Here is a 110036-nt window from a genome sequence, read left to right on the forward strand (position 1 = left end):
GGTGGGCCCTGAGCGTCCGTGTCTGCCGCAGCCTCGGTATGACTGAAGCAGTGCGGGGGCGAAATCATAGCGAAACATCAAATCAAAGCGAAAATAAAACAAAAAGGAAGAAATAAAACAAAAAGAGGGAAATAGTAACGCAACGGGCAACAAACAGAAATAAGATAATAAAGCAAACGAAAAAGGCAGCGCATGGGAGAGCGGGGAACCGGGACGCGGAGGGCGGGTTCTGCGGCCCGCACCCTCGGTCCTGCGTGGCCCGAAGAGGAATGGAACTGGGCGTGAGATGGAAGCAACCGTCTCCCCGCTCCCGATTCCCCCGGTCTAGGGTAGGATCTAGCGATGTTAACGGGCTCCTCACTCCCAGTTTCCTGCTCCCGGTTCCCCCCGATCTGCGGTAGGAGCTGGCGACGGTAACCGGTCCCCTGGTTCTCTGCTCCCGGTTCCCGGAGTTGCGACGAAACCAGGAGCCCCCGGATACATCTGCTCTGACCCGGCTCCTACTCCCTGTCCGGTATTTTTCCCGTTATCGATATTATTAATATTAACAGTAATAATGATAATAATAATATCTTTTGCTCCGGTAGGTCTGGGGGAGCAGAGGAAGAGAAACACCGGAGACTGAGGTTCTGGGAGGCACAGCGGGGCCGGGGCAGCCTCCGCTTTGTCCTAAAAAATAATCATAGTTGAAATATTGATTTGTAAATGCTGCTTATTCCTATTTCATCGTTATTATTGCTGCCGATTTGGGGTTTGCTTGGTGTTTGCCGTTGTAGTTGTTCTCGTTATTAGCATTATTAAGGTTATTAATTGTGGTTATTATGGTTATTATTGCTACTGCGCTTGGACTCGGTGTTTTTTAACTGCCTTTTGCAGCCTAAACGGTTCTGTGAGCCTCTATTATTATTACTAATACTAATTTTGTTACTATTACTATTACTAATTTTGTTACTGTGATTATTTTTACGATTTTCCCCTCTCTCGGGCCTTGGAGTCGAGCCCGACCTCAGGAAGCACAGACCGGGGACTCCGTGTCCAGTCCCGTTTCCAGCCCCGTTTGCAGTCCCCGATCCCTCCGACCCCCGGACCGTCCCCATGCCGTCTCTCCGCTCCCCCCCTTTCCCCTTTTGGGGCTTAACACCCTCCCCCATTCCCCCAGTATTCCCTCATTTTCCCGGTTTACAGCCTGGAGAAAGGATTCGAGCGGAGCTTTCCGGGCCCTGGGACGCGAAGGTTACAGAGAGCTGGAACGGTTTGGCTCGGTTCAGATCGGCCAAGCTCGGCTCGGCAAGGTGTGCTCCTGTTTCCCCGACCCCACGCTGGTGGCCTGCGATCTCAGACTGGGGAGAGCGGTAGGATGTCCGCTGGAAGAGGAAACACGGGGAAACTGTGCCCAAAAATGGGGAGCCTGCACGAGGACAGGGGTGGACAGTGCAAGGGACACAAGCGGACAGTGCGGGGACACGGGGGGAACGTGAGAAACCACAGCGGGTCCGTGCGAGGACACAGTGGGGGACTGTGCAAAAACACGGGAGACCTATGTTAAAACACGGCGGAAGAAGTGAACGGACACGGGGGTCCTGTGAAGGGACGTGGGGAGGACTGTGCAAGGGACACAGGGGGAGTGTGTAAAAACATGGGGGCCTGTGTAAAAACATGAGCAGGCTGTGTAAAAACACGGGGAGACTGTGCATAAACACATGGGGAGAATTGAAGGGACGCGGGGGTCCTGTGAAGAGACATGGCGGGGACTATGCAAGAGACAAGGGGGGACTGCGAAAACACAGAGGGAGAAATGAAGGGACCCGTACGGGGATCCTGGGGAGGGATATGGGGAGATTATGAAGGGACAAGGGGTAACTATGGAACCAAACGGGGAGACTGCGGAAATACGGAGGGGACTGTGAAGGGACCGGCAGAAGCTGTGAAGGGACCGGCAGAGGCTGTGAAGGGACTCGGGGAGATGTGCGAAGAAACACGGGAGGATTGTGCAAGGACACCGGGGACTGTGAAAGAAGACGAAGGGGCTGTGAAGGGATGCGAGGAGGGGGTGTGCGAAATCACGGGGTGGGGATTGTGCGGGGACAAGGGGAGAGTGTGCAGAAATGAAGGGGGCGGCTGCGAAGGGACACGGTGGGGATATGCGGGGATCCGGTGTGAGTGTGCACGGCCTTACAGGGGCTGCTGTGGTGGGGCGCAGGGCCCCGAGGATCGCGGTGTGAGTGGGTGTGCACGGACACACAGACACAAGTCAGCCGCGCATGGGCATCGTGTAACCGGGTAGTGCATACCCGGGCACAGCTCCCTTCTGGGGTGGGGAGTCAGTCTGGAGGGGCTTGGGGCAGTTCTAGGGGTGATTTGGAGTTGTTTTGGGGGGGTGATCTGGGGGTGGTTTGGATGGGGCTTTGGTGGTGCTTTAGGGGTGGTTTGGGAGTTGTTTAGGGGAGGTTTAGGGGCCGTCTTGGGGGCTAGTTTGGAGAGTGAATTTGGGCTGGTGTGGGCGTTGGTTCGGGGAGCGATTGTGTTCTGGTGTAGGTGCTGGCTTGGAGGTGCTTCAGGCGTGGTTTGGGAGCTTTTTTGAGGCAGTCTGGTGTCGCCGTGAATGGACACAGGGAGAGTGTGCATGGACAGGATGTCACCGTGCGCGGGCTGCGGAGCCTGCTTCGAGGACAGAGGATGGCGAGGAAGACCCCTAGGGTCCCCACCTCGTGCAGGAGCCCTTCTGGGGGTGCCCAGCCCAAACATTACCCACCCCGCCCAGGGCCCCAGTAAAGCCGATTTCGTTAGAGGAGCCGGTTGTACCGGGCACGGCAGCATGGCGCCGGGGACACCCTTCCCTTGGTTTGGGACATCCCTCTCTCGGTAGGGAACACTACTCCCCGCGATGTAGGTTGCCCCAGTCCCGCTGGGCTTCCCCACGGGTGGGTGCGCTCTCCCCAGTCCAACCCTACTCGGATTCGAGCAAATCAAACGAAATCGAAGGGAATCAAACGAAAATCGTTCAGACTGGAATCGCAGCCCCCCCCAGCACGGCTCGTCCAAACCCACATAGGTGATCGAGCCACCCTGGGACGAGAGGTCCCTCCCCGCAACACCTCAGCCCGGCCAGCAACACCTCCTGCCCTGGAGGTCCCCACCCCAAACGAGTCCGCAGCAGCGGGGCCACCGCGGCACGGGGAACGGTAGGCACCGGGGACCCCAGAGCCTTTCCCGCCCCTGGAACCCTGTTCCTGGGATCCTCTCCTCTGGCATCCCTGATTCTTGTATTCCTGTTCCTGGGATCTCGTCCTCTAGCGTCCCTACACGTGGGATGCCGCTCCTGGAATCTCCTTTGGCATCCCCAGTCCTGGGACCCTGTTCCCACAATCCTCTTCTCTAGCATCCTTGATTCCGAGATCCCGCTCTTGGGATCTCCCCTGGCATCCCTGTTTCTGAGAACTTGCTCCAGGTTTCTCCTCCTCTGGCATCCCTGAGATACGAGTCCTGGAATATCCTTTATTGACATCCCTGATCCTGGAATCCTATCCTTGGCATTTTCTCTGACATCTCTGCTCTTTGTATCTCTCTGCTGGGACCTCCTCCTCTAGGATTCCTGATCCTAAAATATCCTTCACTGCCATCCTTATTCCTAACATCCCTGCTCTCGAGATCCTGTTCCTGGGATCTCTTCCTTCTGGTTCCTGTACCAACCTCCCCATCACCCGCTGCCCTACAGCTGCTCCCAGCCCTGGGTATGCTCTGCCTGGGGTGACACGAGGGTGACAAGGTGTGGGTGCTGGTGGAGGAGAGTGTGATCACAGCCCTGGGGACTTGCTACCACATTTTGATAACCTCGACCTTTCCAGTTTCCCCAGCTCCTGTTCTGCTGGAAAATTCTTCACCCCCATCCCAGACTCCCAGAGTCTCCCCAGGACACTTGCCTGGGGTCCCACTGCCACTGTGTGTCGGTCACCCAGAGCCAGCTGCTTCCCAGGAATGGGGAATCATCTCCAAACCGTGCTTCATCCCTCAGACACCCATCACTGGGGCACTCGAACAGCCCCTGTTGACAAGTATCAGATTAAGGTGGTGTGAGTTCCTGCAATGGCCCCAGCTAAGTGGATGATCTGTCAGAAGCAGTGGAGTCCTGATGGCACTGCTGGAAGAGCTGGGGCTGGGGATGCTCCAGTAACCTCCACAGGATGGATAATACCAGACTTCAGTGCGTTTATTGGGTGATGAGATCCCAGGAGAAAAGAGGGGAGTGCATTCCTGAAGGACTTTCCAGAACCCAGCAGACCCTCCCAGGCACAGAAAGGCAGAGCCCAGCCCTTCCTTCTGATTTCCATGGTCTGAGGTGGGTTAAGAGGACTGCAGGTGATCTGTGGGGCTCAGTGAGGCTGGAGACAGTGACCCCCAGACACTCCACCCCTCTGGTCCCAGCTCCCCCTGCATGACCACAGCCAGGAGGCATAGCCACATGCCAGGAACGGTGCAGAGATGTGGGGACAGAGGAAGGAGGAAGTGGGGGAAGTCTGGCCACCCAGCCAGCCCCACCCACATCTGTCCCTGCTGACTCAGGCCCAAACAAGAGTATCACACAGGTGTCCCACCGAGGTCACCAAGCCTGGTAGTGGCGACCTCCAGCTAAGAGATGATGATGGCAAGGAAGATGCAGGATGGACTTAGGAGGTGTTAGACAGAAAAATAAACCTTGGGGAGTGAGGACGTGAGAAGCACCAGGGTTGGGATGGAGGAGGCGTGCCTCTGCCCAGGGGACACCCCTGGAGGAGGTGCTTGGCTGCTAATGGTTTGGATTTAGGGATAAATCTTGGGAAACGGTGAGCACCACCATCACAGGGTGAGCACCACCATCACAGGGTGGGCACCACCATCACAGGGTGAGCACCACCATCACAAGATTGGCAGCGTGGTGGTGCTCCACATCCTTGTGTACAGGAGTGGCTTCTCCTTGTCCCACGTCACTGGAACTGGTGTTTGGAGCTGATCCAGCTGCAGAAGCATTGGGGACTGGGATCAGGGTGGAGTGAGAGTCACATCCCCACAAGGGGGCATCTCACCACTGCTCGCACAGAGCAGGCGGGCTCATTTCCCCACCAAACAGAGCCTTTGAGCTCGGCAAGCTGGGAAGATACCCTGGCAGAAGATATTGGTACCGCTAAGATGCCAGGGCCATCCAGGCTCATGCTTGCCAACCGCTGTGGCAGCAGAGAGGGCAGCCAGCCCAGCCCCAGCTCTGTCCCCGTCTCGCCCTCGCTGGGCGCGTTTCAGCCGTCCCCAGGATTACTGCAGAGCAAATCAAAGCGGGCGCTAATTTATCCAAGGAGAAATGCCTGGCGCGTTTCTGCCAGGTCCTCCGCCCCGTGGCAAATCCCTGGCCTCCAGTTCACCTTCTGACCTGCCCTTATTCCCCTGCTCTGCCTTTAAACCATGTGACGTGAGGATTTGGCTTAACGTGTGTGTGTGTTGTGTGTGTGGTGTGGGGGTGTGTGTAGCTCCAGAAAGAAAGGAGGAGAAGGAGCTCAGAGAGCCTGGAGGTAATCACTGGCTCCCAGCCCTTGCTGCATCCCTGGGGATGGATTAAGTGGTAGGTGTACCCCAGCCTCACCCCTGCAAACCCTGCTCCCCACATCTCCCAGCCACTTGGCAGAGCTATAGCACGGCAGGAGCAAGCACTCGGATCTCCCTCAGCACTGCCCCGCAACCTGTCCCTGTGCTTCACACTGAATATAGGTCTTGCAACTGGTAGGACCTTCCCCACATCTTCTATTCTGCATTCCCAGAACCAGGCTACACCAGTTGCAGTGCTGGGAAGAGCCAGCATCTGGCATGGCCGGCCGGCGGCAGCTCACAGGGCACGATGTGTACGTGCCAGCCAGCAACATCTGCCCTGACCTCCCCCAGCAAGCAACTGGGCACAGCGGGCAGAAGGGGCCAGCTGGAGCTGCCTAGGCACCCCGGGGGCAGGTTTGGGCAAGAGATGATGAACTTCAGTCCAGAGACATGTGGGAGGGAGAGGATGGATGCGGACAGGGACCCTTTGTGCAGCCCAAGGGCTCGTTCAGGAGCAGCATGGGAGCAGGTGGTGGAAGAGGAGGAGGTTTGGGCAGCCGTGGGGTTGGAGGAGTCTGCCACCAAAGAACCTTGAAAAGGTGATTTGGAGCCGGAGGGATGGACCTGCCCAGGTCACCCTGGCTCTGTTTGAACTCATCTGCCTGTGCCTGCGCTTCAGCACCCGACGGAGGCTTTAACTTCGCTGCGCCAGGTGCTCGGAGGAATCTCAGCGTGGAGGCCACCACTGTTGCCACGGGCCAGGGAGGAGGATGCCTGCCCGCTTCTGCCCTGCCTGCCATCCTGCCCACCACTCATGGGCTCAGCACTGCTCCCATCTCCATTTTGTCACATCCCTTCCCATTCCCATCTGGTCCCATCTTGTCCCATCTCCACCCCCACCTCATTCCAAATGAAGCTGGTGGTGGAATGGGGATAGGGATGGAGACAAGAATAGAATGGGGACTGGAACATGGCCAGCAGTGGGGACAGGGGTGGGAACAGGAACAGCCTCCTCATGTGCAGCCCTCCCATGAGCTCTGTGGGGCTCTGATCATGGGCACAGGCAGATATTCCACATCTGCTGGTGAAGTTCCTTGCCTAGAGCACAACTGTCCCACAAGCCCTGCACCTGTGAGACCACTTTGCCTGGCTGTCCCTTCTCGGTGAGCTTCAAAGAGGCTGCACCACCAGTGAGCTAGGGCACCAGAAGCCACAGTACCAGCAGGATGCACCCGAGGAGGAGGAAGAGTAGGGTCTGTGTGATGCTAGGAGCCAAGTGAGAGGCAGATGGACTGGACCTGCTTCAGGGGGACCCAGCTTTGGTGCGTGGACAGGAGCAGCAGAAAAGGTGGATGAGGCAGGATTAAGCTCTCATAACAGCAGAGCATCAGGAGCATCTCCCCTGAGCACCCCAAGCCCTGTTCGGGAAGCTGCAGCTCCATGCTCTGAAGCCACCGTCCGGCTACAAATCCCTGTTCGCCCCCTGTCCGGTAGTGTCTGGCCGTGAGGTGGCTGCAGGGTGACATCTAATGGCTATAGGACAGGAGGGGACATGACCCAGCATCTGCCTTCCTCGCTGGGGGCTGCAGGAGAAACCTTCCCACAGCTCCAGCCTTTCATCTCCTCCAGCAGCATGGAGATGAAGGCCAGAGCTCCTTTTTGCCCCTCACCTCTTCCTGAGCACCAAAGGGACACGTTTGACTTGGGGACACCTCTGTCCAATGGGCTGAGAAAACAGATGTCAGGAAAACGGGGTGCTGTGCCCATGGGCTTCCTCAGAGCATCACATCCCTAACCTCCCACCTCATCCATGGACCAAAACATTGTCCCCACAGCTTCGGGGACAACGCAGAGGGCAGAGTGGAGAAGGAATCACACAATGACATGAGGAGCCTTCAGGTAAACCATCCCTCCTCAGCCCCATGGCTGTCTGGTTCCTCCAGCTCTCCAGCATTCCCAGGCAGGACCACAGAGCCCTTCCCAGCTCATTCCAACAGGCACCAGCAGTGCCTTATGTTGTGGTTTATTTGCAGGAACAACACAGGGAGGCCCTGGCACACAGAAGGGCTGTGGGCAGCACTCTGGGATGGTGGCTTTGGAGGGGTGGAGGAGACAGGAGGATGATGGACAGGAGAGGTTGTTCCTGGGGTTGCACCACCACGGAGAGATTATTTTTCTCCTGAGGTTGTCACTGGAAGAGAGCAGCTCTGATCCGTCACAGCTTGCCAGTGCCTGGCACGGGTGGTGACAAGCACCAGCCATGCCCAGCATAAGAACAACATCCATGGTGGGGAGGGATGAGGGGCAGCACGGGACAGGAGAGGGGTTGAGAAGGAATGGGAACAGGGCTAGGTTATCCCTGGGGCCTGGATCCAGCCAAGCTGAGGCTGTATGGTTCCAGTACCAGCTGCTATAACTGCTCCTGAGCCAAACCAGCACTGGTTTAGGAAGCTCCATCCACCTGGAAAAGGTTGGGGTTAGTTAAGGTTGTAGCTCATAAGGTCAGGGGAGCACCCAGGGCATCACCCAGAGGGGCCACCACCCATTGTGAGCTGTGAAGCCCCTCTAGGATGAGCCTGCAAGGGGTAATTCCGGTGCTCAGCAGGCTCTGCCCCTCCTGCTCTTTCCCTGATTCCAACAAGGGTGGCCAAGGCTGTGGTGGCATCACGCAGCAGCCTGGCTGGGCCAGATCCTGGCCCACGTGTGAGCCTAGATCCACAGCCCCCAGCCCCATGCTCTCCATCATCCACAGATCCTCCATGGGCATTCCCTGGGAGCTCAAAGTTGACCCCGTCAGAGTCCTTACCTGAGCTCGCTCCTGTTTGCTCCTCAGCTCAAAGGTGTCCTCAGAGTTGGACAAGCCCCTAAACCTCCTCATCCTGGAAGGGAGGAGAAGGAGCTGCCACCCCTGCTCCCCTCCATGGGCCAGCTCAGGCCAAGGTGCCTGTCCCCACCTCGTCCCATCTCATCCAGGGACATTACCTGGGCCACAGCTTCACAGCCAGAACAGTCAAGGTGGCCACACAGATAAGAGCCATCAGCAGGGCAGCCACTACAGTGAGGGCCTGGAGGTAGGTGAGAGCTGCAGGCAGAGAGAACTCAGGGCAGATCCACAGCAGAGCTGATGGCTTGGTAGGGTGGTTTGGGGAGCCTTGAGCAGGGGGTGACACCTCCCAGCCCCTTTTCTCTGCGACTGAATCTGGGTCAACGTGCATGAGACACACACCCCACACCCCCCCCCCCCAAGCCTTTGAAACCCCTGCAGGAATGGGGACTCCACCACTGCCCTTTCCATGAAGAAATCGTTCCTCATGTCCAACCTAAACCTCCCCTGGCAAAACTTCAGGTCCTTTCCTCTTGTCCTATCACTTTAGCCACCCCAGCACCTCAGGGTTGGGGGCAGCCCCACTCACTGTGCACACTGAAGTAGGCACTGGCGGTGGCATTGCCCAGGGGGCTGCTGGCCATGCAGATGTACTCGCCCGAATGCTCTGGTCCCACATCCTGGAGCTCCACACGCAGGCTGTTGTGGGAGGGGTACACTCGGAATGCTGGAGAAGCGGCTGGGGCCAGGCTGGAGGCCAGGAGCTGGCCGTGGTGGTACAGGAGCATGGTGGAAGGCGGGTGGCTGTCGGCCGTGCACAGCAGGATGCCCACTTGCCCGCTGCGGTTCTCCAGGAAGGTGCTGATGGACACATCCCGAGGTGGGTCTGTGGGCAGGAGACAGGGCTGGCAGCGGTCCATGGTGTGGGACCTCCTCTCATGCTGGCCTGGAGGCTCAACAAGGGCTGTGTGCTCCTCCAGTGTGGAGCAGCTCCAGCCCACCCAGCCCTGGGCTGGTAGTTTCAATCTTTCTCTAGCTCCTCACACCCCTCCTTAGCTGGAGAGCACTTTCTGGCTTGGAGCACACCGACTCTAAATCTGACTTTTGAGGGGTATCACAGAATCTTTAGAAGAGACCTTTAAAGGTCATCTACTCCAACCCCTCTGCAGTCAGTAGGGACATCTGGAATTAGATCAGGTTGCTCCGAGCCCCATCCAACCTATCCTCCAACACTTCCAGGGAGGGGACATACACAGTTTGGTGTAGCCACTGCTAGACACCAATGTCCTCTTCCCTGGGTCCGAAGGGAGAGGAGGAAGCAGAGGAGGCAGGGCCTCACACCACACACAGCATGACCATGCAGGTGGGATGTGAGATGCTGGGCTGGATGCACACAGCGTGTTGGGGACTCTGCAGCCCATCCTGCCTGTGGCCTGTCCCTGCGGGCGCTGGGGACACTCACAGAGCACACTGAGGCTAGCATGATAGGGACTCTGCAGCCCATCCTGCCTGTGGCCTGTCCCTGCGGGAGCTGGGGACACTCACAGAGCACACTGAGGCTGAGCGGGGCCGAGGTGGCACTGCCCCGTGTGCCGCTCGCCCGGCAGCGGTAGGAGCCGGCGTCAGTGCTGGAGACATGGGTGAGGGCAAGAGAGGCCACTGGTCCGTCCTGTAGCCACCTGCTGTTCTTGTACCAGGTGTAGTTGGCCTCCTTGCCCACCCAAGGGATGCCCAAGCAAGTCATGATAGCTTTGGTGCCTTCAGTGACTTCTGGTGAAGGCTCAACCACGATTTTGACCCCTGAGGAGGAGAAGGGAGATTGGGAAGTCAAAGGATGCCCAAGGCTTGGATTTGTACAGGACAACACCAACCCCAAGACCCCAGAAAAGGCTGCCAGGAGCCACAGCCCCATGGAAGGACCTTTTAGGACTCCAGCATGGGCCACCCTCACCTCCCACATCCAGGTGCAGGGCCGAGGAGGCAGTGCCATAGCTGTTGTTGGCGGAGCAGATATAGAGCCCTGTGTCCTGTAGCTCCAACTCCACCATCTCCAGCCGCAGGGAGTTGGGCGTCAAGTGGACTATGAAGCGTGGGTCAGCTGGTCCCCGTGTGGAGGCCAGTGGAGTGTGGCCATGACCTCGATGCAGGGTGATGTCAGAGGGTGGGAAGCTGTCAGCAGTGCAGAGCAGGATGGCATGATGCCCACCCTGGGACTCCACCAGGGAGACAAAGGATGGTTCCTGGGGTGCATCTGCAAGAGCAACAGCAAAGACAACCTTTCTTCCCCCCCCCCCCCCCCAGACAGCTCTGGTGGCAAGGGACTATGGATGGCCTTCAAATAGTCTTGCTCTTAAAGGGATGGAGTGGACTTGATCTATGAGGACAGGCTATGAGAGCTGGGGCTAAAGGAGAGTTGAGGAGGGACTATTGACAAGGTCTTGTAGTGACAGGACAAGGAATGTATTTAAACTGGCAGAGGGGAGATTGAAACTGGATGTTAGGAAGAAGATCTTTCCAGTGAGGGTGGTGAGACACTGGCACAGGCTGCCCAGGGAGGTTGTGGAGCACAGAATCGCAGAATCTTCGACCACATTCCGTGATTCTGTGTTCCACAACCTCTCTGGAGGTGTTCAAGGCCAGGCTGGGTGAGGCATTGAGCGATCTGTCCTACTGGGAGGTGTCCCTGCCTGCGGCAGGGGGTTGGAACTGGATGAGCTTTGAGGTCTCTTCCAACCTAAACTATCCTATGACTTTAAAAATCACAACGGTACAGCATCTTAGAGGTCCCGAAGAGCTTCGTGGCCTCTTAAAGGTCTCCTCCAACCAAACGGAGCCTATGGCCATGCCCCTCTCTCTCGCGGAGCTTGGGGGGTGACAAGCTGCAGAGAGGGGGGGACAAGGGACGTGACGCAAGGGCTGGGCATCTCCGCGGGCGAGGGGTGGGAACGCGCAAGAGACCAGGGGCTGTCAGCGGCCTGCCGTAAACTGCCACCAGGTGGCGCCACAGACCACCCTGCTAGCGCAGCGCCCCCGCCGCGGGGCTGCCCTGCGCCTCCGCCCGCCGCGGCCCCGGCGTGTGCCCGCCTCACTCCGGCCCACGCAGCCGCCTCTCACTCACACAGCACCCGCAGGCTGACGGGGGGTGCCCAGCGGCGCCGCGGCCCCCTGCTCGCCTGGCAGCCGTAAACACCCGCGTCCGTTCGCCAGGCGCTGGGGAGGGCGAAGGAGGCGTCAAAACCTTCCACCAACCATCTGCCGTTCTTGTACCACGTGTAGAGTGTGCCCGGGTGGGCACCCACATCCTGGCAGGTCAGGATCACGTCGGTCCCCTCGGGCACCTCGGTGGAGGGTGTGACCACCACCCTGATGGCTGAGAGGAGCAGAACAGAGTTGGCACAAGTTTTGGTCACCTCGGGAAGAGCCTTTCCCAGCTCCAAAGCTCTCAACCCCATCCTATAAGGTGGGTGCTCACTGGGTGCCCACCCAAGCGGGCAGCAGCCGCCTTCCTGCCCTCCCACCAACTTCTTACTGCTCCAGACCCTCGTGATGTTCTGCTGCCCAAGTTATTTGGTCCATACCCCTTGCTGCCAACACCAATCCACCTCAGGTGGTCCCCAGCCCCTTATGCCACCACCCACAGACTCACCGTGCACACGGAGGGGCAGGGCTGTGTGGGTGCTGCCAAGCTGACTTTGTGCCAAGCACACGTATTCACCCTCATCTTCCTCAGTGGCCTCCTGGAGCTCCAGCCTCAGCACATTGGGAGAAGAGGAGATATGGATGCTCTGCCTAAGGTGGTCACCTTCCATAGAGGGGCTGGAGGCCACCAGCTGCCCCTCCTTGAGCAGGGTGATGTGGGACAGGGGGTTGCTTTCCACGGTGCAGAGGAGGATGACTGAGGTCCCCTTGCCACCCTCCATGAAGGCCTTCAGCTGCAGGTTCCTGGGGGGGTCTGCCAGAGAGGATGTCGGGAAGAGGAGGATAAGTAGCATCTGGGCGAGTTGGAAGATCCAGCTTGTGGTGCTCAGGTCAGGCTCAGCTGGGCTCTGAGCTGAGGGCTGATGCTCTGCTGCTGGGCTCTGCTGCCTGCAACACAGGACCTGTGCAGGCAGAGCTCCTAGCCAAGGAGACTGACCCCTAACCAAGGACAAGTGACACACTGAGGAACCAGAGGTACAAAACTCAACTTAAGACCTGAAACAAAAGCTAACTGGATTTTGAGATTCTAAAGCTAAGGCAGGACCCACTGCCTGGTTCTGGAGGGTCTCCAGACCATAATTCTAGGAGGGTTCCCAGCTGAGAGTGGCCAAGAGACAAATAACATGTCAAGGATCTAGAGATAGGATAAGAGGAAAAGGACTCCAGGGAAGGCTTAGGTTGGACATGAGGAACAATTTCTACCCTTAAAAGGGTTGTCAAGGCCTGGCCCAGGCTGCCCAGGGCAGTGGTGGAGTTCCCATTCTTGGAAGGGGTTTCAACCCATGGGGCTGTGATGCTGAGGGCCATGGTTTGGTGGAGACCTGGCAGTGCTGGGCTCAGGGTTAAACTTGGCTAACATGAAGGTCTCCTCCAACCCAAACGGGACCATGATTCTGTGACTCACAGAGGACGTTGAGGGTGGCAGGAGCTGAGCTGCGATTCCGCACCGGGGTCTGAACAGAGCAGTAGTAGGAAGCAGCATCAACAGCAGCAACAGTGGGGAAGGTGAGGGTTGGAGCTGAGCTACTGCTGAGCCAGACCCTGTTCTTGTACCAGGTGTAGCTCAGAGCTTCCTCATCGTTGGTGTCCACCACACAGGTCAGGTTGACAGCATCACCTTCCCGGACGTCTGGGGAGGGGGAGATCCAGACCCTGGTAGCTGCAGTGGAAGGGGAAGGAGATTGTGTTCAGGGTGGTCTGGAAGAGATGGAGATGTGCTGGCCAGCTGCCTCTGCCCTGGGGAGGCCACATCTACAGTATTGCCTCCATCTTTATTATCAGCCCCTTGAAGAATTGAAAGGCCACAGAAATGTCTCCCTGGGGCCCTCTTTTCTCCAGGTTGAACAGCCACAACTCTCTCAGCCTGGCCTCACAGCAGAGCCCTTCCAGCCCTCACATCATTGCTGTGGCCTCTTCTGGCCCTGCTCCAACAGGTCCCTGTCTGTGCTGTGCTGAGGATTGCAGAGATGGCCCCAGCACTGCAGGGGGTGTCTCAGCAGAGCAGAGGGGCAGAATCCCCTCCCTGCCCCTGATGCCCACACTGCTGGGGACCAGCCAAGGACACACCTGGCTCTGAGTTGTGAGCACACAGTGCCAGCTCATGTCCAGCTTTTCACCACCAGCATCCCCCAAGCCCTTCTCCACAGGGCTGCTCTCAGTGAGCATCCTCTTCTCACCTGCTCTTCTCACTTGCTCCCTGGGATAGGACAAGGAGCAGTGGATGGAAGCTGCAGCACAGGAGGTTGCAGCTCAACACAAGGGGGAACTGATTTCCCGGAAGGGTCCCAGAGCACTGGCACAGGCTGCCCAGAGAGGCTGTGGAGTCTCCTTTACAGGAGACTTTCAGTGCCTGTCTGGATGTGTTCCTGTGTGGCCTGAGCTAGATTGTAAGGTCCTGCTCTGGCACGGGGGTTGGACTGAATGAGCTCTTTGGGTCCTTTCCAACCCCTGACATCCTGTGATCCTGTGATCCTCCAGTGGTGCTTATCTCCACCTCTTGACCACAGCACCCTGGCACCACACTTCTCCAATTTCAGTACATCCAATTTTGATGCCTTTATCCCAACCCCATCCCCTGACCCTCCCCAAAGGCAGCCCCAGCCCCTCACTCACTGCCTGCCGTGAAGGTGGCCATGGCACTGGCATTGCCATGGGCATTGCTGGCAGAGCACAGGTACTCGCCCTCATCCTCCAGCAGCACGGGGCTGATGCTGACCCGCAGCGTGTTGAAGGCCAAGGTGACACTGTGCCGTGGCAGGGTGATGGGTTGAGGTGGCGCCGTGGAGGCCACCAACACCTGGTCCTTGTAGAGAGCCAGCTCTGCCTGCGGGCTGCTGTCCACCGTGCACTGCAGGACACCTCGCTGCCCACCGGGGGTCTCCAGGAAGGATGTCAGCACTGGCACCCGTGGAGGATCTGCCCAGAATGGTGAACAAATGCCGAGTGCCCACCAAGAGCCACCCAAGGGCCCCACTCTGGCCCAGGAGGGCTCTCATGTCTAGTACCATCCCACCTCTGGCAGCATTCCAGAAACCATCCCATCGCTGGAACTATCACTGGCACCATCCTATTCCTGACATCATCCCCATTTCCATCCCACCCCTGTCATTGTCCTACTGCCAGCACCATCCCCCCTGCAGCACCATTTCAGGCACCATGCTAGCACTGAAAATATAACTGGCACCACCATTCCTGGTGCCATCCCATCACTGGAGCTGTCATTGGCACCATCCTATTCCTGACACTATCCCCATCCCTATCATTGTCCCACCCACAGCACCATCCCATAGCCAGCACTACTGCACTCCTGGCTCCATCCCACCCCCAGTGTCCTGTTCCCCTCTCCTGGGCTCCCAGGAGGGTGCCACTCACAGGTGACACGCAGGCTGACAGCCGGGGAGGTGCTGGTCTCCGAGGGGCTGCGGGCTCGGCAGTGGTAGGAGCCAGCAGCACTGCTGGTGATGTGGGGCAGAGACAGGAGGTTGTCTGGGCTCTCTTGAAGCCATTCACTGTTCTTGTACCAGGAGTAGACAGTGTCACCCTGTGACTCCCCTGCCACTTGACATGTCAGGGAGACATCTCCTCCTTCCAGCACCTCTGCAGATGGTGAGATGAGGACTCGGGCAGCTGGAGCATGGAGAGAGCCAAGAAGGTCTCCCCTCAGCCTCCTTTTCTCCAGGCTGAGCAACCTCAGGTCCCTCAGCTGCTCCTCACAAGACCTGTTCTCTTCACCAGCTTTGTTACCCTTCTCTGGACACTCTTCAGCACCTCAATGTCCTTCTTGGAGCAAGTGGCCCACAACTGAACCCAGGATTCAAGGTGTGTCCTCAGCAGTGCCCAGTCCAGGTGGGCAATCTGTACCCAGAGCTGAGGAGTTTGGAATCAGGTGTCTGGTGCATGGGGGAAATAGCCCCAGAGCTGGAGTGGAATCCAGCAGCACTGGGTGGGAGTGCAACCCCCAGCTCCTGTGTTTACACATCTGTGGGGACACACTTGGAGCAACCAATCTGAAGGCCATATCCCAACCCAAGAAATTAATTCATCCCAGGAGCCCTGCTAACCCCCTGGGTGACTTCAGTGCTGCTGGGTCTTGCACCTGAGCCCCTGCGCAGGGACCTCCCTGCAGCATCGATGGGGACATCACCTTCTCAGTGGCTTCAGGTTAGCCACCAAGTGGCACTCACTCTGCACACGGAGGTACTGTCGCCCTGTGGTGGCACCATGTGCGTTGGTGGCCGTGCAGTGGTAGCTGCCTTCATCTGCTGGTGTCACGTCCACGATCTCCACCTTCAGGGCGTTGGGGGCAGCCGAGACGCTGACCCGCGGACTGCTGCCGCCACCGCTGGTGGCCACCAGCTCCTCACCTCGGTGCAGGGCCAGCTGGGCAGGAGGGTTGCTTGACACCAAGCACTGGAAGATGGCCAGGTGGCCTCTCTCCACCTCCAGGAATGCTGTCAAGTGGAGGTCCCGGGGGGGATCTGTGATGGGGGCAGAGAATGGTGGCTGTCAGATCCTCCAGAGAGAGAGAGAAGGAAAAGCTACCTCAGCTGCAGGGATGAAGGGAAGGTCTCTACCAGTACAGGACCAGAGAGACCACACCATCTGCAAGTGACAGCTTCACCCAGAGCAGTCCCACTGGTGGACTGTGCCTCAGCGTGGCCCTCAAATGTGTAGAAGCTGCAGGGTCACTTGGCCATGCACACATCGAGAGCACACTGGGTCAGAAGGAAAACTCAGACACTGCAGGTGGTGGCAAGGAGGGAAACGTCCACAGGAGGAAGCCCCAGGGCATAGGAACATAGAATCTCGGAATGTATTTGACTGGAGAAGACTTTCAGGGCCACCAAGTCCAGGTCACCACTAAACCCTCAGCACCACATTTCCACAGCTTTGAAACCCCTCCAGGGATGGGGACTTTGCCACTTCCCTGGGCAGCCTGGACCAGCCCTTGACAACCTCTTCCATGAAGAAATTGTTCCTCATGTCCAACCTAAACCTGCCCTGGCACAACTCGAGGCCGTTTCCTCTTCTCCTATCACTTGTTTCTCAGCAGGAGAGACCAACTCTCACCTCACCTCAACCCCCTTTCAGGGAGCAAGAAGCTTTCCCCATGCATACGGACTCCAAGACCCACTCGTGCACCCCCCACAGGCCTGAGCAGAGCTGGGCACACGTGCAGGGGCCCAGGCTGCACAGCCCAGGATGAGAAGGAGCTGGGGACATCAGCCCATGCTTACACAGCACGTCCAGGGAGACAGCGGCGGAGCTCCGGCTGCTGCCCTCCGTGGTGGCGCTGCAGCGGTACAGCCCCGAGTGCCTGCTGGCCACAGGCTGAAAGAGCAGGGAGGAGGCTGAGCCTTCGGCAAGCCGCTGCCCGTCGTGGTACCAGGTGAAGTTGGGCAGTGCCAGGGAGTGGCTGCTGAGGTGACAGGTCAGGTTGGCAGTGTGGCCTTCCAGCACGCGGGAGGATGGGGACACTGAGATGCTGGCAGCTACAGGCAGGAGGCAGACAGGCACCAGCATGAGATCAGCCACCGCGGTCAGCACTGCAGCCCCTCCTGAGGTCTGCCAGCAGCTGTGCCACGAGCAGGTGAATCACAGAATCGTGGAATTGTTTTGGCTGGAAAAGACCTTCAAGATCATTGATCCCACCCTTACCCCAGCAGTGCCAGGGCACCACTGAACCATGGGCCTCAGCACCACAGCTACACCCTGGAGAGTTTCAAAGCCCCTCCAAGGATGAAGACTCCACCACTGCCCTGGGCAGCCTGGGCCAGCCCTTGGCAACCCTCGAGGGAAAGTAATTGTTCCTCATGTCCAACTTAAACCTCCCCTGAGGCAACTCGAGGCCATTTCCTCTTGTCCTGTCACTTGTTCCTTGAGAGGAGAGACCAACCCCCACCTGGCTGCAGCCTCCTTTCAGGAATTTGGAAAGAGCCAGAAGGTCTCCTCTCAGTCTTCTCCAGGCAGATCACTCCCAGCTCCCTCAGCCACTCCTCACAAGGCTTCTGCTCTAGACCCTTCACCAGCACCTCAATGTCCTTCTTGGAGAGGGTAGCTCAAAACTGAACCCAGTGTTTGATGTGTGACCTCACCAATGCAAGCGCAAAGGGAACCCTTGTCATGGCCGTGGGGAAAGCCTCAAAACCCACCAGGAGAGGCTGGAGGGGCTGGGACAGCCTCCTGCTGTAGCAGCCCCCCCTTTAACCCCAGCCAAGCTCCACCTAAATGCCAGGACTTGCTCACCACAGCCCTTCCAAGACAGATGCTCTTTGATGCTCTGGGTTTCATGGGCTGGTTCTGTTCATCCCATCCTGCCACCACCACTCTTGCTCCCTGGCATTCCCTCCTCCCCCTCCCCTCTCCCAGGATTTTCCCAAAGGCAGCAGGGAAGTGTGAGACCAGGCTCTACCCTACCCACCACCCCACCAGCACACTCACTCTCAGCTCTGAAGTCCATGGCCACGCTGGCATTGCCCAGTGAGTTCCTAGCCCAGCACTCGTAGGTCCCCTCATCCTCCAGCACCACCTCCCAGATCTCCACCTTCAGGCTGTTGTAGGACAAGGTGACGTGGACCCTGGGGTTAGGGGCCGGGAGGCAGCCCTGGGTGCAGGCTATGGCTTCTTCTCCTTGCCACAGAGTCAGGCTGGCCTCTGGGTCACTCTCAACGGTGCACTGGATGATGCCCACTTGCCCACCTTGGGTTTCCAGGAAGGAGCTCATCACTGGTTGCCTTGGTGGAACTGTGGGTTATAAGGCCTCTGGTGAGAATATTATCATAGAATCCTAGAATCAGTCAGGGTTGGAAGGGACCACAAGGAACATCTCGTTTCAACCCCCCCTGCCATGGGCAGGGACACCTCACACTAGGTCAGGCTGGCCAGAGCCTCATCCAGCCTGGCCTGAAACACCTCCAGGAATGAGGCTTCCACCACCTCCCTGGGCAACCCCTTCCAGGCTCTCACCACCCTCATGCTGAACAACTTCCTCCTCACCTCCAGCCTGACTCTCCCCACCTCCAGCTTTCTTCCATTCCCCCCAGTCCTATCACTCCCTGACAGCCTAAAAAGTCCCTCCCCAGCTTTTTTGTAGCCCACTTCAGATACTGAAAGGTCACCTGGGAGCCTTCTCCTCTCCAGACTGAACAGCCCAAACTCCCTCAGTCTCTCCTCACAGCAGAGCAGCTCCAGCCCTCTGATCATCCCCGTGGCCCTTCTCTGGACACCTTCCAGCACCTCCATATCCCTCTTGTACCAGGGGCTCCAGAACTGGATGCAGTACTCCAGGTGGGGTCTCACAGTGCAGAGCAGAGGGGAAGGATCACTTCCCTCACCCTGCTGCCCACACTGCTCTTGCTGCAGCCCAGGCTTTGGTTGCTCTCTGGGCTGCAAGAGCACACTGAGGGATCATACTGAGCTTCTCATCCACCAGCAACCCCAAGTCCCTCTCATCAGGGCTGCTCTCAAGCCAGTCCCTGCCCAGCCTATATTGGTGCTTGGGATTGCCTTGACTCAGCTGCTGAACCTTGCGCTTGGTCTTGTTGAACTTCATGAGGTTGGCTCATGGGTTCCTGGGGTTGAGACAGCACCAAGAACTGTTTTGGACTGGTGCTGCCTGATGTCACCTGAGCAGCTCTTCCTATGACCTTCCATATGTTAGACCCCAGGGTGTTTCCTCTGACAGTTCTCTGTGAGGGATCTGCGTGCCCTGGGCACCACTGGCTTGAACTCATGGTCTGAGTGCAGGTGTCCAGCCCTACCCCAAACCCTGGGTCAACAACACTTCCAGGTCTGATTTTTCCACCCTCTCTTCCCCAAGCCTGGAGTATCTGTGAGACAGCTGTAACCTGAGTGCAAGAGACAGCACTTGGTTGGCTTTGCTGAACCTCAGCCTATCAATCCAGCCTGGCCAGGTGCCTCTGTAGACCCTCTCTGCCCTCCAGCAGACAAGCACTAGGAGACCAACGCTGCCACCCAAGCTGCTGTCGTCTCCAGACTGCCTGGGGCGCACTTACAGAGCACACGGAGCGGGACGGCCGCCGAGGTGTGGCTGCTGTTGCGGCGCTGGAGCTGGCACTGGAAAGCTCCTGCGTCCTCAGCACGGATGCTGGGGAAGCGCAGTGCTCGGGAGGAGCTCTCCTGCAGCCTCTTGCTGTTCCTGTACCACGTGTAGAAGGTCTCCTCTGCTTCATCCTGATCCCCCAGACAGGTCAAGGTGACGGCTGTCCCTTCCTGCACCTCTGCTGAGGGCTGGATCAGAACCTCTGTAGCTGCAGGAGGGATGGGAGAGGAATGTCAAGGAGGGAGAGAAAGCTTCCGCAGCAAACCTTCACCCTTCCCCTGTCTCCATCACTCCCGGGTCCTTCTCCTGATTGCAGCTTCCCAGCAGGTGCCCCCCTAACCTGTGCTGCTGCCGGAGGTGACTCCTCCCTGCAGCTCTCAGAGCTTGGTGCCGCAGCCCCTCAGAGCCAGCCCCAAGGGCTCAGCGTCACCCCAGCCCGTGAGGAGCTGGCAGGAGGAGCAGCAGGACTCACCGCGGGGGATGAAAAGCTTGGCGGCGGTGGCGTTGCCGAGGGCGTTGGTGGCGGTGCAGAGGTACTCCCCGGCGTCCCCCGGCCCCACGCCGCGGATCTCCAGCCGCAGGCTGTTGCGGGCGGCAGCGACGCCAAACCGCTGGCGCGGGGCTGCCTGCCACCCGCTGGCTGCCAGCAGGGTGGCACCACGGTAAAGGGCCATGGCGGCGGGAGGGTGGCTGTCCACGGCACAGCCCACGATGGCCACCCGGCCGCCCTGGGTCTCCTGGAAGAGCGTCACGGTGGGGTTCCGGGGAGGGTCTGTGAGAGCAAAGAAGGTGCTGCAGCTCGGGAGGTGCCGGTGGTGCGGGTGATGCCTGCGGGTGGTGCCCTGAGCTCCTCGGAGCTGCTTTCCCCCCTCATCTCAGCAGTTGTATTTCCTCACAGCAGTGCCCAAGCCAAACCTAAGACTGGTTGAATTGTGTGTCCCCCCACCCCGGCTTGCAGAACCCCAGGCTGCCCAGGGCAGTGGTGGAGTCTCCATCCCCACGGGGGTTTAAAACTCATGGCTATGTGTTGCTGAGGGCCATGGTTTAGTGGTGACCTGGCAGTGCTGGGTTAAGGATTGGCCTTGATGATCTTAGAGGTCTTTTCCAACCAAAACAATTCCATGATTCCATGCTTTACATCAACTTCTACCCAGCAGGGCTGCAACCTCCCTCTCAACCAGACCTACAGCATTCAGGGCAGAGACTGTGTTCTGCCTCAGGTGAAGCTGTGCAGCTGCTGACACAAAAGGACCCTCATCTGATGGGGACACTGCCCCCCAAGCCCCAGAAGGAGCCATGGGCACTCACATGTCACGCTCAGGCTGATGGGCTGGGATGTGTCACTGCCCCAGTCGTTGGTCACCTTGCAGGAGTAATAGCCAGCATCGGTGGCAGCCACGTGGTGGAAGAGCAGGGTGTGTGCTGGGCCCTCCTTGAGCCAGGCACTGTTCTTGTACCAGGTGTAGCTGAGGTCCTGGCCCTCCCTGACAGGGACATCACAGGACAAGGTGGTGGCTGTCCCCTCCCGCACCTCGGCCGCAGGCCTCACTGAGATCTCGGCAGCTGGAGGAGACAGGACTGAGCTCAGGATGGCCTTGGAGGCAGCAGGGCAGTTTCCCATCCCACCAAGCCCTGCAGCATGGGAGACAGTCTAGGGAGGAGCAGGAGGCCTTCCATCCCCAAGGATGATGAAGATGGAGGCAGGAGGTGTTCGAGTTTGATAAGGGATGTTGGTGTGGCACGATGGAGGCAGCACCACGAAGGATGAAGGGAGCCAGCATGGCATGGTGGAGATAGTGCCATGAAGGGTGCAGGTGTGGCACAACGGAGGCATCACAGATCTCCACCACAAATTCACCAGCTCCTGGATTTCCACCCAGTGCTGGCCACTTCAGTGCCAGCTCCCTGCCCACTCCAGTGCCAGTTCCCTGCCCATTCCAGTGCCAGTTCCCTGCCCACTCCAGTCTAGACTGGATGGATAACCTACCTCCCACTCCCACAGCCCCACCCCTCCTCCAGCAGAGCCTCAGGCTCAGGAAAGGTCCTGGGCCACTTACAGAAGACATAGAGGGTCAGGGCAGGTGCTGTGCCAACCCCCATGGCATTCTGAGCTTCACAGTGGTACTGCCCGTAGTCCTCACGCTGAACATCTCGGAGGGTCAGGGTCTTCTCAGTGCTTATGGCCACCCCATCCTTGTACCAGTGGTATGCTGAGATGGGAGGGTAGCTGCTGCTCACCTCGCAGGTGAGGGACACTGTGTCACCCACACAGATGTTCTGTGTGGAGGGGGTGGCTGACACCTGGGTGTCCTTTGGGGCATCTGTGGGAGGACAGGCAGGCATGGTGAGTAGTGGTGAGCCTAGCCTCACAGCAGAGCCCTTCCAGCCCCACCAGCATTGCTGTGGCCTCCTCTGGCCCCACTCCAACACGTCCTTGTCTGTGCCGAGGACTCCACAGCTGGCCCCAGCATTGCAGGGGGGTCTCAGCAGAGCAGAGGGGCAGAACCCCCTCTCTGCTCTGCTGCCTACAGTGCTGGGATCAGCCCAAGGCATGTTTTGGTGCTAGCTCATGTCCAGTTTTTCATTCACCAGCACCCCCAAGTCCTTCTCTGCAAGACTGCTCTTCAGCCCTTCACCCCCAGCCCAGACCGATACTGTGGAGTGATCCAGCCCAGGTTCAGGACCTGGCACTTGGTGGTGCAGAACCTCATGAGGTTCACACAGACTCACTCCTCAAGAAGTGGAGAAGCAGGAGGGGAGTCTGCTCTGCCTCTTTGCAAGGAGCCCTGAGCAGAGAGCAAGGCAGGAGGCATGGTGGGTGGCAGGAGGCAGATCTGGGCGGTGCGACCGTGGCAGGAGCGTTCCCATGCCCCAGCCCTGCTCAGCCAGCCCCTGAGAAGAGCCTCCCCACATACGTCTCACCCGCAGGATGACCTCCCCAGTGGCCTTCTTGGACCCGTAAGAAGCTTCACAGAGCAGCTTTTTGGAGTGGTCCTTCCAGGAGAAGGAGGTGGTGAGGGTCAGGTAGTAGCCAGCCCCACTCGTGTCCAGCTGGAAGCGGCTGGACACCACCGAGACCTGTGGGTCGTAGCCCTCCCAGCGTAGGGCGACATCTCCCGGGGGACAGACGTAGGGCGTGGAGCACACCAAGGTGGACGTTTGTCCCTCGGTTTGCTCCTCGGGGCTGGCAACGATTGGGCTCTCGAAGTCATCTGGGGGCAGAGAGGAAAGGGTGAGGTGCCCACAGGGGGCGGGCAGGCAGGGAGCTGCCTGGGGAGGGGTCTCCTGGCGGTACCCACCCGATACGCTGAGCATCACATCCCGTGCCGCCGACCAGCGGTCGCCGTTGACGATCTCAAAGCGGAACCGGTAGGGTCCGGCGTCCTCCGACGTCAGCTCTGCCAGCAGCAGGCTGCAGTTGCGGGCAGCCAGGTCCCCCAGCAGGCGGGCACGGCCCCTGAAGCGAGCGTCCACCTCCTGGGCAGCCGAATGGTACACCACCGTCTTCTGGTCGTTGTAGTCCTTGTACCAGAGGGCCACGATGCCCTCGCTGGCCACCACGCTGTCGGGGTAGCTGAGGGCACAGGGGATCAGCACGCAGGAGCCCCTGACACTCCAGAGGGACTCAGGGTAGGTGACTCCCCATGAGCCCAGGGCTGTGTTGGAGAGGGACAGAGGGAAGGAGGGGGTCAGGGTGCCAGCAGCCTGGCACAACCGCGTGGCCTGCAGCCCCCTGCTCTCCTCCTGGCACCCACCAGGTTCCTCACTCTCCACTCTGACTCCTTGTCCTTTTTATCAGGCCCTGGGTGTCTCCCTGCCACTCCATGCCCACCCCATCCCAGAACTCAGCCCCATGGGCACCACGGGCAAAGCTGCCACGTGGAAACACCATGTGGCACATGCTGGCAAACGTTCCCAGAACATGCCATGGCCTGTGGGGGAGCCAGGACCAGTCTCAGGGTCTTCAGAGCCCATCCTGCTCACCCCTTGGGCATCACACATGGGTCCTGGCAGGACCAGGGCACCAGCACTCCTGCTCCCAATCCATGCTGGTGCAAATCCAGGAAACCGGCCCCTTGCTGGTAGGAAGGAGGCAATAGGTCCTCTAGTGGCACCATACCTGGTGGGAGGAGGCTGGCCAGGAGCACAAGACACTGGAGCGAGCACATAGCAGCACCACGGGCACTGCTGGGGGTCCTAGGGTGGAGCAGTGGGAGGTGGCTGTTCTCTGAGATGGGTGTTTGGCAGAGGGGACCCTGGTGACAAGGAGAGGTGGCCAAAGCCCTTGGAACACGTTGCACATCAGCACAGCAAAGCCTTTCCCACCACCTGTCCCCATGCTGACTGTCTGCCCCAGTGCCAGCCTCTTCCCCCCCCAGCACCTGCTCTGCATTTTCTCATTGCTCATTTGGTTCACAGAGACATTTCAGACTCCAAAGTGGAGCTGTAGTTTTGCCTGGGATCTTCCCTGGCCAAATCAAAGCACCAAGGGCAGGTGAATGGCCATTAGATGACTTTACACATGGAGTGGGACACCAGGGGCTGAGAGGACAACACAAGGGCTAGAAATAGCCACGGGGATCAGCCTCTTGGCTGAGGGTGAAGGAGGAAGGAAGCTCTCACTCCCCCTCTCCAATGCCAGTTTCATTTCATCTGCTGCACTTCTCCCAGTTTCAGTTTCTGGGCAGTGTGGCCTTGAAGGGATTTTGGGTGCAGGACCACAGATCCCCAGTGCCCAGCCAGCTCCTGCTGGTGGGACCTTGCTGTTTGTTATCTCCACAGAATTACAATGTTTAGCAACATTTCTCTGTGAAATCTTTGTCCCAGCCTCTCTCTGTGCCCAAGTACAGTGTGGTGCTGGCCTGGGCCAACCCTGTTCCACAGGCTGGAGCAGGACTTAATCTGGCTCAGAACCTCATGCCAAACTGGGAGGAACCTTTGGATGGCATGCTCTGGGAAACAGGAGGGAAGAGGTGATTGACCCTGCAGTGGGCTCTCACAGGATCACACAGGATCACACAGGATCACAGAGGATCACAGATGTCAGGTTTGGAAGGGACCCAAAAAGATCATCGAGTCCAAGCCCCCTACCAGAGCAGCACCACACAATCTAGCTCAGGTCACACAGGAACTCATCCAGACAGGCCTTGAAAGGCTCCAAAGAAGGAGACTCCACAGCCTCTCTGGGAAGCCTGTGCCAGTGCTCTGGGACCCTTACAGGAAAGAAGTTCCCCCTTGTGCTGAGCTGGAACCTCCTGTGCTGCAGCTTCCATCCATTGCTCCTTGTCCTATCCCAAGGAGCAAGTGAGCAGAGCCTGTCCCCCCTCCTGACCCCCAGCCCTCAGAGATTTACAAACATTGATTAGATCCCCTCTCAGTCTTCTCTTCTGCAGACTAAGCAGCCCCAGGTCCCTCAGCCTCTCCTCATCAGGCAGTGTTCCAGTCCCCTCATCATCCTCATAGCCCTCCTCTGGACTCTCTCCAACAGATCCTGTCTCTCTCAAACTGGGGACCCCAAACCTGAAGGCAGTACTCAAGATGAGGTCTTACCAGGGCAGAGTAGAGGGGGAGGAGAACCAACCTCGATCTGCTGGACATACTCTGCTTAATGCCCCCTAGGATCTCACTGGCATTCTTAGCCACGAGGGCACATTGCTGTCTGGCATCCACAGGCAGAAAAACTGCCTTGAGGGATCCCATGGGTGCCAGCAAGTGCAAGGGAGACCTCAGACTTCTTCAGGCTTTGGTGGCAGTCAGCCATTGCCATAGAAATGTGCAGCAAAGAGGGGAAGCTGCAGCTGGTGGTACCTCCAGTGCAGAGAGAAATGGGGAGGGCAGAATGCTCAGGCAGCATCCCTCTGGGGTGAGGGCTTCATGTGAACTCCCCATGGTGCTCCCATCCATCACATTGCTCCTCAGGGACAGGGACCCCACAGCCCCACTGCCAGTCCCATCCCACAGGCAGAGCTGGCAGTGGGGAGGGAAGGGGACAGCCCCATACCCACCTTGGCACTCATCCCGTCCCAGTCCCAGAGCACCAGGACAAGCCTGGAGGTATCTTGGCAACTTCAGCAGAAAACAGATGAGGCCCAGCCCTGCAGAGATGTTCTCACCACTGATTTCCTCCCCTTCTGCAGTCATCTACCCTGTGGCAAGGTGCCCATGAGCACCCTGCCAGCCCCTACGCAGCAACACATGAGTGTCCCATCCCAGCCCCACTGGGTGACCTCAGGGCCAATCTCTGTCCCAAGTGGCCCCGTCCCAGCACATCCCTGGGGAGCAGTGGCATTACCTGGGGGTGTCTGTGCCTCTGGTGGTGCTGGCTCCAGAGCAGTGGCATCAGGGCTAGTGGGTGGCACCCAAGGGACTGGCTATTTATCTGGTGGGGGTGAGGACTCCAAAACCACATCACTTCCCCGTTCAGGGCTTTGTCCTTGCCACTTGCTTTTGGGAAGTGGCTGATACTGTCAGCTCTTTCCTGCCTATGGCTGAGCTGGGGCTGGTTTGGGGCAGGATCTAGGGGACTAGCCTTTTGAGGAGCAGCTGAGGGAACTGGGGTGCAGCCTGGAGTGAAGGAGGCTGAGGGGAGACTTTCTGGCTCTCTGAAGGTCCTTCCCTGAAAGATTAGAGCCAGGTGGGGATTGAGCTCTTCTCCCAAGAAACAAGTGATAGGATGAGAGGAAGTGGCCTCAAGCTGTGCCAGGGGAGGTTTAGGCTGAATGTAAGGAACAATTTCTTCCTCTGTCCTGGTTTGAGCTAGACCAGAACTAATCCTGGGCAGGGATTTGGCTTCTCAGCTCAGTCTCTGACCAGCAAGGACACTTTCTGAAGCTCAGGACATGTTTGCACAGGCAGTGGCTGCATCTAGCAGAGATAATGGTGGTGTTTAGAGCTACTCCCAAGGGCTGGTATGCAGACCAAGGTCACTGCTAAACCTCGTGTGCTGTGCTGGGATGCAGTCAGTAAGAGGTGGCACTTCCAGGGAGGGGCAGGCAGGACAGGTGAGCCTAAAGTGAAGAGTGAGAGAATCCATCCCATGGATGTCTTCTTGAGGAGAAAGCTGAGGGATCGCTGGGGTCAAGCCTCTTCTTCAGCACCTGCTGTCCAAGGAGGACTTTGTTTGTTCTGCCTTCAATCCTGATCCATTTGTTCCTGAATCCAGTTCCAGAATCCAGCTCCTGAATCCCACAGGCTGGGACTTCCCCAGTGCCTGCTGCCAGCATCAGTGGTGACAACAGTGCCATTGGGGGCTGGGTTGGGTATTGACTTGTGTCCATTTGTCTCTATTCCATTGGATTGTTCTCATTTCCATCCCAGATGGTTTAGTTCCTTTCCCAACCCATCAGTCTCCCTGATTCCCTTTCTCTTCCCTCTGGGAAGGCAGAGGGGCTCACAGAGAGCCTCTGGCACCTGTCTAATGGTCAACCCAGCCTGAACTCTTTGCAGAAGGCTGAGGGGAGACATTCTCACTCTCTACAGCTCCCTGAAAGGAGGTTGGAGTCAAGTGGGGATTGGCCTTTTCTCCCCAGGAACAAGCAACATGACAAGAGGAAAGACCCTCAGGTTGCAGCAGGAGAGGCTTAGATTGGACATGAGGAACAGTTTCCTCTCCTTGAGGGTTGTCAAGGCCTGGATCAGGCTGCCCAGGGCAGTGCTTGCTCTCCTGCCACCTCAGAATCCCTCAAGACATCCTGGTCCCTGTGCTGTTCCAGGGCAGCATCCCTGCCCCAGAGGCACCCACAGACCTGCTCAGAAGATCTCCAGTGTTAGGGCCCTGCATAGATCACCCTGAGCCCACGGGGTGCAGGTGCCTGTGGGGAAGGTGATGACACTGCAGCTGGCACTTGGATTTGTTAGCTGGAGGTCAATGCTTGACCTCGTGTACATGGGAGTGTGGGAAACTGCCCTCGGGACCCTCTCACAGCTGTGCAGCTTCCCAGTGCCACCTCCCCAGCTGCTCTGTGCCAGGCTTGACTCAGCTGGGTTGAGTGCTGAGCCAGCAAGGCAGGAGGAGCAGCTGCCTGCAGCCCCAGCTGCTGAAAAAGCAATGCCAGACCCCAGCAGTAAGGCTTGGGCCAAGAAGCAAGAGCACCACACAGGGCCAGCTGGGTTTGGAAAGGAGCTGAGCTCCGTTTCACAGGACCTTGAATCCCAGCAGGGTGGGGGCCGGAAGGCACCTCTGGAGATCCTCCAGTTCAACCCCTCTGCAGATCCTCCAGTTCAACCCCTCTGCAGATCCTCCAGTTCAACCCCTCTGCAGATCCTCCAGTTCATCCCCTCTGCAGATCCTCCAATTCATCCCCTCTGCAGATCATCCAGTTCAACCCCTCTGCAGATCATCCAATTCATCCCCTCTGCAGATCCTCCAATTCAACCCCTCTGCAGATCCTCCAGTTCAACCCCTCTGCAGATCCTCCAATTAATCCCCTCTGCAGATCATCCAGTTCATCCCCTCTGCAGATCCTCCAATTCATCCCCTCTGCAGATCCTCCAATTCAACCCCTCTGCAGATCCTCCAGTTCAACCCCTCTGCAGATCCTCCAATTCATCCCCTCTGCAGATCCTCCAATTCATCCCCTCTGCAGATCCTCCAGTTCATCCCCTCTGCAGATCCTCCAGTTCATCCCCTCTGCAGATCCTCCAATTCATCCCCTCTGCAGATCCTCCAATTCATCCCCTCTGCAGATCCTCCAATTCAACCCCTCTGCAGATCCTCCAGTTCAACCCCTCTGCAGATCCTCCAATTCATCCCCTCTGCAGATCCTCCAATTCATCCCCTCTGCAGATCCTCCAGTTCAACCCCTCTGCAGATCCTCCAATTCATCCCCTCTGCAGATCCTCCAGTTCAACCCCTCTGCAGATCCTCCAATTCATCCCCTCTGCAGATCCTCCAATTCAACCCCTCTGCAGATCCTCCAGTTCAACCCCTCTGCTAAAGCAGAGCCACCAGAGCAGGTTGCCCAGGATGTCACCCATCTCCAGAACAGCCAGGCAGGCTTAGCTGCTGCTAGATCCTCATCCCACCCTCTGCTCACATCCTCAGAGCCTGCAGCCCACCCTGCCCCAGCTCCTCAAGGCCTGTAGAAGCTCAGGAACTCATCAGACACATCTGAAGCAAGGTGTTGGAGGGCTCCAGAGCCTGCTCAGCATCCCTGCTCTCTTGCAGCACGAAGCCCACCAGCCAGGCACAGGAGCAGCCACTCAGAGTGCCAGGCATGCCCTTTGCCCCCAGACTGTGTGTGGGCAGCATCCTAGGCAGAGCCTCATCCACTTCCTCTTTGCAGGTCTTGAGACATGCTCCTCCGGGGTGGTGGCTGTCTGCAAAGGGGAACCTTCTGGAGAAGCTGGAGAAAAGTGAAGAAAACCAGGGAGATGGGTGAAAATGTGCCAGGGACACCCACGTCCTGCTGCCAGGCAAGGACAGGGGCCTGCCACTGCAGCCTGGCACAAGCATCTGCTGCAGGACAAAGTTCCCACAGAATCCCACAAAATCCTCACATCCCAGGGGAGTAGGGCTTGGGAGGGACCTCTGGGGGTGGTCCGGTCCAAGCCCCCTGCTAAATCAGGGGCACCCACAGCAGCTTGCCCAGGATCACAAAGGCATGGGAGGGTTGGAATCTATGCTCTCTGGGCAGCCTGCTCCAGGCCTCCAGCACCCTCACAGCAAACAAGTTTCTCCTCATGTTCAGATGGAACCTCCTGGGTTCCAGATTGTGCCCCCTGCCCCTTGTTCTGGCACTGGGCACCCCTGACAAAAGCCAGACCCCATTCTCTTGCTCCCTGCCCTTTAGCTCTTGCTGAGCATTGCTCAGATGCCCTCTGGGGCTGCCCTTCTGCAGGCTGAGCATCCCCAGGGCTCTCAGCCTTTGCTCCTCAGAGCTGCTCCAGGCCCCTCAGCATCTCTGTAACCTCAACTGGACCCTCTTCAGGAATTCCCTGACTCTCTTGAGCTGGGGATCCCAGAACTGGCCTCAGCATTCCAGTCGTGTCCTCCCTAGGGCAGGGTGGAGGGGAAGGAGAACCTCCCTTGACCTGCTGGTCACAATCTTCTCAATGCACCCCCGCAGCCCCTTGGCCTTCTTGGGCTTCTCCTCCGTGGGGCTTCTTCCCACGACACCTGCTGGTGTGGCTCACGTCTGGTCCTGCCTTCCAGGGCTGGTGGAGGGATGTAAGGAGGTACAGTCCAAGAGAATATGTGTGAAGGTCAGCGGGGGGAGGCTCTCTCCTCGTCCTGGAGGAATGTGGGCTGGCCAGATAAGGAGTGATAAGGAGCTGCCCAGGGGCATCCCAAGAATTCGGGGTGTGGTCTTTTGAGAGGCAGAGGGGAGGAAAACCTCCCCGTGAACAGGGAGCACAGTTCAGACGTCTTGCTTTGGCCAGGGAGGGGGGCAGAGTGACAGCCTCTGTCACCTGGGCACCCTAAGGGCACCTCTCAAGCAGGAGTGGGGGCAAAACTCAGCTTCATTCCTGGGAAAAAATGAAGTGCCTTTTGTCTTCTGTTGGTGGAGGAAGCAGGAGGAGAGGAGACAGCACTGAAGGATGGGGCCAGATCTCCTCGAAGCCTCCCACCCCAGCCCAAAACATCACCACAACCTTCCTGGGGTGAAAGGCTGCAAGAAAAGGACAAATCAAATAAATAACCTCTCTGCTGGCAGTCAGGACGGGAGAGCACAGCCAAGCCCTGGCGTCGCTGGCACCTGAGTCAACAGAGACTGTTTGTCTTGGGGGGGGGGAATGGGAAGGGTTGTCCCAGCCTGGGGGGCTCCTAGGGGGCTGAGTCGAAGCACAAGGAGAGTGGCTCCCAGGACTTTTCTCAGAGCCAGACAGATGTTGGGGACCTCCTGCCTGGTGGCCCAGGCACACTCCTTGCACCTCTCTGAGCTCCCCCGCTGCAGCCAGGCACAGATCCAGGCTCCTATGGATCTCCTCTGTCTGGATGTGCTGGAGGATGTTGGGGGGCAGGGGGGTCAGCAGGTATTTAACTCTTCTCCTCTAGCTCCATGGAGCTGGTTCAGGCTGGCTTCCTGCTGTACCCCAACCCTGGCAGGCCACCAGGGGTCACCCAGCCCTGGGCACTCAGCCCAGCTCGTTTCAGCACTGGGTAAATATTTTCCTTGGCAGAGAGGTAGGTGTGAGGCCCCGAGCCCCCCTCCCCACCCCTCCTGCACACTAGGCTGGGCTCTGCTGGTAGGACAGGATGGGAACTGGGATGGGAAGGGGCTGTGAGCCCATAGAGGGGTCTGTGCCATAACAGCTTGTCCTAGCCCTGCTGGTGTCCTCACCATGGATCTGGGGTGACTCATCCTCACTACAGCAGTGCAGGAAGAGAGGAGGGAACATGGGGTGGGGGGGAGCATGATGACCACCCAGGTGGCTGGTTTAGGGGGCCCTGGAATGGGATGGGATAGGATGCAATGGCAGGAACACGCTGAGATGGGATGAGATGGAATAGGATGGCATGGGAGTTGAAGTAGATGAAATGAGATGAGAGAACCATATGGCATGGCATGGCATGGCATGGCATGGCATGGCATGGCATGGCATGGCATGGCATGGCACAGCAGCTGCTGGTGGGGATGCAGAGCTGGTGCCATGTGGCTGTGGGGAGCAGCAGCTGAAGGGTGCAAGAAGGGCAGGAGTGAGGGATACTGCGGTCCTGAGGACCAGATTCAAACCTTTGCCCATGCCAGTGGACAGAGCATCACCCATCCACCTGGCTGGCTGGCCCCTGTGGAGGTTTGGGTATGCACCAGCACCCAGCTGAAGCCTGGGCTGGCCCTGTGAGGCGCTGCTGGTTCCTGAGAGCAGAAGTTTCAGGCAGAGCTGTTGCTCGACTCGACTCAGAGATGTCTTGTGTTGGATTCAACATCTCTGGAAGATTGGAACATGCACATATGTAGAAGCAAAATGATCTTTCAAGTGAAAAATCCACTCTGAGTGCACAAATGTGACTTTTAAATTTAGGAGACGCTGGGCTGAAGTGTTGGAAGCATTTCCAGTCACTGATCCCAGACGCTTCATTAGTCCAGGAGCCAGATGAGGGTTCTTCTGCCACCCCAGACAAGGGAAGGGCCTTAAATTATTCCTGTGACACAGTGAGCAATAAAGTACAATGTGATGGGATATGACATGGTGGCACTGGCAGCTGTGGCAGCACTGTTTGCTGCTGGGGAAATGGAGCCACTACAGCCCCAGGGCTTGGGGAGGGACAGCCTGAGGATCTCAGCATCCCAGGCAATGCTGCTGCCCAGCCGAGTGGGTCCTGGCAAGAGCAGACCCAGAGCCCAGCTCAGCATAAACCTGAGGGTTTGCTTCTCCTCAGAGCAGCATCTGTGTGTCCTCCTCTCTCTGAGGAGGGCCACTTCAGTTTAGGCTCTTGGTCAGTCATCTGGACAAGGGGACTGAGGGTAGCCTCAGTCAAACTGGAGATGGCACCACATTGGGTCAGGCTGTTGATCAGCTGAGGGGTTGGAGGCTCTACAGAGGGACCTGGCCAGGCTGCCTCCAAGGGCAAAGGACAATGGGATGAAGTTCAGCAAATCAAGTACTGAGTCCTGCACTTGGGTCCCATGAACTCCATGGACACTCCAAGCTTGGGGCAAAGTGTCTGGAAAGCTGCCATGCTGTTCTGTTCTCCCAAGGAACAGGATGGGAGGAAACAGTCTCAGGTTGCACCAGGAGGGGTTTAGGTTGGTTATGAGGAACAGGGTTTTTTTCCCCAGAAGAGCTGTCAAGGCCTGGTCCAGGCTGCCCAGGGCAGTGGTGGAGTCACCATCCCTGAAAGGATTCCAAAGCCATGGACATGTGGTGCTGAGGACCATGGTGTGGTGGTGACCTGACAGTGCTGGGGTAAGAGTTGAATTCAGTGACCTTAAACCTTCCAACCTAAGCCATTCTGTGATCTCGTGACTCTGTGTAACAGAGAGATGTGTGGAGCATGAAGAGACCAACCCCCACCTGGCTCCAACCTCCTTCCAGGCAGCTTTAGAGAGCCAGAAGGTCTCCCTCAGCCTCATTTTCTCCAGGCTGAGCAACCTGTGCCAGTCTGGGCCACGAGTTTACCCAGTACAGGTGGACAGAAATAACTCTTACCCCTTTCCAGGAATAAGAATGAGGACACTGCACACTGATTGGAAGGGGAAAGGGAAATTCTATCTGGTGTGGGGGGGTAGGATCCCTCAAACTACCACACAACCCCAGCTCCCTTAGTTGCTCTCATAAGACTTCTGTTATAGACCCTTCACCAGCTTCATTGCCCTTCTCTGGATACACTCCAGCACCTCCATGTCCCACTTGGGGTGAGGAGCCCAAAACACTCATTTTTAAGATGGAAAACACCCTTGGTTCTCCTCTCAGCTCTAGCCATGGCTTTTGAGAAGCCATCCTGCAACAAGCCAACCCTCCCTCCCTTTCTGGGGAGTAAGCAGGACTCGTGTCCCCAGGAGCTGTGCTATTGTCCCTCCTTACCCTCCCCTCATCATCTCTCTAGACACTTGGGGGCTGTTTGGGCAGGACAAACCCTTTGGTCCCAGGAGGTCCTGCTGGTGGTGACACTGGTGGCTGAAGGACAGAGCTGTCTGTGGGGTGAGAAACAGCATTCTCAGTCACAAAAGGTTTGTAAAGAACAAGCACAGCAGCTTTGGGTGGAAACACTCCAGTTTGGGAGTCCTCTTCAGATTTCTGGCCAGGAAAAGGCTTCTTCTGCCAAAGCTACTGGCAGGGAAACGTGGGCTCGCAAATCCCAACCTTTGCAGGGGGGAGTTAAGGGAAAGAGCAGCTTCATGGGAAGTGTTGAAGGCATCCCCCGATGGTGTGGTTTGGAGGAAGCCCTCACTCCAGCGTGGGACACCCCAGAGTGTCACCACCTAGGAGCTGGGGACCTTTTCCCTGCCGGGAGCTCCCTCCAGCCGAAGGGATGGAGCCACTCTCAGCTCCCGGGAAAAGGAGGGGTACGAGATGTTCCTCGCCCGCTCCCAGACATCCCTCCCAGCACACACGGAGCAGGACAGTGAGCCCTGAAGCGCAGGTCGTGTTTCAAAGCCCCGGGGGACGGCCGCTGTCAAGACGATGTCCCCAACACGGCTCTCGCCTGCATCACATTACGAGGCGCGGGCGCGGCGGCGCCGGGGGGCTACGGATCCGCTCGGCTCGGCACCGTGTTCCCGGCCACCGCCGCTCGGCGACATCCTCCCGCGTTTTGCTCGGCCTGTTTGCACCGCTCACGGTTATCAGGACCTGAAACATCAACCCGCGGAGCCGGAGCGCTGCAGGAGCCTCCCCCCAAGCCCTGCCCGCGCCGCTGCCGGGTTGGTGCTGAGCAAGGCAGGGAGATGGGATGGTGGAAATCGTGGAAAACTCTTGGTTGGAGGAGATCTTGAACAGAATTGACCCAAATCGTCAGCCCTGCACTGCCAGGTCATCGCTAAGCCATGGCCCTCAGCACCACGTCTCCATGGCTTTGAAATCCCTCCAGGATGGGGACTCCATCACTGCCCAGGGCAGCCTGGTCTGGGCTTTGACACCCCTTTCTGTGAAGAAATTGTCCCTCACGTCCGACATAGACCTCCCCTGGCGCAACTTGAGGCTGTTTCTTCTCGTCCTACCAGCTGATCCTCGGGAGAAGAGACCAATCTCCACCTGGCCCCAACCTCCTTAACGGCAGAGACGGGACAGTCCTGACCCCCGCAGCTGGGGCAGTGCAGAGGTCCCCAAGGCAGAGCTGCTGCTCAGGTCGTCCCTCCCCAGCCCATGCCCCCTGCTCGGGCCCTCTCTCCAGGTTTATTTTCCTTTCCTGGAGAACTTCAGCTGACCCAGTGCAGGAAATATTCACTGCCTGGTGGCAGGGGCTGTGGAGAGCTCGGGGGGGGGATGCAGCGTGCGTGCCTCTGATCCCAGAGCTCACTGCCTCTCCTCGTTAGCAGCTAACGAGCCAGCCAGGCTGGCTAATGCTTTCCAGATGCCCGCCTGGTGGGGGCGAGGGGCTGGAACAGGGGACGTCGGGGTGTGATGTGCCACCACAGACTCATAGAATCAGTCAGGGTTGGAAGGGACCACAAGGATCAGCCAGTTCCAACCTTCCTGCCATGGGCAGGGACACCTCACACTAGATCAGGCTGGCCAGAGCCTCATCCAGCCTGGCCTGAAACACCTCCAGGAATGAGGCTTCCACCACCTCCCTGGGCAACCCCTTCCAGGTTCTCACCACCCTCATGCTGAACAACTTCCTCCTCACCTCCAGCCTGACTCTCCCCACCTCCAGCTTTGCTCCATTCCCCCCAGTCCTATCACTCCCTGACAGCCTAAAAAGTCCCTCCCCAGCTTTTTTGTAGCCCACTTCAGATACTGCAAGGCCACAACAAGGTCACCAGGGAGCCTTCTCCTCTCCAGGCTGCACAGCCCCAGCTCCCTCAGTCTCTCCTCACAGCAGAGCAGCTCCAGCCCTCTGATCATCCTCGTGGCCCTTCTCTGGACACCTTCCAGCACCTCCATATCCCTCTTGTACCAGGGGCTCCAGAACTGGATGCAGTACTCCAGGTGGGGTCTCACAGTGCAGAGCAGAGGGGAAGGATCACTTCCCTCACCCTGCTGCCCACACTGCTCTTGACGCAGCCCTGCTGCAGCCTCACTTGCACCACAGAAGGGACCCCAGACCCAGGGATCCACTCATTCTTGTTCTCCGTCATGGCAGGGACCCCAGGGCTGGGACAAGGACTCAGAGATCTACTCATGATCTTCCTCTTTCATGGCAGGGACCTTGGGATGAAGATCCAGAAGGCTGGTTGGACTGGCAGGCAGGATCTCACCAGGAGTTCAGCCTCAGCTGTGCCAGCGACGGACAGGGGAATAGGAAAGGCCAGGAAGGAAACTGGCACAGCCAGAGGCAGGGGACAATGCCAGGCCTGGGGAGATGAAAGGTCTGGTACACACCATGAAGGCACTGGGGTTTCCTGGGGAAGTCTGGGGCACGTGGCAGCAGGGCACAGCTGTCAAGAAGAGGCTGCTGGGCAGGGCTGTGGTTTGCTTTGTGGAGGAAGGTTACTGCTGGACCAGGAGGATCACAGCCATGGGGCTTCATGGCCAGATGAGGAGGATCATGGCCATAGTTGGGGGTGGGGATGGTGGGGGTGGTCATGGTTGGATGAAGCAGATCATGTCCAGGAGAAGTCATGGCTGGACCAGGTGGATCATGGCCAATAAGGCCACAAGTGACCGTGAAGGTCATGGCTGGGTCACAGCTCCTCATCATTTCCTTATGGCCAGCTCCCTGGGGTGCCCACGGCAGCCTCGGGGAGGGTTGGCAGGACATTGCACCTTGAGCTCAGGTCCAGTGGGCAGGAAGGAGTGTTTGGGGAGCAACCATGAGCAAATCTGGGGGGATTTAACCCTCCCAGACCCCTCAGTAAGGAAACAATGGGGAAACTGAGGCACAGGCTGTTTGCCAGCAGCTGTTTGCTGACAGCTCGTAACAACCCTTCTGCCAGCTGCCCGCAGATGGCCCCTGCCCTCTGGTGCTTTCTGTCTTCACGTAGTTCCCATGGGAAGCCAGAGAGGGAGGTCACCAACCCCAAAAAGACCCCTGGAGAAGCACTCAGATGCAGTAGTACAAGAGTGGGGTGAGATGGGTCAGGGGTAGGACCTCAGAGGGACCCAAACAGCCCAAGGAACAGCTGGCACCAAGGCAATGGCCAACAGTGGGAAACTGGCTGGTGGTCACCACCCCTGGCCACGGTCACCACAGCCTCCAGCCCCACCAGTTGCTCTGCTTTTGGTCAGAGCTGGCTGCCAGCAGGGGCTGGGCTGTGACAAGGAAGTGAGCTGGCCCTTCCCAGGCTGGGCGTGCTCCTGTGCTCCTTTCCGGCTCCTGGTGCGCTGGGGGGGGGGCGTTCGTGGCAGCAGCACCCCCTGCTCCATGGCATCTGACTTGGCATCAAGGTATTAAAGACCTTGATCTGGTTCATGGTGCCTTCCTCCACCCCCATTTGCACTGGCTTCTCCATGCTGCTCCTCCAGCCCCACACTGGCACACGCAGCCACGGGACACGATGATGACGATGGTGACGATGGCGATGATGGTGATGAAACCTGCCCTCTTCACCCTGCACAGGGAAGATCAGCTCTCTGCTTTGCCCCACAAGATGCCTCCTGCCTTCGGAGCAGCAAACTGGGCGAACTGGGCAGAGGAGCACTGGCAGCCCAGGCAACCACAGGGCGGCTGCTCCTTCTCCAGGGAGGGGGCAGCCGGTGCCATCCCTGCGAGCATGACAGTGTGCCAGCGCGGGGGCAGGGGGTGCACCAGCCTGGCCTGCCCCCCAGGCTTTGCTTTCCTCCCCGAGTCCAGGCCGGGGTCCGGTGCTCGCTTCCCAGCGCTGGTTCCCCGTTCTGCTCCCGGGTTTCCTGTCCCGGCGAGGCATTTCCAGGGGCCGTGCCTCAATTCCCGGAAAGCGCTACCTCATCCTTGACCAGTGGCCAGGGAAGCAAACACAGGCGGAGCCCCCTCCGCCCCTCGCTTCCCCTCCTCTTCCTCTCTCGCCACAGCCCTCCCCGGCTGGCTCCGGGGCAGCGATGCCAGGCAGGGCTCTGAGGTGAGACCAAGACCTCTCTGTTCCCCAGTCTGGCACTTCGACCCCTGCCAGCCTTAGCACAGCCTCAGCACAGCCCCAGCCATCACTTCAAACCCTGCCAGCCTCAATACAACCCCAGCACAGCCCCAGCACAGCCCCAGCCATCACCTCAAACCCTGATAGCCTCCATGCAACCCCAGCACAGCCCCAGCCATCACCTCAAACCCTGACAGCCTCCATGCAACCCCAGCACAGCCCCAGCCATCACCTCAATCCCTGCCAGCCTCCATGCAACCCCAGCACAGCCCCAGCCATCACCTCAAACCCTGATAGCCTCCATGCAACCCCAGCACAGCCCCAGACATCATCTCAAACCTTGCCAGCCTCAGTACATCTCTGACACAGCCCCAGCACAATCCTCAGCCCAGCATCTTGACCCCACCACCGAGCCCCACTATAGCCCTCCAACCATCTTCTCAACCCCTGCCAGCCTCAATGCAACCCCGGCACAGTCCCAGTACAAGCCTCATCCCATTAACTCCACTACCACCAGTCCAAGTACAGCACAAATATATCCCAGAGCCCAACACATCAACCCCTGCCAGCCTCAATACAGCCCTTGCAAAGTCCCAGTACAGCCTTTAGCCCATGCCCTCAAGTCCCATCAGCCCTAGTACAGTGCCAGTAGAGCACAGTCCATCATGCCAAACAAGTTTGTCCTCCTGTTCGGATGGGACTGCCCTTGTCCTGGCACTGGGCACCCATGGAAAGAGTCTGGCCCCATCTTCTTGTTGGGTATAGTAAATTAAATGCAGTGATTCTGTAGAATTGCCTGACTGTGGTGCAGCCATTGGAGATTGAAGTTGTGGAACACAGGCCATGGACAGGCAGGAATGCACGAGCTCAGAAGTACTGATAGAAGGTTGGCATGGCCTTAGAGCATGGTGCAACAAACACAAACAAATGCAAGGCTGGAGCCTGTGGTTTTCTCCTGTCTCTGCTTAGACACAGGGTAGGTGTTGCTGAGAGAGTATGATGAATGTCTGTGCTCGTTAGTGTGTAATTTCTAACACAAGCACACGTAGCCAATTGCAGTTTAGTGCAGTTTGTAGCCTTCTGATGAAAGGCATCAAATCACAGAATCACAGAATCAGCCAGGTTGGAAGAGACCTCCAAGCTCATCCAGTCCAACCTATCCCCCAGCCTGTGCTAGTTTGAAGCAAGCTAGAATGTTTTGGTACAAGAACTAGATAACGGGCAGTGAAATGAAAAACAATTGATGTCAACTTCTCTCACAGTCACGCTGAGAACTCTGGGAAGAAGAAGAAAACATTCTCCATTTTGTTTCTCACTCTTGCTTTTGCCTTAGACCTGGTCACATCTCATTAACCCTGCTCCTACTAACCTTGCTCCCTAACCTCTTGGCTGCACCTCTTTTCTTCCTGAGAACTGGGGTAAGGTTGAGAGGGCCGGGGGGAGGTGTTGGGGTGGTTTGAGAGCCCCTCCTGGGGACTCAGGTTTCTGGGAGGGGAGTTGTGCTTTTGTATTGTTTATCCTTTGTATATTTCTGTATATAATTGTATATAACTGTATGTATTGTAAATAGCTGCTTGTAAATTCTGCTAGCTGTAAATAAATTGCTTCATCTATATTCCCAGGGTCCGTCTGAGTTAGCTGGGGCAAATTCAAAAGTGTGGGGGGGCGGGGTAACCCCCAAACCATCACACAGCCCTAGCCAGTCAACCAGACCATGGCACTAAGTGCCCCATCCAGTCTTTGCCTGAACACCTCCAGGGACGGTGCCTCCACCACCTCCCCGGGCAGCCCATTCCAATGGCAGACAAAAACACATTTGGAATGCAGTGAACGGATTGGATTGCTTGCATCAGGCATTTGCCCTGTCTCTTCTTCTGATGCCCATGGCATTGAAGCCCGTGGCACCTTCTTGCCCCCCCACCCTTGAGCTATTGATCAGCATTGCTCAGATCCCCTCTGGGGCTGCTCTTCTGCAGGCTCTCAGGCCCAGAGCTCTCAGTCTTTGCTCCTCACAGAGCTGCTTCAGGCCCCTCAGCATCTCTGTAGCCTCTGCTGGACTCTCTCCAATAGTTCCCTGCCTCTCCTGAACTGGGGATCCCAGAATCCACTACTCCAGACGTGGCCTCCCTAAGATAGAGGAGAAGGAGGAGAATCTTCCTCAGTTTGCTGGTCACCCTCTTCTCCATGTGCCCCAGACAGATGGGCAGACAGAGCCAGCCGTGGGTAAGGACAGCTGCAGGGAGCCATGGAGCTACCTCAGCCAGGATAAAGAGAGTGATCCACACTGGGAGAGAAACGATGTGGGGAGGCAGAAAAGATGAATTAGCAGGGTGAGGACACTGTTGGTGTCTCTCACCCCAGCATCCCTGTCCCCAGCTGTTTTGGGACCATTGTCCCATTCAGGCATTTGTCTCCCCTCTGCAGCCCACAGACTCTTGGCTCGGAGCGCTGCAGCAAGCCCGGGGCCAAGAGGGGGGTTCACGTTCGGTTCCCGTCGGCACTGGCCCTGCTCCTCCTCCTCCCGCTCCCACATCTGCAGCTGGAATTGCAATTTGAGGCGCTGGCTGGGCTGGGCTGGGCTGACCGGGACTGGGAGAGGGAGTGGGAGGAAGGCGCTGGGGGAAGCCAGAGGAAGCTGGAGAGCTGGAAGGGGCTGTGTGGTGGGGCCAGCTGCGAGGGCAGGCTGGTGTTGGAGCTGCTGGGCACTCAGCTGGCACAACTGGAGCAAGAAGGTGGTGGCTGAAGTGAGAAGGTGGTGGCTGGAGTGAGGGCTCCCCAGCCTACGTCTCCTCCCCAAGGTAAGCAGCTGTGGGGTTTTGTGGGAGCTGGAGACTCCCCAGGGTATGGGGACAGTGGAGACCTGCCCAACGTATGGGCACAGCAGGGGCCTGGCATCACCTGTCTCTTGGCTTGGCTGGGGCGAGCGTGTCACCTCCCCTGGCTATCTGGGACATCTTAGGACTCTCCCCAGTTAGGGGGCACTGGTGTGTGAGCACGAAGGGTATTGGGGCGGAGGTCAGGTCTCCAGTACCCTGCTCCCACATGGGCTGTGGGCACGAGTGGGAGTGGGGACTGTGGTGTGAGCCCCTTCTGAGCTTCCGCGGATGTCGTCTCCCGTGCACCCTGTGCTAAGGGGACCCACAAACGACAGGGACAGAGCTGTGAGCATGGAGGGGCTGCAAGTGCCACAGCAGCCCGTGCCAGAGCAAGCAGTGCCAGGGACATCCTGCCAGCTCCCGTGCCACAGCCGCGGCCCAGCGATGCCAGCGGGAAGGGGCCGACTGCCACAGATGCCCACGGAAAGCCGAGGGCTTGCCCTGCCCGGTCCGAGGGGCTCCTGAATCCTGCTGCCTCCCCGCACAGGAGGCTTGTGGAGCCCAACACCTCCTCCTCCTCCTCCCCGCACATCTGGAGTCCAGCCCCACAGCTGCCTGTCTCCCCACCCCCACCCCAAACTGGAGCAGCCCAAGCGGAGGGGCCACCGCGCCCAGCAAAGCTGGTGCCCCCGTGCCACGCTTGCGGTGCCAGGCTAAACCCCCCTGTCCCGGAGCCCTCCCCGGGCTGTTTCCTCTCCGTGTTTCCACCAGCCCCTGCGGAGGCGGAAATGGAGGCAAGTCCCCGCAGACGCTGCTCCCGCACAGGCTGCCGCAGCCAGCGCCGGGACCTGCGGGCACCAGCGCCCGGCGCCGCTCCCACGGCTGAGCGCTCCGGCTGGCACCCCGGCAGCAGGGCACTGTGGGCACCGCCGAGGGTCTGCCTGGAGATGGTGGTGAAGCACCTCAGGGTCCATCACAGATGGGGATGGGGATCCATTTCCACCCACTGTCTGGAGTTGTAGGGGTGCTGGGCTTTCTGGGTGCCCAAAAGCCGCAGCAGAGCCATGCTGGCACGAGGATGGGTCTCCAGTAATGTCCGAGGAGAGGCACAGTCAGAAGAAAGCCCTGGGAGTAGCTGGGGGACACCTCAGGTCCACAGTCTGCTGCTGCCGAGGGAGGCTGAGCCCACTCACTTTCCCTGCCAGAACTCTGGGCAGGGATTTGGAGCCGAAGGTGGCCACCAGCCAGCCCCTCCAGCGAGTCTTGCTCTTGGCTTGGTCTGCTGAGATGAAGGATTTCAGCCAGCTGGATCTAGAGGGTCTGCACAGGCTCTCGACCACCCACCTGGGCTAGCCCAGGGGCCACTTAGGGGCAGGGAATGAAACCATTGAGTCCCCAGAGGCCAAGTCCTTGCTCCTCCCTCCTGCTTGGTCATCAGCTCCGTGCAACAAGTGTGGGAAGCCTCCTGTGGGGACTGGGGCATAGAGAACCATACAAACATAGAATCAGTCAGGGTTGGAAGGAACCACAAGGATCAGCCAGTTCCAAACCTCCTGCTATGTGCAGGGACACCTCACACTAGATCAGGCTGGCCAGAGCCTCATCCAGCCTGCCCTTAAACACCTCCAGGCATGAGGCTTCCACCACCTCCCTGGGAAACCCCTTCCAGGCTCTCACCACCCTCGTGGTGAAGAACTTCTTCCTAACATCCAGTCTGAATCCACCCATTTCCAGCTTTGTTCCATTCCCCCCAGTCCTATCACTACCTGACAGCCTAAGAAGTCCCTCCCCAGCTTTCTTATAGCCCACTTCAGACACTGAAAGGTCACCATAAGAATGTCCCTGTACAGCCCACCTAGGGCTGGGCTCTGTGGGTGATGGGCTCAGGGGCAGCCCCCACCTGGCCACAGAGCAGCACAAAGGGTGTCCAGCCCCCAGCCAGGACAAGTGGGCACCAAACACATGAGCTGAGCCTGGGCAGAGCTGCTGAGGAAACAGACACACAGCCCCAGTGGTGGAGGGGTGAGCCCCTGAGCACCTCCTTTCCTGCACCTTGAATCCTGGGTTCAGTTTTGGGCTACTTAATCCAAGAGAGACATGGAGGTGCTGGACTGTGTCCAGGGAAGGGCAATGAAGCTGGGGAAGGGTCTGGAGCACAAATCTTGTGAGGAGCAGCTGAGGGAACTGGGGTTGCTCAGCCTGGAGAAAGGGAGGCTGAGGGGAGACCTTCTGGCTCTCTACAGCTCCCTGAGAGGGGATTGGAACCAGGTGGGAGTTGGTCTGTTCTGCCAAGGAACAAGTGATGGGATGAGAGGAAACTACCTCAAGTTGCACCGCAGGAGGTTTCGGTTGGACACGAGGAACAATCTCTTCCCCTTGAGGGTTGCCAAGGGCTGGCCCGGACTGCCCAGGGCAGTGGTGGAGTCTTCATCCTGGAGGGGTTTCAGAGCTGTGCAGCTGTGGTGCTGAGGGCCATGGTTCAGTGGTGCTCTCGCAGCACTGGGTTAAGGGTTGGATTTGAGGTTCTTGAAGATCTTTTCCAACCCAAACGACTCCATGATTCCAGGGCACCCTCACAACCTCAATGCAAAGCCCAAGTTGGGTAGAGAAGCCACTCTGCCACCCTCTGCCTGCCAGATGCCCCTCTGTGCCCTGACAGGAGCACCAGCAGCACATTCCCCACTGCAGCTGCAGCTCCTCCTTGCTCAGTCCCTCGCCATCCTGCTCCACCAGGCTGGCCGGAGCCAAAGCCCCCCCAGCTGCAGGGGAAAGCCTCCCCAGCTGCCGTTTTTAGCACCAGGCTTTTCTCAGGAGGCTGCCCAAGAGCAGGACCTGGCCAGCGATGCATGGGTGGGTTTGGCTTGAAGCAAAGCCTCACCCCGATGAGCTCAGCCTCATCCTGAGCCCCACAGCTCAGCAGGGTGAAAGCGGTCCTGGGCTGCCTGCCCAGGAGGTGCTGGGACACTCCTGCTTCTGGCAGAGAGCCAGAAGATGGATTAGCAGCTTGGGGAGCAATTGTGGAGCTGGTCAAAGCTGGGTCACAGCCCTTAGGATGGGCAAGAGTGTCTCTGCCCACTCCTGCTCTTGCCCATGTGGCAACCACGCTGCAGAGAGCCCAGCCCTGGGCAGTGCCCTCCCTGCACTTAAGAAAATAGCACTCAAGGGTCACCTGCCCTCGGTTTCTGTCTTTGATTGAGTCTAAAACCCTGCAGCAGGCACCTGCATGGAGTCCTGCTCCTGTCTGTGCCACGCACCTGGCTGGCCTGCTTAACCAGAGTCAGAATCCCAGCATGGTGAGGGTCGAAAGGGACCTCTGGGGACCATCCAGTTCAACTCCCTGTTAAAGCAGGGCACCCACAGCAGGGTACCCAGGACTGCAGTGTCCAGGTGGGTTTGGAATCTCTCCACAGAAGGAGATTCCACAGCCTCTCTGGGCAGCCTGCTCCAGGGCTCCAGCACCCTCACAGCAAAGAATTTTCTCTTAATTTTCAGATGGAACCTCCTAGGTTCCAGTTTGTGCCCAATGCCCCTTGCCCTGTCATCGGGCACCACTGACAAGCACCTGACTCCATCCTCTTGCTGCCCACCCTTTAGCTCTTCCTGAGAATGGCTCAGATCTCCTCTGGGACTGCTCTTCTGCAGTCCAGGCAGCCCCAGGGCTCTCAGCCGTTGCTCCTCCTTCTCTTGCAGCCTGCCAGACCAGGTCACCATGGCGATGCTCCTGGAGCCCGGACTGCAAAGCCTGCGGATGGGTAAGGCTACTCCCGGGGAAGGCTGCTGAGTGGGGACAGACTCTGGTGGTGGGCCCCCTGTGCCCTGAATGACTCCCACCCACAGAGATGGGCAAGTGTGACACTCCAGACCCCTCTGTTTTCTCCTCCCCATACTCCCAGGTGTCCATCCATCCATCCATCCATCCATCTGTCTGTCCGTCCGTCCATCCATCCTTCCCCATGCCTGCACCATGGAGGAGCCCACACACACACTGGTAACCAGAACCAGCTGTGGTGGGGAAACTGACTCTGCCAACACAAGCTGGAGAAGAATCTGGGCACAGAGGCCGTGGCAAGGTCCATGCAGTGTGCCCAGGTGCCAGTGGGTGCTGGCCCCAGCTCTGGACCCACTGGAAAGATGCTCCATGGCAGCCCTGGGCTGAGTGCCCAGCCCCCTAGGCTCGCAGCCAGGCTGAGACACCAGCTCCCTGCCCAGCCTGGACACCACCTCCCCCCTCCCCAAGGTGGGGGGCACCAGCCACCCCCCCAGCACAGGGCTGTGCCAGCACACGGTGATGCCCGCAGGGAGTCTCCTGTTTGTCAGGGATCAAATATTCATGGCACAGACACGGGATACAGGGAAAGGCACTTATGGAGCGAGTGTGATGGGATGGGAGCTGTGTCCCTGTCCCTGAGACAGCTCCCTGGGGGGGCACATGGCACTGAGCCCAGGGCAAGCAACATGCCACTCGCTCAGCTCTTGGCCAGCTCTACCCAGGACCCACTGCCAGCGTTTGCGGTGCCTACACAATCAAGCCCAGCCCCAACCCCACAGCCTCTGCTGGTGAAGGGTCACTGCAGGCTCTGGTGGTCCCAAGCTTCCAGAGGGATTCAGGGAACTGTCCCTCAAGCATCCTGGTGCAAAGTGATGACAGTGGGAGCTGGAGTGAGTTCATCTGGATGTAGACCTCGTTGCCAGCTGCCCCTGTCAAAGGGGAGCTGGATTTCTCCCTTCTCTGAGGGATGACCAAGGAGCCCCAAACCTCTTCAGAGTCCAAATGGGAATGGATGCTGCTTCTCCCTGCTCCTGTGGTCCAGACCCCAGCAGGGTCATGACTGGGGAGACCAAAAGCCCGATGCAGAGCCCATGGAGTGAACAGTTCCTTGTCCTCTCCAGTGCCACCTCTTGGACTCCACATCCCATTCCCAGCATGGCCAGAGCTGGAGCCAAGCCTCTTGGAGAAGGTAGCTCCTGCATCAGCCCCTTCCCAGCTGCCCCCACCAGCAGCTGGAGCCCACACATGGCTGGTGGTTGAAGGGAAGATGATTAATCTCCTCTGCTAATTGGAGCCAGAAGGGAAGTCAGCAACAGCCCCACACATCCAGCCCATGGGAGAATCTCACAGCTTGCCCTGTCCTGGCACTGGCTTGGCTGGGGGCCAAGCATCCCAGCAGGGCTTCTGTGGAGGCCCCATCTTGGAATGATACACTGGGATTAACTGGGACCCCCAGGACAAGGCTTCTGCTGCTGGAGCTTCACCCAAGGAGAGACAGAGCTGGCTGGTGGCTGAGGGAGGAGGAAGAGGAAGGACTGCAGTGCAAGAGCCACTGTGCCGTGGTGCCTGGTCCCATGATATCCATGGGGACATGGCTGTGCCCTCATCTGTGTCACTGCCATGCAGGACAGTGCAAGCTTCAACAGCCCTCCCTGCAGGCTGGACCTCAACGTCCCAGAGCTGTCCTGAAGGAGTCACCAGGTCCTCACCAAACTGGGTTGGTCTGCAGCATGGCTGCAAGTCCAAGACCAGAGGAGCTGAATCTCCACAGCCTCCTCAGTAGCTCAGCAGCATCTCTTTGCCAAGTTTTGTCCCCATTCCCACTGGATATGAGCCTGGAGCAGCCTCAGCATCCTTTGCAGCCGTCCCCAGCACCGGCCCAGCCAGGAGGCATTTGCGTGGCAGTGGCTGTGATTTAAAAACAGGAAGCTCTGGAGAGCCACCACATCCCTTCCTGCAGCAAGCACAACGTGGGCTCCAGCCCTGACCCTTCTGGCAGCAGCTGGAGTGGCTTGGGCCCAGCAGCTCTTCCCCTGCAATGGTCCCCTTCAGGTGGGCAAAGCAGGATCTATCCCCACCTCGGCTGGAGAAATGTCTCCATCTGCACCCCCCCAAGGGTTCTCTGGAGAGACAGCAGGGAGGAGCTGTGTTTGAGGTTCCCCTGGCTTTAGATACTGGCTTCAAGACTCCTTCTGCATCTGCCAGCTCCTTCCCAGTGCTAGAGAAGACATGGACCTTGTGTCTCATCACCACAACCTGCCCACACTGGCAAGCTGAATCCCTCCCAGAAATACCTCCCCCAGCTCACCCTGGCCCCATCTCCTTGATGAGCAAAAGCTGATGTCCCCCAGCTCTGCAGGAGAAGGCTCTTCAGTCCTGCAACTCTTCTTCTCTGCCCACTGTCCCCCACCCTGGAGGAAGGGATGGACCCCTGGGAGCTCACCGCTGCTAACACCAGGTGCAACTGGTACCTGCATCTCATTAAGAAACACCCAGGAGTGTCACCTCATTCGTTAATTTAATTAGTGCTAATTAGACACTTCCTTAAATATGCCTGCAGACAGCATGGAAGCTCCTGAAGCTTAGAACTCTCCTGTGTGGAACCCACCAGGGCAGCCCCAGCAGCAGCAGCAGTAGCTGCATCTTCCTCAGGATGCAGTCATGCATTGCCCTCCCCTTGAGAGAAGGGCCTTCAGGAGAGGCCAGGGGCACATTCACACCCCAGCCTCCCCTTGCTGTGTTCCCAGGTGCCAACGGTGAGCGGTGCCACACACCATCCCCTCCTGGCTCCCCAGGGACATCCCACGACAGCTGCAGCATCGCCCCACTCACGCCCTCCCAGTCACCGGTAAGGCAGCCCTGGGCTCCTTCTCCCTAGCATTGCCCCCTCTGAGCCTTCCCTGCTCAGTAGCTCACCCCCCACCACCATCTCCTCTCCCAGTCTGGTTGCCATCCCCACCAGAAAAGATGAGGAGGAATGGGCTTAAACTGGCAGAGGGGAGATTGAAACTGGATGTGAGGAAGAAGTTGTTACCAGTGAGGGTGGTGAGACACTGGCACAGGCTGCCCAGGGAGGTTGTGGAGCACAGAATCACAGAATCTTCAATCACATTCCATGATTCTGTGCTCCACAACCTCCCTGGAGGTGTTCAAGGCCAGGCTGGATGAGGCCTTGAGTGACCTGTTCTAGTGAGAGGTGTCCCTGCCTGCGGCAGGGGAGTTGGAACTGGATGAGCTTTGAGGTCCCTTCCAACCTAAACCATTCTGTGAAAGATAGGTCAGCCTGTGGCTGGAGTGCCTGAACTGTGGGGTTCAGGGCATGAAGATCTTTTCTTCTCCAAAAGGGTTGTCAAGCCCTGAACCAGGCTGTCCAGGGGCAGTGGTGAAGGAGTTCCCATCCCTGGAGGGGTTTCAAAGCCATGGAGCTGTGGTGCTGAGGGCCCTGGTTCAGTGGTGACCTGGCAGTGCTGGGGTAGGGGTTGGACTCAATGATCTTGAAGGTCCCTTCCAACCAAACCAATTCCATGATTCCAGCACAGAGGGCAGGGGAGGAGCTGCAGGAAACCCCAGCAGAAGTTTTCACTTGCTGCAGAGACCCAGGCCTCATCTGGCTCTGCTTGAGCAGCCCAGGGCACTGCAGGAGGACACGGGCAGGGAACGTGCCATGGAGCTGCTTCCTCCCCAGCCCTCCTTGTCCTTGCAGCTCCCTGAACATGCCCATTTAGGAGACAACCACCTCAGCCATGCTCAGCAGCAGCTCTTCTCACAGCCAGCTAATGCCTGCACTTAGCAGATCTGGGCACGTTAAAAGTTAATGAGGCTTTTAGCTCTCCCTGCTGCCCCAGTGCTGCCAGGCTGCACGGGGAGGTGGCACGGGTATGGGGCTCACCACCTCTTCCTGGCTCCTTCTCCGTGCCACGGCTGGGGAAGTGAGGGATGGGGATCCAAAAGCATCGAGGTGGAGGAGGCAGCAGTGGGAACCCCTTCAGGCAGCTGAGCCAGGAAGGTTTGGGGTTGGGTGAAGCCATGGGGATACCTGGGATGTGGTGCCTCAGGCTGAGAAGGAAGGTTTGGGGCAACCTCAGCTTAAATCTGCCAGGGCTCAAGTGCAGAGGGCTCAGCACAACCCCCAGCTCAGGAAGAAACAGGGAGTCCATCAGCTGTCATGGACATCCACCCCTCCCTGGGGCCACTCAAACCCCCCTAGTGCCATGGAATCTGCCTTTGGGAACCGCCACAAGGACCCTCCAGTCCCTTTCAGATGTGGTTTGGAGCCGTGTAAGAGGAGGAATTGCTCTGTGATGCCACCATTACAGCATGTCAGCTCTGTGACCCCTTCCCTGGACAGAGATCTCAGTGCCCATGAGCCTGGCCCAGCAAAAGTTAACCCTTCCTGGGTTGTTTTACCCCATTTCTGGTGGCAGCCAGCCCAGCCTCGGTGCCCACCCCTAACCACTGCCCCTGTGTTTCAGAGGAGTGAGGCTCGTGCCCAGCAAGCCCCCAGCTTTGCCGTGGTGGTGGCTATCGACTTTGGCACCACATCCAGTGGCTATGCCTTCAGCTTCTCCAGTGACCCGGAGGCCATCCACATGATGAGGTGAGGAGCAGCAAAAGGCCCCAGAGCAGCTCCCAAAGCTCTTAAAGGGATTCTATCACCCAAATCGAGTGGAATGTGGTTTGCTGGGAGGAAGAGAGGGAGCTAGGCTGGGAGGGAACATCCCTATCATCATGGGTGAGGGATGCTCCCTGGGGGAAGAAGCCTATGAAATGGATCTTGTTTGAAGCAGGAGGATGGGGCAAAAGGGACATTGAGATGCTGGAGCACATCCAGAGAAGGGCAATGAGGCTGGGGGGGAAGGACAAGTCTAGGGAGGGAACTGGGGTTGCTCAGCCTGGAGTAAAGGAGGCTGAGGAGAGACCTTCTGGCTCTCTACAACTGCCTGAAAGGGGATTGGAGCCAAGTGGGAGTTGGTCTGTTCTACCAAGGAATAAGTGATGGGATGAGAGGAAACTGCCTCAAGTTGCCCCAGAGGAGGTTTAGGTTGGACACGAGGAACAGTTTCTTCCCCTTGAGGGTTGCCAAGGGCTGGCCCAGGCTGTCCAGGGCAGTGGTGGAGTCCCCATCCTGGAGGGGTTTCTGAGCTGTGTAGCTGTGGTGCTGAGGGCCATGGTTCAGTGGTGCTCTGGCAGTGAGGTGCCCCAGGTTGCACCCACTGAAATGGGCTCTGGGCTTGAGGTTTGCAAGGTGCTCTTGGCTCCTGCTTGCAGGAAATGGGAAGGAGGAGACCCGGGGGTGGCCAACCAGAAGACCCCCACCAGCCTGCTGCTGACCCCTGAGGGAGTCTTCCACAGCTTTGGCTACACAGCCAGGGACTACTACCATGACCTGGACCCCGAGGAAGCCCGAGACTGGCTCTACTTTGAGAAGTTTAAGATGAAGATTCACAGCACCAGCGTGAGTCACTCCTCCCACCATGACGTCCTCAGGGGACCTTCAGGGACCTTGGCCAGGCTGAATGTGAGCTGAGCTGGCCTCACTTTGCAGAAAGTTCCCTTGGTGGGGAAGCAGGAACCTAGGAAGGCTGGCGAGGGGCTATAACAACAGCTCTGCCCCACTGGTGGGTCACACACAGCAATGCTTTACCCTGCTGCGGGTGGGGGGGTGGTTAGTTGCCCCCAGCAGAGCTGCTTCTGGACAGGTGGGTGCTGGTGAGGCTCTACAACACCAGTGCAAGGTCCTGCACGTGAGTCAGTGCCGCCCTTGGTACCAACCCAGGATGGGGATGAGGGGCTGGAGAGCAGCCCTGCAGAGAAGGACTTGGTGGGGCTGGGGGGTGCAAAGCTGGACAGGAGCTGGCGCTGAACTCTCACAGCCCAGAGCCAACCTGTCCTGGGCTGATCCCCTGCCACGAGCTGGGTGCCATGGGCATCAGAATAAGAGATGGGGAGAAGGCCTGATACAAGCCAAGCCAATCCAATCCATTTATTGCATTCCAAACCTGTGCTTTGATACCTTTCATCAGAAGGCTACAAATGGCATTTAAACTGCAATTGCCTACATGTACTTGCATTAGAAATCCCATACTCATGAGCACAGCCATCCAGCATATTCTCTCAGCAGCACCTACACTGTGTCTAAGCAGAGAGAGGCAAAAGCCACAGGCTCCAGCCTTGCATTTGTTTGTATTTGTTGCACCATTCTCCAAGGCCATTCCAACCTTCCACTTTATCTCAGCTCAGCACTTACTGAGCTCATGCACTCTGGCCTGTCCATGGCTTATGTTCCAGAGCTTCAAATTCCAATAGCTGTAGCATCCCAACATTTCTGTACAGTCACTACATTTAATATTGCTATACCAAACAATCCCCAGCAGCATGGGCACCAGGGGCAGGGAGGGGATTCTGCCCCTCTGCTCTGCTCTGCTGAGACCTCACCTGCAGGGTTGGGGTAGTTCTGGACAGACAGAGACCTGTTGGAGTGGGGCTAGAGGAGGCCACAACAATGATGTGAGGGCTGGAAGGGCTGTGCTGTGAGGCCAGGCTGAGAGAGTTGAGGTTGCTCAGCCTGGAGAAGGAAGGATCCAGGGAGACCTTCTGGTGGCCTTTCAGTGCTTAAAGAAAGTTCAGCACTGTGAGGGTGGTGAGACACTGGCCCAGGATGCCCAGAGAGGTGGCAGATGCCCCATCTCTGGGACCATTCCAGATGAGACTGTGTGGGGCTCTGAACAACCTGCTCTAGTTGCTGATGTCCCTGCTGACTGCAGGAGGATTGGACTGGGTGACCTTTAAAGGTCCCTTCCAACTCAGGCCATTGGATGATGTGGCACTTCAGGTGCCCGTGCCCCAGCCAGTCTGTTTGGCACGGTGAGGAAGAGCAAGGTGGGTTGCTGGCCATGTTTCAGGACCTCACGTGACCCGTTTGATGTTCCTGCTCTTCCTGGCAGGACCTCACCATGAAAACTGAACTAGAAGCTGTCAACGGGAAGAAAATGCAGGCCCTGGAGGTGTTTGCCCACGCTCTGCACTTCTTCAAGCAGCAGGCAGTGCAGGTAGGCACCAGCACCCACCCTGGGGCTCCCTGCACCAGCACACAGACTCCCTCTCCTCCCATGTGGTTTCTTTCTCACCCTGCTGCAGCTGGGGTGGGGGTGACTGGCTGCATCTCTCCCGGCAGGAGCTGAAGGACCAGTGCCCATCCCTGCCCGAGCGAGATGCCATCCGCTGGGTCATCACCGTGCCAGCCATCTGGAAGCAGCCAGCCAAGCAGTTCATGCGGGAGGCTGCCTACAAGGTTAGAAGGTGCTCAGAGTACTCCCTGGAGGTGCCTCTCCGGGGGGATTTGAGTGCTTGGAGTTCTGGCTGGCTGCCTGGGATAAGGGGAGGAGAAGCGCCTGCAGAGCTGGGCACCCTCAGCTGTCTGGGGCATCACCACTGACCACTCCCTGGGAAACAGAGGAGCTGAAACATCTGGAGGATTTGGAGCTGCTGTGAGGAGCAAAGGCTGAGTCCTGGAGCTGCTGAGCCTGGAGAAGAGCAGCCCCAGAGGGCATCTGAGCAATGCTCAGCGAGAGCTAAAGAGGATGGGGGGTGGGGGGCAAGAGGATAGGTTAGAGTCACCACTAAGCACAACTTTGAAACCCCTCCAGGGATGGGGACTCCACCACTGCCCTGGGCAGCCTGGAACAGGCCCTGGCAACCCTCAAGAGGAAGAAATTGCTCCTCATGTCCAACCTAAACCTCCCCTGGTACAACCTGAGGCAGTTTCCTCTCATCCCATCACTTGTTCCTCTCGAGAGGAGGCCAAGCCCCACCCGGCTCCAGCCTCAACACAAGGGGGAACTTCTTGACTGGAAGGGTCCCAGAGCAGTGGCACAGGCTCCCCAGAGAGGTTGTGGAGTCTCCTTCTCAGGAGCCTTTCAAAGCCTGTCTGGGTGTGTTCCTGTGTGACCTGAGCTAGGCTGTATGGTGCTGCTCTGGCAGGGGGGTTGGACTGGATGATCTCTTTGGGTCCCTCCCAACCCCTGACATTTAATCCATACACACCCAGACACAAAACACATGTCCTGTGCTTGCACGTTCCTGGCCATGAGCAGCTCCAAGGCACCACTGCAACACAGGAACTAACAGCAAGGACAACCATGGAATCATTTAGGTTGGAAAAGATCTTTAGGATCAAGTCCAACCCTTACCCCAGCACTGCCAGGGCACCCCTCAGCACCACCTCTCCATGGCTTTGAAACTCCTCTAGGGGATGGGACTCCACCACTGCCCTGGGCAGCCTGGGCCAGCCCTTGGCAGCTCTCAAGGGGAAGAAATTGCTCCTCGTGTCCATCCTGAACCTCCCCTGGGGCAACTTGAGGCTATTTCCTCTTGTCTTGTCACTTGTTCCTTGGAAGAACTCAAGCCCAACCCCCACCTGACTCCAACCTTTCAGGGAGCTGTAGGCAGCGATCCTCGAGGTCCCTTCCCACCCAGCACAGCAGTTTCTGTGCCTGACTGCCTGTCCCCCCGCAGGCTGGTTTGGTGTCGCCGGAGAACCCTGAGCAGCTGCTGATCGCTCTGGAGCCCGAGGCTGCCTCCATCTACTGCAGGAAGCTTCGTCTGCACCAGCTGATCGACCTCAGCTGCAGGCCCCCCGCCAACGGGCTGGCCCCCGGCCACGCCATCGACTCCAGCTTCCGCCAGGGTGAGGCGCTGGGAGCTGCTGCGGGGGTCCTGGTGAGGGGCTGCGATCACAGGAGATGGACAGGCAGGGACCCTCAGCCCGCAGCATCTTCTAGTGGTGGGGGAACTGCAGCAGAGACAAGTGGGGCACCATGCCGGGGAGGTTATGGCTGCTCCTGCCTGTGGAAGCCTTGGGGAGCCCAAATCTCACCTTTCCCCCCCTCCATTTCCCCCTTCCCAAGCCCACTAAAGATGCTGCTTTCCCAGGAAGTGTCCAAGCCACACATCCCCCGTGGTTGTAGCCCCTTTCATCTGCCCAACTCACCCCTGACCTCCACCCACACTACTCCAGGTTTCCCAGGCCAGGTCTCCCAGGCCACCTCTCCCCTCCCTTCTCCCCTCATTTCCAGCTAGAGCCACTCTGGATTTCTCCCAGCAGCTCTGCTTGGCCTCAGCCACCACAGCTTCTCCATACTGGCCAAGGACTTGGGCTTCTCAACCTCCCTGACCAATGCTGTAGCCCCAGGACTGGGAGAGGACCCACCCAGTGCTCTGGGACCCGCTGAAACCCTCCAGGGGTGCTCCACACACACAGAGGATCCTGGGGGCTTTCCTGGGACAGATGGTTTGTCCAGCTGGGACCAGGCCTATAGCTGGGACCTGCTGATGACCACATCTCTAGTCTTGCTGGGGCCACATCTGGCTTTACTGAGGGGCTTGAGATCACCCTGGGGCTGAGGCTAACGGACCTGGGATCCTGTGGCCACTCCAGCATGCTGAAAATAGACCAGGATCATCCCATCTTCTCCAAACATCTCCCTGCCCTTCCGGGCTGCTGTGGTGCATGGAAGCTCCACCCAGACAGGGCAGAACTTGTGGCATCACTCAGAGATACCCCCGGGCTCAAGGACACCTCTCAGTGGGACACATGGTGAGGTGGGATCCCATGGGATCCTTCAGGATCCTGAGCAGAACAGTGGGATGGCTCCACGGTGGAGCTGGGGCCATGTCAGACACCCCAGCTGCAGGTGGGGCAAGAACGCAGTGCTTCCAGTGCAGCCCCCCCCAGCATTCCCCAGCCACCAGGGGTGACTCCAGGGTTGCTCCCGGAGCCCCCAGCCTGACGCTGGTCCCTCCACTGTGTCCCTCAGCCCGGGAGCAGCTGCGCAGGTCCCGCCACAGCCGGACCTTCCTGGTGGAGTCAGGAGTTGGGGAGCTCTGGTCGGAAATGCAGGCAGGTAGGATGGGGGACAAGGAGCTGCTGGGGAGGATTCACTAAGGGGGGAACGCAAGCAGAGATTCCCTCTGGTGCTGCCTGATGCATGGGATCGTCCTGGGAGAGGGAATGGGGGGGGCTGGATGCCACCTCTGCAGCATCCTTCTGAGAGCAGTGACACAGGTGACCCTGCTCTGGTCTGCCACTTGGCCTTGACCCAGTAGATGATGCTGCTTGGGACAGAGTCGGTCTGGCTGTCACCTTCCTGTCCCCTCATTCCAAGCCACCACTGCCACATCCACCTCCTGCCCTCCAAAACTTCTGCAGTTTTTCAGATGGGGGGGCGGAAGAACCCACCCTCCTGAATCCCATAATTCGGTTATAGCTGCGTATTTTTCCCTGGGGCCGTGTCTCTGGGAAGGGGATCCCCCGGGGACAGCGAGGGGAGACCAGGGGCCTGACTCCATCACTGTGCCTGCCTGCAGGTGACCGGTACATCGTGGCAGACTGCGGCGGTGGCACCGTGGACCTCACCGTGCACCAGATCGAGAAGCCGCAGGGCACGCTGAAGGAGCTGTACAAAGCCTCAGGTGGGCTGCAGCCCCCAGACGCATCCTGCACCTTCCGCCTGGAACCCTCCCTCCTAGGCTGGGGTCCCCTCCCGGCCACCTGCAGGCTGGTGGCTGGGACTGTGGCGCCACCTAGTGGCATCAAGGAGCACGGCAGGAGGCGGCTAGGTGGATAAAGGGTGCTGGGACTGGGGGGCTGGGTTGAGAGAGAGGCAGAAGCGCTGGGCTGCGGGGGGGTGTTCAGGGGGAACAGGGGTGCTGGTCTGGAGGTGCATACGGTGGGACAAAGGTGCTGGGTTAGGGATGGAGGCAGAACAGGCGTACTGAATTGGGAGGCCTCAGGTGGGACAAGGGGGCTGGGCTGGGGTGACAAGGTGGGATGGGGTGATGGTGGGAGAGGGACAAAGGCGACAGGGGTGCTGGGTTGGAGGTGGATAAGGTGGGACAAAGGTGCTGGGTCGGGGATGTTGGTGGGACAGGGGTGCTGGGCTGGGGGATGCCAGCTGGAACACAGATGTGAGTGGCAGAGGGTAAGGGTGCAGGGGGGAGCAGGGGAACCAGAGTGGCTGCAGGTAGGACAGGGGCTGAACCACAGGGCACCCTCATTTGGGGGCACGAAATCCCAGCAGCGTCTCGGGCAGGGTGGGCACAGGGTGACTCTGGGTTGGGACATGTTTCAGCCCCTGCCCATGGGTTCCCCACCTCGCTCTCAGGGGCAAACAAAACCCTTGGTCTCAGCCCGTCCGGGGGGGGGGGTGATTTTTGGGCATGTAATTGTCATGAGAACCCATGACACACGCGTGCCAGCCACCAGCCTGGGGGCCCTCATAGAGCTGAGTACGGGGCTGGAAAGGCACCACTCATCACCCAGGAACCCCCCAGCAAAGTCCCCTTCATCCAGGGGACTGCTTCTCCCACTTTCTGGCCCCTTCCTGCTCTCGGGAACGTCCCCCTGCCAGCGCAGGACCTGTCTTTGTCGCCCGGTCCACCCCTGGGTGGGAGGCTCTCCTCCACGTCCCCTCACCCTGATGCCCCCAGAGAAGAGCCGCAGCAGGGCTGCTGCAGAAAATGCCCTGGGTGCTGCCAAGGGGACGCGGCGATGGGGGGGCCACGGGGACACGAGTGGCACGGGAACGCTGCCTGACCCAGCCCCTCTCCAGGGGGTCCCTATGGGGCCGTGGGGGTGGACCTGGCCTTCGAGAAGCTGCTGTGCCACATTTTCGGGGAGGATTTCATCGCCACCTTCAAGGCCAAGCGCCCGGCTGCCTGGGTGGACCTGACCATCGCCTTCGAGGCCCGGAAGCGGGCAGCAGCCCCCTCGCGTGCCAGCCCCCTCAACATCTCCCTGCCCTTCTCCTTCATCGACTTCTACCGCAAGCACCGCGGCCAGAACGTGGAGACGGCCCTCAAGAAGAGCAAGTGAGAACCTGGCTGCAGTGAGGGCAGGGGGCACAGTGGGCTCTGGGGTGGGCATGGCCCTGGAGGGAGATAAACTGGGTGGGGGTAGAGGGCAAGCCTAGCTCCTGGCTCTGCCGGGCCGGGAAGGAGCGACCCCAGATGCTCTCTCCTTGCCCAGCGTCAACTTTGTGAAGTGGTCGTCTCAGGGGATGCTGCGGATGTCCTCGGAGGCCATGAGCGAGCTCTTCCAGCCCACCATCAGCCAGATCGTCAAACACATCGGTAGGTCCTGCAGGCGCAGCCTTCCTTCCCCGCGGGGACCCACCCACCCCACTCCGCGGTGGCACCTCCAGCCACGCCCGGCGCCCATCGGAGCGGGGCGGAAGGTCACGGGCAGGCTCCTGCCCAACAGCCCCCTGCTTTTGCCTCCCTCCTAGATGACCTCCTGAAGAAGCCGGAGGTCCAAGGCGTCAAGTTCCTCTTCCTGGTGGGGGGCTTCGCGGAGTCGGCCATGCTGCAGAGAGCCATCCAGGAAGCCTTCGGCTCCTCCTGCCGCGTCATCATCCCCCAGGACGTGGGGCTGACCATCCTCAAGGGGGCCGTGCTCTTCGGCCTCGACCCCACCATCGTCCGCGTCCGCCGCTCCCCGCTGACCTACGGCGTGGGGGTGCTCAACAAGTTCGTGGAGGGCAAGCACCCGCGGGAGAAGCTGCTGGTGAAGGAGGGCAAGAACTGGTGCACGGACATCTTCGAGAAGTTCGTCTCCGTGGACCAGTCGGTGGCGCTGGGGGAGGTGGTGCAGCGCAGCTACTGCCCGGCCCGCCCGGGCCAGCGCAAGACCGTCATCAACATCTACTGCAGCGCCACCGACGACGTCGTCTACATCACCGACCCCGGCGTGCGCAAGTGCGGCACCGTCAGCCTGGAGCTGGAGGCGCTGGGCGACGCCGGCAGCCCGGCCCGCGGCCGCCGGGAGATCCGCGCCAGCATGACGTTCGGCGACACCGAGATCAAGGTCACCGCCATGGACCTCCGCACCGCCAAGACGGTGCGAGCCACCATCGACTTCCTCTCCAACTGAGCGCCCCGCTCCCTGTGCCATGGGGACAGATGGGGACCTGCCACCAGCCCCCGTATTGGCTGCACGGGGCTGCAGATCCTCGCCTGCACACCCCCCTCCTCCCCCAGCATTGGGCTCTGGATGCCCACTGGCCTCTATATTGGGCTCTGGACCCTCAGCAGCCCCTCCACTTTGGGCTCTGGACCCTCACCAGCCTCCGTATTGGACTCTGGACCCCCACCAGCCTCTCTGTTGGACTCCAGCCCTACAAGATCCCCCATGGTCACAAGATGCTGGGCAGAGGGAACAAGCAGCTCACAGTCCTGGCCACTGAACTTCACCACCCTCCCCCTTTCTCATGGGACCACAGAGCTGCTCCCCACATGCTGCCAGGTGTGAAAACAAGGTCAAGATCCAAGCAAAGTGGTTCAGGATCTGACTGAAATGAGTTGGGGTCCAACTGTCCCAAGGAGCGACTGCACTCCCATCACAGGCAGGCTCACGCAGCCCCTGGGGGAGATGCCCAAATAAATGTACATAACTCCAGCACCACACCAACCCTGGGAGTGTCACTTCTCCCCCATCTCTTTAGCATCAGGTTGCAGCCACCAGCTCCAAAACTCGTGGTGGGGGAGGAGGTCCTGGAGGAGAACCAAGCTGCAGCCCCTTCTCAGCAGAATTTATTGTCTCCCCTTGGTATTTTATACTTACCCCCTTCCCAGACAGACACAGAGGTGCAGATATAGAGATCTATATATATTTATTTATACATATATATATAGGCACAGAAAGCCTCCTGGTGCTTCCCAAACAGCCACTTCTGGTCCTTACTGGGGGGAGAAAAAAAAAAAAAAAAAAAAAAAAAACAAAAACAAAGAAGCCACCTGGAAGGAGACCAAGGTGCTGGCTGCCACACAAGGACATGGACACAGGGACATGGCCACTCAACTCCCCTCACACACCACACACCTCTCCCAGGCCCCACACCCCAGGAGGCAACATTTCACCCTGGGGCTGGGGGGAGCTGGTTTAGCTCCCCCTACCAAAGTCCTCTCTCCTGGGGAGGAAAGCGAGAGGAAAGCAGCAATAGAGGCTGGAGGCAGCAAGCAGTTGGCGGGGGGGGGTGTTTCCTGCTGCACCAGCATTTGAGGTGACCTCCACCACCTCTCCAACCATGCCAGTGGGGGGGGGACAAGCCGAGGAGCAGCAGCAGCAGCCTGTACCCCAGAGCTGCAGCCCCTGGGACCTGCTGAGATCATGAGGAGAAGGTTGAGGGGAAGTGTGGGGAGGGGGGATGTTGTTTTTTGTCTCTTCGTCCTCAGGAGCCGTTGGGGGGAGGTGGGGGGCAGGAGCGGGTCTAGTCGAAGCCGTGCCAGTCGCTCTGCTCCGAGTCGTACTCCAGCTCGGCGCCCACGCAGCGCACTCCGTCCAGCAGCATCGGCGTGCCGTGGTGCCGGTCTGCGGGACACCAGGGGGCAGTGACAGCAGGGCCAACACGCCTGGCCCGAGGCTGCCCCCTCCCGGGACTCGTTTCACCGTTTGGAGAGCCTCTCCGGGGAGTTCGGAGGCTCGCCGGTGCTTGCCCGCCCTCCCTCCCACGCCCCCGACACAAGGGATGGCGGCACCCAGCAGACGGTGCCACCCTGTTCCCTAGGTCGGCGGTTGTTGCCCTCGCAAGGTTCAGCCCCCTCGGATGTCAAGGCTCAGGTGCTGTAGCGCTCGAGGTGCTGGCACACAGTGAGGTAGCAGGGTGGTGCTGGCAGGGCAGTGCAGTGCCCCGGGGACACACAGGGAGCATCCCTGGCTCTCCAGAAGCAGCAGAAAGCAGCAGCAGGTCTGCAGCCGAGACTGCCAGAGCTTCCCGTCGCTGGCTGTGCTGAGAAGGAATTGCTGCTCCAAATCCAAGGAACTGGCCAAGACTCCCCCCACCCTGCTGCCCACTGGCATTAGCAGACCCTTACCCATGACACGCGCTTGAACCACGACCTTGACTGAAGCACCTTCGCTGGTCTCACTGGCCAGGACCATCTCCTCCTTCAGGACACCCTCCCTGTGTGCTGTGTACTCACACTTCACACTGTAACCTGGAAACAGAGACAATCTGAGAGCTGGGTTTCAGCTGCCTCCACCCTTCCTGCCCTGCCTGCATCTGGAGCAACACCAGCGCAAGCCCTGCTGGGCTCTCTCCCCAGCCTGTGCCTCAGTTTCCCCACCTAGAAGGCAGAGAAGGATGCTGAGCCCAAGTGAAGCACAAAAAAACAACTTTGTGGAGATGCAGTGGAGCTTCCCAGCACTGACCTGAGAACAGCCCCCAGCTTCCTCAGCTCACAAGGTTTGTGCTGTAGACCCTTCCCCAGCTTGACTGCCCTTCTCTGGACACACTCCAGCACCTCAATGTCCTTCTTGGAGTGAGGGACCCAAAATTGCCAGGTTTTGCTCCTCACAGGGCAGAAGGGACATGGAAAGACCTCCCCCGGAGCCTCCATCTCAGTGGGAGTGAAGGTTGACCCTAGCCTTAGGTGTCCCCCACCAGTGCAGAGACAGAGCTGGCAGGGCTGAGGGAGGTGACTGCTTTTGATGTGAAGACAAAAAGCTCAATGTATAAATAAAAGAGAAGCAGAAGGTGGAACCAGCTCAGCACAGCCTCCAGGCCAAAGCCCTCTTCAGCAGAGGGCTGAGGAGCTGGAGGGGAGCAGGCGCAGGAGCCCAAGGGGAGCTGAGGGCTGGGAAATGCTCTTCTGTGCTCAGATCTGGCAGCTCCACCTGCAGCGGGGATGAAAGGTTGTACCTCGCAGGCAGGAAAAGGAAGTTCTGAGCTCCTTATCTCCATCCCACGCTCACCTGGGGCCCTTCTGTCGCTGTGTGTGTGCCAGATCACGTCCCCAGTCACCAGCCTTGCTGTGGCTGTCACCACAGCCAGGAGCCTGGCACCATGTTCTGCCCAGGCTGGGCAACCCCAGGGCTGGATTTGGCCCACGGCCGGGCAAATCTGGCAAGCTCCATCCCTGCCTGCAGCTGAGGATGTGGGAAGCAGAACCCTGAGAGGGGAGCCTCAGCTGGCACCAGGACCCCAAGGACCTTGGGGACAATGCTGTGAGGCATCAGCCTCCTCTGGGTGCCACCGGAGCTGCTCAGGGTCCCCAAAGGGCTCCTTTTCCCGATGCCTGGCCCCATGCCCAGGCTGAGGTGCCAGCCTGAGGTGGGAAGCTTCAAGGAAACAAAGCTTAAGTGCTCTGCTGGGCCAGGGCCAGCAGCAGCACGGGAAGAGCCACAGCCTGTCCCTGCCAGCCACTGCCCTGCTCCTGGGAGGGGACACAGGAGAGCCACAGCCCGGCAGAGCCTTAAGAGACAGGCAGGCAGGAACAACATCCATCGGCTGCTTGTCAACTACTGGAGCTGCTGGCACAGGACCAAGGTGCTCCAAGACATTCTGCAGCCCACTCTGTGGACCCTGTGTCCCCAAGATGGGTGTCACCAAGCTGAGGGTGGCACTCAGCTGGCGCAGCCACCCTGCACAGCCTCACGGATGTGCCAGTGGCAAATTGACCCTGGACCAGGGGTTGGTGCTTTTTGAAGCAAACTCTGGCCCCATCCTTGTCCCTATCTCCACCTCCCTGGGGTCTCTGCTCCACTCAGAGCTGCTCTCCACCTTCCACCTCCCAGACTCAGCTGAAACCAGCAGCAGACTGAGGCAAACTGGGGACCAAAGAGCATTTAATGATGAGTTACGGAGGGACATGGGACTGGAACTATAAATGTGGGGCTGGGCACAGGCTGACCGAAGTAAAGAGGGAAGAGCATCCAGCAGGACCACCAGCCCTGACTCCAAGGGGCTCCCAGTATGGACTGGATTGGGACTGAGCTGCCACGACATGGCACAGACCACAGCCCAAGCTGCCTCTGCTTCTGTTTCAGGATGTTCTTCTCCAAGACAGGAGAATTAGCAGACAGCTGGAGGCAGACAGAGAGGTGACCTCCCCTCAGCTCCAGCCTCCTCTTCAGGCAGCCCCTCGGTGTGGGCAAGGAGCAGACAGAGCCAGAGCTAAAAATACCAAACATGTCTGGGCTCTGAGACACCACAAAAGCTGCTCCTCCAGCGGGCAGGGCAGGGCTGGGCATCTCCAGGGAGGTGTGGTGGAAGCACAGATCCCTGTTTCATGGAGCAAAGCTCTCTGAGGCAGAGCTGCTGGGGTAGGACCAAAGTCAACCTCATCAGCTTGTCCCCAAAGCCCCGTGGGATGGGGACAGCCTGATCAGCCTGCTCAGGGGGAAGGATGAGACCCATGGAATCATTTAGGTTGGAAAAAGACCTCCAAGAGCATCGGATCCAACCCCTAACCCAGCACTGCCAAGTCACCACTGAAACATGGCCCTCGGCACCACAGCTACACAGCTCCGACACCCCTGCAGGGATGGGGACTCTGTCACTGCCCTGAGCAGCTTGGGCTAAGCCTTGACAACTCTTTCCATGAAGAAATTGTTCCTCAGGTCCAACCTAAACCTTCCCTGGGGTAACTTGAGGATGTTTCTCCTTTTCCTATCACTTGTTCCTTGGGAGGAAAGACCAACCCCCACCTGGCTCCAGCCTCCTTTCAGGGAGCTGTAGAGAGCCAGAAGGTCTCCCCTCAGTCTCCTTTTCTCCAGGCTGAACAACCCCAGTTCCCTCAGCTGCTCCTCACAAGATTCGTGCTTCAGACCCTTCTCCAGCTTCACTGCCCTTCTCTGGACACACTCCAGCACCTCTTGGAGTGAGGGGCTCAAAACTGAGCCCAGGACCTGAGACTGGTCTCACCAGTACCCAGTAGAGCAGGACGATCCCTGCCCTGTGCCCACTGGCCACACTATTGCTGACACAAGCCAGGCTCCAGGTTTGGAAAGCACTTTGGATGACACTCACCTTTTGAGGTCACATCATACCCACTATAACATCCACCCCTGGGGGCTGTCAGGGGGCTCTGGCCTCTGCAAGCAAGAGGAATCATCCCCATTCCCAACAAGGGCTCAGCCCAGAACCAGAGAGGCTGCCAGCTGCTTCCCACCCCACAGAATCACTTAGTTCATGCTCCCTACGTGGCCCAGCATGAACCAGATTCCCCTTGCCACCCCTCAAGGGCACTTAGAGAGGGTACCTCTGGGTCTGGCACCCACCACAGGCACCCATTGAGTGCACCCAGTGGTGGGAAGTACCCATCTCACTGGATGGAAGCATGGGCAGGGGCTGGGAGCCAGCACAGCAACCACTGCGGGGACAAAGGGGGCACAAAGAGGGGGGCACATCTTACCTTCTGGCACGGGAGTGACGCTGATGACTCGGAGGTTGGGGTTAGGGAGGGGGAGAGCGCAGATGTCCTTCCCCAGCCTCTGCACCAGGGGCAGGAGGAAGCTGATCTCATACTTGTGGAGGATCTTCAGGAATCCCACCTGCAGGGGGAGGAGGAGGAACAGTCAGTGGGAGTCAAAACCATGCCTCAGGTGGGCATTGAGCCACACGGTGGTACTCCCATGCTGCCATCTGCCATCATCCCATCCAACCCCAGAGGCAGGGACTCGCCAGGCACCCCAAGAACCCGGGGTGAGGTGAGTGGGCAGCAGCTGGTGGGGGCCATTTCCAAAACAATGAGGGGAGGGGGGAGGAATGCTAACAAATGTATCTCTTTTGGCTGCACAAGCAGCCAAAGTGACCAGATTTGGGCAGAGCCCTGGGAACAATGACCCTTGGCTGCTGCAGGAGCACAGAACACTTTTCCCAGCCTTTGGCTGCTGCTCCTGCTCTCCAGAAGCCAAGATGATTCCCAGAGCATGCCTGCAAATGTCATTGTGTCCACTGCTGTGATGGAAAGCAGAAGCCTCTGGGAGCTCGCTGCTTCCAGAGCAGGATCTGTCTCCATCCAGCTCAGAAAAAGCCATTTTGGGAAGGGAGCAGCCAGGTCCCTGCCCGCTGCGAGGCTCCGGATCTGCAGACAGCCCGGAGCAGAGCCAGGATCTGGCCTGACCAAGAGGACAATCCCCTTCCTGGGGATGAGCTGCTGGCTCTGCCTTGCACACGTGCTCCAAGCTGCACCTCAACCACCACAGGAAAACATATAAGACACACACACATGTATATATACACGTTAGAAGAGAGGTTGGACCAGATGATCTTTGAGGTCCTTCCAACCTGGGATTCCACCATTCCATCCGTACACACCCAGACACAAAACACATGTCCTGTGCTTGCACCTTCCTGGCCATGAGCAGCTCCAAGGCATCACTGCAACACAGGAACTAACAGAAAGGACAACCATGGAATCATGGAATCATTTAGGTTGGAAAAGATCTTTAGGATCAAGTCCAACTCTTACCCCAGTGCTGCCAGGGCACCACTGAACCAGGGCCCTCAGTGCCGCTTCTGCACAGCTTTGAAACCCCTCCAGGGATGGGGACTCCACCACTGCCCTGGGCAGCCTGGGCCAGGCCTTGACAACCCTCAAGGGTAAGAAATTGTTTTTTGTGTCCAAGCTAAACCTCCCCTGGTACAACTTGAAGCTGTTTCCTCTCATCCCATCACTTGTTCCTTGAGAGAGGAAATCAACCCCCACCTGGCTCCAGCCTCATCACAAGGGGCACTTCCTTATTGTAAGAGTCCCAGAGCACTGGCACAGACTCCTCAGAGATGTTGTGGAGGCTCCTTCTCTGGAGCCTTTCAGGGCCTGTCTGGATGTGTTCCTGTGTGACCTGAGCTAGATTGTATGGTGCTGCTCTGGCAGGGGGGTTGGACTGGATTTGCTCTTTGGGTCCCTTCCAACCCCTGATATCCTGTGATCCTTTCAGGTCACAGGGTTCTCAGGATGATAGATAGTGAAAGGAGCCATTTTTGTGTAACAGAATCCCAAAATCCCAGCACAGTGGGGATTGGAAATGACCTCTGGAGATCACCTCATCCAACCCCCCTGCTAAAGCAGGAGACCCACAGAAGCTTGCCCAGGATCACAACATCCAGGCAGGTTTGGAACCGCTCCAGAGAAGGAGACTCCACAGCTTCTCTGGGCAGCCTGCTCCAGCAGAACCCTCACAGCAAAGGAGAAAGCTTTTGGGAAAGAAAACATTCCTCACGCCCAACTTAAGGCCACAGAAAGATGTTTGGTGAACAGCCCTTAAGAACCTTTACACCACAGAGGACACAATGAGAGTCTCCTCCTGCCTCTGAAACACACAGCAGGGCGCAGGTTCTGCGTGGTTAATCGTGCCCTTGGCATGCTGAGGTGGGCAGGGTGGCAGGTGGGCTGGCAGTGCCAGGGAGGAACAAGCAGTTCCCCCCATCAGCGAGGCACGTGCAGTGCCGGTGTGCCCACAGCACGCTGCATGGCACGGGAGGGAAAAATAATAACAACCACCCACAGGCTGGCAATTGCTAAGCAATCCAGCACCGTTTTTAGGGCCATCACCCATCATCCATCATCACTGACTCAGAGCTGGGGGGGGGCGCTCAGAGCACTCTGCAATGCCACAGCAACCCCTCTGCTCTCCCAGGAGGGTACTTCTTGGGTGTTGGGATGGAGGAGCTGGCATCGTGCAGGTTGAAATGGGCACTAAAGCAGCTCCAGGCAGAGGATTTGCTCCTCCACGTCACTGCCAGGTGCTCATCTTGCACCCAGACCCTGGTGGCAACCTGCTGCGTGGAGCCAGTAGCTCACACTCATGTCTGCAAACCCACCAGGATGAGACAGGAGCTGTCACTAAAGATGGTTCCCTGTCCCCACTGCCATTATCAGCCCTGGCATAGTTAGGTAGCTTGAACCCAAACCAGCAGTTCTCCCACAGCCACAGGCACCCCAGACTGTTGGATCTGGCCCCACAGCCCCACAAACACTGCACAGATCCAGGCAGCAGCAAGACAGGCAGAGGGGACTCCCTCAGCTGGCCCCAAACTTGTCCCCCTGTCTGGCAGAGGTTGGATGCAGCCACAGGAACCAGATGCTAAATGGGCAAATCCAGAGCCAAGTATCCAGATGCCCTCGTGAGCATCACAGCTGCCCATGGAGAAGGACCTGGGTTCTTGGGGTGCTCCCAGGACCTGTGCCAGTATGCCAGGGAGTTAACAGGGCCAGAACCCCCCCGCCTCAAACCTGAGAACTGGAACAGAGATGGAGCAATGCCCAGAGATGCAGCAGTGGCAGCCTCCCTGGAGCTGCTGCCCATAGCTCAGGGGCCTCAACCGGGCAGCTCTAGGGAGGTAGAGCCACTCCACAGAGCCACAAGCACAGACCCAGCCCCACTGCTGGCTGCAGGGACAGGCCAAGGCGGCAAGAGGACCCTCCTCCTGGTTCCCCCAGGTGCCCACCTTGACGAGGAAGCTGCCATCCTTGTCCTGCGTCACCATCACGGCCGAGTCGTGGAGCTTCTCATCGAAGTGGACGTGGCCGTGAGCGCCCTCGGCCAGCTGGCTGGGGGCGAAGCGCACAGCGCCCCCCTTGGCCTTGCTGCCTGCTGGGGAGGAGAGGAGAGGACAGAGTCCAGGTGTAACATCCTGCCTGCCCGGTACAAGGCCCCTCTGGCCCCAGCCCGCGTCCCTCTGCGTGCCCCAGTGCAGAACCAAGGCTGGAGCACTGTTGGTCACAGAGGGCTCCAGTTTCCCCCTCCTCTCATTCCAAAACCACCCAGCAGCACCAGCTGGGAAGTGGCACAGGGGACACTGGTGGCCAGCAGGCACAGTGAGTCTTCCAAGCATGGAAGAGTGTATGGGGACCTGCCAACAAACAATGTTCCGGGGGTCCCATCTGTCCCCAGGGCTCAGCAGTGTGTGCTCACTCTCAGCACAGAGGAGCAGGGTAAGTGGAGATGTGGGCTGGAGACAACACAGGGACAAGGACAAGGGGAAGGACAGCTTCCTACATGGCCCAGGGTGCTGGGCAGAGCTCCAGGGCTGTCCCAGGGTGTCAGGCAGAGCTCCAAGGCTGTCCCAGGGTGCCGGGCAGGGCTCCAAGGCTGTCCCAGGGTGTCGGGCAGGGCTCCAAGGCTTGCCAGCCTGTTGCAGAGCAAACCCCAGAGGAACCCAAATGTGCCACTGTCCTGTAAGGACAAGCACCTGCCTGGGGGCACCGAGGTCCCCACGGGTGGTGGGAGCCCACACAGAGGCAGAAACAGCGTGGGTGTTTTCACGAGCATCTTTGCAATCAGCTCCCTGTGGGCTTCTAGGGAAAATCAGCCTCTCACCGAGGCACAGAATCACCTGATCGGAGAAGACCTCAAGAACACCGAGTCCAATCACCACCTGACATCTCCCTGTGCACAGAACATGCCCCTGACATCTGCTGAACCCCTCCAGAGATGGGGACTCCACCATTGCCCCAGGCAGCCTAATCCAGCGCCTGATTACCCTTTCAGTGAAGAAATTGTTCTTCATGTCCAGCCTAACTCCCTCCTGGTGCAGCTTGAGGCCATTTCCTCTCATCCTGTTGCTTGTTCCTTGGGACAAGAGGCCAAACCTTACCTGATTCCAACCTCCTTTCAGGGAGCCGTAGACAGCCAGAAGGTCTCCCCTCAGCTGAACAACCCCAGGTCCCTTAGCTGCCCCTCACAAGCCCTTGTGCCCTAAACCCTTCACCAGCCTCACTGCCCTGTTCTGCACATGCTCCAGCACCTCAGTGTCCTCTGCTCCTGGAAGCAGCCCAGGAAAGCCCCAGTCCGGTGGCCGATGGCATCCATCTGGCAGCAGCCGGGAGCAGCCTGCTGCCGCCTCCTCCTCACAGAAAGGGCTCTTTGTGCCAGGCTGGGCACGCTGGGCTGCCATGAGCGGGCATTGTTCAGCCAGGGCATCTCAGCACAGATCCCTGCCCTGCACGCAGCAAGAGGCTGGGCAAAGGGATGCAGGTAGGACCCTCCTCACCAAAACACAAGCAGCTCCCAGTACCCTCTCTCCAGCATGGAGCACAGCCCCACAGAGCCCTTATGGGCAGGGTGAGCCCAGGAGTGTGCATGGATCCTGCACACCAGCCGGGAGCTGCGGTGCTGGGCAAAGCCCAGCCTGTGGTTGCCACTGGAGGAGTCAAACCCTGACCACTGCCAGGAGACAGGTGAAGGAAATCCCAAACGTGCCCAGCAGATCCTCAGACTGATGCATGTGGAACCCTTGGGAGAGGAGGTCAGAGGAAAGGAAGGTGGCAGCCAGGCTCTGTGGGCAGCTGTCCCAGGAAGCAGCTGCCCCAGGAATGGGGTCACCCCCTGGCACACATCCCAGTGACCCTGGGAAGGCTGCACTGTGCCATGACCCCAGCCCAGCTCCCACAGGGCAGGGTGGAAGTGGCATGAAAACCTCATTGTGGGCTAAATGAGTGTCCTGCATGCACCCAGCAGCACGGAGAGGCACAGGCAGGGATACAGGCAGCAAATTATAGGATTGCAGAATAGCAGAATCAGTCCGGGTTGGAAGGGACCAAAAAGATCATCCAGTTCCGACCTCCCTGCCATAGACAAGGACACCTCACACTAGATCAGAGTGTCCAGAGCCTTACCCGGCCTGGCCTTAAACACCTGGCTTTCACCACCTCCCTGGGCAACCCACTCCAGGCTCTAGCCACTCTCACGGTGAAGAACCCAGAGCCGCTGTGGTTTACCTTGAGCCCCACCACAGTCACAGCAGGAGGGTCACCAGGACCTGTCAGACCCTGTACAGTCAGTATGCCAGCAGTCAGGCTGGTGCCACGCTCTCCAGGCACCCAGGGCGTGTGTTTGGGGATCCCACATCACATCGTGGGGGATCCGTGGGGGCGATGCACACCTCAGCAACAATCACAAGCCCTGGAAGCAGATGCCACCTTCAGAGCCACCACACACACCCCAAAACGAGGTTATCACCCCGCAGTGAAGGTAGAGCTGAGAGCAGGGAAGCACCTGGGGAGCCCAAGGTATCCAGAATCAATGTTCCCTCCTCACTGCCCCTAGCCCCTCTCCTCCACACTGCTGGGCACAAGGCAGCCCAGAGCTGGCAACCAGCCTGCCCTTTGGCATTGCCACCGAGGGACTACTCGTCTGGCCCTCATGCCAGCGGGGAAGCCAGAGGATGCTTCAGCAGCGGCTGGAGAAAGGAATCCCCAGCATGGAGCTGTCCCACATCCCCCCGGCAGCGGGGAAGGAGCCGCAGAGGCCAGAGCTGTGGCCGGGCACACAAAGGGAGACACAATCACGCCCAGCAGCAGCACAAAGAGTCTCCTCCGTCTTTGTCTCGGCACGGCGGAGAGCCGAGAGCTACTGCCGCAGGGCACCTCGGGCCAGCAGCCTTTCGGGGTCCCCTCCCGGGCACAAACAAAGCCTGGCACAGCCAGAACCTTTTGGAGCCTGCTCCCAGCACAGACAAAGCTCAGCACCGACAGAGCCTTTCAAGGTTCCCTCCCAGCACCAAAAAAAGCCCCCAGCTCCCTGAGTCAAACACTGCCAGAGGCTTTTGGGGGCTCCTTCCAGCACAAAGTACCTAGGTCCCCGAGCCTGACGCTGCCAAAGCCTTCTGGAGTCCCCTCCCCAGGAGTCTGGTATTGCCAGAGCCTTTCCAGGAGGCAGATGGGGTCCGGAAAGGGCCAGAAGCATGCCAGCAGCACCCAGCACCCAGAGCCTCCGGTGCCAGGGCTTGCCTCGATCACAGCAGTGGGGACCGCGGCTAAGCAGTGCCAACAGCACCCCACCGGAGCCCCCGCCCCTCCACAAGTTCCCTCAGTGAGTGCTCATTGGCAACTTGCAGCAGAAAAACAGCAGCAAAGTCGCCCCAGCCCTGTCCCCACACTATAGGCTCCATAGCTCGACTGCTCCCTGGGCACAAAGCAGGCTGCTCCAGGCAGCCTTTGCATCCCTGGCTGTGGGTAGAGGGACTCCCAGAAGGGCTAAGGGAACCCCCCAGCAGGAACACGGGACCCTCTAGAAGGGCCACAGGCAGAGGGAATCCTCCAGCAGGGACACAGGACCCCCCTGGTGGGGCCATGTGCAGAAAGAGCACCCTAACAGGGGGACATCAGTCCCTAGCAGGACCATGGGCAAAGGGAACCCCCTCTCAAGGCCATGCGACCCCCCCCCTCTAGCAGGGACATGGGAAGAGAGACTTCCTCAGCAGGATCACAGCAGAGAGGCTTCACCAGGAAGGAGCATCAAAAGTGCAGCCTGGCCCCACATCACAGCAAGGAGTCCAGGAGGGGGCAAGAAGGGGTGGGCAAGCAGAAGGGGGATGCCAGGAACTCACCCTTGCTGGCCGTAGCCATGTGTCCCTGCAGTAGTTGTCCTTGTGGGAAACTTCAAAGGCAGGGGCAGGAGGCCATCGTCCGAGGCCACCGGAGCTGGGGAGGGAACGGGCAGGGTTAGGCAGCGCAGGCAGAGCCCAGGAGGGCGACAGCTGGCTCCGGCTGGGTGCCAGGGCCAGCCGAGCACCCCGGACACGGCGGCACCATACGGCTGCAACTCCAACACTGCTCCGGTACAGACCTCCCAGGGAGGAGCCTGCCGGCAGCTCCTCGCCTTTGGGCAGCGGCAGGCAACGTGCCAGAGCTTGCGCCCAGCACCGTGCCGAGCTGTGATGAGTTCAGGCAGAGCAGGATGGGCAAAAGCCCCTCTGCCTGCTCCACCATGAGACCCAGCCAGCTCCAATTCCTGCTCTGCCAGCCCTGAGGGATGCCAGGGAAAGAGAGAGGATTTGCACCCAGGACAAGACCACCGTGTCGCCTGCAGCAAGCCGAGTGTGCCCTGTGCCTCAGTTTCCCTCCCTGAAAAGACTCCAGTAGCCATCATGCCAAGCCCTAATCTGGGGGAGCCTCTACTGGCTGTCAGCAATGGCCCAGATCCCAAACCCAGACTCACCTCAAGCCCCTTTGCACAGGCCTGATGCTGACTCTCAGGAAAACAGGATCCCCTTCCCAGCATCCTGAGCCTCAGGGCTGGGGAACCACTGGGGCTGGACTGGGGGTGAGAGGGCTCACCTTTTGCCTATGCTTTTTTAGCTTCCACCAGGAGCTTTGGCGTCTGACACCTCAAAGATCCCTTTGATGGAAGCTGAGGCTTAAACCTCCACCCTGGGGCTCACCCAGACCCAAAGGAGTTTGGGGGAAGGGCAGGGGAGTAAAACAAAGTGGTAACACCTATGGGCACCTGGCCCCACCACTGCTAACCCCAGTTCCATCACCAAGCCCCCAAGAAACACAGCAGCGGGAGGCAGGTGTCCAAAACAGCCCTGTCAGCAGCCCAGCCTGCCGAGCACAGGGAAAATCATGGGGAAAAGCATCAACAGTTTCAGCTCTAGGGGAGAACAGCATAAAAAGCAGCAAAGCTGAAAGGACGAGAAGCCTCTGCAGCATACAGGGAGTGACAGATCCTTGCCATGGCCCCCATACCCTGGGTGCTGCTACCCAAAGATGAGAGGATCCAGCCTGGAAAAGATCTCAGGATCTTGGGATGCTTAAAGAGATGTGCTGGGAACACCAAAAGGCGTTCGCGGGAAGCAGGAGGAGACTCCGAGCCGGGGTGCGGTTCCCCAAGGAGAGCTGCAGCAGGGTGCACGACCCCAGTGGCACCCAAGCTGGAGGGAAGGAGTGGGAACAGTGTGAAGACCGGGATGGGCACCAGCAGAGGTGAACGGGAGGCCCACGGACTACCCGTGCCCTTGAGGGGGTCAAGACACCTTCTTCGTCTGCAGACCCTTGGTGGTGAGCACACCACAGGTCCCATCAGCAGCCCCACGCCAGCACCGCGGGTGGCGGGTCCCTAGCGCTCAGCTCACTCGCGAGGCTCCCCAGTACCCCGAGGCCGGGCAGCGACAGTGCTGCCGCCCGCCTCTGCCCCCCCACCTCCCCGCTCCGAACGGCACTGGATGGCCCAAATCTGCCGCCGCCATCACCCGCGTGGCCCCGGTCCTCGTCACGCGTGGGTGTAGGGGTCCCCCTCCCTCCTCCTTGTTTTCACTCCCTGTCCCAGCGCTGCAAGAGAAGACGCAGGGATGGACTCCCAGACTCCTGCACCAGCAACTGGCCCGAGCGGGCGAGCATCCTGTCCCAACCCACCGAGACACCGAGAAACCGGAGATCCCCGCGGGACGGTTATGCCGAAACGGGGCAACGATCCCCCGCAGTCCCCGAAAAGGGGAAAGCCAGAGGGCAGGTGTCCCTCCCCGGCCTCGGCCCCTCCACGGCTCCCCTCGTCCCTCCCTCCCTCCCTCACTCACCCGGGCCAGTGCGTCCCGGTCGCCGTCGCCGCGCTCCCCGCTTCCCACTACCGGGACACGCCTCCCTTCCCTCCCATTGGTCAGGACACACCCCCCTTCCGTCCCATTGGCCCGGTCCCTGAGCGGCCACGCCTTCTGACCACGCCCATCGAGACGGCACCTCCCTGCGGGGGGCGGGGCCTCCCTGCGGGGGGCGGGGCCTCCCTGCGGGGGGCGGGGATTGCGGCCGGAGGGCGCGGCCAAGGCCTGAGGCAGCCAATAGCGGGCGGGCGCGCACGGCTAAAGGGCGCCACGTGTGGGCGAGGGGTGCGTTGCACGACGGAGCGGACTCGGCGGCCCCCCCCACGGCCGACCCCCTGGGCGAGGCGGTTGCCGTGGCAACATGTTATTGATCAGATTTTGGTGTTCAGCCCCAAATTTCCGAGTCTGGCCGGGCTGTGACGCACCTCGTGTCGCGCTGGGGCCTCGGCCGGCGTTTGGAGATGCAAAGTGAGGGAAATCCTCCCAAATCATCATTTTCCAGACAACACAGCAGCAAAACTCACCCCAAAAAGGGGTTCAGGAAGGACTGTTCCCCGGGAGCAGGAGCCTGTGTATCCCTTTGCCAGGGAGACACAGCACAGGGAGGGGTCACCTCCCTCTGAGGGGCCAGCAAGCGATGGAGGGAAACGGGCGCCAGAAAGTGGAGGGTGGGAAAGGTGCCTGGGGCAGGTCCCACCGGGAGAACGCCACTGGGTCCCTTCCATAAAGCACGTCCACCCGCCTGGGAATAAGCGGGGGGAGGCACTGGGGACCTCTAGGCAGCCGGGAGCTGTCCCCATCGGGAGCAGGGTCAAGGGAGAGCAGGCAGGGCTGTGTCACACTAACATGACATGGGACAATCTGGGTTCTAGGCTGACCCCCCCCAGCTTGTCCTGCATCCTCCTGCAGGCTCCAGCCACAGCCTCCAGATGACAGAACACTTAAAACGCCAGGATTTTGTTCCCAGGCTTCCAGTCCCAGCTGCAGTGTCATCTTCAGCACACGGCTCAGCCCCTCTGCCAGGACACGCCTTGGAAAAAACATCTGGGTTTGACCCTAAAAAGGCCACAGGTGACCTTGGTGAGGTGACAGTCACAGGCATGTGAGCAGTGTCAGGTTGGGACTCAGCCCAGCTGTCCCCAAGGAGGTCTGTATGCCCAGGCATGGATTTTCTCAGAGATTACAAAAAAACACAAAGAGATTTGGGTAAGAGATTAAATTCCAGCATCTGCCAGCACAACATCTTCCCCAGCCTGGGCAGCTGAGCAGTGACACCACACTGCCACCAACAGCAATCTCTGAGGTGGGCACAATGTCTCTGTTTCTGAATCTGCCACCTCTGGTCCTTGAGAGTCCATCCTGTGAACCAGGGCAACTGAGAGGCACTGGGATGGCTCCTTCCAGCTCAGCAGGAGGTCTCACAGGTGGGAGAGGTGAGGCTGGCAGTACGGGGGGTCGTCTCACTACCGGTGGCACTGGGCTTGGAGTCGACGGCTGAGGTCATCTATCCGCACGTTCTTGAGCTGCAGCAGCTGCTCCAACCTTGCCACCTTCAGCTGCAGGATCTGAAAAGAGACCCCCAGACTCCTGAGATAGGTTTTGGAGCTCATCCATCCACCCTAGAGAGGTTCTGTGAGGAGCAGGAAGGGTCTGCATGACATGGGTAGGGAGCACAGTGAAGGATGGGGCATGCAAGGCCAGACTGATGTGGCTGCTGAGCAGCATCTGCTGTCTAACCACAGGAGAAACTGAGGTAGGAGAGCACCAACACTAGGTTTGGGGTCCCTCTTCCAGCTCCCACAATCAGTGCTTTCCCAAAACACAGCCCAGGAACCCCAGCTCCCCACCAGGATCTGGTGACAACCTTTTTCATCCCAGGTACCTCACAGCATTCCTTCCACTCTTCCAAAACTGTCCATCTGAGAGGTTTTCCAGCAGAAAAGGCTCAGTTTTAGGCAGCCCAGAGCCAGAATTTAATTAAACCCTTGCTTTGCAACCACCCACTGCAGAGGGGCAAATTTAGAGTGCCCAGAGCCTGACTTGAACCCCAGGATGGTCCAGAGACCACATGGAGAATGTTTGTACCAGAGAGTGCCACCAGAACACGTTACAAAGACAAAAGCAGACACGGACATCAATGTCACTGAGCAAATGCTTCTTTAGGTGTCCACCACCATCGCTGGGGAGGCAAAGGGAGTGTGCCTCTGCCCTGGGGCAGTGTTTGGCCACGGTGTGGAAGACTGGGCTCACCTGGATGGTCTCCTGTGCCAGGAGTAGGGCCTGTTCCCTCTCTGCCAGCTGCAGGTGGACATCAGCGCCCTCTGGAGGAGGTTGCACATAGCCATGGTGGCTCTTCTTCAACCTGGACCACGAAAGGAGACAGTGGGACAATAACTGACCCCTGCAGCAAATGCTGCCTGTAGCCCACGGAGCTGTACAGCCCATGGGGCTCACAAACAACCAGCTCCTTCATGTCCTGACCCGCACATGGCACAGGGGAAACCCGTGGGGACTCCCTAAGCTCCATCCCTTGAGAAATGTCCAGGAGGCGTATGTCACCCTTACCCTGCAGCCCTGGCAGACTCCTGGGCACAGCCTCCTCCTGTGCCACCCTTCGCCTTGCAGTAACCTGTGAAAGGCAGCAGTTAGCCACAACCTGTCCAAACAGCTCTGCCCACCCCCACCACAGAAATACTCCCACCTAGCAGTGTTCCTTGTTCCCCCAGTGCTGGCCAGGCTCATCATTTGTGTGGCCCAGCATCAGACGGGGCTCTCTGTGCCCTCTCCAAGGGACCAGTGAGATCACAGCTTGGGGTTTGGACTCAGAGAACCCACAGCACAGCCAAGATGGGACCCTACTGCCCAATGTACCTGTCTCCAGGTAGCTGACCTCTTCCTGTCCACCCAAATCCTGCATGGAGAAGAAGGAAAACACCCCTCAGGCCTGGCCAAAAGCTGTGGACCACTCACCGCCTGCCTCAGTTCAGGTCTGTACCACAGCCACAGCCTTTCCTGTAGCAAATTCCTTTTCCAGAGTCACTGGTAGGGACATCCAGAGCCAAGCCAAGGCTGCGAAGTGAACCCACAGTGGCACAGGGTCACCTTCTTAGGCCTGCCACCCAAGTGGCTCCCAGTGGGGTGCTTCTAACCCAGCTCTGCCCACACAAAGGGCTGCCCTGTCTCAGAAATCTCCACGGTGCTTCCCCATGGAGCTGCAGACAGGAAGACTGTGGAATCACAGAACTGGTTTGTTTGGAGAGGTCTTTAAGGTCATCTAGTCCCACCACTAGCACAGCACTGCCAGGTCACCACTAAACCGTGTCCCTCAGCACCCTATTTACACAGCTTTGAAAACCCTCCAGGGTTGGAGACTCCACCAGGGCTGCACCAGGGCCCAATACAGGGGGACAATCGCTGCCCAGGTCCTGCTGGCCACACCATTGCTGACAGAAGCCAAGATGCTGTTGGCCTTCTTGGCCACCTGGGCACACTGCTGACTGCTGTTCAGCCACCTGCCGACCAGCACTCCCAGTTCCTTTCCCACTGGGCACTTTCCAGCCACTCTTCCCTAAGCCTGAAGCATTCATGGGGTTGTTATGACCCAGTTGCAGGAACCAGCACTTGGCCTTGGTGAATCTCATCCAAATGGCCTTGGTCCACTGTATGGCAGCAAGAATCCCCAGAGAGCAGTGGAAGTGCTCAGGAGGACAGTGATGCCCAGGACAGCTGGAGCTCAATCAATCCCTGTGCTACTGACCACTCTGGGTGTTCACTACCTGCCCTCATCTCCCTCCAGCCCATAGCACACAACACCTGCAAGCAGGACACAGCACACTGGGTGCTACTCTTCCCCCAGGCCCTGCTGACCTGGCCTGTGATGGACACCACCTTGATCTGCTTCTGCCTCTCCTCAATCTTCTGCCGCAGCAGGAGAAGGACCTGCTCCACCGCTCCCGGCCGGCACTGCACCACCTGCTGGACCACATCATCCGGGACAGAGAAGTTCAGCTTGCTCAGCACCTTTCTAAAAGATGAGCCAAATGAGGAGGGCAGGGAGCTGGGCAGCACCTTCACCAAAGCGGGAGTCCTCCTCAAGCTCAAGCTGCCCCTGGTTTATGTTGGAAGGGGCATGTCTCTCCTGTGCTCAGGACTCCAGAGCTGGACCCAGCACTGCAGGTAGGGTCTCAGCGCAGTGGAACAGAGGGGTAAAATCTCCTTCCTTCACCTGCTGCCCATGCTGCTGGGGATGCAGTCCAGAGCACGGTTCGGTCTGGGCTATGAGTGCATGGTGCCTGCTCATGTCCAGCTGTGCACACCCTGGCACCCCTAAGACCTCTGCAGGGCTGCTCTCCAGCCCTTCAGCCCCCAGCCTGCTCTGACACTGGGAGGTGCTCCAGCCCAGGTGCAGGACCTTGCACATGGCTTTCATAGAATCATAGAATCAACCTGTCTGGAAGAGACCTCCAAAATCGTCCAGACCAACCTAGCATCCAGCCCTGTCCAGTCAACTAGACCATGGCACTAAGTGCCTCATCCAGGCTTTTCTTGAACACCTCCAGGCATGGTGACTCCACCACCTCCCTGGGCAGCCCATTCCAATGGCAAATCACTCTCTCTGCCAACAACTTCCTCCTAACATCCAACCTAGTCCTCCCCTGGCACAACTTGAGGCTGTGTCCCCTCGTTCTGTTGCTGGTTGCCTCCAGAAGAGACCAACCCCACCTGGCTACAGCCTCCCTTCAGGTAGTTGCAGACAGCAATGAGCTCTGCCCTGAGCCTCCTCTTCTGCAGGCTGCACACCCCCAGCTCCCTCAGCCTCTCCTCACAGGGCTGTGCTCCAGGCCCCTCCCCAGCTTCATCACCTTTCTCTGGACACCTTCCAGCACCTCAACATCTCTCTTGAATTGAGGGGCCCAGACCTGGACACAGCACTGGAGGTGTGGGCTGCTTTGCTGCACCTCATGCAACTGACATGGCTTCACTTGTCAGGTCAGCCCCTGCCCTGCTGCTCTCCAGCGAAGCCAAACCCGGTGCCACTGCCCGGGCCAGCCCAGAGCTGCCAGCCCAGGGGCGGCAGGGGGTACCTGTTGAGATGGCCCCAGTTGGCAAGCTTCTGCGGCGTGGAGCTCGCGGGCACGTAGCTGTGCAGCTGCACCATGGAGGGGAAGAAGAACTTCACCACCTCGGCTGCGAGCACTGAGGGACGAGAAGAGGAGCTGGGGGCAAAGGCCACCCTGGGACTCCCTACCCCAGGCCCAGGCCCAGTCCCAAGCCCGGCCCGGACCCATGCTAGGCGCCGGTCCGGCCGGACCCCCGAGTCCCACCCCCGTCGCTGAAGTCCCGTGCGATGTTCCTGCGTGGCCGGGACAGGGGCACGGTGTCCAGCCAGCCGTAGAGGGCTCGCAGCTCCGCTCCGCCGCTCGCCATGAAGCCTCCCCGGGCCGGGCCCCGGCCGCGCGTCCGCCGCCATGGCAACGGCAGCGCGGGGCACGCCGGTCCCGCCGCGGCGCCCGGCGGCAGGGCAAGGGCGCAGGCAGAGCCCCGCCGGCGGCGGAGGGGGCCCCTGGGGATCAGCCGGTCCGAGCCCTCTGCGCCAGCAGGGGAGCCACAGCAGCTCGCCCGGCATCAGTGTCCCCTGCCCAGCATCGCAGCGTCCCCTGCCCAGCCTCTCCGGGCAGCCTGCTCCAGGCCCCCTGCGCCTCCTCCGGAAAACAGCAGGGGAAAGGCGCCTGAGACTCCTGAGCGACAGGGGACCTGGGCGTAATGAACAGCTTGGAGATGTCTTGAGGGTCCTGGGAAAGGGCGATCTGCAGGGCAGACATCACAGCTGGGATGGAGACCTTCGCAGAGCAGAGAAGGTTCCCTGAGGTGGACACCACAGCTGGGTTAGACATCTTAACAGATGGGATGGGCACCTCAGCTGGGATGGGCACCTCAGCTGGGATGGGCACCTCAGCTGGGGCAGACACTCCCTGCAAATCCCACCATGGGGCTGCCCCAGTGCCCAGGCAGGAGCAGGCAGATTACAGCACTGCAGGCAGTGATACTGGGGCTAGGCGAGACGCTGGGGACCCTGATAAGCCCCATGGGTGTCTCCATCCCAGGCGAGGTGGAATGGGGACAATGCAGAGACGGGTCCTGGTGAAGCAGGGTGGGGTTATCTACCACTGTCGCCTGGTCCCTCAGCGTGGCAGAGCCCAGAGCCGGAGCCAACAGCTCTGCAAGACTCATGCCTCAGTTTCCCCCCCTTCCCCACCCCCGTTTTTCATTCATGGTTGTGAAATGGGGGAGCAAGGAGGTTTCCACTCCTGGTTTGCTTCTGCCTGTGGATAAAAGTAGTCTGCAAAGGTGTGTTTGGGGCCAAACCAGCACCAAATTCACCGTGTTGAACCAGAACCATCCCCTGCGGCACCTTCAGCCTGCCCTGGGTGTGGAGCAGAAACCAGCAAAACAGGAAGGGGAGGCCAGGTGGAGACGCCCTTGCTCCACCCCACCTCTGCTTCCTTCCCCCACCGCTGAAAAGGAGGCTTCAGGGTGGGGAGGTTTTGCCCCGGGACTTTCTGGTTGCACCTTCTGATCTTGCCCAGGGCATCTGCCATGGCTGTGGGTTGAGGTTGTGCGGGCACACCACATCCCGTGTCACTGCCAGCCGTGTCTTGTGCCACCATCATTGCCAGCCCCTTGGCATCTCACTGCCACCCTCCTCCTGCTTTCACCAACGTCTGACATCTTTAAGCCCCCTCGGTCCCCACTCAGAGCCACCACATTTCCGAGCTGGAACCGATGGCTTTGGTGGCCCATGGTGACACAGGGGGTCGCTACCCACGCAGGACCACGGAGACCAGGGGAACCCTGGGACGCTCCATCCTTCAACCACAGGGCACCAGCAGAGCACGAGCCAGACACTGGTACCCCCCTCCTACATCCCTGTTCCGGTGCCACACCACTCCGTGCCACGCGGGACTTGGCGACCACAGGATGCTCCATCCCTTAACCACATGGCACCAGCAGGGTGAGACAGATGGATGCTGGTACCCTCTTCCTGCCACTGTGCCACCTCAAGCCATGCCGTGCCACATGTGGATTGTGTGTCCACCCTGGTGAGGAGCTTGGCAAGGCAATGGGTCACCTGCAGCCACCCTGCAGGGTAGGAGCCACCACCACCCCCACTGCTGCCCTCATTAATTAGAGTAATTTTTATGGCAGCTCATGCTGTGGGCTCATTAAAGTGAACCCTGAAGCCCCTCCGTGCCGTATCCCATGGCTCCAGTCAAAAGCCCAGCAACACCCTGGGCAAGTGCTCAGGGCAGGGTAGGGAGGCACCACTGTTCCCCCTCTCCTCTGTCATGGAGAGGAACAGATGGAGCTTGTGTGGATCCTGCTGCAGACAAGGAGGTCTTCAGCCCTCTTCAGCCCCCGGAGGGGAAGGCATGGAGTGGTGTATGGCTTTGAGGGGAGTCCAGTGGGACATAGCCGAGGGACATATGGCCGGGGGGGAGGGCACGACACACACACAGATGGAGGAGTGCATGAGTTGGGGCGGGGGGGGGACGACATGGCTGTGGGAGGGGCACAGGGAGGAATGGATGGGCTAGGGCCAGGGTGGGGATGTGCATGGTCGAGGGGCACGGAGAGGGGACATGGCTGTGGGGCACGGGGAGGGGGTGCAGCGCTTGGAGGTGGAGCAGCTGCCGTTTGCAGCCCACCAGGCTGCATGGCTGGAAGCAATTAGAGCTCTTGCTGCCCAGCGATGACTTCCCGTAGCCACCCAGAAGTGCTGGGGGAGGGGTAGGACGCCCCCCGGGGCGGGGGGATCTGTTCCCACTCTGGATCATTCTGGGGGGATGTAACCCTGGTCCCCACACACCAGTGACCCTCAATTGCACCAGGATGTGCTGGGATATGCTGAGACGCTCCTGGAGGTGTTGCAGGACCCTCATGCCTTGCATAGCTCCTCTCCAGCTGGTAGAGCTGCCCCCCACCCCCAGCCTACTCCTGCCCTGGCTGCGGAGGGGGGCAGGGGTCTCCACCTCGGTCAGTCCCTCCCCTTTTCTTTTCCCCACTCAAAAGGAAGAATAGGGTTGGGGACAATGGGTGACAGGCCACCCACGCTGCCACCACCCAGTGAGGTCCTGCCCCCCTGGCCAGACTGCAGACCCCATCCCCAGACAGCTGGGGGGACACCGGAGGAAAGGACTGGCAGCTAGATTTGGGGTTCTGGCAGCGCTGTGGGCTGGTGGCACATGGCTTGGGCACCAGGCAGGAGTGGGGGGCAGCCAGACAGGATCCTCGCGGGGGCTGGGGGGGTGAGAGTGAGGCAAAGGACAGCCTGAGAGCTAGCACAGGGCTAGGAGGGAACACGAGGGGGCCGTGGTTAAACACTGGGACCCCTCAGAGCCGCCCCACTGTTCATGTGTGGCCCTCCCCAGCCATGTGTTTCTCCATGCCCTCCCCCAGCCATGAACTCCTTATTTACACCACCGGCTGTGCCCCTGATGTGCTCATCCACCCTGGGCTGCGTCCTTTCATGGCTCACATCCCTTCTGGTGTGCCCCCCTCCCACCAACTCCCAAACTCTTGCCCCATGACCTGTTCCCTCCAGGCTGTACAGCCCACCCCCCCCCAGATCTTGCCTGCTCTTTAGGCCATGTGCTCCTCCCTCCCACCCCCCAACATCTGTCTTCCCCTCCAGCCACATGCACCTACTTTGGGCCATGTCCCTGTATGCCCCCTCCCAGCCACATTCCCCCTCAGCCATGCCTCCCCCTAGCTACAATGCACTTTAGGCCACCTCCCTCTGTACCCGGCCAGCCATGTGTTGTGGGGTGTGACTCAGCCCCACTCCCTCCCTGGCCATGCCTACACTTTGCACCATGTTCCTCTTCAACTCCCCAGCCATGAGTACGTCTCCAGCCATGCCCCCACTTTGAGTCTTGCCCCTCCACCCCAGCCATGTGTCCTCCTGCTGCCGGCCCCTCTGCACCCATGCGTGTCCCTAAGCCATGCTCCCACTTCGGGCTGTGCCACCCTCTCCCCCCAGCCGCCTCTCAGCCATTCGAGCTGCATTCCCCTCAACCACAGCCATCCCACCTCTGCTGCACCCCTCCAGCCATGCCCCCCACTCGTTTAGGCCATACCCTCCCCCCAGCCACGTCCCCTCACGCCCAGCCATACCTCCACCTTATGCCTTGTCCCCCCCCACCCCAGCCATGTGTCCTCTCCCTCCCGCTGCTGCCTCCACCCTCCACCCATGCGTGTCCCCAAGCCATGCTTCCACTCTGGGCTGTGCCCTCCCTCTCCCCCTCAGTGCCCCCCCCCTCCTCCCAGCCATACCCTCACTTTATGTCTTGTCCCCCCAATCCAGCCATGTGTCCCCTCCCTCCGGCTGCGCCCCCCCTCGCTTCCACCCATGCATATCCCTACGCCATGCTCCCACTTGGGGCTGTGCGCCCCTCTCCCGCAGCCGCCTCCCTGCTGCACCCCGCCGGCCATGCCCCCCCACACCCTTTGGGCCATACTCTCCCCGCAGCCACGTCCCCTCACCCCCCCCGCCGTACCCCCACTTTATGTCTTGTCCCCCCCAGCCCAGCCGTGTGTCCCCTCCCGCTGCTGTCCCCCCCTCCACCCATGCGTGTCCCTGCGCCATGCTCCCACTTGGGGCTGCGCCCCTCCTCTCCCCCCAGCTCTGCCCCCACTTCGGGCCACGTATGACCCCCCTCAGCCCGCACCCCGCTTCCCGGGCCGTGCCCCCCGGCTCGGTGCCGGTGTCCCCGCCCCGCCCGCGCTCCTCCCCCGCCTCTCCCCTGTTATTTTTCGAATATAAATAGCGGCGGCGGCAGCGCGCGCCCGGACGGCCCCGTTCCGCACCCCCCCCCCGCCTTCCGCCACCCCCCCGCTCCCCCCACCCCCGCTCTGCCCCGAGGAGAAGCCGGGCGCAGGGCACCGGGCACGGCCCCGCGCGGGGGGAGCCCACGCCAGGATTCCATAGCTATATATTCATTAACCGGGTGTAATTGCATTTCCCCCCCGCCACCCCCCGCCCCGCCGTGCCTCCACCGTGCCCGCGATGGCAGCGCGGGGCGGCCCCGGGCCCCGCGGGCTGGCGGTTGTGCCACCGATCGCCCTGTCGCCAGCAACCATGTCGCCGGTCAGCACCCTAGCGCTGGGCATGGATAACCTGGGGGGACTGGGCAGGTGAGTGGCACCCGGGGAGTGGGGGTTTGTGCCGCGCGTGGGTGCCGTTGTGTGCTCCCCATGGAAGAGAGCGTGGCGGGGGGTGCCGATGTGTGTCCCCTATAGAAGGGAGCGTGGGGGGGAGAGTGGGATGTGTGTGTATGCCCCGTGGCAGGGGTGCCCCCCCCCACCAAGGGCTGACACCCTGTCCCCGCCGCTCTTGCAGCCACGGGGACACGCCGAAGCGGCGACTGGCAGCGCTGTGCCCGCAGGGCCGCTGGGCTGGCAGGGACGTGGCTCCCGGTTTGGCGGCCCCGGGCTCTTCCCGGGACTCCGTGTCCTCGGAGTCCTCGGATGCGGGTGAGTGCTGGGTGGTGCGGGGGGGGGGGGGGCGATGGGGGTTGTGTAATGGGTGCTACCTCCCTCGGTCCCAAACCTCGGAGCTGGGGCTGTGCGATGTGGGGAGGGGGGATGGAGGAGTTGGGGGGGGGGGTGCTTTTAGGGTGTACATGGGAGCTGCTCCCCCTCCGTGAGCGCGTCCCGCCGGGCGTTTAGCGTGCGCATGCTTCCAGCTGCGGCTCCCGGATGGGGTTTTGCTTCCAACGGGGGCTCCGGACCGGGAATTTCACTCAAACTGGGATTCCGAACTGGGGTTTTCCTTCAAACCGGGACTGCAAGCTGAGGCTTCAAACTGGGGCTTCCTTCAAACCGGGACTTCAAATTTGAGGCTTCCTTCAAGCGGGGACTTCCTCCTGGCGCTTCTGGCTGCAGCTCCTTCCTTTCGCTGTCCGCGCCCCGGCCTTGCTCTCCGAGACTCAGACATGAAACATCCCTGTGGGGTTCCTGGTCAGGGTGACGTGGGCGGTCCTGGGTGGCCCCGAGGGCAATGCCACCCACTTTGCTATGCAGTGGGTGAGGGCCGCTCTCAGTGGGTGCCAGTGACCGTGGAACCCTCTCCAGTGCAGCCCAGCAGAGATGGGGGGGGGACACATCCTGCAGAGGACCCTCTAGCATCGGGTCCTGGGGGCAGGACATGGCTGGGCCCAAACCTCCCACTCCCCACTGCCATCCCTGCCCCTTGTTCCTGCAGGAGTGGGGCTGGACTCCCCCACGGAGGAGGACCCCGAGGCACTGGAGGAAGCGTGAGTGTCCCTTGTCCTCTGTGTCACATTCACACTCCCCACAGCTGCTCCCCTGTGTTCCCCAGCCCTGGGGGGGAGGGCTGCCCCTCTTCCCCTTTGTCCCCCTCCCACCTCGGTCTGTGCAGGGAACGAGGGGTGCTGTGCCAGCTGTCTGCCTCCACCCCTCCGCTATGCCGGTGGCTTTTGTCACCCTGTCGCCAGCCGTTGGCAGAAGCCGGCCCTGACAGATGTGCTGGTGAATGAGTAACTGGGGGCAGATGGTGCTGCTGGGGCAGCTGTGGGGGTGTGCTGGGCTATGGGGGGGACACGCCAGCCCCTGTCCCGCCGCCGCCGGCGTGGCCATATGGCGGTGGGCCAGCATGCCAGTGTGTCCCCAGCAGAGCCAGCACGCCGCAGGCGTCCCGCCGAGGGGACATTTACATACAGGTGGAGAGCGGCAGCCGCTGCCGACGCCTTTGTCTGGGCCAGAAGCGAGGGCAGCAGGGTGCCCTGGACCACCCCCGGCCGGCCACTTCCAGCCCAGGCTTGGAGGGTCTCCCCAAGTCTGAAACCAGTGGTGTTCAGATGGGGTTTAATCCTTCGTGGAGGGGGGCTGGCAGCCCTGAGTGCCCCCCACCTCATCACCAGGGCTTCTGGGCTGCTCCTGGGGTGTCACCCCCCATCCCTAATCCCTTTTTTCATCTCCTGGCAGTTTCGAGAAAGCAGTGCAGGAAACTGGGAGAGTTCTCAAAGAGTGAGTGAAGGAGCTGAGTCTGTCCCCAGACCCTAAAGCTAGGCTGTCCCCATGCCCAGCCTGTCTCTGTCCCCAAACTCAAAAGCCAGGCTATCCCTCTTCCCATACTCAAGGCTGTCCCTATCCCCGTCCCCAGACCCCAAACCCAAGGCTGTCCCCGTGTCCAGGCTATCCCTGTCCCCAAACCCAAGGCTGTCCCTGTGTCCAGGCTGTCCCTGTCCCCTGTCTATGCCTGTACTCTGTCTGTCCTTGTCTCCAGACCTGAAAGGCAAGCTGTCCTCATGCCCAGCCTGTCCCTGTCCCCAAAGCCAGGCTGTTGTCCCTGCATCCTCCTGAGGCTCAGCATCTGGAGTTTTCCTGCCCTGTGGTCATTTGGGGAGCTGTGATGGCCCTGGGGAGGTCTTACCCTGCTGTGAGGACCTGGGGAGGCTCATGCCAGCCTCGTGTTGGGGGTGCCACCACCAGTCCATGCCACCTTCCCTCATTCTATTCCTTTCTTTCCCTGCTTCTCGCAGCAATAAGCTCCTTATCCGGAGGATCCAGTCACTGCCAGTGAGTGCTGGGGGCTCGGCAGGGCTGGGGGGGGTGGGTCCTGCTGCCCCCCTGATAATGGAGTCAGGGGGGCAGAGAAGCTGTGCAGCTCTTTCATGCCCCCCAACCTGCCCCACAGCCACGGCTCCTGGGAGCCAGCCCTGCCCTGAAGAACATCTCCCACTCCCGAGAGTTCAATGGCTGCGAGAAGAGAAGCCACAGAGAGCCTGAGGACATGGTGAGGGGAGCAGCAAGGCTGGGAGGGGAGCTGGGGAAGGGGCAGGAGGGTGCTAACACCCTGGCCCCTCCCTGCAGGAAGGGTTCGTCTTCAAGAAGCCACAGAGGCCAGGTCAGCGTGGCAGACTGCCCACCAGTGATGGCAGTGTGGGCAGGGATCGCTTTGCCCAGAGACTTGGCTCTGCACCTGAACTTCTGGTGAGAGGGCATGCAGGGGGCTCTGGGGCTGTGGGGGGCTCTGGGCAGGGTGGTCCAAGGCTGGGGGTCCTGCTGCACAGGCTATTTTGCTGGGACATGCTGCTCCAAAGCCCACATTCATCCTGGAGAACTGTCAGTGTGGGAGAACTGAAGGGACTGGGTGGAGACAGGGACTGGAAGGAGACCCCCTCCCTCCAGCCAGGGCTGCAGTGGGGCTGTCTCCACACCTGAGATGTGTGTTGTGTCCTTCCCAGTTTGACACCCCCGAGAAGGAAAACGTCCCCAAGGGTGAGAGCCCTATCATCTTGCGCCGCTGCTCCTTGACCTCCTCCATGTCTGAGGAGGAGGATGATGGTTTCATGGAGATCCTGGATGAGGAGGAGATGAAGGTAGCGGATTGGATAGACCCTGGGTGTGGACTCCATCCCTGACCAGGGTGGGGTGAGAAGCAGCTGGTGGGACTCATCCATCCTCTCCTCACCCTGGCAGAGTGATGGTGACATGCCCCAAGGGATGGAGAACCTGCTGACTGCACCACTGGTGAGGAAGGAGGAAGCAGAGCCGGTACGTGGGAGCCTTGAGGGGTTCACAGAGCACCCCCAGGGTATCCATGGGGCAGCAATGTGCCCTTGTGGCCAAGAGGGCCAATGGGATCCTGGGGTGTATTAAGATGAGTATGTCCAGCAGATCGAGGTTGGTTCTCCTCCTCCTCTACTCTGCCCTGGTGAGACCTCATCTTGAGTACTGCCTTCAGGTTTGGGCTCCCCAGTTTGAGAGAGACAGGAATCTGCTGGAGAGGGTCCAGCGGAGGGCTACGAGGATGAATAGGGGGCTGGAACATTGCCTGATGAAGAGAGGCTGAGGGACCTGGGGCTGCTTAGTCTGGAGAAAAGAAGACTGAGAGGGGATCTAATAAATGTTTGTAAATATCTGAGGGCTGGGGGTCAGGAGGGGGGACAGGCTCTGCTCACTTGCTCCCTGGGATTGGACAAGGAGCAATGGATGGAAGCTGCAGCACAGGAGGTTCCAGCTCAACACAAGGGGGAACTGCTTTCCTGTAAGCATCCCAGAGCACTGGCACAGGATCCCCAGAGAGGCTGTGGAGTCTCCTTCTCTGGAACCTTTCAAGGCCTGTCTGGATGTGCTCCTGTGTGACCTGAGCTAGATTGGTCCTGCTCTGGCAGGGGGGTTGGACTCGATGATCTCTTTGGGTCCCTTCCAACTTCTGACATCCTGTGAGCCTGTGGTCCAAGGAGGGGTCTGGCATCAAGGGCCCTCGATGAAGGGGTTGTTGGTGAGCAGAACCAGCCTGGGAGCATGGTTTGGGCTCATACTGGATGGTGTGTGACCACCAGAGTGGGACCTTCACTGTGCTAGGGGAAGCTGGGGGAGATGCCAGGCTCCCCACGGGCAGCAACATGGAAGTCTCTCCACACAGTGTCCCGCGAGGCGTGGCAAGTGCCGGCAGCTCTTCCGCTCACCCTCCATGCCCAGCAGCATCATCAGGCCCATCCTGAAGCGCATTGACAGGCCCCAGGACAGGGACACCCCTGTCAAGACCAAGCGGCGAAAGAGCGTGGCCGGGACCCCCGGCGAGGAGGCGGCGGAGCCGGTGGGTGGTGGGGGGAGGTGTCCCTGCCATGGTCCAGCCGGTGCCCACTGGCACTGATTGCCGAATCAATAGCCCTGCTATACTGGCATCGCTGACTCAGGAGATGAGGGCACAGCAGTGGGTGGTGTCTGCTCCAGAGAGGCTTTAGGCACTTCCATAATGTCCTCCTCAGGAAGCTTGGGAAGTGTGGGGTGGATGAGTGGGCAGTGGGGTGGATGACAGAGCAGTCCCAGAGGGGATCTGATCAGTGCTGATCAATAGCTAAAGTGTGGGGAGAAAGAGAATGAGGCCAGACTCTTCTCAGTGGTGCCCAGTGACAGGACAAGGGGCAATAGGCACAACTTGGAACCCAGGAGGTTCCATCTGAACAGGAAGAGAAACTTGTTTGATGTGAGGGTGCTGGAGCCCTGGAGCAGGCTGCCCAGGGGGCTGTGGAGTCACCTTCTGTGGAGAGATTCCAAGCCCACCTGGACATTGTGACCCTGGGCAAGCTGCTGTGGGTGCCCTGCTTTAGCAGTGGGGGATGGACTGCGTAATCTCCAGAGGTCCTTTCCAGCCCTACCATGCTGGGATTTGGGGGTCGTGCCCTAGAGCCCTTGCTGATGCCAGGGGGTCTCTGGTTTGTGCCCCACAGAGAGCTCGGCTGCTGCGCTCCAGGTCCTACTGCCAGGAGGAGATCGAGAACCTGCTGGCCAATGACCACCGAGAGCTCATCGGGGACTTCTCTAAGGCAGGTTCATGGGAATGCTGTGGCTCTGGGGGTGCTGCCCCTCCACCCTTCCCCTGAGACAGAGGGACCAGCAGCACTGCTGCAAGGCCTGAATGCAGCTGGTGGCCTGTGCTGGGGACTTAGGGACTCAAGGCTGTGACTTTCTAGGCTGTAGCAGATTAAGAGCCCAGTTGCTGCTTTTCCAATGCCAGCCTCATGCCATGGCCATATCATGCTGGGTAGACTGATCCCCTCCCAGGGAGCAGGCTTTGCAGGCTGGGGGTCTTCTGAGCTGGGGGAGTGGATGATGACAGATGTGTTCCCAGGATGGAACAGATCCTGACCCAGCCTCCTGCTTCTTCCCCAGGCTTATGTCCTGCAGACAGTGGAAGGGAAGCACCAGGACCTGAAGTACATTTCCCCTGAAATGGTAAAGGCAAAGCAGCCTCCCCCTGCCCAAATCCAGCCCCCTCTGTGTCCCTTTCTTTGGTGACAAGCTCCCCCCACAGATGGTGGCTGTGCTGACAGGGCAGTTCAGCAGCCTCATCGAGAGCTGCGTGATCGTGGACTGCAGGTACCCCTACGAGTATGAGGGAGGACACATCAAGGTGAGAACCATCGCCGGGCTGGGCTGGAGGGGTTCTCAGATCACCAAACCTCACGGGGGCCAAGCCCACCCAGAGGGCTTGAGCAGCCACCCAGAGGTGCTGAGCAGCCCCTAAGAGGGTTTGAGAAACCTCCTAAAAGGTGCTGAGTCCTCTCAGAGGTGCTGAGTCTTCCCTCAGGTGCTGAGCACTAGCTGGCAGGACTAAGACTGATGGGTGAAAGGAGGGAGGGGTGCTGGTGCCTGTTGAAGATAGGTGTTGGAGGCTGAGGGTAGCATTCTGAATCCTCCTACCCCCAGCTGAATCAAGGGGCAGGGGGAGATGAAGGTTCCTCCTCTCCCTCCCCAGGGTGCTGTGAACCTGCCTCTGGAGCGGGACGTGGAGGAGTTCCTGCTGAAGAAGCCCATCGTGCCCTTCGATGCCAGCAAGAGGGTCATTGTCATCTTCCACTGTGAATTCTCCTCGGAGAGAGGGCCCAGGATGTGAGTCTGGAGCCCTGGTGGACGGCCCCCAGCCGCGACCACCTCTTGGCTCAAGTGACAGCCCTACACACCCCCACCCCCTGTCTCCTAGGTGCCGGTTCATCAGGGAGAAGGACAGAGCCTGTAACGAGTACCCCAACCTGCACTACCCTGAGCTCTACGTCTTGAAGGGGGGGTACCGAGAGTTCTTCCCCCAGTACCAGGTGAGCCACCCCTCTGGGGGGGGGGGGGGGGGCAGGTCTTAAGCTGGGAGAGGGCTGGAAAATCCCCTTGGCCTTCCCCAAACTCTATCCTGGGTAGGGGAAGAGGGGTCTGGCTCTGAGCATCCTCTCTGGGGATGGTACCTCAGGAGGCTGGAAGGGGGCAGGTCTGGCCCTGTAGGGGATGGGTCTGCCCCTGGAGGGGGTGGGCTTTCACGCTGTGGGTGCTGATGGTGCCTGTGGTTGCCCAGAGCCACTGTGAGCCCCAGGACTATCGACCCATGCACCACGAGGACTTCAAGGAGGACCTGCGCAAGTTCCGCCTGAAGAGCCGCACCTGGGCTGGGGAGCGCAGCAAGAGGGAGCTCTACAGCCGCCTCAAGAACTGCTGATGGGCCCGGGGGTCCCCAGGCAGCCCCCCTCCCCAGGGACCCCCTGTCCTTCCCAGGACACCCTCACTGCTCTTTGGGGCTATCATCAGGCACCATCTCCCAGCCCACAACCTGGCCACCCCCTGCCCTCCTCTGCACAGTGCCCAGCAGGGGTGGGGGCCAAGATGGTGGTTTTGCCCTTTTTATTTTACCCGAAAAAGGGTTAAAAAAAGAGTTAGGTTTTACCCTAACTGGTGGCTGGAGGGGGAGAACTGTAGCAGAGGGTGGGGACATGACAGTCCTGGACTGTTCCTAAGTCAGTGCCAGGTTCAGCCTTCCTCTGGGGCGTGAGCCAAGGGACCCCCTTCCCCTTGCCCCCTAGGCCAAAGAGAAAGCCACCCAAGGCCTGGGGTGGTCACAGAGCTGGGCAGACCCTCTATGGGGCTGGGTGCCCCTCAGGGAGGGGGGGGAGTGCACCAGGAGAGGTTTAATTGGCAGCATTAGCAGCAAAGCACTTAAAACTCCTCTGCACCCACAGTGGGTGGGTAGGGGTGGGCTGGGGTGGGCATCTAGGGAGTGCCCCCCCAACTGTCACTGACTGCTTGAGCCTGGGGTTGTTGTGGGGGGTTTGGACCCCTTGTCTTATTTAAAGTAGTTTGTTCTCTGGTGAACTTTGTGGGGCTTGAGAGGCTTCACCCTGAGCCTGGATCTGGGCCACCCACGGGAATATGCCATGGTGTGGGGCAAGCACTTGTGTGGAATGGGTGAGCTGGGAAGGGTGGGAAGCATGTCCTCGGCCCAGAACTGCCAGCACAGGGCTGTCCCTGTGTGCTCTGCTGTTTTTTTTACACTTGGTTAAAGACTCTTTAGGAGAGAGAACAAATCCCTGTCCTGCTCTGTGCCTGCACCACAAGGTGAAAAGGGACTGCCCCAGGGATGGGGGTCCCTGAGCTGGCACAGCCCAGAGCCAGCTGTGACCTGGGCTGGTCCCCAGCAGCGTGGGCAGCAGGGGCAGGGAGGGGATTCTGCCCCTCTGCCCTGCAAGCCTGGGGCAGCTCTGGAGCCCACAGCACAGGCAGGGACCTGTTGGAGCTGTGCCAGAGGAGGCCACAGCCATGCTGGGAGGGCTCAAGGGCTCTGGCATGAGGCCAGGCTGGGAGAGTTGAGGTTGTTCAGCTCGGGGAGGGCTCCAGAGAGACCTTCTGGTGGCCTTTCAGTGCTTAAAGGTGATAATCAGAAAGCTGGAGACAGTTGAGCAGGGCCTGTTGTGACAGGACAAGGGCTGAGGCTTTGAAACTGAAAGGAGAAATGCTTGACGCTGAGTGGGGGTTGCCCGCAGCAGGGGGAGATGCTGCATCCCTGGAACCGTTCCGGGTCAGGCTGGTTGGGGCAGATGTCCCTGCTGACTGCAGGGGGTTGGACTGGATGACCTTTAAAGGTCCCATCCCACCACAACCAGTGCATGGGACTGTGGCTTCCCTGTGGGCCACGGCTGGATGGTTGGGGCCATGCATGGCCCTGTTCTGCCACCCCCATCCCTTCCAGAGTGATCCTGTACCCTGCCCTCAGGCTCTGTTCCTCCCACTGCAGCCCTGGGGCGCGTCCCTCTCTGCCCCAGGAGGATCCTGTCCTCTGGGTCCTGTTCCTGGCAGTGTGCTCCTCTGTCATCCACGCCATCGTGTGACACCTCTATGCCCTCTGCCCTTCACCGACCCCCGGTCCTGCCATCCTCCGGTGGTATCTGTGTGCCCCAGGCCATGCTGTTGTGTCCGAGTCCCCTCCCTGCGGGGCGATCCTGTCACCTAACCAGCCCCAGTCCCCTGGAGTGAGCCTGTGTTCCCCCGGGCGCGGTGTGCAGCCCCCAGGCCATGCCATCCCGCGGGGGTGCCCCTCCCCTGGGCCGTGGTGTGGTGTCCGTGTGTCCCCACTTCGTGTCGCGCTGTCCCTCAAACCCTGCTCCGCGCCTGCCCCCAGCCCCCACTTCCGCCTTCCTCTCCCGCCCACGGCTCCTATCCACCAATCGGCGCGCGGCGCCTCGCCCAATCACGGCGCTCCCCTCCGGCCCCCAATTGCCGCTGCCCTCTCATCGACCAATCAGCGCCCTTCCCGTGCTCTGCGCCAATCCCAGCAGACCCTTGCGGCCCCCCCGACTCCGGCCACCGCTGGCCAATAGCAGCAGCCGCCCCCGGCCACCGCTGGCCAATAGCAGCAGCCGCCCCCGGCCACCGCTGGCCAATAGCAGCCCGCAGAGCTCCGCCTCCTCCGCCGGACCGGCGCGGGCCGGGGGTCGCGCGGCGCTGCCATGGTGCGCGCGCTGGTGCTGCTGGCGCTGGGCGGGGCTGAGGAGACCCCCGCCCCCTCGAGCCCCGCCCCCTGCCGCGTGCTGTACGCGCGGACCTTCGGGACCCCCCCCGAGCCCGGGACCCCTCCCCGGCAGCGCCTTCGCCGTAAGGAGCAGCTGCTGGCCGTGGCCAGGTACTGGCGACCCCGATCCCCCCCCGCCACCGACCTCGGGGTGAGGCTCTGGGATCGGCAAGATCCACGGGGTGGGATCCCTCTCCTCGTGGGATTCTCTCCCCCCTTGGGAAATCCCCCTGCAGTGGGACACCCCCATCGCGGGACCCGCCCGCTCCGTAGGACACCCCTCTCGGAGGACCCCACCCCCCGGTTGAAGGGACAGACCACTCCATGGGACCCTTCTGCCTGGGAATGCTGTTCCCAGTGGGACTCCTCCACCATGACCCTCCCCTTCCTGAACCCCCAGATTTGTGACCCTGTCCCCAGTCTTCCTGATGCCCTTAGGATGGTGACACCCCGCTCACTGGGACCCTCCCGGCTCCCATGGTGGTCCTGGGCTCAGTGGGACCCTCAGGACCGCCCCAGAACACCCCATTTTGGGGGGCACTGAACCCCTAGCCTTGGACATTCTCCTTCTTAGGACCACCCCTTTCTTAGGGGAGACCTCCAGGATCACGATACCCCTTACCACTCCCAACCTCATCACGGCCCTCATGCCACCCCTCTTCTTTCCTCCTAGGGACATCCCTCCCCCTTTTAGCCATGACAACCCCCCCATTTTGGGGGGAGGGGTGCAGAGCCTGGCAAGACCCCACACACACACACAATGATGATCAACCTGAATATGTGGGGAGGGATCTTAACATGAGGATCCCTTCTCTTTCCTTCCAGACAAGTGGCTTCCCACTGCCACCTCCTCCAGTCCTCCTCACCTCGCCCTTTGTCCCCCCAACTCCCCCAGCTCCCCGACGACCCCATCCCACTCCAAGACGCCCCGGGGGGGCTTTTCCACCTGCCTCCCGGCGACCCCTTCCCCGAGGGGGTGACGGTAGCCTGGTTGTCGGTGGTGGCCGTCGCCTTGGCTTTGGTTTGCGACCCTCGGGAGAACCTTTTGCTGGCCGAGGTCACCCTGCGCCGCTTGACTCCTCGCTTGCTCCGCTCCCTGCACCTCCTCGGCCCCGGGGCAGATGTCCTGCTCCGCCCCGAAGTCGCCGACGTCCTCCTCGATCGTCTCCTGCCTCACGGGGAGATGCTTTTCCTCAACCAACGTTTCCTCCAAGCCGTAGACAGGGAGTTGGGCATCAAAATGAGTCGTTGAAGCTGCCAACTCCCTCCTCCTCTCTGGGATTTTTTTGGGAGGGGGTGGGAATGAGCCCACTCTGGGAAAAAAAAAGCTGAATAAAGAGCAAAGAGACAGCTCTCATCAGGCCCCACCTGGAGTACTGTGTGCAGTTCTGGAGCCTCCAACATGAGAAGGACATGGAAGTGTTGGAGAGAGTCCAGAGGAGGCCACCAGGATGCTCAGAGGGCTGCAGCAGCTCTGCTGTGAGGACAGGCTGAGAGAGCTGGGGCTCTGCAGCCTGGAGAAGAGAAGGCTTTGAAGAGACCTTGGAGTGGCCTTCCAGGTTCTGAAGTGGGCTGCAGGAGGGCTGGGGAGGGACTGTTTGCAAGGGCTTGTAATGACAGGATGAGGAGGAAGGGGAACACTGGCACAGGTTGCCCAGGGAGGTGTTCAAGGCCAGGTTGGATGAGGCCTTGAGCAACCTGTTCTAGTGGGAGGTGTCCCTACCTATGGTGGTGGGGTCGGAACTGAATGAGTTTTGAAGTCCCTTCCAACCTAAAGCATTCTGTGGTTCTACAAAAAGCAAGGTTTGATCAGCCACAGGATGGGCTGGGCTGGAAGGGACCTCCAAAGCTCATCCAGTCCACCCCTGCCTTGCACTCAGCAGGGACATCCTTAACGAGATCAGGTTGCTCAAAGCTCCTTATCTGGAACATCTCCAGGGATGTGGCCTCAACCACCTCCCCAGGCAACCTGTTACTGTGTTCCACTACCCTCATGGTGCAGAACTTGTTCCTAACATCCAGTCTCAGTCTGCTCTGCTCTGGTTTGCAGCCACTGCCCTTATGCTGTCCCTGCAGGGGGATTCTAGGATGCAGATCCATCTGGAGCCAGGTTAGTGCCATGCTCCTGCCCTGTCGGTGCTCACAGGATGGTGAGGAGTGGCTCCACAGGGTCAGCAATTGACAGCAAAAAGGGGCTGGTGGTCTTGAACCTCTGCCAGCTGTCACCTGGATGGGTGCTGAGTGCCCGCCACGTGACGGACCCTGGGCTGGAGTGTCTCCAGCTGGGTGCTACGGGCCTGGCAGAGGGTGCCCAGTGTGGGAACAGGGCAGGAGGGACCTCTGGGGCCGTGAGACAAGTGGTCCTGGCGCAGCAGGGTGACAGAGCTGGAGCATTAAATAACCAGGAAGTGGGACAGGATGTGCCCATGTGCCTGGCACAGGGGAGTGGTCCCCAGACAGTGCCACTTGGAGTGAGTGGAATATGTGTGACACCCTGGAAGGTGATGACACCAACTCATCCAACTCTGCAGGGCACAGGTCTTGTCCTGGCAGTTTCTGTGTGCCAGGAGAAGCAGGAGTCATCATGCCCAGCTCTGCCACCACCACTGGTGTGCCAGAGATAGGCTGGGTGCTGCCTGGCTCCGTGTAGGGGCTGCCCAAGGTGGGCACCCCCCAAAATGTTTCCCCAGTAACTGCAGCAGCAAAGCTGAACTACCTGGGGAGCAGCAGTGGGCATCAGAGGTGGCACAGATTCATCTAGGCTGGGTTTTTCTGGCCATGATGCCAACTGGGCACACTTGTGGATGCTGCAGACAGGAAGGGGTTCTGGCACCATCCCCACCCCCACCATGCTCACAGGGCAAGGGGACAGATCTGCCCCTCTCATGGCACTCACAGGACCCCCATGATGTGAGAGCTTGATGCCAACAAAGACGCCTGAGGCTGGGGGGCACCTCGCTGTGACCTGAGGGAGTGAAGCCAGCCCTCGCTCAGCAGGGCGGGCGAGAGGCAGCCGGAGGAAGTGCAGTGGGAGCCGTTTAATCACAGCTGGGCACAGGACTCTGGGTGCAGGGATGGCACCGGGATGCAGGAGGCAGTGGCAGCATCATGTCATGGGCATGAGCCTTGAAACTGGCCTGCTTCAGGGGCCAGCAGAGATCCCTGGGAGGGCCATCCAGGCAGGTGTGGTTGGCATTGGATGCAGCAAGGTGGCTGGCAGCACGGCTGGCAGTGCATCTGGCACCACAGCCATCACCGTGGCTGTCACCATGGCATCAGGGTGGCATCAGGCTCCTCTTGCAGATCCAGGGGAAGGAGAAGTTGCAGTTATGGTCGTTCCAGAGCCCGTTGCCAACGTGGTGGATCTGGGCACACCTCTCTTGGCCCCACCGCCCGTGGTCAGTGCTGTCCGGCTGCCCTGGTGCCCAGAAACTGCCAGGGCAGAGCTGGGATCAGTGGGGTGTGCCAGAGGTGCCAGGCACCTCCTTTGTTCCCACTGAAATCCCTGCTCACCTCTGGGCCTCAGAGTAGGTAGTGCCATCCACCCAGTGCCAGGAGTTCCCTGGGCCAGTGGCCTCCAGTCCAATCCAGTATGATCTTCCCTGTGCCTCCCGTGCCAAGTAGTCCTGTGGGACAGGGCACGGGGTGGGCAAGGAGGCACAGGAGGGCATGGGCAGGACAGGAGTGTGGGCAGAAGGTGTGGACTGGGCAGAAGGGTGCATGGGCAAGAGAAGGATGTCAGTAGGTGCATGGAGAGGAGGATGCCCAGGCCAGTGGGTGCCTGGGCAGGGGGGTGCATGGGCAGAACGATACCTGGGTAGGAGGGTGAGTAGGCACAAGAAGACATTGATGGGTACCCAGGCAGGATGATGCCAACACAGAAGGTATCAATGAGTGGGTGAGACAGGATGCCCAAGCAGAGGGTATCAATGGGTGGGTGAGGCAAGAGGATACCCAAGCAGAGGGTATCACTGGGTGGGTGAGGCAGGAGGATACCCAAGCAGGAGGTATCAGTGGGTGGGTGGGCAGGAGAAGGCATCGATGGATGCACAGGCAGGAGGGAGGGTGGGCAGGCGGAGGTGCCAGCGGGAGCTGGCCCCTGCGGGCGCTGCCAGCTGCTCGCCCACCTGCTCGTCGGCGCTGGTGATGGAGGTGAGGTGGGCATGCGTGGAGCGGCAGGCAGCCTCTGCGTCCTGCCAGCCTTTGCGGTCGGCCGAGAAGAAGTAAATCACCCCCTTGTGGTACCTCCAGCCCAGGGACAGGCCCTGCAGCCACTGCCCTGCGGAGTGGGCAGCCACGGGTCAGGGTGCCAGCTGCCCAGGCAAAGGGGGGCACTCAGGGGTGGGTGTCCTCAAGAGGCATTACCGAGCCGGTCCTTGCGTCTCTGCGCTGCTGCTGGGCTCTCACCAAAGCTGCGGGGACCTGCCAAGGGGCAGGGAGGGGAGCTGGCAGTGGCTAGCTTGGCACCACAGGCAGGGGACAGGGGAGAGTGGCTGGAGGGCAGGAGTTGTATGACAGGGGCAGGGGACAGGGAAGGAGGGCAGGGGTTGGTGCCAGGGGCAGGGGACAGGGAAGGAGGGCAGGGGTTGGTGCCAGGGGCTGGGGACAGGGAAGCAGGGCGTGAGTTGGGGACAGGGGCTGGGGACAGGAGCTGCAGGTAGGGAACAGGGATAAAGGCTGGGGACAGGGAGTGGAGACAGCAGCTGGGGACAAGGGCTGGGGACACTGAGGATGAGAACAGGGACAGGGGCTGGGGAGAGAAAAAGGAGAGCCGGGGCTGGGGGTGCTGGGGACAGGGATTGGGGTAGGGAGAGGAGCCCCCAGGGTCCCACTCACTGTTGGGGTCTGGCAGCCCAGAAGTGCCAGCTGCTGCCAACTCTGCCCGCGCTGCCCACAGCTCTGCCTGGCCCTGCACATCTGCCCCACAGCAACAGGGAGACCTCAGCACTGCTCACACCACCATGCCCCCCAGCACCACGAAGCCCCCAGAGCTGGTCCCACCACCTCATCCTGCTGCCCCACCAGGCAGGGTCCCCTCAACATCTGCCCAGGAGGGCACAGGCATCCCAGAGGCTGCCCCAGCAGCCCTGTCCCTGTGTACCCACTGCTGGCACTTACGCAAGGTGATGATGACAGCGAGGGCAGCTCCCAGCACCAGGACCACCCCTGTGCCCACAGCCAGGATGGTGCCCATGGCCCAGCGGGATGTGGCTGGATGGAATCTGGGTGCTGGTGCTGTGGAGAGAAGCCAGAGATGTTCTCAGCCATTCTGGCATCGCCAGGAGAGGAGCTGCCAGGTCAGGGGCAGTAGCAGATGCCCACAGCATGCCAAGGTGCCAGGGCTCACCGCGAGTGGGGCTGGCTGGGTAGTGGATCTGCAGGGTCTCGTACACGTCTGGTCCCCCGGTGGCCATCCCCGGGGAGCTGCTTCCTCATGGAGTCTTGGCATACACTGGCTTGACAGTGCCAGGAAAGGGAAGCCAGCAGCTAGGCAACCCCCCCCAGCCTGCGGGTGTCAGTTCCTGCCTTCAGACAGGGCGTAGGCTGTGTCCCCCCGCCCCGGGTGGCATCATCTGCTGAGTGGCACCTGATGTCCACTGGCACCCTGTCCCCACTCAAGAGAATTCCAGGAGGAAGCCAACTCTTCCTCCTCACCATCATCATCACCATCACCACCACCACTGCCCTCCCGCTGGTGATACCATGCTGAGGGTAGGAGGCTGGATGCCCAGGCTGGCCCATCAGGATCCACGCTGGGCTGGGACTGGGAAGCTGCCACCTGACACTGGTAAAAGCTGTGTGGGCCTGGAGAGTGCTGGGGAAGCTGTCCTGGACCCCTCCCAGTGGCACTCTGGGGGCTGCACCACCACACAGGGGGTGCACCTCAAGGAGGGAACCCATGGGGGCTGTTTGGTGTCATGCCTGCTGGGAGGCAGCATCTGGCAATGCCACCAATGGCACAGAGCTCAGTTGTGTCTACCACTCCCTTCCTGGGTCCCCATGCTGTGCTCTGGAGGCACCAGGTGATTTAATTTGGGCAATTAGCGAGGCAGGGATTAGGAAATATGCAGTTATTTTATTTCCAAAAGGCCTCTCCCACAGCTCTATACAAAGCAGTCACAGCTGGGTTCTAATTCCATCAGGGAGTTCTTCACAAGGATGCTCATGGACAATTCACCCAGCTGGGACAGTCGGAACACTGGGGAAGTTTAGCCACAGAATGGCTTTGCCACACTTACAAACAGGCAGCCTGGAGCCCTGGGGAAGGTCTGTGCTGCTCACGGCAGTGGAGTAGGAATTTCGAGGCAGTCCCTGGCTCCTCTGGGGCAGTGTTGGAACTGCTCAGCATCTTGACAGCCTTTGAGAGGCTTCTCGATCTTCCCAGGCTCTAGCAGGGTGCTGGGAAAGAGGCAAGCGATCTCTGACCTCATCCTGGCTCCTCCTGGCACAGAGATTTGCAGAGGTGCAGGCAGATCTCTTAGAGATGTGCAGAGAGCACAATGTCAGTGGCACTTCTCACCACGTTGTGAGGCACTTAATGCCTTCTCCTGAGAAACCTGAGGCACTTAAGTCTCCAAGTGGTTCAAGCCCAAAACACCAGGGCTAAGCTGGTCTGATGCATGAGGCATAGCAGAACACATTGTCCAAGCTGAGAGCAGTGAGGCAGGGCACATTGTCTGAGCAGAGCAGAGCAGGGCAGCACACACTGAGGCAGAGCAGTGAGGCAGGGCACGTTGTCTGAGCAGGGCAGAGCAGAGCAGAGCAGCACACACTGAGGCAGAGCAGTGAGGCAGGGCACGTTGTCTGAGCAGGGCAGAGCAGGGCAGCACACACTGAGGCAGAGCAGTGAGGCAGGGCACGTCAGAGCAGAGCAGAGCAGCACACACTGAGGCAGAGCAGTGAGGCAGGGCACATTGTCTGAGCAGAGCAGAGCAGAGCAGCACACACTGAGGCAGAGCAGTGAGGCAGGGCACATTGTCTGAGCAGAGCAGAGCAGAGCAGCGCACACTGAGGCAGAGCAGTGAGGCAGGGCACGTTGTCAGAGCAGAGCAGAGCAGAGCAGCACACACTGAGGCAGAGCAGTGAGGCAGGGCACGTTGTCTGAGCAGAGCAGAGCAGAGCAGCACACACTGAGGCAGAGCAGTGAGGCAGGGCACGTTGTCTGAGCAGAGCAGCATGCATTGAAGCAGAGCAGTGAGGCAGAGGCAGCCCAGTGAGGCAGACACAGCACAACTGCTTGCAGCTTAGCTCCATTTCTATTGCTTGCCCGAGTGCAGTGGCTCCTTTGCCCACAGAGATTCACCAACAGAATGGCACTTGCAAAGCTGACCATGCCAAGTGAAACCAGGGCTTGCTTACCCTTATTTGGGCAAGGCACCAGCAAGTACCTAAACACCTGTGGGTATCTGTTTGTCACTTTGGGAGGGGACGCAATGCCCCAAGCCTTTGTTTTCCTCCCACCCTTGCTTCCCCCATGAGCAGAAGGGTGGGGCAAGACAGGATCTGTTTTAGATCTATTAGCCTTCCATGACACCAGGCTGGGAGATTCCAGGAGGTCTGGGCCTGGGCTTGGTTCCTCTTCTCAGCCCAAGTTTTGACGTAGACACTAGAAATAGCTCCACACGCACAGAGTAGCCCTGGGCTTCCTGGCACGGGCAAGCAGTCAGCACCACCCTTCTTCAAGCCCCTTCTCTTCAGGTTCTCCTCTTCTGCATTCAGCTGCTCCACTCAGTGCCTTTCTCTCCCACTTTTTGACCTCACCATCCTGTCTTCCTGCTCCACATCCCTGTGGAGAACCCACAAATGGTCCTTCTGCTCCCTCCTCATGCCCTATAGCTGCTCCCACCACCTGTCCTCCAGCCCCACAGCAACACAGACCCCACAGCTTGTCCAACCCTTCCATCCCAGCTATGGTGTCCACCCCAGGAAGAGTCCATCCCAGCGATGGTGTCTTCAGAGAGGCAGCCCCCTCAATCCATGAGCTACAGTGGGCTGAAGCCTTCAGCCCTGTGGGAGCTCAGAAGGCAGGAAGAGGTGGGCAGGGTGGTGGCATTGTGCAAGAGGATGAGTCAGGGCTGATGTTCCTGGCACCAAGAGGCTGGATGGTGCTGCAGAAGTGACCAGAGGAAGAGGAAGCAGCCGGGCAGGAGGAAGGAAGTGGCAGGGCTGTGGCTTGCACAAATCAGAGAAGCACAGAACATCTGGAGGTGGATGAGACCCACCAGGATCAGCCCTGCCAGGAGCTGGCAGCTGTGCTCAAGCATCTCAATGGGTCACTTCCAAGTGGGGACACTCCATGAACACCAATCCACCCCCTGGGCTGCAGAGGGTGACCCGAGCACCACTTGCCCTCAACCCAGATCCTCAAACCTCCTCTTGTGGGGCTGCTCTCCAGCCCCATCCTCCAGTGTGTAGGTGTAGCCTTGTGCCAGGTGAGAAGCTGGCACTTGCTCTCCATGCAGCTGGTGACTGCCCAGCCCTCTGTTCTGCCCAGCCTCTCTGCAAGGCCTCCCTACCCTTGCTGGAGGCCACATCTTCTCCCAGTTTAGCATCATCAGTGAACTGCTGCCATGTCCACTGCATCCCAGGTCATTCAGGGGTGAGACCAAAGAGCCCTGAAGGCGTGGCTGAGGCAGATGAGGGCTGTGAGGCCATCCAGCAAGACCTGGACAGTCTGAGAGCAGAGCACAGAGGAACCAAAGGAGGTTCAACAAGGACAAGTGCAGAGTCCTGCACCTGGGGAGGAAGAATAAACTGCACCAGTACAGGTTGGGAGGTGATCTGCTGGAGAGCAGCCCTGTGGAGAGGAACTGGGAGTGCTGCTGGATAACATCCATGGGGCAGCAATGTGCCCTGGTGGACAAGAGGGCCAATGGGATCCTGGGGTGTATTAATTAGAGTGTGTCCAGCAGATCGAGGGACATTCTCCTCCTCCTTTGCTCTGCCTTGGTGAGACCTCATCTTGAGTACTGCCTTCAGGTTTGGGCTCCCCAGTTTAAGAGGGACAGGGATCTGCTGGAGAGTCCATCGGAGAGCTACGAGGATGATTAGGGGACTGGAGCACTGCCTCAAGTTTCCCAGGAGAGAGCATTAAGTGCCTCACAACGTGGTGAGAAGTGCCACTGACATTGTGCTCTCTGCACATCTGCAAGAGATCTGCCTGCACCTCCGCAAACCTCTGTGCCAGGAGGAACCAGGATCAGGTCAGAGTTTGTCTGCCTCTTTCCCAGCACCCTGATAGAGCCTGGGAAGATCGAGAAGCCTCTCAAAGGCTGTCAAGATGCTGAGCAGTTCCAACACTGCCCCAGAGGAGCCAGGGACTGCCTCGAAATTCCTCCTCCACGGCCGTGAGCAGCACAGACCTTCCCCAGGGCTCCAGGCTGCCTGTTTGTAAGTGTGGCAAAGCCATTCTGTGGCTAAACTTCCCCAGTGTTCCGACTGTCCCAGCTGGGTGAATTGCCCATGAGCATCCTTGTGAAGAACTCCCTGATGGAATTAGAACCCAGCTGTGACTGCTTTGTATAGAGCTGTGGGAGAGGCCTTTTGGAAATAAAATAACTGCATATTTCCTAATCCCTGCCTCGCTAATTGCCCCAATTAAATCACCATCAGACCGTCCTTGTGCCCACTGAGCCACCTTGCTGTACGGTTCCTGAGCCCGGGTGGCTCTGTGGTGGGACCTGTGCTGTGCTATCAGAGCAAGGCAGCTGCCAGCGAGCAGGATGCTCTGGAACTTGGCACCAGCCTCTCCTCTTGGCACCTTGGAGCACAGCAAGAGCTGCTGCCCGTGCCAACAGCAGCAGGTCTGGGGCTAGATGGGATTCCCCACTGTTGGGATGGTGGCTTTGCAGCCAGCACCGTGCCAGCTGTGTCTGCCCTCTTGCCTTGGCACCTCTCCCAAGAGGGACCTGGCTGCGTCCTCACTCCAGGCTCTCCTGCATTCCTCACTCTGCTCATCGCCATGCGCCAGGGCAAGTCCTGCACCACAGACATGGAAACTCCGAGGCTGTGGAGATCTCAGGGACACGGAGATCTGAGGACACGGAGGCCCTGACAGCCCCATGGGGTCCCTCCATTCCCAACTGACCCCAGGATCCCGGCTCAACCCGGACAGCCCCAGCTGATCCCAGAGGACCTCGCCCGGTCCCAAGGGATTTGAAACGGCCCCTGAGGAGCGCAGACAACCCTTGGGACGCTCCTGGGGGCAGTGGACTGTCTCTTCCCCGTGGACCCAGCCCTCCGCAGCCGCCCCCTCAATTCCCCTATCCGAGCGGCGGCCCGCGCCTGCCCGCACCGCCTGCCCGCACCCAAGATGGCTGAGCGGGGCCGGGCGGCGGGTGTGACGTCACGCAGAAGGCCGCGCCTCTCTCCACGGTGGCCCCGCCTCCTGCCCTGTGCCCATAGCCAAGATGGCGGAAACGTATAAAAGAGCGCTGCGCCCTCCTCTAAGATGGCGATTGTGGCGTCAGCTCAGCGCCCCAGCGCAAAGCGCCTCTGTGGCACTCTGGGCGTAAAGGGCGGAGCGGGAGAAAGCGAAAGTGGCGGAAGGAGCGGAGCGGCGGCGGCTGTGCGAGGGGAACAGCAAGGGGAACGGGGGCGAAAGCGAGGGGCAGCTGGTCGTCTGCGGGAGGCGGCCGTGCAGGCAAATCCCTGCTGGGCGCGGAGCGAGCGACCCCTGCCGGCCCGGCGGATCTCGTCGGGGTAGCCCCGGGGGGTCCCCTCTGTCCCCACCCCGGGTCGGGAGCGGGACGCGGGGACCCCCCGCCCCGCGGGCCATGGCGCGGCTGGAGGCGGTGGCAAATGTGGCTCTGAGGGTGCCGGGGCTGGCGCTGCTGGACCTGCTGTACCGCTGGGACGCGGCGGCCATCGGCGAGCTGCTGCGACCCCGACGAGGGGACCCCCCCTTCCTTCGAGCCCCTGCCCTCCGGGGTGCCTGCGGTCTGGGTGAGGGCTGCGGCGCGGTGGGGGACACCATTAGGGGCACAGGCTGGGCATACCCTGAAGGACACCCCAGGAATGAACAGGCGGGGGACACCCCGGGGGTGGGCAGGCTGGGAATGCAAGGGGACACCCCGAGGCATGGACAGGCTGGGGGCACGCTGGGGACGTCAGGCGACATAAAAGGACTGGACAGGCTGAGGGCACCCCAGGGAATGACAGACTGGGGATATGAGTGGACACGCGAGGGCGTGACCCGGCTGGGGACATAGTGAGGGCATCCCAGGGGTGGGTAATCTGGGAACATAGTGAGGGGACACTGCAGGGGGGGAAGGGATGAGGACACCCCAAGGCATGACTCGGGTGGGGATGTGGAGGACATGCAGGGGCTGGATGGGCTGGGGACACAGGCACCCTAGAGATGTCCACCTTGAGGACATCAGGGGACAGGCAGGCCCTGGCCGAGCTGGCTGCTGGAGGGGACACCCCACGGCTTGGCCGTGTTTGAGGACTCGCCAAGGGCTGGACCTCTTTGCACTTTTGCTGTCCCGCCGCCTGCTGACCCTCCCCTCCCAACGCTGACGTGGGACTGTCCCCAGGGGGCCATCTCACCCTGCTGTCTCCCCCCTCGGCAGGCCACATCCTGTGCCTGGTGGTGCTGGTGCTGCCGGTGCAGTCCCTGGTGAAGCTCTACCTGCACCTCCTCACCGCCCTGCTCCTCGCCGTGGGGCACGCAGCGGCCAGGTGAGGGCTGGGAGGGCGCTGGGGGGTCTGTCCCAGGGGAGCTGGGGGGGCTTGGGGACTCAGGCGCTGTCCTCGCAGGGACTACCTCCGCCGGGAGCTGGAGTTTGGTGAGCAGGGTGCTGTGTACCATGACCCTGCCGCGCTCAGCCGCCTTGCCACCACCCTCGCAGGTGAGTCGTGTCCCTCCCCCACTACAATGTCCCTTGCCACCCTAAAGATCCCTGCCCCACAAAGAGGGTATTTGCCTCCTAAAGTGTCCCTTGCCATCTTAGTGGAGTTTCAGCCCCCAGATGCCCCCTCCCTCTTAAATGGGGTCTCAGCTCACCAATATGTCCCCTGCTGTGGGGGTGGCACTGGGCAAGGTCTCTGGCTCCAGGAGCTGTCACCCCATGGGATGTTGTGTTGGGTAACAGTGATGTGTCCAGGCCCCCACCTGGCTCCAGCCTCCTCTCAGGGAGTTGTAGGGAGCCAGAAGGTCTCTTAGCCTCCTTTATCTGCAGACTGCTCCTCACCAGATCTGTGCTCCAGACCCTTCCCCGGCTTCATTACCCTTCTCTGGCCACGCTCCAGCACCTCCACGTCCTTGGAGTCAGTGGCCGACGCTGAGCCCTGTCCCTGTGCCCTCAGGCCAGCTCTGCCTGTGTGCCCTCTGTTCTCTGCTGATGCGGAGCCGGCAGCCGTGGCTGTTCGCTGCCCCGGCGCTGCCAGCCCTGGCGCGGCTCTGCGGCCTCCCCGTCAGTGTCCTGCCCCTCCTTGACACCTTCGCCACCATGCTTACCACCGTCGAGGTCCTCTACGTCCTCGTCTCCCATGTCCTTGTCCCCTTCCAGCTGGTTGCTGCTGCCTGTCGAGAGATAGCACAGGTGAGAGGGGCTGCGAGATGGGAGGCGCTGGGGCAGTGAACAGGGCTGGGTGCCGTGGGATGGGGTCTGCAGGGTTGGGGTCTGCAGGATTGGGGACTGTGAGATGGGGTCTGCAGGGCTGGGGGCTGCGGGATGGGGTCTATGGGATAGGGTTTGCAGAGTTGGGGGCTGTGAGATAGGGCCTGCAAGACTGGGGGCTGTGGAGTCAGATCTGCAGGGCTGGGGGCTGCAGGATGGGGTCTGCAGGGTTGGGGACTGTGAGATGGGGTCTGCAGGGCTGGGGGCTGCAGGATGAGGTCTGCAGGACTGGGGACTGTGAGATGGGGTCTGCAGGGCTGGGGGCTGCGGGACAGGGTCTGCAGGACTGAGGCCTGTGAGATGGGGGCTGCAGGGCTGGGGGCTGCAGGATGGGGTCTGCAGGAACGGGGACTGTGAGATGGGGTCTGCAGGGTTGGGGGCTGTGGGGCTGCAAGATGGGGACTGTGGGATAGAGGCTTGGTGCAGGGTCAGCTGCAGGGCTGTGCCCTCACATGGCTGGGCCCCCACACGCCTCCCTTGCCCTCCATGCATGGATTGTGCTGAGGGGCAGCCCCACAGAGCCTCCATACCCACAGGCACTGGAGATGTCCCGGCTGGTGGCACTGGGGGTGTCCCTCTGGAGCCAGCTGGCCGTTCCGCTCCTCTTCCTCGTCTTCTGGCTGGCGCTCTTCACCCTCCGGCTCCTGGCCTTCCTCACCTCTTCCAGCAGCCCCCTGGCCCAGCAGGGCCTCCTGTTCCTCCTCCTCAGCAGGTAGGGACGGCGGTGGGGGCAGGGGATTGGCAGAGCTCAGCCTTCCTCGGGCAGGGCTGTGGGAGGAGGGTGAGGAGGGCCGGGGGGCTGCAGGCCGTGCCAGCGGGCGCGGGCACCCCGCGCTCACCCCGGGCTCTCGCAGCGCGGCTGAGTGCTGCAGCACTCCCTACTCCCTCGTCGGCCTCACCTTCACCGTCTCCTACCTCGCCCTGGGTGTCCTCAGCCTCTGCAAGTTCTACCTGCTAGGCTTCAGCGCCTTCCAGAATGGCAACGTCATGCACAGGTGAGCCCTGCTGTGGGGCTTGGGTGGGCATTTCTGGCCCCAGTTGGCACAGAATCAATCGTTTGGGCTGGGAAAGACCTTTAAGGTCATTAATGCCAACACTGCCAGGGCACCACTGAACCATGGCCCTCAGCACCACCTCTCCATGGCATTGGAATCCCCTCCAGGGGTGGGGACTCCACCACTGCCCTGGGCAGCCTGAGCCAGGCCTTGGCAACCCTCAAGGGGAAGAAATTGTTCCTCACATCCAATCTAAATCTCCTCTGGCACAACTTGAGGCCATTTCCTCTTGTCCTGTTACTTGTTCCTTGTGAGAAGAGGTCAAACCCCAGCTGGCTCCAGCCTGCTTTCAGGCAGCTGTAGAGCCAGAAGGTCTCCCCTCAGCCTCCTCTCCAGGCTGAGCACCCCCCGGTCCCACAGCTGCTCCTCACCCCTGTTCTCCAGACCCTCACCAGCTTCCTTGCTCTTCTCTGGTCACTCTCCAGCACCTCAATGTCCTTCATCAAGTGAGGAACCCAAAGCTGAACCCAGGGTTTGAGGTGTAGTCTCACTAGTGCCCAGTACAGGTGCACAATCCTTGCTCTGCTCCTGCTGGCCACAATCAGACCAGGTTGCTGTTGGCCTTCTTACCCACCTGGGCACACAGTGGCTCATGTACAACCATCTGCTGGTCCTCATCCCCCAGGTCCTTCTCTGCCAGGCACTTCCCAGCCACTCTGCCCCAAACCTGGAGCGCTCATGAGGTTGATACGACCCAAGCCCAAGTGCAGGACCTGGCACCCGGCCCTGTGGGACTTCATCTCACTGGCTTGTGCCCATCGATACAGCCTGGCCAGATCCCTCTGTGCCTCCAGCAGATCAGGTCACCAACCTGATGCCATCTGCAGATGTTCTGAGGGTCCCCTGAACCTCCTCATCCGGTCACTGACCAAGAGCCCTGGGGAACACCATAGGCTATCACGAGGCACCCTGTGACTGGGACACATCCCCAGGGGGTGCCCAGGGTGCAGCAGCGGCAGTGCCCTGTTGGCATGTACCCGCAGCTGCCAACAACGTGCCCCACTGCTGGCAGGGGAGTGACGGAGGGAGTGACGCTGCTGCTGCTGGCACTGCAGACAGGGCTGCTCGACCTGCAGATCCTCCAGAGGACCTTCCTCCTCAGCATCATCCTCTTCATCGTGGTGACCTCTACACTGCAGTCCATGATCGAGATTACTGATCCCATCGTGCTGGCACTGGGAGCCTCCCGGAACAGGTACCAAGGGGAGCAGCAGGGTCTGGCCCTGCTACGCCCGGCCCCTCCTCCCCACCCGGCTCCCCTCTCCCCTCAGCTCCTCCCCACCCGGCTCCCCTCTCCCCTCAGCTCCTCCCCACCCGGCTCCCCTCTCCCCTCAGCTCCTCCCCACCCGGCTCCCCTCTCCCCTCAGCTCCTCCCCACCCGGCTCCCCTCTCCCTCAGCTGCTCCCCAGACCTAGCTCCCCTCTCCCCTCAGCTCCTCCTCACCCGGCTCCCCTCTCCCCTCAGCTCCTCCCCACCCGGCTCCCCTCTCCCTCAGCTGCTCCCCAGACCTAGCTCCCCTCTCCCCTCAGCTCCTCCCCACCCGGCTCCCCTCTCCCTCAGCTGCTCCCCAGACCTAGCTCCCCTCTCCCCTCAGCTCCTCCCCACCCGGCTCCCCTCTCCCCTCAGCTCCTCCCCACCCGGCTCCCCTCTCCCCTCAGCTCCTCCCCACCCAGCTCCCCTCTCCCCTTAGCTCCTCCCCACCTGGCTCCCTTCTTCCTCAGCTGCTCCCCAGACCTAGCTCCTCTCTCCCTCAGCTCCTCACTGCCTATTTTGGGCAGGATCAGTGCCAGAGGAAGGGGATGGGTAGGGAGGGCTGGACACTGCTCCCGGGGGTGGGCACGGCCCTGCTGAGCTGTGCCTCCCCTAGGAGCCCCTGGAAGCATTTCCGTGGCGCCAGCATGTGCCTCTTCTTGCTGGTTTTCCCTTGTTTCATGGCCTACAAGATCGCCCACTTCTTCCAGCTGGATTTCTGGCTCCTCATCCTGGTCTCCAGCTGCATGCTGACCTCTCTGCAGGTACGGCAGCCCCAGCTCCCCCTCCAGCTCGCTGGGCCCCCTGCGGGTGGGTCTAGGAGCAGCCGGGGGAGGTGTGAGGTTTGCCAGCTGTGCTGGTTTGAGGCTAACTGGAATATTTTACTGAGAGAAATTAAATCTTTAGCTGTGAAAAGAAAGACAAAAACAACCCAACAGTACCCTGTGTCTCTCATTCTTCTGCTGAGAAATGCAACTAGTCAAAACAGAGCTAGGACACTTCTCAGCTCTGCTTCTCTCTGGCAGTCTATGTGTGTGGTTGCTTCTGTCTTAGCTCTAATCCGACCTAACCCTTTATTCCCCCTACCCTTCTTGTTGTCTTTTTGTCATCTCACATCAGATCTCTCCAGATTTATCGTGTGAGCTGTACAGGGACTGAGCTGGTTATTTCTGAAGGAGGGAAAGAGAGGGGAGGAGGTTTGGGTCAGGAGCCTCCTGGGGACTCTGATTTCTGGGAGGGGTTTTGCATTTCTGTATTGCTTTTAACTTGTATATAACTGTGAATACTTGTGTCTGGTGTGTAAATACCTGCTTGTATACTGTGCCAAGCTGTAAATAGAGCTTCATTCCTCAACTTCCAGCCAGTTGAGTCTACTCTGGGTGATTTCTTAAGTGTGGGGGGGCTGGGGGGTGGGTGACTTCTAAACCATCACACCAGCTGACCCCCATCACCAAAATGCCATCCCCCACCCACCAGGTGATGGGCACCCTCTTCATCTACACCCTCTTCATGGTGGAGCTGGTGCAGGACAGGCCACTGGAGCGGATGGATGAGATCATCTACTGGGTGAACGCCGTCAGCAGGGTGCTGGAGTTCTTGGTGGCCCTCTGCGTGGTGGCCTACGGCACCTGGGAGTCGCTGCTGGGCGAGTGGAGCTGGATGGGAGCCTCTGTCATCGTCATCCACTCCTACTTCAACGTCTGGCTGCGTGCCCAGTCGGGCTGGAAGAGCTTCCTGCTGCGCCGGGAGGCCGCCAAGAAGATCAACTCCCTGCCCCGCGCCACCGGCGGGCAGCTGCGGCACCACGACGACGTCTGTGCCATCTGCTTCCAGGTCAGCACCCAGCTCTCTGCTGGCCACCTCTTTGGGTCCCCTGCCCACTGGGTGACATCCTGCCCCTCACCAGCCACCCTTCTGGGTCCCCTTCCCACTGGGTGACATCCTGTCCCCTCACTAGCCACCCCTCCCTGTCCCTTCCCACTGGGTGACATCCTGTCCCCTCACCAGCCACCCTTCTGGGTCCCCTGCCCACTGGGTGACATCCTGCCCCTCACCAGCCACCCTTCTAGGTTCCCTGCCCACTGGGTGACATCCTGCCCCTCACCAGCCACCCTTCTGGGTTCCTTGCCCACTGGGTGACATCCTGCCCCTCACCAGCCACACTTCTGGGTTCCTTGCCCACTGGGTGACATCCTGCCCCTCACCAGCCACCCTTCTGGGTCCCCTGCCCACTGGGTGACATCCTGCCCCTCACCAGCCACCCTTCTGGGTTCCCTGCCCACTGGGTGACATCCTGCCCCTCACCAGCCACCCTTCTGGGTTCCTTGCCCACTGGGTGACATCCTGCCCCTCACCAGCCACACTTCTGGGTTCCTTGCCCACTGGGTGACATCCTGTCCCCTCACTAGCCGCCCCTCCATGTCCCTGCCTGCCGGGTGACATCCTGTCCCCTCACTAGCCACCCCTCCCTGTCCCTTCCCACTGGGTGACATCCTGTCCCCTCACTAGCTGCCCCTCCATGTCCCTGCCTGCCGGGTGACATCGTGTCCCCTCAACTCCCACCCCTCTGGGTCCCCTCTGCACTGGGTGACATCCTGTCCCTGCCCACAGGACATGCAGGTGGCAGTGGTCACCCCCTGCAGCCACTTCTTCCACGCCTCCTGCCTGCGCAAGTGGCTCTACGTGCAGGACACTTGTCCCATGTGCCACCAGCAAGTGACACCGGTGGCAGCCGAGGGCAGCAGCAGCAGCAGGACATTGGCTGCGCCAGCACCGTACCCTGAGCATCAGGTGCCCGAGGGTGGCCAAGCCACCACGAGTCCCGCCCCAGCTCAGCCCAGCGAGGTCCCAGGCTGTGGGGACAAGGCAGTGTCCCATGAGGATGGAGCTGGGGACTTCAGCCACTGCCACCCTGCTGCACCCCCCAAGGACCCTCAGCCTGGCGCCCAGCACACGCAACATCTGCAGCCGCCTGCCAACCCCCAGCTTGGCACAAGGGATGAGGAGGACTGCCACAGTGGCCACCACCCCTCCTAGTACCCCAGACTGCCAACCCTGGTGCCGGGGTCCTTCTGTGGGGGGCAGTGGTGGCACTGAGTGGGGCCAGGAGCTGTGTAGCACCAGTGTCCCGAAGTGCCCACAGACTGTTTGCAATAAAGCCGGAGCTGAAGTGGCTGCACCCCAGGCACAGGGCTGCTCCTCTCACCTGCCCCCTGCCAGGGCAGTGCCCTGTGCCAGGACGGTATGTCCACAGCATGTCCCTTATGGGCACTACTATGGCGTGGGAAGGATGGGCACTTGATAGGTGCCCAGGGTATAGCCTGGGCATGGGGTGGAGTAGAGTGGGTCTGGTAGGGAATGGTGTTGATTTCATGTGGGTATAGCACAGGATGGCATAGATTGGGCATGGGATGGCATGAGCTTGTCATGGATATGGCACAGGATGGCATAGGTCTGGTGTGGGTCTGGCATGGGATATGGGATCTGTCAGGATGGCATCGACTTGCTATGGATCTGATAGCTTGGTGTGCATCTAGCACTGGATGGCATAGATCTGGCAGCAAAAGGCATGGTCTTGGCATGGGTCTGGCAGGAGCTTGGCGTGAGCCTGAAATGATGTGGCATGGGTCTGGCACGGAATGGCATGGGCTTGCTGTGGGTCACTTTACCCAGCTCCAGTCCCAATGCCACCATAGGACTGAGGCTACAGTCCAGCCCTGCCCAGGCCCCCACCCTTGCCCCCATCCCATGGCAAGTCAGGTTTGGGGATGGGATCCTGATGGTGCAGGTGTCCCCGTTTACCTCCTGCCAGGGTGTGCCAGCCCTCCCCATGGCACCAGTGCTACCCTCCCAGTAGTAGCAGTGCTTCTGCAGGTCTCTGAGCTGGGGGGGTCCCTGGGGAGGTGGTAAATGGCCCCCCCCCTGCTTCCAGCTCGGCCCCACCCTGCACTTACCCTGACGCTGCTCCCCTGGGCCTGGATCCCATTAGTGGCATGGAAGCAGAAACTGATTCATTAAATCCATCTGGGGGGGGTTGGGGTGAGCCCTCTCACCCTCAGCATCCTCCATAGCCAACCCCTGCTCTGCCGCCCCAGACCCTGCTGGGGGAGTTCCCACACCACCCCCCCCGCAGCCCCACAGGGACCTTCACCTCGGTGTCCAGGTGAGGGGACAATGACAACACACTGCAGGGAGGGTCACTGCAGATGGCACTTGGTGGGTGCAGGTGCTCCCACGCCACTGCTTGGTCCCACAGGGGTTTGCTGTGGGGTGACTGCTGTGGAGGTGCCCCCCTCCATCTACAGTGGCCCCTCCCCTGGCGCTGCCCCCCCTTGCTTGCCTCCCCCTCCCCCACTTCGCTGTGTCCATTAGGGCCCATTAGCAGAGCAGGGTCAGGGAGCGTGGGGCCTCATGGGGACAGTCTGGGGTGGGGGGCACCCATGTGTTGTGCTCTCTCCACCCCAGACAGCTCAGCCCAGCTCTGCCTGGAAATGGGAGATGGGGGGGCAGGGAGCAGGGCTCCCACTGCCCTCTGCACTGTGCCCACGGGGTGCCCAAGGTGGGATAGGGGAATGCAGGGGGGAAGGGATGGACGCTGGGAGGGAGAGAGGGAGGGATGGGCAGACATGGGGATGCAGCGGGGTCCCTCTGGGGTATCTCCAGGATGTATTTGGGGTCACCCTGGGGCACCGCAGAGGATGCAGAAAGGTGTCCTTGGGCACCACCTGCAGCAGGGAGTCTTGGAGGGCCCAGTAGGGCCCCTCTGGACTGTCTGGGGTACTGATTTGGGGTCTCTTGGGGGGATTCATTGGGGTCACTCAGGGGTATCTCCAG

General features: G+C 59.8%; 8 protein-coding genes across 13 annotated transcripts; 4 read left to right on the forward strand and 4 right to left on the reverse strand.

Annotated features, from left to right (window-relative positions):
• Nucleotides 1–7568: 7568 nt before the first annotated feature.
• On the reverse strand, nucleotides 7569–35320 carry SIGLEC1 (sialic acid binding Ig like lectin 1). Its single transcript, XM_064151840.1, has 24 exons — nucleotides 35219–35320; nucleotides 33741–33872; nucleotides 33105–33214; nucleotides 23758–23834; nucleotides 22937–23293; nucleotides 22553–22849; nucleotides 21695–21958; nucleotides 20946–21200; nucleotides 20110–20409; nucleotides 19591–19845; nucleotides 18017–18319; nucleotides 16813–17067; nucleotides 15760–16053; nucleotides 14948–15202; nucleotides 14189–14491; nucleotides 12981–13235; nucleotides 12024–12329; nucleotides 11496–11747; nucleotides 10329–10628; nucleotides 9923–10177; nucleotides 8967–9263; nucleotides 8536–8635; nucleotides 8360–8432; nucleotides 7569–8014 (listed from the first exon to the last, which is right to left on the reverse strand). Exons 1-24 carry the CDS (start codon nucleotides 35318–35320, stop codon nucleotides 7997–7999), a joined length of 5415 nt encoding a protein of 1804 aa, XP_064007910.1. The 3' UTR covers nucleotides 7569–7996.
• Nucleotides 35321–39834: 4514 nt separating this feature from the next.
• Nucleotides 39835–57275, forward strand: HSPA12B (heat shock protein family A (Hsp70) member 12B). 2 transcript variants are annotated; one of them, XM_064151243.1, is made up of 13 exons: nucleotides 39835–40032; nucleotides 43741–43802; nucleotides 46567–46667; nucleotides 48292–48416; nucleotides 49088–49274; nucleotides 50764–50868; nucleotides 50994–51110; nucleotides 52334–52505; nucleotides 53635–53721; nucleotides 54185–54289; nucleotides 55429–55687; nucleotides 55845–55948; nucleotides 56104–57275. In XM_064151243.1, the coding sequence occupies exons 2-13, from the start codon at nucleotides 43760–43762 to the stop codon at nucleotides 56745–56747; spliced, it is 2049 nt and encodes a 682-aa protein (XP_064007313.1). In that variant the 5' UTR covers nucleotides 39835–40032; nucleotides 43741–43759; the 3' UTR covers nucleotides 56748–57275. The 2 variants fall into 2 exon arrangements, with proteins under 2 accessions (XP_064007313.1, XP_064007312.1); XM_064151242.1 differs by lacking the exons at nucleotides 39835–40032; nucleotides 43741–43802 and having other exon boundaries at nucleotides 46415–46667.
• Nucleotides 57276–57469: 194 nt separating this feature from the next.
• Nucleotides 57470–70983, reverse strand: ADISSP (adipose secreted signaling protein). 2 transcript variants are annotated; one of them, XM_064151246.1, is made up of 6 exons: nucleotides 70897–70983; nucleotides 68929–69022; nucleotides 65047–65189; nucleotides 62009–62147; nucleotides 58688–58810; nucleotides 57470–58184 (listed from the first exon to the last, which is right to left on the reverse strand). In XM_064151246.1, the coding sequence occupies exons 2-6, from the start codon at nucleotides 68945–68947 to the stop codon at nucleotides 58084–58086; spliced, it is 525 nt and encodes a 174-aa protein (XP_064007316.1). In that variant the 5' UTR covers nucleotides 68948–69022; nucleotides 70897–70983; the 3' UTR covers nucleotides 57470–58083. The 2 variants fall into 2 exon arrangements, with proteins under 2 accessions (XP_064007316.1, XP_064007315.1); XM_064151245.1 differs by having other exon boundaries at nucleotides 65047–65192.
• A 1135-nt stretch (nucleotides 70984–72118) lies between these two features.
• Nucleotides 72119–76387, reverse strand: SPEF1 (sperm flagellar 1). Of its 2 annotated transcripts, none has more exons than XM_064151805.1 (7): nucleotides 76242–76387; nucleotides 76002–76113; nucleotides 74806–74941; nucleotides 73789–73828; nucleotides 73483–73546; nucleotides 73168–73279; nucleotides 72119–72482 (listed from the first exon to the last, which is right to left on the reverse strand). In XM_064151805.1, exons 1-7 carry the CDS (start codon nucleotides 76342–76344, stop codon nucleotides 72381–72383), a joined length of 669 nt encoding a protein of 222 aa, XP_064007875.1. In that variant the 5' UTR covers nucleotides 76345–76387; the 3' UTR covers nucleotides 72119–72380. The 2 variants fall into 2 exon arrangements, with proteins under 2 accessions (XP_064007875.1, XP_064007874.1); XM_064151804.1 differs by having other exon boundaries at nucleotides 74785–74941.
• A 4418-nt stretch (nucleotides 76388–80805) lies between these two features.
• On the forward strand, nucleotides 80806–88793 carry CDC25B (cell division cycle 25B). Of its 2 annotated transcripts, XM_064151247.1 has the most exons (16): nucleotides 80806–81111; nucleotides 81317–81450; nucleotides 82181–82232; nucleotides 82924–82965; nucleotides 83481–83517; nucleotides 83636–83734; nucleotides 83812–83931; nucleotides 84186–84320; nucleotides 84421–84495; nucleotides 85370–85543; nucleotides 86178–86273; nucleotides 86620–86682; nucleotides 86762–86860; nucleotides 87206–87339; nucleotides 87431–87542; nucleotides 87791–88793. In XM_064151247.1, exons 1-16 carry the CDS (start codon nucleotides 80984–80986, stop codon nucleotides 87929–87931), a joined length of 1641 nt encoding a protein of 546 aa, XP_064007317.1. In that variant the 5' UTR covers nucleotides 80806–80983; the 3' UTR covers nucleotides 87932–88793. The 2 variants fall into 2 exon arrangements, with proteins under 2 accessions (XP_064007317.1, XP_064007318.1); XM_064151248.1 differs by lacking the exon at nucleotides 82924–82965.
• A 1419-nt stretch (nucleotides 88794–90212) lies between these two features.
• Nucleotides 90213–91631, forward strand: AP5S1 (adaptor related protein complex 5 subunit sigma 1). Its single transcript, XM_064151806.1, has 2 exons — nucleotides 90213–90385; nucleotides 91100–91631. Exons 1-2 carry the CDS (start codon nucleotides 90213–90215, stop codon nucleotides 91524–91526), a joined length of 600 nt encoding a protein of 199 aa, XP_064007876.1. The 3' UTR covers nucleotides 91527–91631.
• Nucleotides 91632–93297: 1666 nt separating this feature from the next.
• On the reverse strand, nucleotides 93298–95705 carry LOC135179751 (C-type lectin domain family 4 member F-like). The gene is made up of 7 exons (XM_064151807.1): nucleotides 95622–95705; nucleotides 95393–95509; nucleotides 95111–95191; nucleotides 94640–94696; nucleotides 94402–94553; nucleotides 93788–93900; nucleotides 93298–93706 (listed from the first exon to the last, which is right to left on the reverse strand). The coding sequence occupies exons 1-7, from the start codon at nucleotides 95686–95688 to the stop codon at nucleotides 93550–93552; spliced, it is 744 nt and encodes a 247-aa protein (XP_064007877.1). The 5' UTR covers nucleotides 95689–95705; the 3' UTR covers nucleotides 93298–93549.
• A 5155-nt stretch (nucleotides 95706–100860) lies between these two features.
• LOC135179439 (RING finger protein 145-like) lies at nucleotides 100861–108386 on the forward strand. 2 transcript variants are annotated; one of them, XM_064151249.1, is made up of 10 exons: nucleotides 100861–101218; nucleotides 101848–101956; nucleotides 102035–102126; nucleotides 102584–102819; nucleotides 103434–103609; nucleotides 103752–103892; nucleotides 104965–105147; nucleotides 105820–105967; nucleotides 106680–107036; nucleotides 107814–108386. In XM_064151249.1, exons 1-10 carry the CDS (start codon nucleotides 101050–101052, stop codon nucleotides 108237–108239), a joined length of 2037 nt encoding a protein of 678 aa, XP_064007319.1. In that variant the 5' UTR covers nucleotides 100861–101049; the 3' UTR covers nucleotides 108240–108386. The 2 variants fall into 2 exon arrangements, with proteins under 2 accessions (XP_064007319.1, XP_064007320.1); XM_064151250.1 differs by lacking the exons at nucleotides 100861–101218; nucleotides 102035–102126 and having other exon boundaries at nucleotides 101886–101956.
• The last annotated feature ends 1650 nt before the right edge of the window (nucleotides 108387–110036 follow it).

Source organism: Pogoniulus pusillus, chromosome 11 (genome assembly GCF_015220805.1).
Source record: "Pogoniulus pusillus isolate bPogPus1 chromosome 11, bPogPus1.pri, whole genome shotgun sequence".
Taxonomy (NCBI): domain Eukaryota; kingdom Metazoa; phylum Chordata; class Aves; order Piciformes; family Lybiidae; genus Pogoniulus; species Pogoniulus pusillus.

Excerpts from the sequence above, each read along its gene's own strand:
- SPEF1 (XM_064151804.1), bottom strand. The coding sequence starts at position 76,344 with ATGGCGAGCGGCGGAGCGGAGCTGCGAGCCCTCTACGGCTGGCTGGAC. Across the intron at positions 73,829-74,784 it reads TGGTGTCCATCACAGGCCAG|GATTTGGGTGGACAGGAAGA; the intron begins GTCAGCAGGGCC and ends TTCTCCATGCAG. Across the intron at positions 73,280-73,482 it reads GAGTCTGCCAGGGCTGCAGG|GTTGAAGAAGAGCCACCATG; the intron begins GTAAGGGTGACA and ends TTCGTGGTCCAG.
- SIGLEC1 (XM_064151840.1), bottom strand. The coding sequence starts at position 35,320 with ATGACGGAGAACAAGAATGAGTGGATCCCTGGGTCTGGGGTCCCTTCT. Across the intron at positions 14,492-14,947 it reads TGTCAGCCTGCGTGTCACCT|ATCCTCCACGGGTGCCAGTG; the intron begins GTGAGTGGCACC and ends CATTCTGGGCAG. Across the intron at positions 11,748-12,023 it reads CCTGCCCCTCCGTGTGCACG|CCATCAGGGTGGTGGTCACA; the intron begins GTGAGTCTGTGG and ends TGCTCCTCTCAG.
- HSPA12B (XM_064151242.1), top strand. The coding sequence starts at position 46,473 with ATGCAGTCATGCATTGCCCTCCCCTTGAGAGAAGGGCCTTCAGGAGAG. Across the intron at positions 48,417-49,087 it reads GAGGCCATCCACATGATGAG|GAAATGGGAAGGAGGAGACC; the intron begins GTGAGGAGCAGC and ends TCCTGCTTGCAG. Across the intron at positions 49,275-50,763 it reads TGAAGATTCACAGCACCAGC|GACCTCACCATGAAAACTGA; the intron begins GTGAGTCACTCC and ends TCTTCCTGGCAG.
- CDC25B (XM_064151247.1), top strand. The coding sequence starts at position 80,984 with ATGGCAGCGCGGGGCGGCCCCGGGCCCCGCGGGCTGGCGGTTGTGCCA. Across the intron at positions 83,518-83,635 it reads GGAGGATCCAGTCACTGCCA|CCACGGCTCCTGGGAGCCAG; the intron begins GTGAGTGCTGGG and ends CCTGCCCCACAG. Across the intron at positions 83,735-83,811 it reads ACAGAGAGCCTGAGGACATG|GAAGGGTTCGTCTTCAAGAA; the intron begins GTGAGGGGAGCA and ends CCCTCCCTGCAG.
- LOC135179439 (XM_064151249.1), top strand. The coding sequence starts at position 101,050 with ATGGCGCGGCTGGAGGCGGTGGCAAATGTGGCTCTGAGGGTGCCGGGG. Across the intron at positions 102,820-103,433 it reads CCTGTCGAGAGATAGCACAG|GCACTGGAGATGTCCCGGCT; the intron begins GTGAGAGGGGCT and ends CCATACCCACAG. Across the intron at positions 103,893-104,964 it reads AATGGCAACGTCATGCACAG|GGGAGTGACGGAGGGAGTGA; the intron begins GTGAGCCCTGCT and ends CACTGCTGGCAG.
- AP5S1 (XM_064151806.1), top strand. The coding sequence starts at position 90,213 with ATGGTGCGCGCGCTGGTGCTGCTGGCGCTGGGCGGGGCTGAGGAGACC. Across the intron at positions 90,386-91,099 it reads CAGCTGCTGGCCGTGGCCAG|ACAAGTGGCTTCCCACTGCC; the intron begins GTACTGGCGACC and ends CTTTCCTTCCAG.
- ADISSP (XM_064151245.1), bottom strand. Across the intron at positions 58,811-62,008 it reads CGTCACTCCCGTGCCAGAAG|GTTACAGTGTGAAGTGTGAG; the intron begins GTAAGATGTGCC and ends CTCTGTTTCCAG. Across the intron at positions 58,185-58,687 it reads GGTTCAAGCGCGTGTCATGG|ACCGGCACCACGGCACGCCG; the intron begins GTAAGGGTCTGC and ends GGTGTCCCGCAG.
- LOC135179751 (XM_064151807.1), bottom strand. The coding sequence starts at position 95,688 with ATGGCCACCGGGGGACCAGACGTGTACGAGACCCTGCAGATCCACTAC. Across the intron at positions 95,510-95,621 it reads CCCAGCCAGCCCCACTCGCG|CACCAGCACCCAGATTCCAT; the intron begins GTGAGCCCTGGC and ends TTCTCTCCACAG. Across the intron at positions 93,901-94,401 it reads TCACCAGCGCCGACGAGCAG|GACTACTTGGCACGGGAGGC; the intron begins GTGGGCGAGCAG and ends CCTGTCCCACAG.